Below are 144,179 nucleotides of genomic sequence, written 5' to 3'. Positions count from 1 at the left end.
CATTGCGAGAAAGCAATCAATCAATGTTTAGAGCCTGTAGGCCTCATAGCAAAAAGAGGGAGATTGAAAAAAATACGAATTCTGGTGGAAAATACAAATTTTGGAGCTGCTGAGTACTAATTTGTGCTTCGAAAGGTTGGCAGCTCTGTCGTATACGGAGCAGAATTTAACAGTTAGTCATTTCCAAATATAAAAAGCAAACATCCGACATCTATTTTATCATCGTACGGAGCCGAATGTCACTGTTGTCCACTTGCGAAAGTGAAATGAGTCATCTGACAATTATTTCATCATATCGTACGGGGCCGAATTTTGAACGTCAAGGCAGACATCAGACAGTTTTTTTTTTTGTGTGTGTGTGTTTTGTTTTGTTTTGTTTTTGTTTTGTTTTTTACCATCAAACGCAGCCAAATGTTACTATTCATTTCGAAATGTAATACACATGTAGCAAATATCCGACATTTATTTTAGCATAGTACGGAACAGAATGTAACTGCTATTCACTTCCAAACGTAAAAGCAATCATGTGACATTAATCATTTTGGCATCTTCCGGAGCCGAATGTTATTGCTATTTATTTGCGAAAGTACATAGCAATATAAATTATAAGCAAGCATCCGACATTTATTTAAACATCGTACGGAGTTGAATATTATTATCATTCATTTCCGAAAGTCGAAGGGAGCTGATTGTTATTGTTATATTTCGAACGTAAAACCGAATATCAGACATTTATTTTATCATCGTATATATGGAGTTATTTTGGTTAGTCATTTCCGAACGTCACAACAAACATGCGTTATTTATTTTAGCATCTTCCGGAGCTGAATGTTATTGCTATTTACTCTTGAACATAAAAGCAAACATCAGACATTTATGTTATCATATACACGGAGTTGAATATTATTGTGTTCATTTCCGAACCATCGAACGCAGCTGAATGTATACTGTTATTCATTTCGAAATTTAAAAGCGAACATCCAACAGTTATTTTAGCATCGTATGGAGCAGAACATTACTGCTATTCACTTCCGAACGCAAAATCGTATATACGGAGTTGAATATTTTTGTTATTAATTTCCGAACGTCACAGCAAACATTCGACATTTATTTTAGCATCTTCCGGAGCTGAATGTTATTGCCATTTACTCTTGAACATAAAGGCAAACATCAGACATTTATGTTATCATCGTATACACGGAGTTGAATATTATTGTGTTCATTTCCGAACCATCGAACGCAGGTGAATGTTACTGTTATTCATTTCGAAATTTAAAAGCGAACATCCGACAGTTATTTTAGCATCGTATGGAGCAGAATATTACTGCTATTCACTTCCGAACGTAAAAGCAATCATCTGACATCTATTTTGTCATCTTCCGGAGCCGAATGCTATTGCTATTTACTTTCGAAAGTACAGGCAATCATCCGTCATTCATTTTATTATCGTAAGAAGTTGAATATTTTTGTTATTTATTTCCGAACGTCAAAGGGATCATTCGACATTTACTTTAGCATCTTCGGGAGCTGAATGTTATTGCTATTTACTTCCGAACGTAAAAGCAAACATCAGATATACATTGTATATTTTATAAACCTATATACGGAGTTGAATGTCATTGTTATTCATTTCCGAACATCAAAGCAATCATTGAACATTAATTTTACCACCGAACGCACCTGAATGTTACTGTTATTCATTTCGAAATCTAAAAGCAAACATCCAACAGTTATTTTAGCATCGTATGGAGCAGAATATTACTGCTATTCACTTCCGAACGTAAAAGCAATCATCTGACATTTATGTTAGCATTTTCCGAAGCCGAATGTTATTGCTATTTATTTTCGAAAGTAAAAGCAAATATCCGTCTTTTATTTTATCATCGTACGGAGTTGAATATTTTTGTTATTCATTTCCGAACGTCAAAGGGATCATTCGACATATAGCCTACTCAAGCATCTTCCGGAGCTGAATGTTATTGCTATTTACTTTCGAACGTAAGAGCAAACATCCGGCATTTATCTTATCGTCTTACGGAGTTGAATATTATCATTCACTTCCGAACGCCAAAGCAAACATTCGGTATTTATTCCAGTATCATACGGAGTCAAATGTCACCGTGATTCATTTCTAAAATCAAAAGTAAACATGCGACATTCATTTTTGCGTCTTACGGAGCCGACTGTTACCACTGTTCATTTTCAAAAGTAAAGGCAAACATCCGACTTTTTTTGTAGCCCGATTGGGCCACCGAATTTTCAGCAATGAAATTTTGGTGGCGCAGGTCGTTAAAAGTCGTGAATAGCGAGATGATCGTAACCGATGTCGATATGTTCTAATAATTATTGATACTTGAGTGATGAACGCATGTGCACAACTTCCGCAGGTGTACTTCTTTAGAAAGTAGCGAACAATCAAGGCAGTGGACATCAGAGTGTGATTAAATCGAAAAGAAGCCCCTGAAATCGGAATTTGATGAAAATGGGCAAAGTCGGAACTCCATGAAATGTATTTTGATTGAGCGGTCAAAATAAAGCTTAACGGGAATGTGCCCTTGAATACCCTCGTCCACCCTCGTCCACCCTCGTCCAACCCGCGTCAATCGAGACGCAAATTCCCGAGGATGGATTATCCGTGCGGGCGGATGGACTCGTCCACTGAACGCGTATACCCGCGGGTACCCGCGGGGATACGCGTCAGTGGCCTCGTCCAGATCTCGGAAAAGCGTGACGTTTCCCGCGGTCGGCACTGTAGAACCTGCTTAGTCCCTCATCAGACTCTTGAAGACGCCTTAGGTCATCCCTAGACATGGAAGGCAAAGGGGAAACTGTCTCTGGCTCCATACCCTTTGACCGGGCATGCACCTCATTCAACAGTCCATGTGTCATACCTTCATAGACACCTGTACGAACTTCTGGCGGCACAGGAGTAGGATTATCAGCAATGACTTGTTCTTGCTGAACAGACGTCAGGGTGACTTCTTCCAGTCGAGCAGAAGTAGGCTGAACACCATGTTGTGTCTTCCTGCTCAGGGAGTCGGCGTTTCCATTGGACTTCCCTGATCGGTACTTGATCTTAAACCGGAATTGAGCAAGGTCAGCAGCCCACCTAGTCTCAGTTGCTCCTAACTTTGCAGTGGTCTGTAGATAGCTGAGGGGATTGTTGTCCGTGTAGACCTCAAATTCGGCACCAATGAGTAGATCACGAAATTTCTCAGTGATTGCCCACTTTAGAGCAAGCAATTCCAATTTCATGCTCGAGTAGTTATTCATATTGCGCTCATTGGGTTTTAAGCTCCTACTGGCATAGGCAATGACCACTTTCCTCTGCCCCTGCACCTGAGAGAGAACAGCACCTAAGCCGAAGTAACTGGCATCTGTCTCCAGGATGAATGGCAGCTCAAAGTCGGGGTAGCCTAACACAGGGGGGTGATACAAGTGCTTCTTTGAGGGTGACAAAGGCTTTCTCACACTCCGCGGTCCAGTCTGTTGAGACGTTTCTTGTGTTGTTATGCCTGGTCTTCTTCTTTGTGGTTTTCCTAACATCTTCCGGCTGTTTCAGGAGGTTATGGAGGGGTGCTGCGATCTGCGCGTAGCCTTGAACGAATCGACGATAATAGCCAGACAGCCCTAGAAAACCTCGGAGATCTCGCTCTGTCACTGGCGGAGGCCATTCCTGTACTGCACGCACCTTCTCTGGATCTGGAGTTGTACCTTCGCTTGACACTACATGCCCCAAGTAATGTACCTTCGTCCTGAAAAGTTGACACTTTTCAGGCTTGACTTTCAGGTTCAGTGTAGCTAAGCGAGAAAGCACCGTCTCAAGCCTGTGCAGGGTCTCTTCAAATGTAGCACCAAATATCAGGATGTCATCGAGATACACCAGAAGAGACTGGAAATTGAGGTCTCCAAAGGCCTTATCCATCACACGCATGAATGTCGCCGGCGCGTTACACAGTCCGAACGGCATTCTGGTGTACTCATAAAGCCCACCTGTTCCAGTTCTAAAGGCTGTCTTCTCGATGTCCTCTTCGGCTACTGGAAGCTGGTTGAATCCATGAGCCAGATCCAAGGAGCAGAAGTATTTTGCTCCCTTGAGTGCTTGCAGAGCCTCCTCGATCCGTGGGAGAGGGTATGCGTCTTTATGCGTCTTAGAATTAAGAGCCCGGTAATCTACACAGACCCTCAATTTACCGTCCTTCTTTCTCACAAGAACAATAGGTGATGCATAGGGACTGGACGACTCTCGGATGATTCCCCTCTCCAGTGACTTCTTGAGATAGTCTCTCACTTCGTCCCAGTGATGTGGAGGGATTCTGCGGTACGGGATCTTTACTGGTCTGTCGTCTTCTGTTACTATCCTGTGGCTGACAAGGTCACAATATCCTATGTCTTCATCATCCTTGCTAAAAGTGTGCTGAAATTTGGAGAGGGTTGTGAGGAGTTGCCTTTGCTGGTCATTGGTAAGCTCACCAACATCTAACCTGGATACAAGTTCATCAACATCACCACTGTGTAATCCATGTTCGACGATGGAGGCAGGTTTCAATACGCCGATGGGGGTTCTTGGGGGAAGGTACACATCTTTATCGCTGAAGTTAGCCACCTGCATGGGCACTCTACCCTTGTCGTCCACTGTCACCAACGCAGCTCCTAGGGTAACTCCTTGTGGTAGCTCAGCTACATGGGACACATGACGCTCAAGGAGGACCTCTCGTCTTTGCCCAACAGAAGCGGGTTCACAGGATCCATCAATTACTGTTACTGTGCGAGCTGGAATTAAAATAGCAGTATTTCCTGCAATTCTAACAGTTCTGATATCAGCTTGGGGCCTATACACTTGGAGTGCATAGAGCATGTTGGCCTGTGCTTCATTCCCAGACTCTTTGACCTTCTGCAAATATTGATCCCCGTGTAACGACTGAAGCTCCGCCTGAACATCCCTTAATACATTAGAACCGAGGACCACTGGAATTCTTTTCTTTCTTAATTGTGTCGGCAGGATAAACGCACTCATAGGCCGAAGTTACGTTTCATCTCTTTTTATTCCGCTCAGAAATAAATAATAAAAAAGAAAACCCCTGGCCACCTAGCCTGTGCTCATAAGGAATGTACAGTAACTGGCGAGTGAATGTCCAGTTACAGAATTACAAGAATTCTGCTGGCTCCATGTTTGCAGAACCTTCAGGCTGCAGATTTTCTGGGCAAATTTCGGATTTGAGGAGATGCTCAGTGGGAGATGTTCACCTTGGTAGAGCAGCTAGAACAATGGCAAATTTGGGGTCTTCGTGCACCCACAAAGAACTCTCTAGCAGCTCTTAGCTGGCTTGGGATTAAATATGCAAATTAAGCTACTTGCAGACTGCTCCACTCTTAATGATTGGGGGGGGGTGCATCTCAGGAGGGGGCATCTGCAGGGTCAAATATACTGGGGACAACTTTACTACTGCACTTTTGCAATGTTACAATAAGAAGCACTTTCATTGTATTCTGGCATTTGGCGATTTGTTGATCGCTTTGGGCGGGTTTGTGCGTTTCAGCAGAATATGTGAACTTGGCGCGCAGTCGACTGAGTTGTGCATGCGAACATGGCACATAAAGAGTTAAAGATAATGATACTTTAGTAGCACCAGTAACATTAACATTATTCTGAAGATCACTGAAGCAGTTCTCATTTTTCTGTTTACCCTGTCTTCTGCAGGTCAGAGGAAGATCCGCTCCTACTGGTCAAACTACTTTCAAAATACAGAGATGATAATCTATGTCATAGACAGCTCAGATACAAAGAGATTTGAGGAGACTGGAGAAGTAAGTACAGTTAGCAGTACTTGGTTCAGATTGTACACACTTGGAGCCAGGGAGTTATAAAATGCATCAAAGTATTTTTTTTTTCTTTTGGTGTGTGTGGGGGTTTTTTTTGTGTGTGTGTTAATGCTTTGGTCGTGAATGTCTGTAGATGTCAGACATGTATTTAAAGGTAAAACTGTTGAAACTTGTAATCTCTGTACAATGTTCACATGAATCTGAATCTGAATGATATTGTTTGTAACTGTGTTTGATAATGATGGTATTGCAAAAGAAGTCAGTAAGGTTCTTTCTTTCTACCCATTACAATTTTTTTTTTCATCTTTCCAGTCATTTCTTTTGAACTGAAACAAATGCACAGGTGGTGCATTTCATAATGCTGTTGTTCTTAAAGGAAACATACAAAGTTTACATTTATTCTTTGTAATTTATTGATCAATTGATTGATTGACTGATTGATCTGTTTGGTAATTCAGGAACTCGCACATCTGCTTGAGGAGGAGCAGTTGAGAGGCGTTCCGCTCCTCGTGTTTGCCAACAAGCAGGACCTGGTAGGGGCGGCACCAGCATGCGAGATCGCCGAGGGCCTGAACCTGCACACCATCCGAGACCGGGTCTGGCAGATACAGGCCTGCTCGGCTATCACCAGTGAAGGAATACAGGTAGTGGTATTGAAAATTTTGATCTGCAGCTTCCTTTATTGGCAGCTAACTTCATTGTTAACTTCACTGACTGACTTACTCGATATAGATTATGATGATAATGATGTGATCTCATTTTCAAAGGAAGCCTCTTCAGTTTCAGAACATCTCCATCCCATATGCCCTCCATTTTGATGAATGATAGATTTATAACTGTAGCTGGTGTTGATATGGGTTGGATGATTAATTACCACATGTTCAACTTGTGCCAAACTGGTGGTACACTGTACACTATTTCCCTTTACAGAGTACTAGTATTTGTCTCTAGAAATCTATAGAATGGTGTATGATACATTAACCCTATATCAACTGGGGGGGGGGGGGTCATATTGACTCCCCTCGACATTTCGCGCCATGATTCCGCAACGCGCAAAGATTTTGCCGCGTCGTGTATGACTTTTTTTGTTGAAGTCTCCCGCATATTTTGAGACCAAATTTGCGACATCCGGGTACACCATTCTGAAGTTACGTAATGTTTTGCATACATGAATATGCAAGTCAACCCGAAAACAGCTCAAATTCATGATATGGTGTGCAAATCCAATGCATATTGTGTTTTGTTAAAGGCAGACGATCGTCATCCCTAATGGTACATTAACTCCGAACGACCGAAGTTTGTGCATGCAATTGCGCAATGCCAGACAGCGTGTTGCTTTCATCTCCGTGCCGCACAAACCACTCGCCACGATTGTATGACTTTAAATTTATATAAATTAGATTATTTCAACTTTTAATCATAGAAATTAATCAATTCTAATGTAGATAAGCTTGAAAAAGTCCCTGCAACAAATTTTGGCCAAAAAACAATAGAAAACAAAAGGTCCAAAAAACAAAATACATAAGAAATTAACAAAACAATAAAAACCAAAATAAATTGATTTCGATTGTGCAATTTTTGTACAAGAAAATTGTTTGATTTGTCTTGAGGAATTCTGACACAAAACTTGACCAATCCTTCAGCCTTTTTGATGGAGTTACAGGTGAAACTATGATTTCATGCATAAATTTACATAAATAATTTACTAAAAATAGAAAGTCAATATTTTTTTATTGTATGACCATGTAATCTTGTAGATGACATCCGGCTCTATGATCAGGCAAAATTTTGCGGCGATCGCGCGACCGGCAGCCGAGATCTGAAGGGGGGGGGGGGGGGGGGGGGGGGGGGCAACCCCCCTCCACCCCCCAACCCCGAGTAAAAACTTGGTCTCAAATAGCCTAGTTGAGATAGGGTTAAACCAAAAAAAAGATAATCTGTGGACAGTTTTGAGTTGTAAGGTCAAAGGTCAAATTAAAATTTTAAAATTTTACTTGTTTTCCTTCATATCTCAGAAATGACTCTAAAAGGCAGGGTGGTCCCATGAGGGGTTTCAGCATGTCGCTGCAACATGCTCAAATTCTTGCGCAACATCCTCAACCTTTGTGCAACATCCTCAACAGCTAGCAAACATGCCATGCAACATCCTCAAAAATTTGCAACAAGTTCAAATAAAATGAATTCAAACATGTGAAAAACATGTGCAAAAGATAAGAAACATCAAACTACCTGATACTAGATATTTGTGTGCAAAACATGAGAGAGGACATTGAATGTAAGCAGCACAAAGAGAGATTAGCTGTGAAATATTGTGTACTACATGCTCGTGATGTGAGCTCTGCGCACATACAGTTTCTGCAATCTTTTTTCAGATTCTGAGCCAGCAACATGCTCTAATTTCAAGTTGTGGACCACCCTGATTTATCTTCATGAAACTCAGTAGGCTTACTTGTATTGCCTGACTTTGATTCTCTATACATTAAATTTACAAATTACACTACTGTATAAGCTCCTATTTGTGCGTACAGATGATTTTGCGAATGAGGAGGTCACAGACATTTTCACAAGATTTGTTTTTTTTCGTGATTTTGTCACCAAGGCTATTTTAAGTGCGCAAATGCTTGTTGCTTTGAGACATTTTCGCATGTTAAATTCACTGTCCAACAGTGATTAGCAAAATTTGCAAAAATAACAGCTTATACATTATTTGATGCTGAAATTACAGTTTTCTCCATATCCTCCTTCTTTTTAAGTGTGGATATATTTAGCAGTGTATTTGGTACTGAATACAATTTTGTACATTGTCATTATGCATCTCGAGTCCACACAATAATTATCTGGGGATTGTTTTGGGCCGTGGGGATGTAGGTCAAGTGAAAATGCTGAAATTTCCTGTTTTCCATATTTTGAATGTGGCTCAAAGTATTGTGATGAAATTTGATGTATGATTACCAGATAATGACTATTTGGCAATCATGTCAAATTGTCTTCTCACATTGGCAATATGTACTTCTGGCACATTAGGAGAATAATGCGATGTGGTGGAGACATACGCCATACACCACTTGTACCAGTTGCCATAGCGACCGCCGTAGCAACATTTTATTGATAGTTCTTGCATAAACAATGTGAACTAATGGCCTTTGAATCATTGATCCATCAAGGCCCATTTAAGGTATTAAAAATTAAAGCATAATCTTTTTAAATGGAAATGATGGGCACTTTTGATGTTACATTCACACACTGCCTTCATGTTGTATCCCATACCGGTCCTGAAGAGTGAAATATGAGATCTGCTGATTTTCTTTACAATATTGGACATTGACGACAAGAAAATTGACACTGATGTTACTGTTTTGATCACAATTTTTCTTTACTTTTTTCTTTACCTTTACAGCCTGGATTAAAGTGGATAACAGATCACATTAAGGCAACGTGAGTGGAACAGTTTTTCCTACAGAGGGGCATGTGATTGCTTCACACACTCCAACAAAACAAGCCTTGAAAATGTTGTCATAGTATGTGATTCTTGCTGCTTTCTGGACTGATCTAACTCGTGGACAACGTGTCTGACACTGTTACGTAGTGTTGCTCCATGTACAAAGTGCATTTTCACAGACAATAGATTTCTTAAAGAGATAAATCATCCATGGAGACATTTTGTTTGTTGTAAAGATTGGGTATGTCAAAGTACAAGTTACGAGAGAAATTAGGAAGATTGTAAGGTATTATAATCTATTTGTAGAAAATGTCTACACATGCCACTTGCAAGCACTTTGTCATGCTCTCAGAACTAATCAGTGGGCATATCATTGCACCAAAATGAACCCTAGAACTTCAAAGAGTGCACTATACTCCAACAGGTTGGTTCATGGCTTGATATTTTAGCATTATGGATGTTGCCTAGAAAGAGAATCTTGATATTGTATGAAAATGTATTTGCCCAAACACACACAATGTATCATGAGCATATCCCTTGTTGCACAAGAGTCCATGGCATGCTGAAGGGCCTGGGAAGGTCTAGGGTATGTTGTGTGCTCTGTGACACCATCCTATTTGTAGGAAGCCCTGTTGTCAAACATTTGACTACAATGAATGAACTTCCATCCATGGATGAAAATCTTATAATAATGAAACTGTCAACCTTGCCTAAAGTCATATCTTATTTGGACAGAAGAAATAGCTTCGACTTAGAGAAATTTCGACTTATGAGAGATGAGAATCAATAGAATATAAAGAGATGAAATAAATGAGTCCTTGACAATAGAGGTGGGCTATAGAGGGTCAATTTTAGGTCACATTTTTAGAGCATGCTCATCACACCTTAGTTTGATGACTTTGTGCCTACTGACACCATTTTTGAAAAAAAGAACGAAAAAAATGCAAAATCCGGGGTGCCCCGGCCAAAATCATAAAAAATCCAAGATGGCCGCCGTTTCGGCTTCAAAAAGACATTTTTGGCTATAACTCGGCTATTTTTTGGTCTATTGTGATGGTTTTGGTCTCTAACCCCATGTTTTAGGGATCAAGAAAATGGATTATAATGATAATTTTAGTGTAAAACATAATCTTCCACATGAAACTAACCTTTTCCCCACATTTAGGGTTAAATTTTCCTTGTCCTTTACCCCTACCCCACCCGCCATTTTTTGCACTTTTTCATGTATTTTTTTTCAAGTCATGTTGACTACCATACTCTTAATAACAAGTTCTAGCTATCAATCTGGTGTTTTCTACCAACAATACAGAAAGAATACAAGTAACTTACGTTATACATGTATGTGTCATGCAGATACCGGTATGTGGCTGGTGCATTCAGGATGTATGGTAACTGTGAAGCCAGTGCTTACACTGTATCTGCTTTGTAGTGCTAATTAACATTTGGTCATTAGACATGTCGTCATAGTGTACAGTTCTACTGTAGGTGCACAAATTGAATTTTAAAATGACTTGAATAAGCCTTCTATGATATGCCAATATTGTCCAGCACATAGGTGATGTTTTGGCTGGATGATGCATCCCATGAGCCAATATAATTGTACATGGAAAAATCTGCATCAGCAGTACTGTCTGTACATCAGCTTGCTTTGGGCATCACTAGTGCTGATGCTGATCTGTTCCTTTCATTCTTTCCATGTGCTCGATTCTATATGCCTCATGCTCTTGGTCTCAAGACATACCCAGGTACCAGTTTCGTTCACCTTTGTATGTGATCCAATATCACAATGCAGAATTCATTGATGCCCAGTTCACTATCAACAGTTTCTTCAAGTTTGGATTGGGCAGTTGGTTGTATGATGCCATTGGTTGACTTTTGATGGAATGCATTCACCATGTCATCTTCAGTAGGCAGATCAGGGGCAGGGAGATTATAAGACTCTCATCCAGTCAATGGAAGAGTCAAGTTCACCTTCATTTTCACCTCAGATGGGATACAAGTGCAGTATGAAAGCTCTTCACGTAAATAGCTTTGAGTTTGGTAGGATCTTGGGTATCCAGGCATTCCTTGAGTTCGCCCCATGTCTTACATTTCTGTAACAGACATCCTATGCACATACACTGTACCCTACCTGCTTGTTGTGCTTGGGCCACGTTTTGGAATTGGAAAAAAGAACTGGAAACAACTAATAAAGTCAAAGTGGTGATGGTGAAACACCAAAACTAGGCTAAAAGATGAAAAAATGACTGAGCTATGGTATTACTAAACAATGTGTTTTCTAGGCAAGATGGCGGATACAATGTACATCATCCAGTCAAAACATTACCTGTACCTTTGTGCTGGACAATTGGCATATTATAGAAGGCTTATTCAAGTCAGTTTACAAATTCGTACACCTACAGTAGAACTGTACACTTTGACTATTCCAGTATTGTTAAAGGTCTAATGACCAAAATAATGGGCACTATACAGCAGTACAGTATTAGCACTGGTTGCACAGTCATCATGCATCCTGAATGCACCAGCCAAATACCGGTATCTGCATGACACATACATGTATAACGTAAGTTATTTGTATATTTCTTGCTGTGTCGTTGGTAGAAAACACCAGAGAACTTGTTATTAAGAGTAAGGTAGTTAACATGACTTTTAAAAAAATAAAGAAAAAAGTTCAAAAAATGGCGGGTGGGGTAGGGGTAAAGGACATGGAAAATTTAACCCTAAATATGGGGAAAAGGTTAATATCATGTGGAAGATTTGGTTTTACACTAAAATTATCATTATATTCCATTTCCTTGACCCCTAAAACATGGGGTTAGACACGAAAACCATCACAATAGACCAAAAAATAGCCGAGTTATAGCCAAAAATGTCTTTTTTAAGCTGAAACGGCGGCCATCTTGGATTTTTTACAATTTCGGCCAGGGCACCCCGGATTTTGCATTTTTTTCGTTCTTTTTTTCAAAAATGGTGTCAGTAGGCACAAAGTCATCAAACTAAGGTGTGATGAGCATGTTTTGAAAATGTTACCCTCTATAGCCCACCTCTATTGACAAGACTTTCAACTTAAGCGATTATTTAATTTATGCAAGGTTGACTGTAATTGTTAATCTAATTTGCAGGTTTCACAGTGTCAGGAGGTTGTTGGTGATAAGCATGACACACTTTTTGATGGTGTCAACATTTCTTATGGTGCAGAGCAAACAGCATGTTACTCTGATAAGTTAAAGTCCCTTAAGTGTGAAATACCCTGCTGCAACCGGTGCATTTCATTTCATTTCATTCCTTTATTTGAGCATGGCACCTACTTCAGTCCAGAGACTGTTCCTGTGCAGGTCCGTGCTGATGAAAGACAACATAAATGTAGCAGAAATTAAAACAAAACTAAATCATTAAAACGCACACACACACACACACACACACACACACACACACAAAAACAAAAGCATGTAGGCTATATGTGATCCTGCACCACAAAACCAACAAAAAGTTGCCAGACTTGGATTTTAAAGAGCATACTCTAAGCTGTAAAATGATGTATAACTCAATTCAAATGGACTCTCCTAACCTATCTAAATATTGGAAAGAAAGCACACACTGTGGAAAAGTATAAACTGAGAAAAGAGGCTCTGAACTACAGGGTCTATTCAAGCGCTTCATCTTTACTATTAAAGCCATGCTACCTGTGCGATGAATGAGACACAAAACAGGATGTAAACCACGTAGCAACAACAATGAAGGAATTATCAGATTAAGCTGAAATTGAGCATGCTCTATTAATACATTCTGTCTGTGATTAATGTCAACTTTCAGAGCAGTAGCATTATCCTTTCAAAAGTTCTCAGAGTTGAAAGTAGAGAGTGTGCAAAGGATTTTCATGAAATAAAACGGGGCCTCTATTTAAAGATATACCTGATCACACTATTCTACAAAAAGTGGGTTGTAGAAAAAGTGCTGAAAACCCATCTTCCCATTCATTTTGTGATCTCAAACTTAAGAATAGTGTAGAAGTAGAGAGTTCTTTCAGAAAATATGGAAAACTCAAATTAACTTGGTTGACCCATTCAACCCTCTTTGAGTCCTCAGGTAAAATCAAGAGATAGGATTTTTGATGCACGGTCACATATTGTTGCCAACATTCCATATCTTGCTCAAAGAGAGAGCAAGAGAGAACTACTCTGGTTACATTAATGGTCCCTGACTGGCCATTATTGTTTTAACTGTACATATTGATATTGTTTGAATTGTAAATTTTTATGATGAGATATTTATCATAGATGTGTTCTATTGACTAGATTTTCATGAAAGAGTTTGCCTGCCAGCTGTGTGACATTCTATTTTTATAGTATTATACACTTTGTATGCATGATAGCTTGATCAGAAATGCCGTACTCGATCACTGTGTGAAGTTTTCTTGTAATATGTGCTTGAAGTGTTAAGTGCTAACAAAATTCCTTTTATGTGCTAAATATGATCCCACCTGATGTCATTCATAAGTATTTGATGATACAGTGTATACCAATATTGATATCAGTATTTAACTCGGTTCATCAAATGACAAATATGTGAAGCAATATTATGTTGAGAGCAGCTTAACAGTATGAACAGGGTTTAATAGGGTTTGTTTTAGTCCATTTTGGTGTGTACGGTACTGTACGCAACATGCTGTAAACTTTTACAGGGTCCATACATGTACATGGTGTAGATATCCAATCCTTATTTTGTACACCTGTACTGCACCCTATCCCAGTATCGTATTCGTTATGTATATTTCCCAGTTCTTTCAGTTTTTATGAAGTGAAGGATGGTTCTCTTGCCTTGACCTAGTACTGCCAATTGTCCACAGATTCACTCTTAGATGAGGATTCATTCACGTGGATGGACCACTGAAATATATTATCATTCACTGGTAGACAGCATTATAGTAAAATATACATATATTTTGAGATGGATTTTGATGGAAGTAAATACATGTATTGACACAGTACATTAGTGTTGACCATGCTTTATAACAAGCTCATAATGATACATGTATGATACATGTACAGTATATCAAAAGTGCACATATTCTGTGTTCAATGGGAAATGTTAATACAGCTCAGGCTACAATTAGAAGGACAGGTTCACCATCACGTACATACATTGTAATTACTGAGAAAATGCAGCTCAGTATTAGCTGAACACATCACTGAAAGTTTGAGGGAAATTGTGCAATCCATAGGAAAAGTTATAATTTTTTGAAGTTTCAATGCTGCCATTGCTTGTGATGTCACATGCGTAAAAAGGTATAAATGAAATATAAAGAAAATTCAAGATACAGTGTATTTGCACCTTTCTCGCTTAATAAAAGAGCACTTGACTCGCTGCGTTCAGAAGGAAGGCTGGGGGAATAATATTACCCTTAACATACAATTATTGTACCTCAGTAAGGAGTCTAGGGAATGTATACTTTTTTCATAAAATGAAATTTGGTGGAATTCTCATATTTTCCGTATATTGTTCTACACTGTATGCATGTGACATCATACACTGTGTAGTCTTCTCATCCAACAGTGACTGTGCAAAAACTGTAAAAATTCATAACTTTTGAACAATTCGTTCGATTTTCGTCAAACTTGTTCCACTAATATTGCTGTATTCTCTCAATCCACATGTATGGTATATGAAGGTGAATTTGTGTTGAATGTGTTCAAGTGTGCAATGAAGAAATTGCCTTTTGTAGAGAAGCAACATGTACTACTAACATTATATGACAAGCACAAGGCAGGAGTACCAAAAGTACATCGGAAGAGAGTTCCAGAGACATGGAACAGTAATACTGAAGGATCTGTCACCCTACAACTATTGGAACCAGCCCTCCTTTCATGTGAATGTGCATTTTTAGGACTTGAGCCATGATTGACTTCAGATGGCACGAATATGCAACATATCAAATGTGTCCTGGACCTAGAGACCTTTTGACCCATTGAGGACGAGTCGCGAGTATACTCGGACAGGTGTCTATGGGAAATGTGTGTTGTAGCAAAATCAGTCTGTCCTCAATGGGTTAAGAGTGAGATTTAGAATCTTCTATTCCTTTCCTGTAAATTGTGGCTTCTTTTTTCTAATGAAGCAATGTCAAAAAAAAAAAGAGGTCTCACCTTTCTTCGCCAAGTGTGTCACTGTGTGTCAGACATGACACGTTGCAAGATGCCATCGTTATAATAATTATCATTATCAATGAATAACCATGCCTTGTGTGCAGAAGATGATAGAACTTGCAAATGCAGTGTCATTTTGCAAAACTTTTGTTTCCTTGCATGTATCAATATGTTTGTTTCACATCTATAGAGATAGCAGTTGGTAAGCAACCATTTTAGGATGTGGGCGATTATGACTTGTGACTGGAATATGACTTTCATTTATAAATGTCAAAAGTGCCGAGCAGCGTGTACATGTAGTATCTCATTCCTGAGAGCCGGTATGAATCTGTTCTTAAACATTGCAAATTCTTGCCTAATGGTGCATTCATTGTGCCTAGTACAGCCTTATTGTATACTGCACAGCTGCAGTTGTCATCATTCTTATGCCTTGTGTTTTTGAAGACAATTTTACTCACAGTGCACTTCTACCTCAATAGGCGCAGTCAGACTGGCAAAAGATGGAGAAGTTTAAGATCGCAAAGTTTGGGCCATTAGTATGCGCGCAAGAAAGAGTGCGCCGTCCGATGGCAAATGATTGTGACGTAACAATGCACATCTGTACATGACAATGGCCTCACGCTTCAGAAACCGCCGGCAAACAAATCGAGAAGTTTCGCAGGAAGTTTGCTGTCACACTGGCAAAACTTCGAGATCTTAAAGATGGCGATCTTAAACTTCTCGATCTTTTGCCAGTCTGACCGCACCTATTGTATATTTTCTGTGCCTACCACTCCCAGTGTGTGTGATAGCGACAACCGTTGTGCTTAAAATGTTTACTCTATTGACATAGCAATTCCTATCTAGGCACTGTAACAATTTCTGTTGTGACACATGCTTTTACAATGTGGGTCAGTCTACAGGGTTTTGTCAGTTTTTATGACATACTGGTACATTGTACTCAAAATCCAGGCCTCTTTGCAACCAAGCAAATATCTGCCAGTGTTGACTTCAGAAAGAAAATGGTATCACACCAAGATTTACTGCTCAAGCATATTATGTATGTATTTCAATTTCAGACAGGAGCTTTTTTTGCCAATTTGATTTGTGTAAATGTGATGTCTGGGTAACAAAGATACAACCTTTTGTAAGAAAATGAATGTGTTGCGGCAAATCCATGAAAGATTTCTGATTTAAACATGCATTACTGTAGTAGGGGGCAAAGTTCATATTGACGCAGCAAAACTTAACCACATTTCAGATGATTTCCATTGTGTGGAATGAAAAGGGTGATACTTCTGTTATTTGGACATCATGCACTTTGTTGACCCAACCTGATAAACTGGCCCATCTGCGTTCAGTATTAGTGACAGAATCAGGTGTAATGATATGTCATTAGGGTGAGGTTCATGTTGCCTCACATTCTGCTATTAAACATACCAAAAGTTAAAAAAAGGAAAAGGAAAATAGGAATAATCAGTGTGTCTCTACTTGTGTGGAGATCAAAATCATTTAAATCAAAATAAGTGTTCATTACAAAGGGTACAGCATTTGAAAAAGATTTGTATGGGGTTTTTTTTTTGGGGGGGGGGAGGGGGCCTGCCTCCCTCAAATTATACTGAACAATCCCTGCAAAGATTTTAGTCAATGGCACATTTATTATTTATTTTTACATCAGGATTCTGTATTGACCCTTCCAAAATTTCAGTGCAAACATATATGTAAACTTGTATGAGGGTGTAAGTTAAACTTTTTGTTGAGTTTCTGCTGTGATATGGTTGTTTATATTTCACGCCATGAGAAATTATCTAATGTCCAAAGTTTGCCGTGGTTCATTGCCAATTGGTTGAAGTGATCATCTTCCTTGTTTATCTCAATGTCTATGCAGATGTACTCCTTGAATGATTATCGATTATGAACACATCAACAAAGTGCTGTTTGTACTACAATATACATCTAAAGTGTGAGTGCAGTGGATCCCGGCGATATATTGAGCAGTCTTGATAGCATGTGTGCAAACGTACGTTTCCCATGGAAATGGTGCGACATAAATTCCCATTTTGCCGCACCTCCTTTATTGAATAAACTGTTCATGGTACCCTAGTCAGTACTCTGATTTACCAATGTATGTATTACTATCTTGTAATACATGAAAGCAAGATTGGAACCTTGGGAAACTGGATTCTGTGTATTGAAATGTATTCAGTGAATACTGGTGAATTGGTTAGCATGTTATCATCTTAAGGGGGGGGGGGGGTGAACAAAATCATATATATGCATCTATACATTATTCATTTCAGCCCTTATTGTGCATAATGTATACATTTTAAATGTTCAGTTAACTTTGGCTCTCGATTGATAAGAGTATGAACAGGGTCGCGTCCAGTGTCTTTACATGAAATAATGTGAACTCCACTGAATGTGAGTAATATAAAAATGGCATTACATGTAGGTGTTATATGTCTGGAAGTAATTCTAGAAATCACCTTGACGTATCCATAGCAACAAATCTCCATGGTCCCTAGATAAGCACCTGGAGGAAGTATGACATGGAGAACCAATTTCATAAAACTCTGCTACATGTAAAATTGCCACTTGCACTCAAGCAGTTACCACTCAGCTACAGCAGCTGAAAAGCTCGTAGTGGGTTGGTTGTGTCCCTCTTCTACCCTGGCAACTGCATACAGTTGATTGTAAGTTTCAGTTTTTTGCCCAGAGGTGTCAAGACAAGATTACATGAATATACTGTACTCCCAATGTGCTTTTCAGCATTGTTCTGTAATGAGAGCTCTTTAATATTCATCTGCTAAATGTGGTCCCATGTGCATACAGAATGTTGAGGTCTACAGAAAAAAAAAAGATTGAAAATGTATGGCTGATTGCATTGCGTGAAGTACAAAGGTACTTGTCCTTACACTTGCAATAATTGTACTGTGTGGGACCACCACAATTTCCTTGTTTTATAGGGTATCTTGTTATATCAAAAAAAAATGAAACAAAAGACTATGTAAAAAAAAAATGGGACCTGTAAAATCACTTTGTTTTTGAATATCAGGTACATGTATCTTGCTACAGATTATATCCGGCCTTGTTACAACAAGATTCCACTGTTATTCCGATATGGTGAGTGGCAGTAATACTCCAAGACAGTGACCCAAGGTGCATTTTTATGCTTCTACAAAAGTACAGATGTAGTTTAATTGTACATTGTACATGTATTAATCTTTGCTGCACAGTTTCTTCCACACGGTTTGATTATTAAAGTTGTTTGCACGTGCCAATAGAGTAAGACAAATATATTTGAAGAGAGAAAAAAAAAAAAGAATCAGTTTGCATTTGTCATAACTTTGGTCTCAGAAAACATGCAAATGAGATATTTAAAAAAACACAGAAAGATGTGAGGAAATAATCATACAGAGAGATGGTGGAGTTATGTGTAAAAGAGAGATATATGCAGATGGATGATGGATGATAGATTGATGATGGATGGATGGAGGTATGCATGCATGGTGGATGGCTGATGGATGGATGCAGACATGCATGTATGGTGGATGGGTGGATGGATGGATGGATGGATGGCAGTTGGATGGATGGATTGCTGATAGATGCAGGCATGCATGCATATGCATCATGCATGGCATTTTTTTTTTTCTTATCTGCACACTGCAAGAATGGACATTCCTAAGAAGTGACTTCCTCCATCCACACTCTAGCTAGCATGACACCACAGTACTTGAAATTAAATACATCATGTGAGTGATGAACATGCAATATTTATATAATATTGACTGGCCTCGAGGGAGATACCAGAAAATATTGCCCAAACTGAAAGAATATTGCCTGAGTCGAAGACGAGGGCAATATTCTTTCAGTACGGGCAATATTTATCTGGTATCTCCCCCAAGGCCAGTCAATATCATAATTACATGTATTACCTATCCCCTAAGTAAATTAGGAAAATATGTGAATACGGCTATACACTATGATATAGATCAAGCCACATTTGACTACCTGTAGATCATCGCCAACATGTCGAATAATTGAAAAATTGTTCATCAATCATTCAACTCCAACTTTAAAGATACATATGTAGTTGTAACAGGCGAACTTCAAACATCTGAACACTTTTATTCTTTATTTTTGCTTCTGTTTCAATTTGGAGAGTTGTAATAACTGATGGTCACTGTGCAGTTATTGAGCACAAATGGACTAATCATTGTTTGACGCGTAGTGCTGCTGGAACTGGTCGACCTTGTTATGAGTTGATTTATCGGCATTCTTCTGCTGTGCGTGGCGACCTCCTTGAATGTATTTTCTTCGTGGTTGATCGGAATGTTTACATGTAAAGAAGGGAGGTGGGAAGAGAGATTCCACTCCTTCTCTTCCCACCTCCCTGTTTTACAGTGCACTCCAATTATAACGAACACGGTTATAACGAAGTAAAAATTTTGGCTGCGATGTCATCCACTCTATGTATTTCTATTGTTTATTTGTTCAGTTATAACAAAATTCCGGTATAACGAAAGAAAACTGCCGGTCTCAAGGATTTCGTTATAACAGGAGTCCACTGTATATGTAAAACCCCGGATGCTCGTGATATGCTCTAATGTCTCCTGCTGAACTCCCGACCCTGCAAAATACCAACTGTAATTGCCTCGCAAAACTACCTCATATAGGTAATAATCAGTCATATCCTCCACAGAACCCCTCCCATGATGATGTAACATTCACTTTCACTTGCTGCTACCATGGCAACAGCTAAACCTGTGTAGAGACTCATTAATTGTGAGGAGTTCACTTATTATACATAACGGTTGTGAAAATTATCGTGTGTTTCAATTGTCCAGGGTTTTTTTTTAAAGATATTCAAGTTTCACAAAAAAAAAAAAAACCTTTGTCTGTTCTACTTCATCTGAACACTCCTTCACAAATGAACAAATCTTTAATTTCTTTCTGATTTTGAAATGTCCAGTTTATTAAAAACTTCTCTGACACAAAGTGGCAATGAAGGATTTGTGCCATTAAATTCAATGTAGAAAATACTTACTCATTAAGTACAGATAAAGGCAAGAGTACTTACAGATAAGGCACAGTATTTCAGATGAATGTAATACAATGTAGCACACAAAAACAAAACAATGTATTGGAATATCAGCTTTAGGATATGCAAACACAACAATTACCATACTGCAGAAAGTGAGATACATACAGTTTGATACAAAGGTACTGGTGCAATTTGATTGACCAAGTTAAAACGCAGATATACATCTTCTCATACAGGGATACAAAATACATCATACCATCACAGCTACATTGTAAATACTAAACAATGCAAGTCATGAGTATATTATGCAACTTGGAAGTCAATATGTGACCCTGTACCACCAAACAAACAAAAAGTCGCCAGACAGGGATTTTTAGTAAAGAGTAGATTCTGAAAGGGCAGACCCTAAGCTTTAAAATGATGTAACTCAATTCAAATTAACTCTCCTAACCTATCAAAATATTGGAAGGAAAGGAAACACTCTGGAAAGTGTAAACTGAGAAAACAGGCTCTAAAGTACAGGGTGTAGTCAAGCGCTTAATCTTTACCAAGCTATATACTAGCTGTGGGATGAATTGGACAAAAAACAGGATGTTGACCATCCGGCAACAGCAATGAAGGGATTACTAGTATTGGATTAAGCTGAAATTAAGCATGCTTCATTAGCACATTCTGTACATGATTAATACCAACTTTCAATGCAGTAGCATTATTCTCTTCAAAGTTATTGGAGTTGAAAGTGAAGTGTATGGACAGGGTTTTTGAGAAATGGGAAGAGGGTTCTATGAGAAACAACTAATCACACTATTCCACCTAAAATTGTTTGAGAAAAACTGCTGAAAACACAAGTTCCTGTTTGTTTTATGATCCCAAATTGTGATATAATATAGAAAAAGACTTGCTCTTTCAGAAAATATGAAAAACTCAAGAGTGGTTAGGTTGACTCATTTCACCTATTTTCAGTACTCACAGAAAATCACTGTGTGCGACTTTTTGTTCGTTTTGTGGTGCAGGTCACATAAGAGAGGGGGAAAAAGATATACAGACAGACAGGGAAGAGGGAGAGGGAGAATTCAAAGAGAGGTGAGAGTTTACAAAAAGATTATGGGCAAAGTAGATATTGCAAAGATGAGGATGTACAATGAATGAACATGATCTGCTTTTAAAGATCTTAAAGACATGATTGTGCATTACATATCTGATAGTGCATGTTGCATAGACTTCTTACATCTCCTATGTCCTGTTAAGAATAAGAATCCTTGCATACATGCCACACGTAATCACTACTGTATAACTACTGTACTGTATTCAGGGGCGGATCCAGGAATTCTGTAAAGGGGGGGGGGTGTGTGACTAATATTTCTGGTGCCACGTCCGGGTTTCATTTCATGTTTTCTTTTGATTTCTTTTGTTTTTAACGAAAAATAAAGGGGACGTGCGCCGGTTGCGCCCCCCTCTGGATCTGCCACTGGTATTAGCTACTCTAAATCTGTCTTATATCTTGGTTGTCTCTACTTTTGACATGAGAATATTACCAGGTATACAGCATTTCACACAATGTCTCAGCATAGTGAGTCACAGACCAAAATTGCCAGACATTGATTTTTAGCTAAGGGCAGATTCTAAAAGAGCAGACTCTAAGCTTTAAAATGATTTATACCTCAAAACAAGTGGACTCTCCTAACCTATCTAAATATTGGAAAGAAACACACACTATGGAAAGTGTGAACTGAGAAAAGAGGCTCTGAACTAATGGGTCTATTCAAGCATTTTTTTTTAAATCTTTACAAAGCCATATGCTAGCTGTGTGATGAATGAGAAAAAAAAAACAGGATGTAAACCACTGGAGCAACAACAATGAAGGGATTATTGGATTAGGCTGAAATTAAGCACGCTTTATCAACACATTCTGTCCATGATTAGTGCCAATTTTCAATGCAGTAGCATTATCTTTTCATTTGAAAGCTATTAGAGTTGAAAATGAATATTGTGCAAAAGATTTTCAAGAAATGAAAAGAAGCCTCTATAGTACACTGTATGTACCTGATCACACTACTCTATGAAAAAAAAGGTTGTAGAAAAACTGCTGAAAACACATTTTCCCATTCATTTTATGATCCAAAATTTAGGAATTATGCAGAAGAAGAGTAGCTCTTTCAGGAAATATGAAAAAGTTAAGATTGACTTGGTTGACCCATTTCACCTTTTTTGAGTCCTCACATAAAATCAAGGGGTGCGACCTTTTTGTTCCTTTTGTGATGCATGGTCACATAATTAATGTCCTCTGTCTGTATGGCAGTCAGAAATGGAGGTAGGAAGGTGATAGTCATTCTGATAAACTAAAATGGCTGGCAACATCCAAGCTGGAGAGATTTCCATGAATCGATCTGTAAAGTTGTGGACTTCTGAAATATCAAAATGTTCCCAGTTTCCAGTTAATCTCCAGGCACATTATGTGGCAAATTGAATCATTACGTATTAACGACCATATTCAGCAGCTTTATTGGCAACCCGAACATAACAAAATAATTTCCATCAATTTTCAATCAATATCATCTGCGTAATCACCTAAAAAAAAAAACAACCATTAGGATGAGTTGATTTCTTTTTATCAAGCTGTCACATGCTATCATATGCCAACATGATAATTTGATCAAATTTAGTGAATTCTTAAATAAACAAATGGCCTTTTTAAATAATCTGTGTACTATTTGATATCATTTATTTCAATATTACTAATTGGAAAGCAAAATCATGTAGGCAAAATTTTTTTTGTTTTAATTTGCTTGAAGCCTAGACATGAATAATTTATGGCTACATGCTAAATTTGGCCATCTTCTACAAATGAAAGACTATTCTTGTGACCTCACATCACAAAACAAACCCAAAGTTGCCAGATAGGATTTTTACAGTACCAATGAGATTTTGAAAGAAGTAATTTCAGCTTTGATATAATACAATGATTGTGATGACTCTACATAGCTACGATCAATAATTATGTATTATGGTATGTTTACAGAGAAAATCATCACATGGATTTAAAATGAAAGCAAAAAAAAAACAGACAAAAAAAAAACACTGACAAACAACAACAAAATTTCGCAACTTTAAAATAACCCAGCATTGACTTTGAAATGAAGCGAATGGGACGAGTTAACACAAAAGCTAACGATGTCATGTGTATAGCAGGCCATCAATACTTGGTGGACATGCGTTTGCACAGTTCGTTTCCTCTGCAACTACACAGTATAAAACTGCTGCCTTTCGAAACAGGAATGTTATCAATTGTTGCGCCCTTCACAGAGAGGGAGGAAGGCTCTGAGGCACTTCACGGTCCAATGAGATGATTGTGGTTTTTTGGTTTTTTTTTCTCTAGACCTCCACAGTGTAGGCATTGTTGATGACACCCTGGGGAGGGGACCCTCCATGCATTTCCCGCTTTGCCGTCCTGCATAATGGGAGACATGATTTTAATATACTTATTCACAATCATGTGCTTCCTCCTGTAGAAAATCTAAAGTGTGGCATACTGAAATATTTGATTATTTTGTTCTGGCTCAACATAACAACAAAATTTTGGCTGTAACTGTAGAAAGAGGCAATGTGTGGAAAAGATATGTGTACCTTGGTAGAAGATTGAGATATGAAAAGTTGAAAGGAATGAGGAAGATATTGGTCATTAATGATCTTTTATTCCTAGTAGATTGTATGTTCATTACATGAAATGTGGCTGAATTTCTTTCATCCAGCATTCAGATGCATTTGACAAGAGCTGTGATGATGTAAGGGAATGCAATAATTCTGTGTCGACTTGAGCACATGTGAGCTGGTTGGTGTGTGCCTCGGTCACCTAGAGGCAGTTGGTGTCTACCATTCATGCCTTCACTTCAACACTGATAAATCTTTGCTTTGTCTTTGAGCGTCTCTTTTTCTCCAAAGATAAAAAAGTAGCGAAGCATGAGCTTCATTATAAATTTGTATAAAGGCTGTTACGTAATATAGCAGAAACTTCAGTGGTGTGTGGTTTCACTTTACTGGCAATGGATGGGAAAATGAAGGGTTGGATAAAATACTGCACTCAAAGGGATGTCTCTATAAAAACATGACAATATGCTCACCTGACAGCATTCTTTTGCTCTGGTGTTAACGAGCCAATTAACTCCCTCTCATCACTATTGTCCACTGAACTCTGACTTGTCATGCTCCTCATTCTGACCTCTTCATAAACTCCGTTGTTATCTCCCGTTGGTAGGTCGTCAATCCCTTCTCCCATTATATAAGCTGAAAATGTATAAAAGTGCCACAATGACAAAAATAAAATCAAAAAGGCTGGAATACATTAACGAAGAGAAAGATCTCTATGATTACATACCTTCTCCTATAAGTTACATATACGGTACTGTTAAACCAGATATGTTTGCATAAATTTTGATTTCACAAGAGCCAAGATCAGTGGGATTAAAATGCATGCATAAGTTCTTGTCTACACTATAATGCATTGGATGTCAGTGGCTATTTGTGGAAATCTCAGGCCATAAAAAGGCCATCAGCTACATGTACAATTCACAAAAATTACATGCTGCAAATATTTCTTACTTTACAGTATAAACATTTTCATATGAATTTATCAAATATCACACAATGACATGGAACCTCAATTTGACATTAATGAATACCCTTTTCAGTGCAAAACTATCAAATCACTATGTTTTCTTAGAACTGAATTGAAATGAAAACTGAAAACTTCTGTGAAAGGGGGAATACCTAAAATATGAAAAGTCTGAGTCTACACTTGTAACTGTCTTGTCTATTTAGTGGTTCTTTTGTATTCACACCAGAGTCCAGCTACATAGATTACAGTAACTAGGACATTTGAATATTTCTCACCACATTCAAGTAGAACTAAAGCATTTCAGCTGATATGCATAATTGACTGGGATACCTCTGTTTCTCATGCAGTCAGTATTTTGTGTGCCATAAGTCTGTACATGGCCCTTCATTTACCCTTTGACGAAGTTCATTGACCATTGACCAAGAAATGACCTACTTTGGGTATAACACTACATCTCTGCACACAGCAAACTTTTTTTTTTCAATTTACTTCAATCCTTACACAAAACAGGATAAATTAACATTGGACTTTACATGTACCGAGTGGAATGTATGGCCAGAAATGACATTTTAACCAAAGATTGGTGACCTTTGACCTTGAGCTACGATCTTGATATCTTCCCCATCAATACCAATGTCTTGACTTATTCATACATGCCAATCTTTCTTACTGGAAATAATTATCATTGGACATTCCTTGATAAAGTTAAAGCTAGAATGTTATTTCATTTTACCAAAATAATGTAACCTTTGCCCTTGATCTTCACCTTCTACTTTTATCATGTTTATCATTGTCAAGTTACCCTGCAGACCCAGAAATTACATGTCATGTACTGTTTGCTACTCACAAGGGTCTTCATCAATTCGATAGGTATGGTTCTTCACTCTGCGCCTCCGAACAAACATAACGAGGACTACTGCGATGATGATAATGATTATGATGGCAACTGACATGCCAATTGCCAGGCTGGCCACTGAAAATGTATAAACACACAGAAAAGAAGAAGGGTAAAGATGTGATGACACCATCTAAAAGGTGGAACAAACCGTAATTTAATTTCAGAAACAAAAGCTTGGAGAGGATGAGATGATGACTTTAATACACTCATGATATCATATGCAGACTTGATGCACCCTCCCTGGATGTGGACCCCTGGCCTTGATGCTATGTCTGAAAACTGAGTTGTAACTTTACATTCACACCAACCTTTACAAACATATAATAAGTCCTCACCCAGTGGCAGATCGGGGGGGGGGGGGGGGGGGGGGGGGGAGTAAAGAAAATGAATTTAAGTCTTCAATTGCCGTGGTACCACAAAAATATGCTAAAGCCTTTTTTCTTTTTTTTTTTGCTTGTCAGCTGATTTAACCTGGAATTGGATTCAGATTTTGCGCCCCCCCTCCCCTTTATGGAATTCCTAGATCTGCCCCTTCTCACCTGTAGGGTCCTACAGGTATGTGTACACAGATGATTGTTAGTGTTATATCTCAACAGAATAAAATGATGCTGATATTTTGTTGTCTATGGCCATTAGCAACTGTGCTCCCAATATCCCGTGGGGATAACGAGTAAGTTTTACCCGTTCTTCCCACAATTCTCCGAAAGCCTTCAATGCCCCAAACAAGATTCGTTTTGCCCATCAACAGGAAATGGACAGGTTGGCAATCAAGGAAAGTGGTCAAGTGATAATGTATCCCTTTTCCATGGTCAACTGCATGTGCCATTAAGCAATGCAAAAATATTGATGGAATCATGAGGTACTAATAGAGCATGCGCTGATGAACTTGCAAATAATCCTTTCGTTATACACGAAGGGCATACAAATGGAGTTTGGTAGTCAAAATCTAGTGAGCACAACCTTGGTGGCTAGTTTTCATAGGAGTTTTAATGAAAAACAAGCGCACTACTAAATTGGAAAAAGGCAAGTTGAATTGATAAAAGGTGCAGTTTGGATATAGAAAAAGAACATACAGATTGCTGTAAGAAACTCTAATTTTTCAATCAAAGTCATTTTCTGGTCAGCATAAAGCAAACATGAATTTAGGCCACACATACAGACATGTCACTCCTGTCTACATTTTGGAAAACTCTTATACCAGGTTCCCCTTGGTTACCCTTACATGAGCTGATGCCACAGGAACCTGGTACTAGTATATCACTTTCTTGTAATGAACAGGTTAAAATGTGAGTTTCACACATTGCATTAGATTCATACCTGGGCATGAAAATAATGCACAGTTTTCATAGCAACTCACCTGATGAATTTGCTTGCCTTCCTACAGATGGCGTGGTGTTGATGACCACTTCACTTTCAGTGTCATTGACTAAGAACGAAGCTGGGGGAGAGAGACAAATAAATACTGGTGTATATTGAGGTATGGAAAAGCAGGAAAGGTCAGAGGACTTTAAAAACAAATTGTGAGAAAAAAAACATCATCTATATACAGCAGAACAAATTATTAATTTCACTTGAAAATGAAGTGATGGTAGAACTGGTAGATACATTAACTGGCTGAGGTCATTCTGTGGGATTAAAAGTGATGTACAATTCTTCACTATCATCCACTATTATTCTTCACTACTATTATTTTGTGCAACATGTATGGTACAATGTATCCCTTTGTAATGTTCATTCTGGTATTTGTTTCATGTTTGTAATGTTTATGATATGTATCCTATATTCTTTACCTGGTCGAACAGACAATAATAATAATAATGGATAGTGATGATAATTTAAATATCATACCAAGTTCACAAAGATCGCCTTCAAATTCCCTCGGACACAGGCAGGAGCCATCCTTGGCATTACAGACACCTCCGTTTTCACAGAGACACATGTGTTCACACTTCGTGCCCCATCGTCCTGACTTGCACTTTGATATCAGGCAGCGTCCGTCTATGTGGCTGCAGTTGTACTGAACACAGTTGGAGCACCGCTCCTCGCAGTTCTCCCCAAAGAAGCCATGGTCGCAGGGCATGTCACAGAAGTCGCCGATCCAGCCAACGGCGCACGTGCACCGTCCGTTAATGTGATCGCACGCAGCCCCGTTCTGGCATTGGCATGCCTCCTCGCACTGGACACCATAGAAGCCCTCTTCGCAGGGATCCGAGCACCGTGTACCCTGCCATCCTGCTTGGCAGATGCACTCCCCGTCCTCGGGATGACATACTGCCCTATTTTCACACTCGCAAGGGAACTGGCACTGGAGTCCGTATCTATCCTCAGGACATTCTTCCTCACAGTGGCGACCAGTATAGCCTGCGGTGCAAGTGCATTCACCTACAAATACCAGGAAACAAGCAACCGTCAGAATCAAAACCGTCTGGTTGCCTACATTAACAGAAATAGGTCGTTAGTACCGGTCATTAGTATGCGGGCGATGGCAAAGACTAATGCCCGCTGGGCATGTTAGGCAAAATGAAAAACTGGTCACATAACTGCTCTCAGACAATCATTGGATAAGAATCCATATTACCATTGTATAATGGGGGCCAATCATTTTAATAATGACTTTGAAAATGTAGCAATGTGCAATTTTGGAGATAATATTTTCCCTGTGTGATACAAGACTGTTAAACTGCAAAAATTGATATCACAGCAGGAAGAGTAACGTACGGAATATCTTCTGGTAAACATTTTTTTGTACACTAGTCATGTCTCTTGAAAGAAGACATTTCAGCAGGAACATATTAAAGAGAGGGTGGAGGAGGCAAAACATATTGACTAGATGAGATGAATTTTAGGAAAGGGTTAATCATATCAGTTACAAAAATATTGAATCATTTTAATGACCTGTGATATGATGACAGGAAGCCCCGTTTACGCAGGAACATTTACGCCGACATCCAGCACCGTAGACTCCAGGTTGGCACGGCAAAGAGCAGAATGCCCCCCGCCAGCCTGGCTGACACTCGCACTCCCCATTAAATCTCTCACAGAGGGCATCGTTCTGACAGTCGCACTCTTGTGAACAGTTCTGGCCATACCGTCCCACCGGGCACGCCTCCTGACACTGGTCACCCGTCCAGCCAAGAGGACAGATGCACACTGCACTACCGGACTCACATGTGCCGCCATTATTACACTGGCAGCGAGGGCGACATCCAAGTACATATCCAGTCACTGCATCAACCAATGCAACATAGATACAACAACACTGCTTAATAGGTTAAAATATCAAGTATAGAGAAGTGAATGAGACTACTTGGCATATCCTGTGTCACATTTGAATACAGCTGCAAAACTAAATAATAGTGACAATGAATAACAAAATGGACACATAATTATTTTTTTTTCTTTTTTTTTTTTTCTTTCTTTCTTTTTTCTTTTTTGTTGTGTACAAACAACTATAGCAATGAAGAGTTTGCGGTTTTCCCATTCTATTCCAAATACCGAGTTATGATAATGCACATTACAGGGTCAAAACAGTTTTTCTGTGTTCTGGATTTCTGTGTTGCAACACAAACCATGCATTGCTACAAAACAATTTTGTGTTGCTACACAAACCATGCATCACTATAAAACAAGAACAGAATGTTGAACCCAATATCATTTAAACCTCTGAGTTCCATATTTGTAAAGAAAAAAATGAAATATATAGACTGAAACAATTTTGAAAACCTCTTTTACAGTGTGCCTAGGATGACTGTAAGGCATAATCTGATCACAAGATTAAATTGATTACTAGAAATATACCAGCTGACAGTGTACATCCATCATCACATGTTACAGCAGCCATACATGTATGTCCACACATATCCTACATGCATGATTGCAATACGGTTGAATACTTTCTCAGGTTTCCATCTGGCATTTAAACTCACAAGTGTTACATGATGTCTCGCATTGGTCCCCGACCCATTCTTCTGAGCATATGCAGCGCCCATCTACATGGTTGCATGTCCCGCCATTTTGACAGGTACAGGTGTAGTTGCATCCATCGCCATAGTAACCCTCACTGCAGGGCCTCTCACAGGACTCCCCAGTCCAGCCCGGAAGGCAGAAACATTCACCAAATGATGGGGAACAGGAGTGGGCGTGGTCGCACTGGCATTCACTGGCACAGTTCACACCAAACCTATTGTCTAAAGAGTATGACAAAATAAATACACACACAAAGTGACATCAAATAAAACTATACAGAATGCTGCATATGAGGAAGATATAGTCATACTAAAGAGAGGGAGACTCAGTGGTTTTTATACAGTATTACAGAGAAATACAAACAGACAGACGGACAGAATTGACATATGGAACAAATGTATGGATAACAAAGGGCTCAATGAGAGTGAATGTTTTATTCTAATAAAGCGCTATGCTGTATAAGCCATATATTTAGCAAGTCGAATTTTTCGCAAATCAGGACTTTCTGACAATAGTGTTCACGGGTGGTTAAATTTGCAATAATGGAGTACAGTAATTAAAGGAGAAAAGTATGGGTGCATGATGCATTTATGTCGGGATCAGATTTGATAGTTTTGTAAAAATTTGCTAATGGCATGCGACTCATGAAATTTGCAAATATAAAATCCTCACAAAATATATGGCAGTTAGGACCTGTACAGTACACAAGACACATCATTACTGAGACTCGATGGGCATAGCCACGCTTGAAGACAAACTTACTGGTGCAGGTTTCCTCACAAAACTGTCCTTGGAATCCAGCTGCACAGGTACACGAGCCATCGACAGGATTGCAGACTGCCTCGTTTCTGCACCTACAGTTGGACTGGCAGTGCAGGCCGTACGACCCCTGAGGGCAGGCTACGCCACACCCTTCTCCTGTCCAGCCCGCCTCGCATCTGCACGTGCCCACGCTTGCGTCGCACGACACAGCTTGTTCACAATGGCAGGTCTGCGAGCAGTTTGCCCCGTAGCGCCATTGACTGCAGGTGAGAGCACAGTTCTCTCCATGAAAGCCCGATGTGCAGGTGCATTCTCCCGTCACATGATGGCAGAGGCTACCCTCCAGACAGGTGCATTCCTGGTTGCATCTGGTGCCATACCACCCTTCACCGCAAGGCACGTTGCAGAACTCCCCGTGCCAGCCAGGTCTGCACGAACACACCCCTGAGTCCGCCCGACACTCAGCCCCATTCTCACACTTGCACATCTGGCTGCACATTATGCCATAAGTGCCTTAGGAAATATATAGAAAACAAGATAAACAAAAACACACTTTTTTTAAATCATACCTAAAGTTGGACCCTCAGTCATGTTTGTTGGGATAGTGTCAGTTTAGAATGTTTGGGAATGGCTATTTTCCTGTCTTTTCTTCCTTTAATCACTTTCAGATAGCATTCTTAAGGAGCTGTAAGAACTTTATTTTATATAGGACATAAGTTCGCTCCCTCACAAAACAAATACAAGAAGATCAAAGACACACTGTGAATGATACATGTAGAATATTGATATTGCTAATAGTAAAAAAAATAAATAGATAAATAGATAAAAAGTGTTCATCAGAACAGAATAGCTTCAACATGGTCAAATCACATTTTATGCGAGCTGGTTCTTTACAAAGAATAATTGCACTCAACAATGTCCCTGGTAGAAAGGTTCAGTGAGTAGACTTTAATAACAGCAGCACACTACACTGGGAGTTGAGTGCATGCACAGAAACATGCCAATCTCTCGAGAAACATAGTCCCCAACACGTACCTGTCGGACAAGGCTGGTCACAACGTTCTCCTCTCCAGCCAGCCCAGCAAGAGCACTCCCCTGTGATGGAGTTGCATGATCCATTGTTGCACTGGCACCGGCCCCGGCACATCTCTCCATACCTGTCCGCTGGACACGCGTATTGGCAGTTTTCCCCTTGCCAGCCAGCCCCACAATCGCACCTGCCATCCACCGCCTGACACGTTCCCCCGTTTTGGCACTCACACAATCCTACACAGCCAGCACCATACATACCATCTGATGAAAAAGAATGCAGAACAATTACCCCGGTATATCATTTTCATGATGGGGCTATCTATGATAGCTTTTTGTTTCTTCCATGCAAACCCATTCAAATTTCAAAAAAATTTCAGATAATTGACACCAGCGAGGCAGTGGATTGGTATAGTTGCACATATACTAGTACACAATAATTCTATAATTGTATGGCACAGAGTGCCTGGTTGATACCATTTGCTGACTATTGCAAGTCACTTGGGGTGAACCATGAGGGTTTGGCATCTTTCACCTGTTTTCTTTTGTGGGTAGCTACACTGTCACACCCAACTTAATCGGGTTAGCAGCATGCTCTTTGCTATGAATGAATGACGTGTGATCTTTGATGTGTCATGACTAACTCACACAGGACCTCCATTTTATGTCCTATCCAACGGACAGAGTGTTTCTGCCTCTTACTAGAGGGGATCAATAGAATGCTTACCAGTATGCAAAACAATAATTATGCTGATCGAGACTTGGCATAGGATATAGCATAGGACTGTACAGGCAGGCCTTCAGGTAGCAATAACTTCTACCAGAGGGCCTGCCATGTATGGTAAAATCCAGTTATGGTTTCAACACTCACCAGGGCAAGGGGTTTCACAAAACTGTCCCATCCAACCCGGTTGACAGGAGCAAGAACCATTGACACTATTGCAGGTGGCTTCGTTCTGGCACCCACATGCCTCCTGACACAGCACACCATAGAAACCTGTAGTTAAACCAAATGTTATCCATTGAGATAGGAATGATGATGACAATGATGTGATAAATGATGATGATAGCGATGATGATAACGATGATGATACATGCAAAAGAAAGAATTAATGGTAACAATGACAGCAAAGAGGAAGATGACAAAAGAAAAGATGAAAGTTTAAAAAAAGAGAATAGAGAGAATATAATTATCTATTATATATTACATTCAAACCACTGTAAATGTTACATCCAAAAATTGACAAAATTCAATCAAACACAGATAACAAATAATAGCATATACTGTAAAACCAGAAACATTCTTGGCATGAAACTTTTTGTTGGATCTGGTGGCCTTTTTCAGAGCATGAAATTTTCATGAATTACCACTGGCATTCAATGCATTGGTCGCAAACCGGTCCGTGAACGCTTAAAACCTTCTGATTTTCTTAATACTCAAGGGAACACACTTCCATTACTTACAGTAACAAATTGCTTACTGAAGTAACTTTTATGCATAGGCCTATGATAATTGTAATATGGGAAGATAAAATGAAATCATATTTAAAAAGATATCACTTTCTGAACAGAATGTATCATTATATTTTGGTTTATCCTCTTACCTTCCTCACACAGCAGCTCGCATAATGTTCCCCTGTAACCAGGCTGACATCCGCAACTGCCAGTCACATGATCACAGAGGGCACCATTCCGACACTGACAGGTTGAGTTGCAGCCCATGCCAAATGACCCCTCTGTACACTCCACGGAGCAGTCCCCGCCCTTCCAGCCTGGAGAACAGGTGCACTCTCCTGTGACCTGGTGGCAAGAACCGCCATTCTTACATTGGCACCGCAGTGCACATGAGGCGCCGTACCATCCTTCTGGACATGGCTCCGAGCAGTTGCTTCCCATCCAGCCTTTATAGATTCCACAACAGTTCATAAAAGAGAAATGCTTAACCACAGGCCAGATAGAATAACACACCTGTGACAGACATGTATATAAGACCTGACATTTTATGTCCCTCACTCAAGAAATGTCAATGTCAATCTCCTCACAGTGGTGGATCCACATAAAGATGGAATGAGTTCATTTTCTACCACACCACAGGTGAAACAGTACAGCACAACCCCACAATAAGCTAGTTTGCTACCTGTAGTATAAAATAATGTCATTTTGAATGTCACACAAAGAATGTCACACAAAGTATTTGCTGCACTTAAGTATATCTTTGTTCAATGCAATTTAGAACACTACTGCAAACACAGAATGTTTGTCACTGTATCACAAATCACAAAGGGTTTATACACAACATTTGAATGTTCTTGAAAGTTGAAATGCGCACTCACAAATTACTAATTTAGCAATGATGCATATGTTTTGCAGCGAGTGGTACTTTTCAAATCCTACAATCGATAGAAACCTACCTGCTTCACATTGGCATTCACCCGTAACCTGGTCGCACACCCCATTCTCACAGTGGCAGACCATGCGGCAGGAATTTCCATAGAAACCCTCTGGACACTCTTGTCTGCAGTCACCTGTGGTTTCGCAAAGACACTGGCCTGTTTCGTGGTGACACACACCCCCAAGTTCACACAGGCAGGGTTCCTCGCAGTTTAATCCAATGAAAAGATCTACAAGTCATGAGAAATGAACAAGGGGCTCTTCTCATGAATTTGTCATTTAATTTGTTCATTACTGACTTGGTAAGTCATCAAAAAGGTTGAAAAACAAAATTAAGTTAATTAAGTTATTTAAAACTTCTAGAAGTATATTAAAGTGGTGCACATTCCCAATCATAACAATCATACAGTTGCTGAGATAAAGCACATATTTGTGACCAAAGTCACGAAAAATAATTGCTGTTTCACATACGTGTACAATGTCATAACAATTTCTTTCTTGACTGGTTTTCCACAGATAACATCCCCTTTAGCTATCATAAAATATTCTTGCTAAAAAAGGACAATGTTAAAAACAAAGAAATACATATTATCAATTGAAAAGAAAGGAATACTTAAGATTTCTGCCCTTAAGAGGTCATCAAAACTATAAAAAAAAACAGTTTATTTGCATAACCAATTACATTCATGTAAAATTATAATACATCAAAATTTCTTACTTTTACCAATTACATTACAAGCTAAAAACATCCAATATTAGGTTGCATTGTCTCCATAAATGAGAGAAAACTGACAAAATAGGTATTCCTTGCAATAACAAATCATATTTGCATAATTGATTGTACAAACTCAGAATAAGAATATACATAATACATATTATCATACATACAAGCTACTTTTTCGATACAATAAAGCCATGTATCAATATTCCTGCAAGGGGTTTGCCTAATGACATACAATATTGTCAGCATAATACCTGTCCTATGCATTTTACATTACCTGTATCAATGGAGAAAAAGAGTACAATATTGTTTCCAATATTGTACTCTGCTGTCAATATCGCACTTAAATGTTTCTTTATACGCATGCGCAGTATCGCTTGCAAAGAAAGCAAAGTGCAGTGGCATTGCGCGATGAGGTTGAGAAATGCGCGATGAGGTCGAGAAATGCGCGATGAGGTTGAGAAATGCCAAGGAGTACACGTAAATCGTCTGTGCTGTGTGCGGCAGTCGCTTGCTGATATGCTCTGTACTGTACTGTACTGTGCGTAGATACTAGATACACGTCTGTATACAAGTTGAAAGGTTAGATTTTGTAAACAATATAATGGTGAGTGAAACCCTTTTTCATTTTTTTTTTTTTTTTGGGGGGGGGGGGGAATTGAATGTGGTGTTGTCGTGGAGAGTGGTTTGTACATGTATGTATAATAATAATAATAATGGATTTCTTTCGCGGTATATCAGATATATTGCATTCATCAACATCAATATTGCACTCGTCTTCGACTCGTGCAATATTCATGTTGATGAATGCAATATATCTGATATACCACTCAAGTGCATCCAATAATGATTATGCATTCTCATCAGATACATGATGATATAACATGTTTGGTAACAATTATTGGCCAAAAACTGGGGGGGGGGGGGTGAGATGGGAGAAGAGTTAAGTTGTGATACCCCACATTCCAAATAATATACTTTGTATGGCCTCATACAATATTCCATATCCACCATGGGATGCCTGCCTAATACAACAAATGTGTTATGTGCATATTGACTGTCTCATGAGAGGATGCCATTATCACTAGTTCCCCTATACTCCTCCTCCTTGTAATCCTTTTTTTTTTAGATTTTTTTTTTTTTTTTGGTGATATGGAGTATTTAGAACTGTCCAGATATACTACTTATGATCAAAATTCAACTCTGCAAAATGCGTGTCTATGTGTGTATGTGTGTGCAATTATATTTTTGTGCAAGGGGGTGATAGTATGATTATTCCATGACTACCTTTTAGTACAGGAAAAGTACTTGGGGGTGTTTCACGAAGTTGAACTTCATTTAAGATTGACTAAAAATTATGGTATTCCACAGGTTTCCCTGTTCACTTTCATTAGCCTAATCACCATCCACTTCAAAATTATCATTTAGTTTTTTCATGAATAATTCCATTGTTACAACTTCATTTTATCTCAAGTTGTATTATCAATGACTACATGAAAAAAGTTTCCAAAATCTTCATTTTCATTAGAAAGTTGAGCAACATTGAAGACACACACAGCATACCATGATTTTTAGTCAATCAGAAATTTAAAGTTCAACTTAAATTCTTCATGAAACATCCCCCTAATACTAAAATTGTGCTTGATAACAAATTAGCAGAATGCAAACATTACACATGTACTGATATACATGTTTATTCTAAGCGAGGGTATGTATGTCTATGTATTTGAAACTCACACAGAGTGACAGTGGGTGAAATCCGTAATATTGTCCACAAGTAGTCCTTTATTACCTCCGCCAAGGGAGGAGGTTATGTTTTCGTTACCTTTGGTTTGTGTGTTTGTGTGTTTGCCCTTGTGCAAAATAACTCAAAAAGTAGTTAACGGATTTAGATGATACTTGCAGGAAAGATTAAGAACGATACAAGTAACAGATGATTAAATTTTGGTAGTGATCCAAGAATTTTGGGGAATTTATGAAGGATTTTTTATATTTTGGCATGTAGGGTCAATGAACCTGGGAGTTCAGGCTGCGCGTATTTGAGGTTTGCATGCGCGCACTAAAATGCGCGCTCTAATTTCTACTAGGGTGAGGCGCGCCGTGCAGCTGAGGGTTTATGACGTAAACAAAGGCTTCTATATTGGGAAATCAGGCAATTTTCAGCACACAATGCTATAAGTACGTATGGGTAGAAATCACTGAAATCTCTATGGATGAACGAGATCAGTGGTGGAAATGAGCTGCATGCTTGGCGGAGGTCTGCGCTCTCAGAGTGCTTCTCTATAGTTCATATAAGAAATCTAAATCATTTCACAAAAGGATTTTGTGTTAGTGATACATGTTCTGGGCAATCAATCAGTGAAATAACTACAACAGTAAGTGTGATTTAGACAACTTGTCAACATTTGATGTGACAGCTAATAATTCCTGAATTCAGTGCATGTTTTGTTTATACAGGAGTTCTTATACATCTACACTGTATACATGTGTAAAAGAGTGTACTGTGCTGGTACATTGTGAAGTCTGTAGATTGCCTAAAACCAGGCTTGTTAGGTGTGAATTCATATCTCTTATCAAACACAGGTGTTTGAGCTGCAGCCACAAACAATTGGCATGTCACAAAAACAGGTGTTATGTGTGGATTATGCTCCCTAGCAGTAAACAAGAAACATACAAGTAATCAATACCTTTGCTGTCAATCATTTTGCTGACAAAGGATGTACCAAATTTGGTATTGATTTTACCTATCAATGAGTAAATATAGACCATGAAATTAACTTTGTTTACTTGGCATTCTTTACAAACAACTCTTTTATCTTGTAGTTTACATTTTTTTTTCAAGGGCCATTTGTTGAATTAGAACCAAGGGATCATCATCAGATACTAATCCGTTGGGGGAAAAGAAAAATGTCATTAGCAAGGGTCGCATTGGGGGCAAAAGGTCACAGGAGCAAAACATCATAGAGTTTAACTTCGAGAAACCTTCATGAAGTTTGTTTGTCCTTCCACACTGGTGATCTGAAACTTTGCAATGTTTTGCTAGTGTAACAGCAGATACTGATAATAAAAGTTACTGTACCTGGTCTTGGGCATGAGTGCTGGCACATGCTTCCTGTGTACCCTCTAGCACAGGTGCAATTACCCGTCACATGGTCGCAGGGACTCCTGTTGTAGCAAAGACACTTTTGGTGACATTGGTTGCCATAGAAACCGCTTGGGCAGGGCTCCTCACAGAGGGGACCAATCCAGCCTGGCAGGCAATGGCAGGCGCCTGTGACAATATCGCACATTGCATTGTTCTGGCAACGACATTCCAAATTGCAGCTTTCTCCAAAGGTACCTTCGCAGCAAATTGAGGTAGAGAACATGTCATGGTAATATGAATTGTTCACAGGATGGTCATTTTTAAAAAGTCTGGCCAACAACAACCTTCCCTTTCCCTTCAAGACATGAATACATGATCCCAATAAATAAATACACATAAAAAAAAAGTTTCTGTATCTATGTAATATACAGTTTGTATGTATATTTATCTATTACAATAAATACGAATGATATATTTCTGAAATTTTGGTGGCCCGACTTGTGTTTTTGGTGGCCCTGGGCCACCGGGCCAATGTTAGTGTCGAGCCCTGTATATATATACAGATATATATGTGACCGTGCACCACAAAACGAACAAAAAGTCGCACACACTGATTTTGCGTGAGGACTGAAAATAAGTGAAATGGGTCAACCTAGCCGATCTTGACTTTTTCATATTTTCTGAAACAGCAAGTCTTCTTTTACATAATGCTAAAATTTGGGATCATAAAACAAGCAGGAAAGTGTGTTTTTTTAGCATTTTATCTCGAACATTTTTGGAAGAAAGCAGTGATTAGGTGTGTCCCCCTTTTCATTTCTGAAAAACCTTGTACACACTCTTCACTTTCAACTCTAATAACTTTTAAAAGGGTAATGCTACTGCTTTGAAAGTTGGCATTAATTATATTTGTTCTTTCTCTCCAATGTTTAGATAGGTTAGGAGAGTCCATTTGAATTGAGTTATACATCGTTTTTAAAGCTTAAAGTCTGCTCTTTCAGAATGTGGTCTTAACTAAAAATTCATGTCTGGCGACTTTTTGTTTGTTTTGTGGCGCAGGGTCACATATATTCATTTATTTATATATATATATATATATATATATATATATATATATAATATTTCATATTCAAACATATATTGTAAGTTGACACAATGAACTTGTTCATTATGTCATTTTGTGAAATTCTTTAGAGTGTGAGTGAACATCTATTTTAGCTTTGAGAACTAGCAATGCGTTGCAAATACTCAGTAATGTGTTGTATGCAGGCAATGGCAGATCCAGAGGGGGGCGCACCGGATGTGTGCCCCCTCTTTACTTTTTTGTTAAACAAAAGAAATAAAAAGAAACAAATGGGCGGTGCATGTGCCCCCCTTAATTTTCTAAAGGCGCCTCCCCTTCACAGAATTCCTGGATCCGCCCCTGTGCAGGTACACGTATAGAAGCATGGCACATACCTTTGTGTTCTGATTCATTGATTTCCTTGCAAGACTTGCAGCTGCAATTGGTTTACTATTTTTCTTTGTTTCAAACATCTCCATTACAGAGTTAAGGAAAAAGATAATTAATTTGTTGTGGAGGGACTGATTTTGCTACAACACGCTTTTCCCATAGACACTTGCCCGAGTACTGAGTATATACTCCGGACTCGTCCTCAACGGGTTAATCACCAACAATTTTACCTTGTGGACAGAAGGTGTCACAAGTGGCCCCATGGAAGCCAGGGGCGCAGCGACAGGTACCGTTGGTGGGCTCACAGGTGCCATTCTGGCACTGGCATTCCATGTTGCAGCCTTCTCCGTAGAAACCTGTGTGAATTAGCCAAAGGAGATGGGGAAATGATATACACCCAAAGGAGTCATTTGTTATTCATTCTGAATTATCATTATTACTTTGACAACACAGGTATCTTTTTTTCTAGGAACACAGTCATGGGGAAGAGTAATAATGAATTTAATGTACACATGTCGTGCTTGGTTCATCAAAACATGCTTCATACTGCTAGCAGCAAAGTGCTGATAAATGTTTTTTCTCATTCTCTCACAAACAACAACAACAACAACAACAAAATGTCCTACTTTGATGGTACAATCTGCACCATCACATCTGGGGGCATATCATGAAGCATTTACTTTGGTGGACAAATTTGCTCTCATCTGATCAGATGCAAAGATTTCAGTAGCTTGTAACAGTTTGTAAGAAAAATATCCGACCATAACGCTTCATGAAATGCTCCCCTGGACTACTGTAAAAACACAAAAACAAACAAACAAACAGAAATGTTCTCATGCATTTTAATTTCACAAATTTCACAAGAGTCCAGATCCTAGATATCAAAATGCCCTTGAAAGTTCTTGGTGTCTACACTATATGCATTGAATGCCAGTGGCATCTCACAAAATGTCACGCCTCGAAAATATCTTGCTTTACAATATAATATCAATATCTTCTTTCTTTTTTTTGCTCCATCTTTCCTTCTTCTCATCTCAAATACCTAAAACCAATTGTCCCGCTACACATCCATAAGAGTACACATTTCATTTTTCTTACCCTCATCCATATATTCATCTTGAAGATTCTTTTATCTAAGTGAAAAGAATTGTGTTCCACTATATATACACATGAACCACCATTACACAGAGCATATCCAATTTCCAGACTGAAATTATGCACAATCTATATTGACCATATGGAAGGGTAATTGCGATGATGGAAGTGACTCAAGACATAGAGCATTATGCATTCATGCTACACAGAGCACATGAGAGGTGAATTCTGATACAAACTCATTCAATTCGACGACCTTTTAACGCAAGATGTGTTATATCCAAAGTGCCTAAAGAAGTTTTAAGGGGGTTATTGTATCATCCTTTTTTTCTTCTCACACGTATTCATTTTGAGAAATATGTGACCTGATACAGATAAAAATCAAGTTTCATTGCAACTTGAATGCAAGGATTATTTGCCGGCAGGATAAACTACCAAGTACCAACCAAGAAGAGCCATGATTTTTAAAAAAGAAAAAGAAAAGAAATCATGGCCGTTCATACTCCAGTAGGACTGCACATGATCTTTTATTATGGCTTCTACTTAATAACTAAATAATCGGTGCTCATTTATGTTGATCAAGGGCAATTTATTAAGTAGTTGCAATAAATGTTCTTTTTAGCAGTTTGTCTATGGCCCCCAAATGGCACTCATATGAACGTGGTAATCTATGTCTCGCTTCTCCCAGACAACTTCTGTAATTGCTTTCATACAACAAAGAGCAAACAGCCAGATAATAGAGTCAAAATTCATGCTATGCCAGATATATGCTTCAAAAATAATAAATGGACAAAAAGAAAGGATTTGCAGAATCTATTCAAAGAGGGCAATATACCTACCCTCTGGACACTGCTGTGAGCAACTTTCACCAATGAAGCCTGGCAGACAGACACATGTCCCATCAACGTTGTCACAATAGGCATCATTTTCACAGGTGCATGCCTGCTTACATCCGTTGCCATAGTAACCAGCTGCACAGGGTTCACCACACTCCTCACCTTGCCATCCATCTTGGCATGTACACTCCCCTGAAAACAAAGAAGTAATTTGACATTGTTAATCCTTACTTGATATATCTATTTTTCATTCATTATGAGGGCTAGTGACCAGCATGAACATATCACTATCAATACATTATGCATGCATTATACAAGTGCATGCTACACTCGTACAAATACAGTTATCTCATCAATTAATGAGGGCTTACCATTGGTATGATTGCAGGTGGCCCCATTTTGACAAGAGCATAACTCCCTGCATCCATCGCCGTAGTAACCTGTATCACAAGGTAGAGAACAGGCTGCCCCAAGCCATCCTGCGGAGCAGTTGCAGCTGCCATCCAGTGGACTGCAGGAAGCGCCGTTCTCGCACCGACAGGAATGTGTGCAGTTGGGACCAAAGGTGCCGCTTTCACAATGCCGCTCGCATCTGGACCCCATGAAACCAGCATTGCAGAGGCAGGTACCATCAGTGTGCACACAGAGGGCATCGTTTGCACAGTCACACCTCTCTACATTACATGCAGTAATACAGAACATGTATTTAAATGGTACAAGTCCAGATGCATAAATCAAAGCTAATTACCATTTGGTACAAGGAAAGGAATTGCCACATATTTTTACTGGTAATGGTCATGCATGATACATTCATAGCAAAATCCCAACACTAATACGTTTAAATCAACTGTATATTGGTTAATAGGCACTTGACTTTACTCACAGCACATTCAATTTAACTTCTCTTCTTCTGTTATGGCATCACTAACCCATTTTCTGGTATAGTGAGTGTGTGTGTGTGTGGGGGGGGGGGGGGGGGAGGGGTTAAAACAGGTTACAGGATGCACCCAGCTCTTAGCATGGAGTGAACAAAGATGTAACTCTCCCACACGTGTGACCCTCAGTTTACAATAATACACATATAATTATGTCCTATCCGAGAGACAGAGGGTTTTACCTCGTGCCAGAGGGGATGGCATTTTAAGTCCACTCAACCGTGTTCAGCAATACTAACTGGGACTCCAATTCAGCCATTTGAATTAAAGTCAGCCTGGTCAACCTTGCAACCCAATTTCATTTCATTTCATTTCAATTTATTTTCATATTTCTCACATATATCATTACAAAGTATATTGATATGAAAATTATACAGAACATATTTCAAAATAGAACTTCACCGGAATGTTCAAAAGTTTGTCTTGTTATAAACACAACGTCTGTATACATGCGAGTCAAACTAAGGTCATAATGTGAAAAATATGATGGGGCCTGAGTAAAAGCAAGCTTGTATAGAGCCGCAGGTCCCGTGATAAAATCAGATTGGGGAAGTATGAGTACAAATATTTTTTAGACCATACTATAACTGGGGGATCCGATTAAAACAAACAAAATTCAGATCAAATATGTGTTACTAAATAAAATACAGAAATCTGACATAACATGACTGTACCATTTTCACTGGATGATAAAAATTCCCTACTGAAAGGCAAGAGACACTGCATGAAGATATTCTGTCAGAAAGATATTTAAGTATCAAGATATATTCTATCATACTAGGATATCCTATTACGTAATGTATCTAAAAACCAAAAGGATAATGGCGCTTGTTGTACATTCAATCAAAATCCCCGCTTGGGCCCCATGCACTGCTGAAAACTTTGTGTTTAAACACAAGTTGGGTTTCCAGTATGAGGTTCTGATAGGAATAAACAACAAGATGTGATGGGCATCTGGATGTACATTGTAGATCAATACCTGAGCAATTCAGTCCAAAGAACCCCTTCTCGCACACACGACTGCAATCCTTTCCAGTATATCCTGGCCGACATGTGCAAGATCCTGTTACATTATCGCACTTCCCACCATTATCGCACTGGCACCGGTGCATGCACTGAACTCCAAAAAAGTCTGGTATAAGAGAAAAGTTGGAAGAATTAGACTTTGGGTGAACACATAGATAGTTTTAATGATCAACTTTCTCAGAATGAGTATGTTTATACACTGATAATGCTAGTGCAAAGTTTTTTTGTTTTTTTTCCATGTTGTTTAATCAGCCCAAATTGTTGATGTGCTGAATCCAATGTCAAAAGAGCAGTCCCACAATATGCCCAGGAGAGTTAAATTTTGCATATTCTGTATGGTAAAGGGCGGTGTGAAACTATTCAGATCTCCTCTGAAGACCCCTGTCATGAAAGTGCCATTTTGTCACTCCAAAAATCATCAATCTTTACTTGGTGTATACCTTTGCCTGGTTCAATCGTATCTATCCACACCCAAACTTACTTTGAATCATATTTCTTCATTCATTTATTCATGATTTGTAATAAAGAACACATATAAATGTGTATAACTACCTCTATACCCATATTATATACTGGTATATATATATATATATATATATATATATATATATATATATATATATATATATATATATATATATATATATTCATATATATATATATATATATATATATATATACATATATATATATATATATATATATAAATAGAGAGAGAGAGAGAGAGAGATAGAAATAGATATACATAGATATGATATTTGACATACGTGGAAGATTTAGATAGACAGATAGATAGATATGCATGGGCCCAGATATAGCTGTAAGGTTATTTATTGATATTCCTTCCTGCTGATATGAATTTTGTCAAAATCTTAAATAAAGATACAGTAAATGTTGCAGACTCACTCTCTGGACATGACGTTTGGCAGGTGCTGCCCATGAAGCCAGCAAGGCATGTGCAGTGGCCCGTCACTGGGTCGCACTGGCCATCATTTTGGCACTGGCAGACCGAGGCACACTGGGGACCGTACGTTCCATCGGGGCACTGGTCCTGGCATCTCTCCCCATCCAGCCTGGTAGACAGGTGCAGTTTCCATCACGGTGGTCGCACAATGCATCGTTGAGGCACTGACAATCAAAAGCGCATGCTCTGCCGTACTTGTTATCTGTGTATGGGGATATGTCATTGTTATCAGCAACAAAATTACAAAACAGTTATGCAACAAAACTCGCCCACTTTTCTGTAGATGCAACTAAAAAGAAAAGAAAAATCCTCAAGAATAGCACCTACATGTATACATCAAAAGATGACGTTTCCTAGCTGTACGCTCCTATAACTTTGCATTTAATGTTGACAATCAAGAGATTTTAATAAAAACATGAAACACATTGTACTAGCGAATCAACAACTAGAGAAAATAAATCTCATTATATTCTATTAATCAAGTGGGACTGTGACACACTTTTGATGAAACTGTGATGCAATGTATCACATTTAGATGTAATATAACAACTCATTTGAAGTAACAACAGACAACAAGATTGATGTCAAAACGGGAAATATGATAAAGTGCAGTCTCCACTGATTAGCCACTATTGAAAAGTGCATGATAACATTAATTTTGTTGTTGTGTTGTTGTATTTCATTCCATTTTTATTGGTGCCAAAGCTTTGCCAAGCCATGCAATAAATAGTACTCCTGGTCAAAAGTATGCATGCACTAAATCTACACCTTCTAATAACAATGGAAACAGAGATGGAGCTGTGAAAACAAATAAAACAGATATAATAATTTGCTCTCCTTATCTTTTTGAATATAAGCATCATCTTGGATAGGCTTAGTTGGATTCTCTATGGCTCTTTTTTCTTATCACAGAAATCATAAAAAGGTAAACATCATTAAAAAGATGAACATAGTATGAAGTAAAAAGAAAAAATAAACTCCAAGAAAAATTGCATTCAAATCAGAGTAATGTTTCTATTCCGATAGACTGAGACACAAAAGTTTTTGCAGCTTTAGGGATTCTTGTGTGCCCTAATTTGAATATTAGTTATTAAAAGAATTGGAAATTGATATGACCTGCAAAATTGTCATTTCATTTCATTTTTTCATGATTGTGCAAACTTTAGGAAACTGATCATAGGATATCTTAGGATATAAGAGAGGATCAGGCTGACACAGACAAACATCGCCAACATGCACTTAATTCACAAACTCACTGGAGCAGGTGGACAAACAGTACTGTCCTGTATATCCATCAAGACATGTGCAGTCACCAGTGACGTGGTCACAAATCCCGCCATTTCCACACAGACACTCCTGGGTGCAGCCTGCACCATAGTAGCCTTCTGGGCACTGCAGCTCACATAACTGACCTGAGTCATGCGGGCAAATAAAACAAAAAAGTGTTAGTCGTAATATGTTTCATGACTTGAGCAGCAAATGTATAGCACAAAATACCACTTTGATAAATCTTAACATGATATATTTTGACTCTGTAATAATGATACAGTTGTCATCACTTTATCAAGAAGGAAATACATTAGATTTAAAAAAAAAAAAAAAAAAGCTTGTTTGCTCTGTCCCCATGAAGGGTTGTTAAAGGTACTGATATTATACATTTTCACTGATACCTATATCAACAAATCCATTCAGTTCCATTATGTCTGATGCATTCATACTCACACACATATGTGCACACAATGCGTATATAAATATGATTTGATATTAATATTTGGGGAATGGGGGAGAAGTAAAGATTAACATGGTGACCAAATTAAGTCAACTGGAAATGAAATGAAAAAAAATATATATATATTATATATTATACTTGGCGTGGTATACTGCAAAGCTAAGAGTCTGGCTATGTATTATTATTTATCAAGTAATCTGCTTGTGTATGTATACAATAGTCAGACCGTGGAGATACGCTTTGATCTATAAACTCTAGCTACATGATCATTCCCACTAACTAATTGTGTAGCAACACAGTATGCAAAAAATAATGTATACCACAAAGAAAATAAAATGCTATTTCACAACTAAAATCCACATCACAAGGAGGTTCAGGGGGCATTTCATTAAATATAATTATGTCACATATTTTTTTCGCATGAACTGTTATAAGCTAGTGAAATACTCACATCTGATTGGTTGAGAGCAAGATTGTTGGACACACATGTAAAACACTTCATGAAAAATGCCCCCTGAGCGAAGCATATGGACTCACCGATCCATCCACTACTGCATGTGCAGGAACCAGTCACATGATCGCAGGACAAAGAATTATTGGTACACTGACATGCCATGTGACATCCATCGCCATAGAAACCCTGTAGGCAGGGATCTGTGCAGTACTGCCCATCCCAGCCAGGTTGACAGGTGCAGTTTCCGGTCACATGATCACAAGATGCACCATTCCGACAGAGGCAACTCTGGCTGCAATCTTGTCCATACTTTTTGTCTAAATAACAATTTATGATTAAAACACAAATCAAATAATTTCTATACTGATCTATTACTATAATGATTATATTTTGTTTCACAGTGTTTTTGGAAATACAAATGCAAATAATATTTTCTAAGACCAAAAATGGGAAAAAATAAGAAATTAAAAAACAGAAAAAATTACCTCACATTCCTATGAGTTAACAATGTGAAAGTAATTGTAGGTGGCTCGGATTTGCTATGTTTAGAAAAGGAAAATTTTATTTATAGTTGATACAATAAATAAATATAAATATATATATATATATATATATATATATATATATATATATATATATATATAATGTTACTATTATTATTATTATCATTATCATTATTGTCATTATTATTATCATTATTATTATCATCATTGTTTTTGTTATTATTTTTATCATATATCTGTTCATTAATTAATATATTCATCTGCTTATTTATTAATCTATCTTAATTCAAATAGATATATTCACATCTGCCACGACATGGGCGTCACTGGGGGGGGGGGGGGGGGGGGGTGGTGTGCGTGGTGCGAACGCACCCCCCTTCAGACCCTTAAAAAAAAAAAATAATAAATTCAGTCTGCGAGCGACCTCAACGCCGGACACTAAATGATTATTATTTTTCTTTTTTTTTTTTGAAATTTTGCATCGGGGACAAAAACAAAAAAAAAAGAAAAATCGTGGGCAAAAGCAATTCGCACCCCTGGTTCTGGCAGCACATAATAATCATACATAATTATCTAATAGTGCAAGTGTATTCTATACAGTGTTGACTATATACATAGATTTTGGACATCCTTCCCATACTTGGTCACTTCGACGCCACCTCGCTGGTCATATACCTCCCCCAGTCATGAACATAAACCGACACCCTTGACTACCAGTGGCGGATCCAGGGGGAGGGGCACACCGGCGTCCCCCCCCCCTCTAAATTTCCAAAGCGAAAAAGTATAGCTACAAACGGCAGTTTTTGGACTGCAAAATGTCAAAATTTCAAGCTCGCTCGCTGGCATTTAGTCGTAATGCCATTCTCCTGAAGTTGCTGCCAGATAATTGCCGGCAGTTCCACCCGGTGCGCCCCCCCCCCCCCCCCCCTTACTGCAAAAAAAAAAAATATAGCTACAAACGGCAGTTTTGGGACTGTAAAATGTCACAATTTTCAAGCTCGCTCGCTCCGCTCGCTCGCATTTAAATTCTCCTAATATTGCTGCCAGTAATTGCCAGCAGTTGCGCCCGGTGCGCCCCCTCAATTTCGAAAGCGAAAAAAGATATAGCATCAAACGGCAGTTTTGGGACTGTAAAATGTCAAAATTTTCAAGCTCGCTCGCATTTAATCTTTATGCAATTCCCCTGATGTTACTGCCAGTAATCGTCCAGTTGCGCCCGGTGCGCCCCCCTTAATTTCCAAAGCGAAAAAAATATGCTGAGAACGGCAGTTTTTGGACTGTAAAATGTAAAATTTTCAAGCTCGCTCTCTTCGCTCGCTCGCATTTAATCTTTATGCAATTCCCCTGATGTTACTGCCAGTAAATGTCTGCAGTTGCGCCCGATGCGGCCCCCCTTAATTTCCAAAGCGAAAAAATATTGCTACAAACGGCAGTTTTTCTACTGTAAAATGTCAAAATTTTTAAGCTTGCTCTCTTCGCTCGCTCGCATTGAATCGATATGCAATTCACCTGATGTTGCTGCCAGTAATTGCCAGCAGTTGTGCCCGGTGGCATGCGCTCCCCCCTTAATTTCCAAAGCGGAAAAATATGGCTAAGAACGGCAGTTTTTGGACTGTAAAATGTAAAATTTTCAAGCTCGCTCGCATTTAATCGTTATGCAATTCATCTGAGGTTGCTGCCAGTATTGCCAGCAGTTCCGCCCGGTGCGCCCCCTCCCTTAATTTCCAAAGCGAAAAAATATGGCTAAGAACGGCAGTTTTGGACTGTAAAATGCAAACTTTCAAGCGCACTCTCTTCGCTCGCTCGCATTTAATCTTTATGCAATTCCCTGATGTTACTGCCAGTAATTGTCTGCAGTTGCGCCCGGTGCGCCCCCCCCCCCCCCCTTAATTTACAAAGCGAAAAAATATAGCTACAAACGGCAGTTTTTCTACTGTAAAATGTCAAAATTTTCAAGCTCGCTCTCTTCCCTCGCTCGCATTTAATCTTTATGCAATTCCCCTGATGTTACTGCCAGTAATTGTCTGCAGTTGCGCCCGTTGCACACCCCCCCCCCCCTTAATTTCCAAAGCGAAAAAATGTAGGGTGGTAGAAGGCTTCACGGTGCACCACGTATATTCTTTCTGGAGTAAGTGAGTGGCCCTGAAAAGGGCTACCCATTCCCTTGAGAACGGCGAGAACATTGCTCGCCCAAACGTCGGGATTGGGTAGGCCCTTTTCAGGGGCACTCACTTACTCCAGAAAGAATACGTGGTGCACCGTGAAGCCTTCTACCACCCAACGTTCTACCACCACGGAAGCCTTCAAAGATTTCATAGAAAAAATGTAGCTACAAACGGCAGTTTTTCTACTGTAAAATGTCAAAATTTTCAAGCTCGCTCTCTTCGCTCGCTCGCATTGAATCGATATGCAATTCACCTGATGTTGCTGCCAGTACTTGTCAGCAGTTGCGCCCGGTGGCATGCGCTAAACCCCTCACCCTTAATTTATAAGCGAAAAAATATGGCTAAGAACGGCAGTTTTTGGACTGTAAAATTTAAAATTTTCAGCTCGCTCGCATTTAATCGTTATGCAATTCCCTGATGTTGCTGCCAGTAATTGCCAGCAGTTCCGCCCTGTGCGCCCCCTCCCTTAATTCCAAGGCGAAAAAATATGGCTAAGAACGGCAGTTTTTGGACTGTAAATGTAAATTTTCAAGCTCGCTCTCTTCGCTCGCTCGCATTTAATCTTTCTGCAGTTCCCCTGATGCTTACTGCCAGTAATTGTCTGCAGTTGCGCCCGGTGCGCCCCTCCCCCCCCCCCCCCTCTTAATTTCCAAAGCGAAAAAAATATAGCTACAAACGGCAGTTTTTCTGCTGCAAAATGTCAAAATTTCAAGCTCGCTCTCTTCGCTCGCTCGCATTGAATCGTCATGTAACTCACCTGATGTTGCTGCCAGTAATTGCCAGCAGTTGCGCCCGATGCATGCGCTCCACCCCTCCCCCCTTAATTTCCAAAGCGAAAAAATATGGCTAAGAACGGCAGTTTTTGACTGTAAAATGTGAAATTTTCAAGCTCGCTCGCATGTAATCGTTGTGCAATTCACCCGATGTTGCTGCCAGTAATTGTCAGCAGTTCCGCCCTGTGCGCCCCCCCCCTAATTTCCAAAGCGAAAAATATAGCTACAAACGGCAGTTTTTCTACTGTAAAATGTCAAAATTTTCAAGCTCGCTCTCTTCGCTCGCTCGCATTGAATCGTCATGCAATTCACCTGATGTTGCTGCCAGTAATTGCCAGCAGTTGCGCCCGATGGCATGCGCTCCACCCCTCCCCCCCTTAATTTCCAAAGCGAAAAAATATGGCTAAGAACGGCAGTTTTTGGACTGTAAAATGTAAAATTTTCAAGCTCGCTCGCATGTAATCGTTGTGCAATTCACCCGATGTTGCTGCCAGTAATTGTCAGCAGTTCCGCCCGGTGCGCCCCCCCCCCCCCTAATTTCCAAAGCGAAAAAATATAGCTACAAACGGCAGTTTCAAGCTCGCTCTCTTCGCTCGCTCGCATTTAATCGTTATGCAATTCACCTGATGTTACTGCCAGTAATTGCCAGCAATTCCGCCCGGTGCGCCCCCCTCCCTTGATTTCCAAAGCGAAAAAAATATGGCTAAGAACGGCAGCTTTTGGACTGTAAAATGTAAAATTTTCAAGCTCGCTCGCATTGAATCGTTATGCAATTCACCTGATGTTGCTGCCAGTAATTGCCACCAGTTCCGCCCGGTGCCCCTCCCCCCCCCCCCCTCCCTTTATTTCCAAAGCGAAAAAATATAGCAACAAACGGCAGGGTTTTTTTTTTTTTTTTTTTTTTTTTTTTTTTTTTTTTTTTTTACTGTAAAATGTCAAAATATTCAAGCTCGCTCGCTCGCATTTAATTGTTATGCCTTTCTCCTGATGTTGCTGCCAGTAATTGCCGGCAGCTGCGCCCGGTGCGCCCTCCCCCTTTATTTCCAAAGCGAAAAAATATAGCTCCAAATGGTAGCTTGTTTTGTTTTTTTTTACTGTAAAAGATAAAATCCTAGCGACGCCGGTGCCCTTTCCCCGCTTGGTTTCCCTCAACAACAGTAAAAGTCTAGGGATTGAGAGCTTCTTATATTCCAAATGTCTGTCCAAGAAAAAAAAAAAAAATCTCGTTACATTAGTCAAAACGCACCCCCCTCGAAAAAAAGCTGGTGACGCCCCTGCACGATGATGCATTATGATGTGATGACGCGTTTCCTCTTGGGTCGGACAATGGGAAGAGCTGTCTCGCCCGTGTGCAGTATAGAATTGTTGTTTTTTTCTTCTTCTCTCTTTTTTTTTCTAAAAGCCGCATCTTGAGGATTAGCATCGAAGATCTAAAGTCCGCTAATAATTTTCGAGCTGCCCAACATGAAACCTACCTGGGCATTGCTGTTCACAAGTGGGCCCCGTGTATCCAGCAGAACAAGCACAGGAGCCGTCTACAGGGTTACATGTTCCTCCATTGGCACACGCACACTGATGCAGGCACCCTCGTCCGTATGTTCCCGTCGGACAACGCTCGTCGCAGTATCGGCCGGTCCATCCGATCCGACAAGTGCACTCCCCGTCGACGTAGTCGCACAGGGCGTTGTTCTGACACAGACAGGTTTCACTGCAATTTGCTCCATAAGTTCCGGCATCGCACACAGAGTCGCAAAATTCGCCCTGCCATCCGGACAGGCATGAACACGACCCTGAGATAGGATCGCAGTCGCCATTTTGGCAGCTACAGTAACTGGAGCAGTTCACACCATAAAGCCCATCTGTACACAACATACATGACATGGGAAAGATTTGAATCCTTTTAGAACCACGTTCTGCAGCAAGTCAGTACCATTGCGTACAGAAACGTTACCAATGGTGATAACACTGAACGCAATAATGGAAAATTATAATACTAGTAAGTAAAAAATCCTCCCCCACACATCTTCTACTGCCACATGCAGGTTTATATACTTTTTTAAAACAGTGTGGAAATGAAAACTACATAGTTATCTATAGGGTATAGGCCTATATTATTTTTGAAATAATATAATACAGGTAATACACATAAAACAAAAATCAGCAACATTTATTTAATTTGAGTTATTTTATAAAATGGAAAGAAATATAATATACAGTACACATACATAATACTATATATGTATATATATATATATATATATATTCATGTATTTATATATTTCATATTTAGTTATCTATCTATCTAATCGTTTATTTCTTTATTAATTTACTTATTTACTTACTATACTTACTTACAGAGCATTATTGGGGGAGGGAGGTTGCAGCTAGGCCGTATAGTGGGGGAGGGGGTAGTCTTTGGTAATGTTCGTAGTGAAAGGCATGTTTGTTTTTTAATGTGTAATTTCCTTGCTTTTTCGGGGGTTTGGGCACTTCTTCCCCCTTAGGAGCCAAGCAGATTAGGGGGAGGGGGCAGGCTGCAGCCACCCTTAATCGCACAATATGATTATGATAATAATGGTTATAACTGAAACACTTCATCAAAATTGGGCAACGTAAAAGGAAGTTGGCCTCTTTAAAAAAATAAATGTGAAACCTTCGTACCTTGACACACTTGAGCGCAAAATACGCCCTGGAAACCAGGAGCACAAGCACAACTTCCATCCACGTGGTGGCAATCCCCGCCATTCTGGCAATCGCATGTTCGCGAGCAGCCAATCCCGTACGTTCCTTTGACGCACCGATGCTCACAGGAAGTGCCGTTGTATCCTGGAGCGCACACGCAGTCTCCAGTTACGTGGTGACAAGATCCTCCGTGGCGGCAAGAACATTGCGATTGGCAGGCGACACCGAAAGTCCCTTTGGGACACACCTCGTCACAGGATTCCCCGCGCCAACCGGATGCACAATCACACGATCCTAAAGAGGAAATAGTAATATTATATCGACCCTATCAGAAAATCAGAAAATCCAGTTAAGAATTCCATGAAAAAAAAATGTTTCGTGTGTAGTAAAGGTGAAAAGGATCAAGGGCATTCCAAACAATTTTCAGAATTTTACATCATTATAATACATAACTCATTGCAACAGCTCCATGTCGAGATTTGTGGAATTTACCGTGGTTCTTAAGCAGAGAAACAATACTTTGAAAAACCTTAAACAAATTACATCGAACAAGGATGATAGCATAGGAGACTCCGACACATTCAGAAATGTAGTAGTGTAATTCCATTACAATACCGCTTGCTTGCGAGTTCACCTATGCACAATCTATGCATGCCTTCTTTTTTTTCTGCTTCCTTGAGCCCCAACTCATGCATTTTATGGTGACCCTGCCATGTCCTCATCCTTGTTCATTTCAATTTGTTATACATTTTCAAAAATATATTCTTATTCCTCATCCCAATAATCATAAATTCTGAAGCTCTGTCCTCAGTATAACTAACTTATAGTTGTTTAAATGTGAAAATCTGAAAATCATCCGGAGGTCTCCTTTAAGTAAACAAACATTAAGTGAAACCTATAGGCGAGGTACACTGTATTCGACCGCAGATCAAAACCCCATTGAAATTAGATGCCGGAACTGATACAGCATTCACTCTCGGTCTGTAATGAGTAGCTTCTAATTGTAACTGACATTCAAGTTTTTAAGAAAGTGATACGTATAACATGATAGTTACAAGGTGTCGGGTTGCGTGGAAGAAAAAAAAAATGTTAATAATTGGTCGTAAATTCGAACAGTAATGGCACAACAACAAAATAAAACGTAAAACTGATTACCGTGATTCCGCGAAGAGCTAAACAACAATAGAGCACTATAAACAAGCGAGTGATTCTCTCCCGTGATTTCAGACTCTCTCGATTCTGCAACACAACATATTATCTTCTTTATCTTTTCCTAATTTCTTTTCTTCAATACAAATAAATAAATAAATAAATATATATATATATATATATATATATATATATATATATCATTTTTTGTGGGAGAAGTATGATGAGAGTAAAAATTATAGTTGCAAAGAGTAATATAAGGAATACGAAATGACAGATAATCAATAAACAGGAACATAAATTACGTATGACGGTCTACGAAAATAGATAATTTATAAATGGAGTATAAGTTTAAAATGCATGAGATATATCAAAAGAAAGAGAAGCAAGGGGGAAACAGAGAGAGGGAGATAGAGAGAGAGAGAGAGATGAGAGAGGGAGGGAGAGATGCTTGACTGATAAGAAAATTTGCCAGAGGGACTCATGATACCAGCTTAGAAAGCTATCTGTCTGCAGGTTTTTAATATTAAAAAAAAACTAACAAACAAACAAACAAAATAAAAACAGTCACAATTAATAAAGTGTCAACTTAGTGATTTCATTCATATTGAAAAGTTTACAAAAGTAGGCTTACTAAACACGTAACGCGTGTTTTTTCAAAGACACTTCCATGATAGTGATTTTGTTATGAGGTGATGTGGCCGACATGTTGGACTGGAAAGATGAAACGGAAATGCAACAGCGTAAAGTAATTTGGCAACATGTCCGGATTTCCTCATCTCACTTTTATAGTGTGCATTTAAACGGTTAAAATGTGTGAGTGAATAAGGCAGGATATGAGAACATAGAAAAATAAGAGAAGAAGAATACGAGAATAAAAGAGCATAAGAACAAGCAGGAAAGAACGGAAGGGCACGAGGATTCATTATTGACACTTTACACCTACCCGTGACAGAGTCGCAACGACCTCCATTGTTACAGGTGCATCGGCGAGAGCACCCAGGCCCATAGTATCCATGTTCACATGTCTCGTTGCAGTGTGTACCCTGCAAACCAGGCCCACACCAGCAGTACCCTTCGAGAGATACGGATAGCATGAGTTGTTATTCTTCTTCCATAAGTGTGCCAAAATTGGCAATTAGTGAACGCTTGCAAACACATTTTGTTTTTCTGGTAACTTCCCCCTCATGTCCCCACTCTTGTTGTTCGTTATAACTTTATTTGTTTGCTTGATCTTTCTTCCTGTATGTATCTATTATATCAGGATATAAAAGGGCAGTTGCCAAGTCCCGCTTTGGCATTGGAAGCCGGGATTGGAGGACAAATTTGCGAGGAAACTCCAACCACTTTTCAAAAAATAGCCTTCTACGGATCTGATTTACAATCAACACCGCATTTTTTATTCGAAATGATGTAGGTTAACCTGGGGCAGAGTAGACTAAAAATTTTTGTCCAGCCAAAACGGGACTCCAAAACAGAGTAAAGCAAGATTTTTGGTTTGTAATAAATTATTAGTTCAGGACTACCGCTGACAAATGGCAGTAAATTTTGTTTTCAGATTATCAGTTTTATCAATTACTGTGACCTTGAAAGAGAGTATGAAAATTCCATTTTGCCCCAGACCATCAGGGCAAAGTGAAATACAATCATGGGGCAATTTGAAACACCTCTCCTAGAGATTATCCTTCTATGTAAAAGCCTACTTACACAGTTTTAAAATCAAAGAGTATATCTCGGCCCTATATAAATGACTTTTATGGTAATGATAATTTTCCACTGGAGAATTTTAAGAGTTTTGTAAAATTATACTTGAAAATCATAATGTGTAATAATAATTTGAGGAATTTCATGCAATTTTCGTGAACTGTTATGTCACGTGACCAACGCCAGAATAGTGATTGATGACGTGTAAGCATGGGGTCGAGATCAGATTCTGCTAGCGATTTATTCTATATGGAAACTATAATGAGAACATATAGCTGCAGCAAGGCATGCGGCGCGCGGTAGTGTCCCTGACAGAGACACGAGCGTGCGGCCCTGCTGCGCGACCTCAAGCGTTGAAACGTACCAAACTTCATTTTACCTACAAACCCATTAAATGTCATGTTCCACCTTGCCCCGTCCACTTTGCCCCAACCATGTATAATTTTCCCGACATGCATCACTGTGACGTCGGCCAATATTTGCTAGCCCTGATACCAAGATTTATGGAAGCTTTGACCAACGCATCGTCACTCCGGTTTTCCAGATATATATAATAATTTGGCCTAAAATATATAATTATTAATCACTGGTTTTATAATTATCATTTATTGGTTTTGAGGTATGAAAAACATACATTTTCCGTCATGCAATGACTTACTTGCACGGCTCTAATATCAAAAGATGTAGCCTCCCCAGAGGGTTCTTGGTGCATGAGCTTTAGATTTAGATTTAAGACTTAATATACAAAGGTTTAGTGGAGGTGTTTCACTTTGCCCTGTGTTCCTCTTTGCCCCGGTTTCCCTACCGTTCGTATAGTGGACTCTTGCATTCACGAAGTTCTCGGGACCGGCAGTTTTCTTTAGTTATATCGAAATTTCGTTATAAACGAACAAAATAAACAACAAAACATAGAACGGATAATGTGGTGGCCTGACTTTTGAATTCGTTGTAACCGGAACTTCGTTTACAGCCGTGTTAGGTATACCCGCGTTCGTCATAACGGGATCGCACTGTATTGATCGTACTCTCCCACATTTGCATTAGTTCGAATCCGCCACTCCCCACTTACTGATGTATTGGCGGAAAAAATGTCAACGTGAATCAGATTCACATTCACTTTCATATGTTACTAATCGTTACCAAGAAAACACAAATAAAATAAAAAAATCTGTTAAGTACATAATGGTCAAAATGTTATGATTAAGGAGAAGTATTCTTGACTGTTTTTAGAACTGAAGACCAAGAGTGACAGCAACCACTTGATGAAATTCAAAACCGAAAGAAGGTGCAATGGCACGCTTCTTGCGAGATATTTGAAGCTCTCCAAGGTATATAGCGGAGATAATGATGATTATATCTTAATGACTCATGCTGTTTGCATATGTAATGCTGGGAATATAAACACCCGAACAAGGAGGGGGGGGGGGGAGAATTCAGCATTGATACTGAAAATTATTATAATGAAATGAATGAGTCAATGTTAGGTCTGAAAACAAAGACAAACATTAAAAAAAGTCTCTATATTCATGCAGTGAAAGTCACGCTCTATTTCAGTTTATTCTTGCCGTCTTCATTACTGTTGTTGTTGACGGATTAAAATCTTATATAAAGAAATTCTTGGAAACCACTTCCTTTACTGACATGGTTAGTGTACTCCAATATAATGACATGGTTTCGCTTGCTGCAGAGCTATCAAATTGACTTTGGTTGAGTAAAAAGCATCTTATTAGCCTTTTATGAGCACGCAACTAGAGGTAATACTGTATAATAGAAACTGTAATGTTGCTGTTACATCTTCTCTTGGATATCATTTTGATGATTTTTGTTTTCTATCTTCCTTTCCAATACAAAGATATCAAAGGTTCCACATATAATAATTACTCACCTGTAAATCTGTCGCACGCTTCGAAATGTACGCAAGCGCACTTCTTCATGCAATTAATCCCGAACGTGCCGTTTGAACAGGGGTCGTCGCACCTTTCTCCAGTCCAGCCAGCTCGGCAGACGCACGAGCCGTTCACTGCCTCACAAGAACCTCCGTGGCCGCAGTCACAATGATAGGAGCAGTCTGAAGAGGGCAACAAATTCAATATCAGATGACTTTTGCCACCAACAGATGCCACGGACTTTGCCTCACCCATAGATATTGATAGACCCATGTATACCAATCCACGTAATTGTACTTAAAACTGAATCCCAATCAAATTCGACGTGTCATCGTATATAATAACAACTTTTTGTCGTCCTTTTTACCTGTAGTAGTGCACAGCATACCTTTATACTAGAAAAACAAGAAACGGAAGCCATGATAGATTACGAAACATGGTTTTTAGACACCGTTAGAAACCGTTTTTCCTTTTTCGCTCATGACGAGGAATCAAGAAATATCCTTAAGAAGGCAAACGCCAAGCGACGTCTAGATTTCATATCGCAAATTTGTACGTATAGTGTTTTTTATGAAAGTTCATTGACCCTTGACCTTGTCGACTTCACCAATATTATGAACTTGACTAGCATCTTAGGGTGATATAGGCTACCAATGATGTGATTTTTGTGGTCACAACTGAAAGGTCTGCAAAGTTATTGACAGGACACCACAATGATACAGTGCTTATCAGGGTAAGTCCACTATTAATAGACTTTTGACCTTGTCGGACTTCACCTATATTTGAACTTGACCAGCATTTTTAGCTTCTGTACATGTGGTGTGAGAATAGGATGACGACTAAATCTTCAGTCCACATCGGGGGAGAGTGGGAGATACACTGGGTTTCAAACGAAATCCCCAACAACCAAACCAAACAAAATTTCATCAAGATATAGGGGAGGAAAGAGAAAAAAACCGGATAGGGGACAGTGTAGGTTGGGACAAAAAACTCACTTTTTCCGTACGTTCCGGATGGACACGTCTCGTTACATGTTGATCCTGTCCACCCAGGTTCGCAGTCACACAGGCCATTGATAGAGCTGCATGTCCCCGTGTCAGTCCGACAGAGACATTGACCACTGCAATTACGGCCATACGTACCAGCAGGACACAGAATTGAACAATCTTCCCCTAAAACAGAACGAAATTCAATCGTCAACCAGCAAAGACATATACAAACACATGAATTATTGGTAGATTCCAGATAGAATATCATTACATTAATGAATTGAGAACGGATAGTTGAAATTTCGTTTTAAAACAAAAAAGTGGGGGAGTTGTGGCATAGTGGATAAGAATCGACTCCCCAGTGGAGACCTTAGTGCTGACGTCCTTGGACAAGATGCTTTGCCCACAATCAATGTCCCTCTCGACCCAGATGTATAAACGCTATGGTAATGATAATGGCAGGGCCCTCTGGTAGAGCAGTGGCATGCACACTGAAGAGGCTACCCTAGGTAAATATCAAGACCTTATTATTATTACGTATACTATCATTAATACGTAACAAAAAGGATGGTGGGAAATGGAATATACACACATACAAATATCACACACATGCACACATACGAAAACACATAACCCTGCTTGAAAGATCACAGTTGTCCCACAGTGAAAAAAAAAACAATGTGAAACAGTGTTAACACATTGTGAACACAAAGTGAAATCTCTCTACACATGCAGTTCAATTCGATCATTTTAATAATGTGAACACAGTGCATCAATTAACAGTGTGAAACAGAACATAGGCCTAAGTGAAAACACCACCCGGCAGTGTGAAACTATCTTCACACTGTTAAATTCGAGCGGTTTTCACATAGTCGAACTTATGTGAAAACATTGTGAACACACTGTGGGACACTGTGCTATTTCCAGCAGGGGAAGCACTTTAGCGACTACCATAATCAAATGGACTAGATTTAGTTAAACACCATTCGCACAGATCATTGCTTAATTTGTAAATCGAGAGATATGGAATGAAAATACGAAATACGAATCGGGAAATTGAAAAAGAATATGATACAAAATCAAACGAGAGAACATCTGTCATTATATCACGTATCGCCTTCAGGGTTTAAGGGATCCCAAATAGTATGATGTGTTTTAGGTTTGTTAATATCATAATATCTTAAAATATCGTATCGACAAAAATATTAATGACAATAGGTGAAAAATGACAAATAGTGAAAGAAAACTGACTTACAAACAAACATTCGTTAAGAACTGGGAAATAGCAGAACTTCGCTAGTTTTCGAAAAGAAAACATGACTATGTTTTAAAGTGTATGACGATTTGTGCGATATTTCTGAATGATCGAGAAAACACTACACTTTTCAACCAAGGATAACATGCGACCTGTGGTAGTGGACCCTTCAAAAACATATTGGATCAGGATGTCTCTAAATTAGTCTAGCAGCCAGAAAGGGTCCCCGTGCACCCCCCCCCCCCCCCTTAAAACAAAATTCTACGATATGTTCGAAGATCGTCAGAACCTGCATTTTCCGAATCCGGTTGTCGCCAGCGGAAAAAAAAAAAAAAAAAAAAAGGTTGTGTGCGCGTCTTATTTGCATATTTCTAAAAATGGCCGCTGCCCGTTGCTAGGAGACAGATTATTTTTGAATAACTTTAGTTAGGAATAACAAATTACCATAAAAATGGTATCATTTTGAAGAGAATTAAATTTCCTACAAGTTGATACCCCATTTGATGGGATAAAATAGTTGTTGTCATGAAATATTAAGGAAGAGATTATGTTTTTAAACATTTTTCTAAAAAAATACGGAATCTGGTTATAATGTTCTTTTCTATACAATTAATATGCATTTACAAATAACATTTGAATTTTCCTAAAATCGTCCCCAAGCATAGCTATTATCATGTGAAAGCGGCTTTCCAATACACCAATTCCTTTTAAAGTTACACGACATTAAAGGGGATATGATTCAATAGGTTTTACAGCAACATTTACGGGTTATCATGTCTCCGCGCAATTGCGTAGGTTCTGTATGTGGGGTTTGTTGTAGATCATTGCTATCTATCGATCAAATCTCATCGAAGTCGGGGAAGAAAGAAAGAAAAATTACACTTTCTATTCCTTATATGAAATTTTTTTTTCTATTCTGTGTTACCAAACTCAATCCATTCAGCTTCCCATATCAACAGTTTCTTGTCTTTTTGGATTCCCTCCAAGAACGTGGAATTAATCACAACTTATCTGATATCAAAAAAGTTAAAGAAAAAATCAGACACGACAGTTTCCTCTTATTCGAAGATTAAAGTATAAAAAAAGAAGAATCTTATGCTAAAAGCGCTAAGAAATAAAGAACTTGTTAAATGGCCTTTCAGAGTTTAGAATGAAACATGGCTATCTTATTTTTTCCAAACAAAATGAAGGGAAGTATCTGTGCAGTTCAAGTCGGCCCATACTGGGTTACATCATAAATTCTTCAGAAATGGTCCCCGTTTACCCCCCCCCCCCCCCCCCCGAAAAAAAAAACAAAGAGAAAATCTAAGATATGTTCGAAGATCGTAAGAACCTGTATTGTGTGAATCTGGCTGTCGCCAGCGGAATAAAGGGTTGCGCGTACGTCTAATTTGCATTCTTCTGAACTTTTTGAATACTTGAAGAGTTTGTTCGCAAAAGCCGATAAGTCCATATTTGCCAAATGGAGATACATATGTATTTGCGATTAAAGGTCAAGAAAAATAAAGAGAACAATAAGAAATTATTTGCTTATTTTGACCATAACTTTTAAAATGTACCTTTATATGTAGTGACCAATATATCATTTAAAAGGTATTATTTTGTACTTTCCGACAGAGACCGTACTTCAAAATCCTCAAAAATAGACTTATCGGTTTTTGCGAACACACTCTTCAACTTTAGTTAAGAATATCAAATTACTATAAAAATTGTATCATATTAAAGAGAATTGAAGTGAATTTCCTACAAGTTAATACCCCGTTTTATAATAGTTGTTGTCATGAAATACTGAGGAAGGATTTTTTTTTTTACATTTTTCCCAAGAAATACGGATTTCAGTAATGTTTTTTCCATACATTTAATTTCTGTTTACAAATAACATTGGAATTTTTAAACCCCATAAATAAGTATTATTATGTGAAAGCGGCTATTCAATACACCATTAAAGGGAAAAGGTTCAATACGGTTATACAGAAATTCAAGGGTAATGTCGACGGCCGCACTTGCGTAACACGTGTAATACTATAATAATCATTGCAAGTATGAGACCCTATCACTTCTTACATGCAAATTATTGATTAAATATCATTAAATCTTGTGGAATATGAAAGAAAATTAAATTTTCTATTCGCTATCACCTTTGATCTACTCAGCTTCACTTTTAGTTTACGTCTTTTTTCATTAAATAGAGTGAAGGCCTTACGAGAGGTGTAATTTCATGACGGCCGAAACGGGCTTACCTGGATAGGGGTTTCCAACATATTGATATTAATCAAACTTCTCTTCATCAACTCTTATTCTTCTCATCATCTTCACACACATACTCACACCTCCAGCATCACACACAGGCATTCATGCAGGGGAAATGAGCTCAGTCGTGAATTTCGTGAATTTATTGAATACGACATTACTGCATTCATGGAACATCAAACTCGAATGCTTTATTTAGATGTCGAAATAAGAGATACATGTATACCGCACAAGCGAAATAATTCTCACCATGCTCTAGCATGAAATCAATTTATTTTTATATGATAAGATCGCACATACGTGTTCTCATTCTTTGGTGGTTCGCCTGGTGGTTTTTAAACATATTGCTCATACGTTTATTATTGCCAAGAAATTAATAGATAGATTACAAATACCAAGGAATGGCATTGATAAAAATGAATAGTTGCAAGTCAAATCCAGTCGCTTTCAAATTCTGTTTGTTTTTTTTTTTAATTAAAAAAAACTGAATTCATGCATTTAACTTTATTATATGGCTGATTTAAATGCAACACAATGTAAACTTGGTTGTTAAATACGTTAGGAGTGACTAATAATCAATATTATACAAAAATGAGAGAGAGGGAGAGAGAGAGAAAAAAAAATAATGTTCTGGTTATAAAGTAGACCTTAATACATGGATCTATAAAACATGAGGGGAAATGTCAGAAGGAACATTAACCACGCATGCGTGTATGTATGTGTGCATGTATATACTATAACTATGTGTATATGATATATATATATATATATATATATATATATATATATATATGTATCACGTTTATATTTATGCAGGTTTGTATACGTTTGTGTTGTGTGTGTTTGTGTTCAAGGATATGTGTATGTTAACCCTAACTAGGCCGGGGGGGGGGGGGCCTCCGAGGCCCCCCCCCCCCCCCCTCGACGTTCCGCGCGATGTATCGCAATCGCAAAAAGCTATCGCCGCGACGTTTCATGACTTTTTTCTTTCGAGTCTCCCGCATCTTTTGACACCAAATTTGCGACGCCCGGGCGCGCGGTTCCGAAGTTACGCATATATACATGCATGTCAGACCAAAAATTGCTCAATAACGTGAATTCGTGTACAATTTCAATGCAAACTGTGCTTGCAGGCAAATTTCATAAAAGCATGATTATTTTGGTGTTTTATTGATCAAAATCAATGAATAACATATTTTCTTGTTCGGAGCGATGTCGCGAACAAATTCCATCGAAAAAACAATGAAAAACATAAAGTAGAAAAAACAAAGAAATACATAAGAAATTAAAAAAAAAACAATAAAATACTTAAGAATTTTTTCTGATATCACAATTTTTTTAATTACATTTGCTAAGGATACTAAAAAGAATATTTACACCAAAAATGTGCCTGTTTTGAGCTTTATTTTGTGATTTATACCAAATAGTCTGATTTCATGCATCATTATGCATAAATTAGCATAATTTAGCATAAATGATAATTTTTTTGAAAAATTAACTTCATGGTATTTTAGATTACATCATAGGCAATGTGTGTGCCAATTTTCTTCGCGATCGCGCGGTCGACGGCCGAGATCTGGAGGGGGGCCTGGGAGCCCCCCCCCCCCCCCCCCCCGGCTCTATCAACTACCTAAATAGCCCGGCCTAGTTAGGGTTAAACATTAGATATATTCAGAGTGTAAATGTTTAACCACAACGAATACAATATTTTCATGTTTTCCACAGAAATTAGACATCTATTATGATTTAGATAAATTTGCTAAAATGATTTGAAGTGTATCTGCTATAAGCGTATCTGACGTGCAATCCACTAGAGCGCATGTAAGTTGCGCTGGAATAACAACTCATGCATGAATCAAATACACCATCCAATGTTTTCAGATATCCATGCCCTACTCGTCCGCCGATTCTTTTTAGGTATAAGAGTAAATATAAATGTGCATGATCGATACCCAAAAGATTGATTGACATTGCACGTTAAACACTTTCACTAGGTTCCCATTGTCGCGCGTCTCGATATCAATGCTAATATATGTAATACTATCTACCACAAATCGATTCTTAGTCTACGAGTGATCGTGGTGATCTTATCATGGCTTATCACATCTTGAGGTCTATGGTGTTAATCGTGTTGATCGTAGAAGAATTATTGGACAGTTCGAAAAATTACTACGATCAACACAATGTCTATGACATCAAGATTTGATTATCTGATGATCAGCACGATTAGTCCCCGAGTAAGACACGATTTCGGGTGAATCGAGAAAGTGGAACCAGCTTAGTGAATTCCACGAGAGTGTAACGTACCATAAAGGATAATCAACACGACAGTTTCAATACCGTACATATCAATATTTACATATTTTCAAAGATTACTTCACCTATGTAATCTAGATTCTTTTTTTATGCCTCCGCCACGAAGTAGTGCCGGAGGCATTATGTTTTCGAGTTGTCCGTCCCTTCCGTCCGTCCTTCTTTCCGTCCGTAATGAATTTTGTGGACAGCGTAACTAAAAAACCTTATGAGGTACGTATCCTAATGAAACTTGGCATGTATGTGTATTGGGGGTGAAATTGTGCCCATCAACTTTTGGGTGCACATGCTCACGGTCAAAAGTCAAAAGGTCGAGGTCAAATGCTTAAAATTTCACTATTTCCCCCATATCTCTGCAATGCCTGAAGATATTTTCTTGAAACTTGGTGTATACAGGTATTACCCAATCAAAATTCACTGGTAAAAGTTTGGGGTCATGAAGTTAAGGTCAAATGTGAAAAGGTCAAGTGAAAGTGTTAAAATTTTTAATTTTTTTCTCTGTATCTTGGATATTGTTCAAGGTATCTTCATGGAACATATAGTATATATGCACGTACGGACTGAAAGTGATTATCTAGGGAAGTTGGGGTTCATGGGGTCAAAGGTCAAGGGCAACACTTCAAAATTTTACTATTTCCCTCATGTTTATGCAATGCCAGCAGTACTTTTTTTAAAACTTGGTGTATGCATGAAATAACCCAAAATAGAGAATCTTTGGCATTTTTTTTTTTTGCCAAAAAGGTCAAAGGTCAAAGATCAAGTGAAAGTGCTGAACTTACTTCTTCCTCCATGTCTCGGAAGTGGCTCATGGTATCCTGAAACTGCTGATAGTGCCTGATAGTGATTCTCTTATGAATTTTAGGGTCAAAGGCCAGATGAAAATGGTAACAATTTTCTACTCAATACAGAAATTGCACTTTTTCTCCATACCTTGAAAATTACTCAATGCATAAACTGATGAAAGGGTCAAAGTCAAGTTAAGGTCCTAAAATTCCCAAATACATGCTCTCCTATTCATCCAATTAAACCTAGGTCAAGGAGGGTGAACATTCAACACATACTGTGACAAACATGCCATTATAATATTTTGCCAATTTTGTGAAAATGTAATCACACATCGTCCACATGTACTATAAACCTATTAGGAGAATCATGCATTATGGCGGAGGCATACCAGTTGTCATAGCGACATTTCTAGTTTGATATTACAACGAAGATTAAGACTATTATTAGCAATTGGTAATTAAGTGGTGTACGAAGACTAACTCAAACAATACATCATTATTTGAGTGGCTATTGTAATGTACAATTGATAAAAACCCAATAAATCTGTTTTTCAGGTTATACAGTGCGTATCAAAAAAAGGTAACCCAACTTTGGCGGGCTACTACTTTACAATTGTCAGCTATGGAGAGCTCAATGTTTTAATTTTAATGATATCACAAGCCATCGAAAGCTATGCTGCCGGCTGAAAGCAATAACAAATTTACTTCTTGTACATTATAGAAAGAAAGGCCACGCGAAAGTAACAAGATTAATGCCCTGTTACTGGGAATTGAAAACAATAATGACATTGTTTCCATTCGTGTTGTGTCGTTGGTTGTCGGCGTCTTTCCTTTCAAAGAGTGTGATTAGTAGGTTAATAGATGTCGGCGTTATAAAGCTTGTATAATATAACAATATTGGTCACAGTTTATTATTCCGAAGGTTCATTTTTTTCCAAAGGTTCGTTATTCCAGAGGTTCGTCATGATATAGATAAACGGGCCCAACCAACGACACAATACGAATGGAAACAATGTCATTATCGTTTTCAAATTCCCAGTAACAGGGCATTTAATCTTGTTACTTTCGCGTGGCCTTTCTTTCTATAATATACAAGAAGTAAATTTGTTATTGCTTTCAGCCGGCAGCATAGCTTTCGATGGCTTGTGATATCATTAAAATTAAAACATTGAGCTCTCCATAGCTGACAATTGTAAAGTAGTAGCCCGCCAAAGTTGGATTACCTTTTTTGATACGCACTGTCTAACCTGAAACACAGATTTATTGGGTTTTTATCAATTGTACATTACAATAGCCACTCAAATAATGATGTATTGCTTGAGTCAGGTAACACAGAATAGAGAAAAAAAAAACATTTTTATTTCATATAAGGAATAGAAAGTGTAATTTTTCTTTCTTTCTTCGCCGATTTCGATGAGATTTGATCAATAGATAGCAGTGATCTACAACAAACCCCACATACAGAACCTACGCAATTGCGCGCGGAGACATTATAACAATTAATATTGCTGTAAAACCTATTGAACCACAAGGAATTGGTATATTGGAAAGCCGTTTTCACATGATAATAGCTATGTTTGGGGGATAATTTCAGGAAAATTCAAATGTTATTTGTAAATACATATTAAATGTATAGAAAAGAGCATTATAACTAAATTCCGTATTTTTTAAAAAAATGTTCGAAAACATAATTCCTTCCTTAATATTTTATGACAACAACTATGACAACAACTATTTATCCCATCAAATGGGGTATCAACTTGTAGGAAATTTTATTCTCTTCAAAACGACACCATTTTTATGGTAATTTGTTATTCCTAACTAAAGGTATTTATTATATTCAAAAATAATCCGTCTCCTAGCAACGGGCGGCCGCCATCTTAGAAATATGCAAATTAGACGCGCGCGCAACCTTTTTTTCCGCTGGCGACAACCTGATTCGGAAAATACAGGTTCTGGCGATCTTCGAACATATCGTAGAATTTTTTTTTTTTTTTTTTTGGGGGGGGGGGGGGGTGCACGGGAACCCTTTCTGGCTGCTAGACTAAATCTCGTGTTCTGTAATGCTGTTGGATCTCAAACAGATATAGCATGCATTCCCAGAATCTCAATACACTAGGCCTATGCACCACGCCCCATTACGTGTTAAGTGCTGAGGTTTATCTTTCAACACACATCACTGGCGGAGCATCGTAAGCTTAGGTCTATACTTACCAATGCATGTTTTCTACGTGTTTCTACACTTGAGGGATTCTTACACTTGCAATTTTTTTGCTTAGTCCCGTACCAACGTTGGAGCTAAGGAGGGGGGGGGGGGGCTTAGCCCCACCGTTGGTACGGGACTTTCCTTTAATAGCCCACTTTCTGTTTACACTTGTTTTTGCCAAAGTGGGCAGCCCCACCGATAATCCTGTACTATCTGGCCCTGCAAAAAAGCAGGGTTAGCACCGCAAGTGCGGTGATAACCCCGCAGTTGCGGTGCCAAGCAAGTGACTTTAAACAGAACGAAGAAATAATCCGGGGCTAAGCAACGGAGACGAAGACCGACCCCCCACTGACCAATCAGAAACGAGGTAATCAAGTGCTGCCGGTGCGTGCGTGGGCTTGTACGGTGCACAGCGTAATCATGAATATTCATGTGGTTTGGAAATTACGGGACTCAGAAATACAAGTGTAAAAAGGTCAGTTTTCTCTTTAGCCCAGGACAAGAGTTTAGTACGGGATTTATTGGCGAGTGTACACAAAGCTGAAAAAAAAAAATGGTACGGGATTAACGACAGTCCCGGGTCAAAGAAAGTACGGGTTTAAGAAACACAAGTGTAAAAAGGGCTTTAGTGCTCGATAATTCTCATCTCACCCATCCTTCCCGGGGGACACTTGCACTTCCCAGTCACGTGGTCGCATGGCACATCGTCTGCGCATGCGCAGCTCTCATTACAGTTGTGGCCGTAAGTTCCCCTCGGACATGTGTCTTCGCATCTCGACCCAGTGTAGCCCGGTAGGCAGGAGCAGTTACCTGGACTCGTGCACTCTCCTTGCCCGTCGATGCACACCGGGTCGCACACGGCTATGGACAACGAAAGAACACACGAACAGAATAATAACCATCATGCGAAAATTGCACTAAATATGAGAGAAATACACGTATACAACCACAATCATGCAGACTGCTGGCGTCAAACCTGGCGACCTACCGGTGGTGTTTGTTATTCCGAAGGTTCGCAATAATATGAAAATTAAATAAAATTCGTTTATATTACAGAGGGTCGTTATTCCGAAGCACCAGAAATTCCCTATACCTAACTATTTTTGTTAATGCGAAAATGGAGCATGGTCCGGTTATCCGGACATTAGTTGTGTTGATATTCCGCAGGTACATGTACAACTGCTTGTACGTTAGTCCGAAAATAGAGTAGGATAACCAGAATACATCAGAAAATGAAAAATACATTGTAGGTCCGTTCTATCGCACCTTTAGGAATTACAAACCTTATTTCATTTTTCGGATCAACGAACTTTGGGAATGAAGAACCTTCACTCAAGGATTAACAAAACCTTAGGAGCAGCTTAAGAACCTTATTTCATTTTGATTAACGAACGTTCAGAATAACGTATCTTCGGAATAACGTACCTTGTTTCATTTTCGGATTATACGAACCTATATTATGCAAATTACACACTTTCGAAATAACGAACTTTAACCGCGCCCTACAGGTCTACCTCAATTAGAAGTGAAGTTATGTACCTTTCATTCTGGGTTGATAATTCACAAACAGTAATCAAAGTGGCTCACAATAACATTCTATTACAACACGGGTGTGAGAGTAGGTCTACTTGCAGAAAAAAAAAAGGTCCGAAAATCTGAAACTTGTGGGGAAAAAAAGTATGAAGTGAGGACTAAACTTTTCATCATATTCGTGTGAACTGAGAAAAAAAAAACCCTGAAAAGTGGGTTCTGGGCAAAGTAAAAAAGGGGGATTCAACCAAAAGAAGAAGGCCTGAAATCAGATTACACTCTGAACTCTCGCAGCAGTGTTACAGATACCAATACAATGCATGCTCCACTGAGCACAAACTAAAGCAACCAAACATCAAATTAACAACGACCATGACCACAAAGACATGAAAATGGTACACATCGGCACAACGAGAAAATGTCTGACGAGCTTTATTCATTTCTATTTCCTCCCATAACAAAGTATATTTCGATAACACATACAACTACACTCTACGATAGACGACATGAGCATTGTATACTGACGAGTCATTCACAGCATTGTGTTTATTCTTTAATAGAAATGGTACATGTATTACATACGGCTCATAACAAACAAAGATGATATAACCAAAGAAACATGTAATATAATGTACGCCATCCTCAGAGTGTAAATTGGTAAGTGTCAAGTGCATGGTACTCACATGATTATCTGACTTTAATTACTTTGCGATTTTTATGTAAACATTCGTTTTCGTGCACGTTGCAATAATGCAATCTCGGCTATGTATTTTCGGATCGATCATTCAACTCGTCGACAAGTGCATAACTTGCTAATCGATGTGTGTTTTGAAATATTGATAGAGAGACTTTATTCAAGTTTTTATGTACGCTTACAGAACAACTCCTCTTAGTATTAAAGTTAACCTTGATATGCTTATTAAAAAAAAAACTTAAACAAATAAATGGAAATGTTTGACTGAAATCGGGCCAAATATATATACGGAAATGTAATCAAACGTCATAGACCCGATATTGATCAATCTAGAGTTACAATGTTACAAGTTTCTTTAAAATCAGAGACCCCAAAAAATCATTTACATATAAAGGAAGAACAAGAGAACATACTAGTTTTAATACATACATTATCTCTCTACATTTTTCATTAATCAAAGGCTTGATAACTCAAATCATTACGAAAATATCCTTTTCCTTTATTAATAATTTTTACCTTCACCACCTCAATCAATAACTTCACTATCATGACAAATAATCGTTCATTCATTCATTTATTAATTTATTCATTTTTTCGATGAATGACAAAAGAAATAAATGAACGAAAAACAATCGTTTCTGTTGTAATAACTTGTGTCGCATATTTACGAATCGTCAACAATGTCGTAGGTTTGGATTGGTTGATTGAGCCCCAGTTGGTATATTTGTGTAGGCTAGCTATGGAATAATCATGCGCGGAATCGAGGAAGCCGTTCATCCTATATTGTTCTCGTCTAAGACGTTATGTACGCGGCGTGGTCACTGCTACTAAAATAGCCCTGTTTTCACAGACGATACCCCGAAAACGTCGGGACAAAGTCCGGAGAAGAAAATTTCTCTCCTCGGACAATAAAACTGCAGGAGAGAGAGCGATGGGTACCGTTTTAACAGACACACACTGATAACCTTCTCCTGGTAGGTAACAACCTATCAGCCTATACCCGTTCGTGCGCGAAGGGGCTGTGGTGACAATCCGTGCACGTGTTGAGTTCAGTTCAGTCCATTTTTTTTTTTTCACCATCAAGCATAAAAAATAATGAAACACAATATTATACAATATAACAGCGTGCTTAAAACGATCACATAGTTTGATTAATTTCAATCAAGGAAAAAGAAATACAAAACAAAAAGTAAACACCTATAAAATTTATGGGTGTTCACCTATACTTTATTGTCATTCTTCAAAGCATCCCTATCAAATAGGGATGCTTTGAAGAATGACAATAAAGTAGGAATGGAAAAAGAGCGGTCCACTGAAAAGCTAAGCTCGCGGCCGGCGCCACGTTCTTTATAAGTGAAAAAAAGGCTTCAGCGCAACTTTCTGTTTCCACTTCCAAAATAACAGACATTACAACAACAAAAAATGGCCTTATCCCGCGCTTCATCGACTGGCAAACGTCAAAAGCTTAACCACTTTCTTTTTTTTCTGGTGCCACTTCCGGGGTGAAAAAAAAAAAAAACAATGCGGGAAGGGTGGCCCAAAGTGGTGTTACATGCTATGTAATCCCGCAGTTACTTGTATGTACCCGAAATGTGAAAAAAAAAAGGTGGGGGGGGGGGGCGATCCCCCGGTTCCGCCGCAATATATGGATCACTCAAGATATGATACATACATAATGCATCATCGTTATGTATTCATAAAGTAAGTACTTTAAAGTGCAGAAAATACAATTCCAGGCAAATCTAGCAATGTTCAAGTTACAGGCACTATTCGATGAGCAGTATTTACCCAACAGAAGAATGGTGAAAAACAAAACAAAACGTAAGAAACACACAATAGTGGATATAGTCCAGTCAAAATATGAAATGACCCACAACTAATTGCAACAGAAACGATTCCACTTGCATTTGACCCGGAAGAGCTATCAAAATAACATATTAAAAGTTCCCTAAAATTCGAGTGGTGGATCAGTGTCTAATTTGCATAAATTCAAAATGGCCGCCATACAACCTATTTATGCCTATATCTGGGGATATGTAACCTACAGAAAGTAAATTCCGGTGTCTAATCCTATGTTTTTTAGGTCAAGGAATACAAATATGTTATGTATAGCAACTTTCAAACATCCTTTTATATAGTTTTTGCATATATTTGCATATAATTACATGCAAAATGGCCGCCATATTGCCTGCGCAAGCCCGTATCTTCGTATATCATTAATGTAGTACACTCAGGAATAAGTCGCTATATATCTGGACATAAAACCGCAGAAAATAAATTCTGGTGTCCAAACCTATAGATGTTTTTTAGGTCAGGGAATACAATTATGATATAAGCAGTAACTTTCAAACTTCCCTTTATACATTTTTTGCATATATTTCCATTCAATTAAATGCAAAATGACCGCCGTAGTGCCACTACAGGCTTATATTTCTATCTGTAAAAGGTACCTAGTGATGGTGTCTGTGGTCTTAATTTTACTACTGAGAATCACTGATGTAGAATACGTTCCACTCAGCAATAGTTACCTATATTTCACTAAAAATTTGTATATATTTATACATAAATCTATTCAAATTACTACCGTGAATATGATTTCAGATATACGAATACAAGCTGCAGAAGGTTGATTGTACTGTAATGTCTCATCCAAGATATCAAGGGAAAATTGTTATACCATTTAAAACCTTGATGATTATCCTTCACCTAGTGTGTATATTCTTGCATTTATTAAAAGTATTGTATTACATTGTACTCACATTTTCTTGAGATACAGCCTCAAAACAGAGAACAACTGTAAGTAGCATCGAACAGAACATATCTTTATTAACTGTAGATTCAACTTATCTTCCAAAGTGTGCTCAATAGGTACACAAATATTAAAGTCTAAAATTATGTAGTAGGAATCGTTAAAATATTTCATGATTGCATGATATCTAATGTATTATGTTTTGTAATTTGCCCTCATGTTTACTGCTTATTACTTGTGTCTATGTTGCAATTCTTTATTTCTTCTCTCTCTTTTTTTTTTTGCCAAGGGGGGGGGGGGGCATGTCATCAAGTTCATGATTATCCATAAGCTACTCTACAAAAGTTTAATGAGTTTGGACATATCTCATATAGCTTTCAAAGTGTGCTTACGGTACACAAAAATTGGTCTTAAATCATTCAGCAGGTTTTTTTTTTTTCAAACATCTTTTTTCTTGCCTACGATGATTTACATCCATGTTTAGTTGATACTTGTGTCCTTTGTTGCAAAACTTTTGGTAAAGGCATGTTTATCAATGAGCAACATATGACCGTGATAATTTGTATGGAAGTGGATTTTGTCATATTTTTGCACGGTTTCACCCAGTGACTCACTGAAAATGTAAAACATTGTGATTTACAGCCAGATACAAAGAAAAAGAAAAAAAAAGGAAATGCCTTAACATTTCTATTACTAGTACTCTGGATTCATCAGTCGATCAATACAAACAGCATCCTTCTCATTGGCTTCAAGCTCATACAACACATATAAATTCTTATACGTCTTACTTTCACCATTTTTCATGTTGTATCTGCAGCTTTATTAAAAGAAATGTTTCCTATTGCATTGAGGCTTCGCACTAATAACATTTTCACCAACACACAGTTGTTGTTTTTTAGAAATGCGAGCAGCATGAAGGCTGAATTCAATTTTGCTGGCGAAAAAGCAGTCTTAAGTCAGATAAAAAACAAAATACATAACATCATTTTCTGTTCCTAACCCTTCCAAAAGGTCCCTTCCCTCCAGCTTTTCTTCAAGTTAAACAGTGGAAGGGAAATGACATACAATCATTGGAATTGGGACGATTTTAGGAAGATGTTTAATCAAAAATATGTTCTGATCACTACAGAAAAAGCTGCAGCTATTAAGGAACTCCTGAAGAAAGTCTGATGCAACTGCAAGACAGGATGTTAGCAACTGGCAGTGTATAGTTGCAGGGCAAGCAGATTTGACTGCACACAACCCATACCAGTGTCAGATGCGGGCCATTATATATCAGACACTTGTAATGTTGTATTTCTAAAATATGTGAGGAGTGAGATTATGCTGTTCTAATTGGTGACTAGGAATAAGAAGCATTCTCGAAAGACATCGACACAGTTTACAACAAACGTGAGACTTACCACGCTTCAGTATGAAATGGAGCCGAGATCCTGTTTGCTTTAAATTAATCAACTGCAATTTCACACCATCCTAGTCCAGAATTTGTGGCAAACACATAAAACACTGTGAGTGTAAGCTATAGTTTTGTATACTCGTGTTTCTATTTTGAGAGATCACATTACATACCTTAGTATCTGTATTATCACAAGCTAGAAAATGAAAATGATGTACAGGAAACGAAAGTTTTCTTGAAATCAAGTGACTTTGATCCATTAGATTTTAAACTCATCTTAGCCAAAGGTTCAAGACAGCAAAAAAGATTCAAGCTAATATTGCAAATAGCCATCATTTATATTCTACTGTCCGGTCGTCGGTCATGCATACATTTTCAAAAACCATTTCCAGCTAGGTTCTCTTTAAAAAAAACCCATGTAATGACAGATTTTCAACAAACTAGGCAAGTAGCATCCCAAGGATGATAGGCTTTCAAGGTGTTCAAATAGACACCATATTCCGAAAGGTCCCAGAACCCCGAAATTAAGGAATCTATTATAAAAAAAAACCTCCCGTCACACACACACACCCTCACACACACACACACACACAAAAGTAGAACCAAGTGTAACAGAGCTAGGTATAATGTACAAAGTTGAATATCTTGGAGATTGCATATAGATTTAAGTTTACTTTCACAGTTTAACTTATTTTCGAAATATTACACATTATATATATATATATATATATTGACAGCAAATCTTGCACATATAGACGTGGCTGGTGTTGGGTAGCACCCCTTTAATCATCGAGTGTGGTCTTGTAGTGTTGTCTGTGTACAGACAACACTACAAGACCACACTCAGCACCAACACAATCCTGAAGAAGGGCTTTTCGCCTGAAAGCTCGATGATTAAAGGGGTGCTACCCAACACCAGCCACGTCTATATATGCAAGACTTGCTGTCAATAGATTTACTGTCCTTGCACCGCCCCGCCATGTTGTGGTTAAGTCCTTTGATGTCAGTATATATATATATATATATATATATATATATATATATAATGATACTTGTAATCAATGTGTTGGTACCAGTACAGAAAGATGACGAATCAGGGTGGTAATGCATTTCAGTCCAACAGTGCTATTTAGTCAGACCAAATTTTCGACGCAAACATTCGTCTTTCTTCACAATTGTCATTGTCGATCCTGAGGAAGATGAATGTATCCGTCGAAAATTTGGTCTGAATAAATAGCACTGTTGAACTGAAATGCATTGCCACCATACTTCGTATGTATATATATATATATATATATATATATATATATACATATATCACGGGTACCATCTACCCCAACCCCCCCCCCCCCTCCACCCCAGGCCACAGGATGCCCAAAGGCACCTTAAATATTACCTATAGGTGTGGATGCCTTGGGGCTGGGACCAGTTATTGGGGGCCACTTTTGATTTTTGATCCTCTTTTTGAAAACATATGGTCAAATTTTCAACAAACTTAGTACTGTAGGTGCATTTATCGCTAGTGTCATGAATATATGAACATCATGCCTCCCTGGGCCATGGAGGTCCCTAAAGGCTTGTAGAAATGGCCCTTCCCAAAGTCTTCCAATTTCCTCTCTCCCAAGTAATAGTCTGTAAGAATGCATGGAAGGTGAACTTGAGATACTCGAGTGAGGGCTGGACCCCTGGGTCTTTTATTCAGAAAGTGAGTGAGTGACATGGTATCCTGATATGACAAGAACATTCTCTAAACAAATGTCCAAACTCACGAAGCTTTTGTAGAGTAGCTTATGGATATAAGCTACTCTTAATTTGAATAGATTTATGTATAAATACTCTCTAAAAAATTTCGAGTGAATAATTCACTCCTCGGAAGGAGTGAATAAAATTTCACTCAATTAAGAGTGACTTTCACTCGTTGTCGAGTGAATTTCACTCTTGTAACGAGTGAAATTTGTGTGAAACCCATTCGCCGAGTGAATTCCGAGTGAAAATTACGCCGAGTGAATTCCGAGTGAATACATAATTAAACGCATTTGGCTAGGCCAATAGAAATTGAAAATTCCCCTGTCATGTGTTTACTCTAAGCCAATCACCAGCCGCAATTTCCCCTGGCTTGGGCGCGGGCAGGTTTGCCTGAACAGCGACGCGTCGCCTGTGCGTGGACTGTGTGCAAATTGCGTGCTGTGTGCTATGGGCTAGCTGTGCGTGCATTATGCATAGGATCACAGATTTACGTGCGTGTAAGTGCAATCGTGAGAATCTGAGCCTGGATGTCGTGATGGACGTGAGAAAATGTCTGTCTTCAAACTGAGTGGGGCGGAGATATTATTCACATTTTTGAAGGTAAGCAAACCATAGATCGATCTAATTATAACTTGTTGAGTTTTTTTCAGCATTACGGGCTAGTCTAACGTTATACCTCTCAGTAAACGACCATAAGTAAGTTACCTTTAGGGTTCTATACGAATAACCCCGGGCCGCCCGTGGCACAGTTAGCTAAATGGGGCTGGTCATACCATAGAACACCTTACGAACAGCTAGAATCCGAGGCCGAAACTCAACTGGTACACACTAGGTGTTGGGATCTAATAATACGTTGAGTCTTTAGACTTTAGTTTAATTGTACACGTTGGGATCTAGGGCTTGAACTATTCAAAAAAAAAAAAAAAAAATGAGTGATGCATGAAACGTTGGTCGTTAGCCATTGAATTGACATTCGTAAGCATAATATCATCACACATAACTATAACTTTTGTTACACAGCCCAGTCGCTGTAGTACGTCTTAATGTACAGCCGCTCAGCGACTGGGCTGTGTATAGTTAATCATCACACAGAGATTATAGTCCGGGAGCCAGCGGGGGTCAGCCTAGCTGAAAAGGTTACCAATTTTTACGTATACAGCAATTTAATACATATGCCCCTGAGTATGGAAATGCACGTCTGGCTGGTCATCGGTGGTGGGTGTGGCCAGGAGGGCCAAAAAAAGGACCCCTCAAAATTAGGCTAGCCTAGCTGGAAAAGTAACCCCATGAAAACAACTGGAACTTGTTCGTTACACTTACAGGATAAATGAATGACCATTGCCAGACGTTTTAAGTGGTGGGGGGTAGCCGCCAGACGCTCTTAAAGGCCCCACTCCAGCTAGGCTAGCCTAGCTGAAAAAGTAACCTCATGAAAACCACTGGAACTTGTTCGTTACACTTACAGGATAAATGAATGACCATTGCCAGACGTTTTAAGTGGTGGGGGGTAGCCGCCAGACGCCCTTAAAGACCCAACTTTTTCCAGCTAGGCTAGCCTAGCTGAAAAAGTAACCTAATGAAACCCACTGGAACTTGTTCGTTACACTTACAGGATAAATGAATGACCATTGCCAGACGTTTTAATTGGTGGGGGGTAGCCGCCAGACGCCCTTAAAGACCCAACTTTTTCCAGCCAGGCTAGCCTAGCTGAAAATATGACCTAATGAAACCCACTGGAACTTGTTATTTACACTTACAGGATATATGCATGGCCGCGTTGCCAGACGTTTTAAGAAGTGGGGGGGGGGGGGGTAGCCGCCAGATGCCCTCAAAGACCCAATTTTACCAGCTAGACTATAGCTCTGGCTGGAAAAGTAACCTCCTGAAAACCACTGGAACTTGTTCTATGTTTGTATCTCACCTGATAAACACTGTCGACATAGTATTCTGGTGTTCTTTCAATAACTTTCCACACTTTTGAGCTATATGACCACCAAATTCACTCCTCAGATCATCTAATGATTGCTGCCAAGTGTTAATATTGGTGAAGTCCGACTACGTCAAAGGTCAAAAAGTCAATGAACTAGGCCTATGCCATTTGAAAATCTCTGTAATCACAAAGTCGATACGTGGACGAGACATCACTTTGCTTTTGCCTTGTTAGATGGTGAATATTTGTAAGCTTCCGTTTCTAATTCATACAGCACCAGCATACATGTCTGAGAATAGCGGTAAAGAAGATTAGAGTCTTTGGCAACAAGTGCAAAATTAAATTCTGTGCCTTATTTGCTAAACAAACGTGGTATAGTGATAGGAGGACAACGACCTGTTAGGCAATATGGCGGACCAATAGCTCTATATTATTAGTGTTATAGAATAAATGACAATGAGGCAGTTCTGAAGCATACTTTTCATTAGATGCTTTTGCAATGACTCAATGTATACTTTTAATCGAACTAAGTATATATCCATGACTTGCTCATGAATTACGGCAGAACGATTCGGTGAGGAAAGTTTTCTGTCATGTCATTACGGAAGAAGTGAACGTGTCAATATTTTGGTATTGTTCCATAATCATTTCTGAAGTGGTTAAATGTATTTTCCTAAAACATTTTTTTCTTTTATACAATACCTACGTTGCATCCAAATGCCTATTCGTTGAAAAAATGCGGGCCATGTATTCAAAGGTCAAAGATCATAGGTTAATGGAAGTAGGGCATACATTGTACAACATTTCACTAAGTTGTTGTTGTTGTTTTGTTTTGTTTTTGTTTTGTTTTGTTTTGTTGTTTTTTTTTGGGGGGGGGCATGATTCAAAGTGTCCTAAAACCTTGTATAATACATGTATTTAGTTTTGTAGTCACGACTCTTGCTATGTATGATGCCAAACTCTTCCCGCTCATACAAATGCAGCCGTTTCAGGGAAATTATGATAATGATTGGTAATGCTGAAGTGGTTCATAACATTCCATTGATACTATGTATAGAACAGAAAGTGAATTTGACAATGGTATATGATATCCGCAGTCTACTCTTTGACAGGTTCTATCATCCGATTAATAATGTATAAATTGAATATACAGTAGTCCCCTATTCAGTAACTACAGGTTAAGTTAGATAAGCTGCATTCATTTTGCACGCGACCATGGCGTTATAGCCAAAGATGATTGAATTCTGTAAATCTCTGTGTGCCTGCACAGGATTGGAAAACGAAACAACTTTCTGTGTATAGAACAACGAAACAGAAACTGGTGCATGCATTATTCTCAGTCACTTTGTTATGCATAATGATGGTTTGCTCATTGCAGTTCCGGAATCTCAGCTCGAGGGACTCGAATTGATCCCAAATCAGTCGGCATGCGTGTATCACCCAAAACAATATCTGAACACAATTATAACTGCAGTCCTCCATAGTCTCTATTGGTTGCCGATAAGGGCTGGTATCAAGTTTGATTTTCATATTATTTACAGTACCTTGTATTTAAATGTTTTCATCGAAATGCCCGTATACGGTATGCGTATCTCAGTTAACTCTTTAAACCATAGTTGTAATCTACGTGCCAAGAATCTCATGTTTTCAATAAGCGTGAACTCCAAGACATGTCGTGATAAGGACTTTAAGACAATTGGCATCGTCATTATAAAACGAATCCCCCTTTTACAAGACACGTTTTAGATTTTAGATAGAAATATGGATTCGTTTGAATGCATACAAACAGCTTCTTAAATCCTCTTACATTTTGTTTTTAAGAAATGGTGTATACTTTAGAAGTGTACAGAAGCATGCTCTTGTTTTAGAGGCTTTGAGTACTGGTAAGAAGCATATGTTATTCTTATAGATTATGTGAATAAGTACGCATTCAAGAACGTTTTGAATAAAACGTATCCAGACAACTGCATATATCATATTTTCACCTCTTCCTTCATGCAGATGTATACTCTTGCCGAGAAGGTTAACTATTTGATAGATATAGTGCTCACCTTATTGAATAGGTAATTGGGTAAATTTTTGGTTTCAGTATATTATTCAAACACAACTAAGTTAACTTTTACATTTGCATTTTCACAACTCACAAATTCCACACGCACACACATTTCATGATTCACAAGATCCAAGTTACACTAATCCTATTTACTTTGCAGAGTGCAACAACAACATAAGTTATATACTGAGCAAATAGGCTTACATCAGTTCGCACTATTCAAGGTTTAGAGTAGTTAAGGAAATAAATCGTACCCGATTATGTGATGCTAAGTTGCACCTTGAGATGATGGGCAATATTGCCCCTATAAAGGAGCAGGCAGTGACACTGACTTGCTCCTTTAAAGGAGCAATTTTGCAGTAGTCATGGAGCAAATAAGCACCACATAGGTGCAACATCATACCAATAAGGCATAAGATTGCATCCTCAAGAGAGGGTACATTCTTGCATCCTTCGGGCATAAAGTTGCACCTAAAGGTACGAGGTGGCGCCTTTTTCAAGGGGGCAAAGTTGCTCCCGAGGGTGTAACTTTCACCCTTTCTTGCGGGTACAAAGTAGCACCCAAAGTTCCAAGATTGCACCCTCAAAACAAGGCACAATCTTGGAACTTTGGGTGTTTCTTTGCACCCTCACGAAAGGATGTAAAGTTGCACCAAGATGTAAAGGCTATAAACACGGGGTGCAAAGGTGCGCCGAAAGGTAAAGGGTGCAAGATCGCACCCTCAAGAAAGGTGCAACTTAGCACCACTTAGTGTGGGTGGAAAGATGCACCCTCAAGAAGAGGTGCAATCTAGCACCACTTAGTGTGGGTGGAAAGATGTACCCAAGGGAACATTTTCGCACCCTCAATAAAGGGTTCAACTTTGCACCCTCTCTGCAGTATTATTTTATACACACGTGAATTCCTTGTTCCTGTGAGCTACGTTTAATATGAGCGTGACCCAGTATTAGACACGTGTCAAGCCTTTGCAGACACAGAATTTTTTTCTTCATATTGTTTAAAGGTCATTTAAAACAAATTTAAATATATATTTATTTCTTTTAAGTTAAGAGGAGCAAATGTGGAGATCATGACCTGTGATACATGTTACGGGAAGTCTATATTTTTATGTGTACTCGGTTTTTTTTTTTCAACTACAAGGAATTACCTATGAGCTAATTGGATAAAGAAGCTGAGCATTCCTTTTTTTTTTCATCAGTTAATGTAAGTGCTGGTGTATTGTTCTTGAAAAGTTGGCATCTAAATGTCCTCCAAACCAAGTACTTACTGTATAAAATTATGATCCTGTGAGTTACGTTTCTTATGAGCATGACAGATCTGTAGACACGTGTCATAGTGGTTACAAACACTAAGTTTCCTTTGCTTTCATCGTAATCAAGAAGCGATTTTGAACAATTTCAGATGTTCTGGTTTTTTCAATTTCGTTACGAGAAGGCAATAATGATGTCATGTAAAACATGTAAAGGAAAGTTGATAGTTTGGTTATTTTATCATTACTCATCTTCGTCTTCTCAACAAGAAGATGATACACATGAGCTCATTTGCTAAAGAAGTTGAAGGATGTTTAATTGCTGGTAGCCACGTAGGGGCTTTTGTCATAACATTTTGCATCTTAATCCCTCGAAACTAAGTACATGCAGTATTAGTTTATTGATAACATAATATTTTTGTTGTTGCTGTGAGCTTATTCATATGAATTTTAGACATGTTTCTCATATGTATCTGTCATATGCTTTACTGAAGAACAGCAAATGTTGAGTTTATTGGCAAGAGAGGTTGATCATTACTTTACATTTAAGTTCATTGAAGTGCCGGAGCATAAACTTGTCTTGAAATGTTAGCATCCAAAACCCTCCAAACCAAAAACGTGCAATACTAGACACGACAGGAATTCCTTGTTGTTGTGAGTTATGTTTCTTAAAAACACTGATTTTTTTCTGCTTTTGCAATGTACTATGTTCAAAAACACTCTTGAACAATTTTCAGATTTCGTTTCTTTCTTAAGAGAAGAAAACGGTGAGGTCATGTGAAGCATGTTCCTATAAGTTTTATTTCATTAATAATTTTTCTTTACCCATCTCCTCAACCGTAAGGTGATACGGTACCTAAAAAGTCATAGGCCAAAGGTGTTGAGCTTTACTTCCCCTTTTTAAAGTAAATTTAAGAGCTGGGGCATTATTTTTAAAAAGTTGGAATTTTAAGCTTTGTACACCGAGGACGAGTCTTACTGAATGGATTTCTTGTTGCAGTAGAATTGTATTTTTTATGAGCTTGATGGAGTATTAGACAATTGTATAAAGTGTTTTCAAAAACTGTTAATTTATTCCCTTTTGCTAATGTCCGAAGAGTTCATTTGCCAAGTTTTGATTGTCTTTTGTTTTAATCATCAGGGGTTTGTTTTATCATGGTCATAGAGGAAAGAAACTTAATTAGAAAAAAAGCCTTCATATAAGAAGAGATACTGTAGGACGCAATTTCATCAAAAGTTGTGATTTTCAACATTTCAAAAATGCAATTGATGAATATTTCTCCCCAGGGCACAGAAAGAAAGTAGTTTCTGGTCTTGTTTTTTTTTTCACGTCAGTATGTTATAATACCCGCGGGTTTACGCCCATCCCACCAATTTCCATCCGGATACTGTACCCAGCCCTGTTTTTTGTTTTTCGTTTTTTATTTTTGTTTTACACTGCAAAGAAAATGAGAACACTGATGTTTGAGAAAAATCCCGACATGTTTGATTGGGCAATTCTTTTTTGATGTCTATTATTCTTTCCAAATAAGTTTTTTGGTTATCACTGAGGACAAATACAGATACCCTATTTCTTCTACCAAAACCACAGCACTGTATATTCTCATATTTCTACAGTATTTCGTCTCAACACTTGCCCTATTGATATTTCAAAGCATGTTTCCCTGTGCGCTCAAGAAACTCCCCCATTAAAGGAGACCTCCGGGTGATTCTCAGATTTTTACATTTGTACAACTATGAATTAGTTATACTGAGGACAGAGTTTCAGAATTTGTGATAATTGGGATGAAGAATAAGAATATTTTCAAAAAATAGAACAAATTGCAATGAACAAGGATGATGACATGGGAGAGTCACCATAAGAATGCATGAGTTGGGGCTCAAGGAAGCAGAACAAAAGAATAAGGCATGCATAGATTATAGACAGGTGAACTCGCAAGCAAGCGGTATTGTTATGGAATTACACTGCTATCATTTCTGAAATATGTGAACCTTATAGCTGGTAAAATTGGGTCTTTGAGAGCGTCTGGGGGCTACGCCCCACCACTTAAAGCGTCTGGCAACGGTCATGCATTTATTCTGTAAGTGTAAGAACAAGTTCCAGTGGGTTTCATGGGGTTACTTTCCTAATTTTCAGCTAGGCTAGCCTAGCTGGTAAGAGTTTGGTCTTTGGGGCGTCTGCCGGCTATTGTCTGGCAACAATCATTCAATTATCCTTTGAGTGTATCACAAGAACAAGTTCCAGTGGGTTTCAGGAGGTTATTTTTCCAGCTATATATAGGCTAGTCTAGCTGGTAAAATTGGGTCTTTGAGGGCGTCTGGCGGCCACCCCCCTCCCCCCCCCCCCCCCCCCCACCACCACCATTTAAAACGTCTGGCAACGGTCATGCATATATCCTGTAAGTGTAAAGAACAAGTTCCAGTGGGTTTCACAAGGTTACTTGTTCAGCTAGGCAAGCCTAGCTGGAAAAAGTTTGGTCTTTCCAGCTAGGCAAGCCTAGCTGGAAAAAGTTTGGTCTTTAAGGGCGTCTGGCGGCTACCCCCCACCACTTAAAACGTCTGGCAATGGTCATTCATTTATCCTGTAAGTGTAACGAACAAGTTCCAGTGGGTTACATTAGGTTACTTTTTCAGCTAGGCTAGCCTAGCTGGAAAAATTTGGGTCTTTAAGGGCGTCTGGCGGCTACCCCCCACCACTTAAAACGTCTGGCAATGGTCATTCATTTATCCTGTAAGTGTAACGAACAAGTTCCAGTGGGTTTCATGAGGTTACTTTTTCAGCTAGGCTAGCCTAGCTGGAAAAATTTGGGTCTTTAAGGGCGTCTGGCGGCTACCCCCCACCACTTAAAACGTCTGGCAGTGGTCATTCATTTATCCTGTAAGTGTAACGAACAAGTTCCAGTGGCTTTCATGAGGTTACTTTTTCAGCTAGGCTAGCCTAGCTGGAGTTGGGCCTTTAAGAGCGTCTGGCGGCTACCCCCCACCACTTAAAACGTCTGGCAATGGTCATTCATTTATCCTGTAAGTGTAACGAACAAGTTCCAGTTGTTTTCATGGGGTTACTTTTCCAGCTAGGCTAGCCTAATTTTGGGGGGTCCTTTCTGTGGCTCTCCTGGCCACACCCACCACCGATGACCAGCCAGACGTGCATTTCCATACTCAGGGGCATACGTACTAAATTGCTATACACATAAAAATTGGTAACCTTTTCAGCTAGGCTGACCCCCGCTGGCTCCCGGACTATTACTGTGGTCGAGTGTAGAGATCGAACTTTAACTGTTACTAAGCTGTGCTTCGAACTTTAACTGTTACTAAGGCTAAGCTGTGCTAATTAAAGCAAGAAGGCGCCTAGCGCAAGACACGTACTCTACATTGCTATTGTTGAGTTGACAGCGCTAGCTGAATCACTGACACTGGTCTGTGTTGCCAGATGAGATGGTGATCTCGACCAGTACGGTAATAAAGAATGGTGAAATTTGGTGATTTATGATTATTGTTCATTATTTACACTGTACCGTATGTAGTAAAAAGGACTTTTATTTGCCGCTACATTCGAGCATCCAAACAGCTGGGAGAATACCACATACACTAGCTTGCACGTCATGTGTCGTGATCATCTAACAGTTACTACTACTGTACAATGTACTAGGTAAGAAGTATGATGCGTGTACTGTTCGTGTTAAGTGTTGGTCCACTGTGACATCACACTTCTAGCTGAAGATCAGCGTACTCACACATCATGGAGATCGATCCCCCTTGTAGCAGACGATGACTGGTACTATTTTCAACATTGTTTATTTGTGAAAGTTACGGGTGACCTTAGGTACCGGTATTGAAATTTGGCAGAGATCATCTTTGGGTCTTTAATTCTAACATTAAATATGCTGATGTAGCTAAAAAAGTAATTAGGCCTACTAGCTTTTGTATTGGTGCTCACTTATAGTATTTGTGTGGACAAAACAACGGCATAAGTATTGTCTTGTGGAAATGAGTTCTAAATCCATTTCTGAACCTTGTATTTTCATACTTTCCTCCAGATAAAGACGTAGACATGACAGCTCTTTGGGAGTGATGGTGATTTAAAGGAACTCAGTGTAGGGGTCATCATTTGGAGAACAAAGACAGATATTGATAGCTGTACAGTCTCTGTCACACGAAGAGGGTGCAGATCACCAGATTGCAAAGTACCAGATGTGGTCAACGACTAGCCATTGAATTCAGGGTTGACGAATGCTGGAAACACCGGGCCAACATCAGCGAAGGAGACTCTGAGATATGGACTTCCATTGCATTAACCCTGCTGTAAGCTATTCTGTTGTTTTCCACTATGATTAATGAAGGGAGACTAGTTTGAAATTGATTTATATTTATTTTACATTCTAGAGTCTTAGTAATTACATAAGAGGCTACATTAAGAGACTGAATGCTTGGTTGGTTTTATTTTGTTTGAAGAAATGATTTTCAGGATACTTCATGGAGCAGTTTTGGAGCTGTCCTTCCCTCTGAAAATGAATGTCTTGACAGGTTAGTACTTGTATTTAAGAAAAATGTGTACGGTACCGTGTACTTGCCGTATCGACAGAAGTGAAAACCATGTTATGGTCAGTCTTGAGTTGTATAAGTAGAGCTTATGTCAAATATGTATGTTAAATGATTTTGCTCTTCAAGTTTATAATGTAAACTGGAGGAACCTACTATCCTCATGCCATTTGTATTATTCATAAAACCATTAAATTTTACTTATTTGCCCAGGAATTCAACACAGACATCACTTCAAGGGGGAAGAGATACTTCAAAAGCTGAGGGAAGGATCTGACTGTTCTGAGGAGACATCTGCACACCCAGATCATTGCAGCATATTTGTTGTTGCAAATGGAAGCAGAAAACTGTACAGCGTAAGTTCAATTATTTAAAATATCATTATTATTCATATATTATATTATCATAATAACTGAAAATTGGTCTGGAATACCAGTTTCCCATTGTCATGTCTTGTACTACATTTCCATCCAATATATAACCATGTAATTTGCCTGTTCATTTTTTTTTTCTCAAGTATAGAGAAAAGCAGACTAAAATTTGCCCCCCCCCCCCCAAAAAAAAAAAAAAAAAAAAAAAGAAGAAGAAGAAGAAGAAAGAAAGTAGAAGGGACCGGTAAGTATAACATTGTTAATGAAGTGATGGTTACAGATTTAAAAATAAAGACTGGTATACTTGTATGAGACATGTAAACAGAGTGTATGCAGTTTACAAGACTCCACGCTGACTTATTTTCTTGGTAGCCCCATCGGGCCACATGTATATTGATTTGATAATAGTCCTAATACTTATGATTTAATCATCACAATGATTAATAAAAAAGTGGGAGTTGATGTGCCATGAAGTTCAATGGATAATCACATCTTGTATAAATTTTTCTACTAACTGTGCACATTCACACTTAACCTATCTGCATGAAATTTTCATATATGTATTAACTGATATCTGGCTCAAGTAGCAATAAATGTACTTGAAACAGTGGTACTGAATAGCAATAGAAATTAATGCCAAGAAAAAAAAATAGTTCAGCCCCTTAAAAGATTAAAATGAGGGCCAAATTTTTGATGTTATATATTTGTGTCCTAGAATATGATTAACATTCTTCTTGCTTTCTTTTTAAATTCAGATACCAAGTAGTGAGCAAAGGATGTTGTAGCCAAGGCTGTTGCGATGCAGTACCCCATTTTGTGAGACACCACACAAGGTGCAAAAGGACATGTAAGTTTATACTCGTAAGTTTATGTGATCTACAACTTTTTTAGCCCTCTTTAGCAGAAAGCTTAAGTGACATACCTTGTAACATGGTATCTTATTCTAGCTTGCAAAAACTTCAACATTTTCAACTTTTCTCAAGAGCTAGTGGACAGAATTAAGCAACCAAACAAGGAGTTGATCATCCTTGTTTAGTTAGGGGGCAAGGACCCAAAGTTTTTCAGGTTATGGGCATGACCCCTCCCCCCCCCCCAAAAAAAAAAAAAAAAAAAAATGGCCTTTACAGGGAAATTGCATCTATTTCTTAATTAACTCATGGTGCAAATATACAGGCAATGTGGGGACTTTTTATAATCTTTGAGGTACCTTCTCATAGATGTCTAATAAAGTTGTGTGCAGATTGGCCTGATTCCATGACTTAGGTTCGATAAACGTTAACTTCAACGTAACGTAATGTAACTTAAGTTCCAACATGCCAGTTGCGCCGTTCATTTATAATAAACCTATTCTCGTTTTCTTCCATAAGAATGCCACTACATGTATTTCTACTGCTATCAGATCTTCATCAGTTATAGTCAACTCTGTGCCAAAGTCAAATTTGTTGAGACTCAAGAAAAAGCTTTGACTTACAATGCATTCTTATACAATTGTATTTCAGGAGTATACCTGTATGGCAAGGATCATGGATTCATTGAGTATCGTTTGAAGACTTTGAGGAGCTATGACACCACTCATCACCTCAGGCAGAGAGAGAGAGAGTAGTTGCAGCTCCCACCAAGCCCCTGACCGAGCACCATTCCATCGTCAGATTAGAAGCCGAATGAGAAGAGACAGCTACCATCGGTATATAGGTCTAAATACCCTTGCTTTTTCCTCTTTTGAGATACAGTATATGCTCCTCTGACGTTGGAACTTACATTCTTGCTGAAGAGTCAGCCTCATCAGGCTCAGCGGTAGTTTAGCATGAAGCTGTTACCAGGATGTACTGTAGCACTTCAACATTAAAAGTAGACCAGGGCTCGCCGATGAAAAGAGTTTGTTGCATAGAATGTGTGATTGTTAATGCTTTAAATTGTTGATTGTTGTATATACTAGTAACTGAAAATAGTTTTGACTTATATAGTCAAGAAAAAATCTCCTCTTTATGGCCACATGTTTAATAATCAATACATTCATCTGTAAGGTGTTCCAAGCATATGAAAGAATGTTTGGCCACACACAGCTTGGCATTCCGCATGATACGAATCTGGCTGCGCTCATGATTAAGCACTCCCTTCTCTCCAGGCAATTCTTTAATAAAACCTTTTTATGGTCTAATATTCAAGAGAGAAAACTGTTGACAGACACTCGTATGCATTGTTTTTCTTTCCCTCATTTCTTTTTTTTTTTTTTTTGGGGGGGGGGGGAATGCTACAAATAGCTGCTAAATAGTAGAATCTTCCAATGGTCATCCATGCTCTTGGGATGAAGATCATGTCTCCATGTTGTGATTAAGTTAACACATACATTTGTCACCCCTTTGATTAACAGTGATGCAGTACAATATGCATGTGCTCAAATTTATTGCATCCATCTTCTTTGGAGTAGAGGGAAAAATCTTTAAAAAAAATAAAACAAAATTGATGGGAATCATTGATCCCTAGGGTTACGGGACCCAGAGTTATTTTGTACATTTTCACCTTTATGTAATTGATGTACTGTACTTTGAAAAACTTGTGGGTAGAAGCTCAATTGGTTCAACTTCTTTTTCCACGAAACATCTGCAGCCCATCATTGATAAATCCACGGCATTAGAGAAAATGGAGCCAAATAGATTAGTTCACTAATGTGCCAAGTCAAACTTATGGATAATTCTTCCCTTGACCTCATAACAAATTATTAAGATAACCTGCAACTGACAATCATATTTTGTTATAGAGTGTTAGCAGCGATGTCACAATTGCCCACCATAAGGCTGCGTTCACATAGAAGTATACTATTTGGGTATTCGGGGCTCGTTTTCGAGGGCACGCAAATAGCTTGAATCGAACGATAGGATTTCCTAACACCGGTTTACATAAGAGGGCACTATTTGAATGTACCGAATAGCATAGAATAGTGTAGCAAAGTGGGAATCGAGCTTGTTCGATTTTCCTGCAGCGTATACCGTCTCACGTTTATGAAATAATGACAATTTTGGTCTGGATTTGCCCTTTAGCAAAAATAAGCATGTAGACTGACATTCTGATGCAGTTTAGACATTGTTAATAAGATTTGCTGGGATGTAGGAGGAAGAAATCCTCACTGCATGGGATGGCAAGTTGACGGTGAGGGTGATGGTGTACTGGGTGCCCGAATAGCGAATACCGTATACCGTATACACTGTACTTCTATGTGAACGCAGCCTAATGAAGTCAATTGCCTAAACTGACTAGAAATCAAGACTGCATATAAAAGCTGCAGCAATGTTTACTTCAGGGAAACCTAAGGCAAAAGAACACCTTTGTTAGAGAGGCATGCATGAATGAATATTGATCGCCTTTGCTATGGAAGCCTCCATTATGGTGGCCGACATGATGTCACAAGCATGAAATCACTCTATAAGAAATTCAGTTTGCATGCATTAGTTGTTGCTACATCTGGCAAAACTCGGAAGGATTCCAAGTGTTCAATATTGTACAATGATGCCTTATTTAGGTGAAGAAGATCAATGATATGATACATGTTGTGTCAACTGTATTGATTGCAATTCTTTTTCCATAAATAGTAGGCCCGGTTGGGGGGGGGGGGGGCTGCGAGCCCTCCTCCCCTTTGACATTCCATGCCAAATTTCATGAAGGCATGATTATCTTGGGGGGTTATTGATTGTAATCAATAACATAAATATTTTCATGCTGGACGTGTCGCTGACAAATTTCATTGAAAAGGCAATGAAAAACAAAAAGTAAGAAACAAAGAAATACATGAGTAAATAGAAAAAAAAATAGATACTTCAGAATTTTTTGATGGCACAGTTTTTTTCTCTTTCATTTGCTATGGACGCTAGAAAGAATATTTACACAAAAAACAAAAAAATGTGCCTTTTTGGAACTTTAGTTATGGCAAATGGTCTGATTTCATGCTCAAATTAGCATAATTTAGCCAAGTGACTTTTTTTTTTTGTTGAAAATCAACATTACCATGTTATAGATTATGTCACAGGCAATTTGTGTGTGGATTTTGTAATGATCACACGGTTGATGGCCGAGGTCTGGGGGGTTTCAGGGAGGCCCCCCTCTGGCTCTATCATTTACATAAATACCCCACCTAAAGCCTACTTAAAGTCAAGACCATGCTTCTGTGATCGAGTATGTTTAGGTATTTGTGCAATGTACTTGTAGAGCATCACTGTGTTACATGACAGAGGATCCAAACTTGATTAACCATGCAGTATTGAAAATTTCTGTATTTTTGTCAATTTTTCAAAGCAATCACAATTCCTGGTACACGTGTAATTGTTTTTGTATTATGATATAGATGATGGTGACTATACTTTGCAAGTCTTTTGTAGCTTATCATTGAACATGCAATAATTATATTCACTTGTAGTCGAAAAATAAACATGTTCAGGAAGGGTACTTGTAAATTTTTCACTTTTGCACAAACTTTATAAATTTGGCATATTTTCGGGGAAATGTGTGATGCTAATATTTGAAGAGTTTGTTCGCAAAAACCGATATGTCCATTTTTGAAGATTTTGAAGTACGGTCTCTGTCATAAAGTACAAAGTAATGCCTTTTGAATTATATATTGGTCACTACATATAAAGGTACATTTTTGAAGTTATGATCAAAAGAAGCAAACATTTTCTTATTATTCTCTGTATTTTTCTTGACCTTTAATCGCAAATATCTCCATTTGGCACATATGGACTTATCAATTTTTGCAAACAAACTCTTCATTTGTAGAGCTTTGGGAATGACAGCTAGAATGGCATATTTACAAGGACCTTGTGATGATTATGGTGACAGTTGTTCTTAAATGATAAAAATATGTATAATTATTATTGGCCACATAATTCATGGAAAACCAGATACTCAGCACATGAAGACTGTTTGTAATGGTGTACTTCTCTGTAGTTGAAATTTAGATATTTAAAGAGGTATATTCCTTTTTGTTTTATTTCAGGTGATCCAGTGGACATCACACATTTATTTAATATAGAGAATCAGCTCATTAAAAAAAAAAACATATCATGCGTAGCATTTAGTACATTATCTTCTTATATCCCCCTCAATGCTACTTAAAGAAAGAATAAATTAATAAGAAAGAATGAAACAACAGCCAATTGGATTACTAGCTTATATTTATTCAGTTTCATGTATTGATCCAGCTCGGGTATAAATGACTTTCAAAACTGGAACACAAAGTTGGCAATGCACTGGGCTACCAGTGGTGGATCGTTGGCTTCAAAATACATGCATTAATATTAACAAATATCTATATTATGAACGTTGCTTGCTGTTTTTGTTTGTATTAGTTTGATTAGTATTCATTACTCCAGAAATGGCTCCAGACCACCTAGATTATTCCCAAATTCATCACCATTGTCACTTTTTCTTCCAGGGTTGAATAACTAGTGCACTGAGTGCTGTGATAGAGATGTGTGCTCATGTAGAGTGTAATTCCGTTTGGGATTGAAAAAAGATTGAAAAAGGATTGAAAAAAGATTGAAAAAGGAGTGAAAAACCTCCGGAGTTAAAGAAGAGTGAAATAAATAGGAGTGAATTGAGAGTGAGAAAGGAGTGAAAAACGACTGACAAAAGAGTGAAATACGTCAGGAGTGAATTTAGAGTGAGAAAGGAGTGAACATCCCATCAAAAACATTTCCGTCTTTTTTCACTCTCTTTTGGAGTGAAATTTCTGTTCACTCGAAATTCACTCCACTTCTAGTGATCCTTGACGTCACTACCAAGGGGAGTGAAAATCGAGTGAAAATTCACTCTTTCTTTTTTAGAGAGTATATGCAAATTTTTAGTGAAATATAGGTAATTATTCCTGATTGGAACGTTTTCTACAACAGTGACTTTCAGCAGTAAATTAAGACCATAGACACCACCACTGGGTACCTTTTACAGATAGAGATATAAGCCTGTAGAGGAATTATGGCGGCCATTTTGCATTTATTGAATGCAAATATATTCCAAAAAATGTATAAAGGGAAGCTTGAAAGTTACTGCTAATATCATAATTGTATTCCCTGACCTAAAAAACATAGGTTTAGACACCAGAATATATTTTTTGTGGGTTTTATGTCCAGATATATAGCGACTTATTCCTGAGTGTACTACATTAATGGTATACGAAGATACGGGCTTGCACAAGCAATATGGCGGCCATTTTGCATGTAATTATATGCAAATATATGCAAAAACTATATAAAGGGATGCTTGAAAGTTGCTACAGATAACATAATTGTATTCCTTGACCTAAAAAACATAGGTTTAGACACCGGAATTTACTTTCTATTGGTTACGTATCCCGAGATATAGGCATAAACAGGTTGTATGGCGGCCATTTTGAATTTATGCAAATTAGACACTGATCCACCACTCGAATTATAGGGAACTTTTAATATGTTATTTTGATAGCTCTTCCGGGTCAAATGCAAGTGGAATCGTTTCTGTTGCAATTAGTTGTGGGTTAACCCACTTTTTGTCGTATTTTGACTGGACTAATACATATTTACACACATGCGCGTGCATTGCCCACACTCGTAAAAGGAGAATAACAACAACAAAATGATCCGTGAGCGATGTGCCATTCTGTTTTGACTATTGTGTCTTGAGGGCATGAAAGGACTGTTACCGCGAGAACGTACACTGTAACAGAAGGGTTGTCGGAGTAATTTTGGGGTAATTACCCTAGCTGACAGGGTAGAAATCGGAAACATTTTTGCGAGGACCGTTTCAACGGACAGAGTAAACACACACACACACACACACACACACACACACAAAATGCCCGAGCCCGGACGTTGTCGCGGTATAAACTCTGGGTTGCATGTGTTACTTTAAAGGGATGATACAGTATTGTTAGATGTGAGAATTGGGCTTTTAACTTTTTGCGAGATATCAAGAAGTCGCTTGTAAAATAGTAGAGAGCGTACCTTTCCAAGAGGAATTCAAAGTTTATTTGATGAAAATAGGTTTTGGAATGGCTGAGACATCCAAAGGTAAAGTAAAACAAAGCGATCGTAATAAAAGGTGGGTGCAACATTTTATTAGGATTGCTCTGTTTGGGGTATCTCGGCCATTTCAAAACCAATTTTCATCAAATAAACGTTGAATTCCTTTTGAAATTACATGCTCATATCCTATAAGAGGTTTCTCGTAATCTCACCCCAAAATGTTAGAAACCCGAGGTTAGGTCTCATACAAAAACTATACGATCCCTCTAACTATCTTTTGATCCTTATTGCGACCTAAGTCAGACTTCCATGATATTATTATACGAATAATTTATGAGTTGTGAGTGCATAGGGCACGAATATCGCACGAGGCGCGAGATGAGCCACTGGCCTATTCAACAAGGCGCGTAGCGCCGCGTTGAATAGACCAGTGGCGAATCTCGCGCCGAGTGCGGTATTACGTGCCCCAATGCACGAACAAAATCATAAATTATTCGTTTTATACAACACCTTGTCCACAATCACAATACAAAATTAGTGACCGCCAACTCAGGAAGGCCCAAAAATAAATGTAACAATTAGGCAGAGAATTGTAAACCACCCTGTGTACTGCTTTCAAACACTCGTCATGATTCGACCACACAGTCACAGGAATCACGAACTCCGCAGGGTCTATACCCATTCTACGCTAACGTTAGATCGAGTTAGGCCTGACTGTTAGGTCGATCTGAGATGTCGGTAGATCTAGTAGTAGGTCTAGACTTTGTCTATTTCCGAAAATGATTTTGTATAAAAACACAGAAAAATAATCAAATTACGGTTTCTCAACTTGAAATGAAGTCTTGATGTTGGGATCACTGTGGTCCACGTAGCAGATCAGAGTCAAAAGTAAAAACACAGCAGTACCGCTAGGTGTATACAGGCCGCGCGATACACACAAGCAACTAGCTAGGTAAAGTAACTGCGCGTACACGTTTACGTTGCAGTACTCCGCCGCGCCTGGTCTGTGAGACTTACCGGCAGCGCAGCGCAGCCGGCCAGCACGTACACTGTACAATGTAGTTTGCTGGCGCTTTGCTACGGGTGTGAGCCACAGAACTCTGTGCGCGGCCATGCATTAGTAGCCCCCCGCGAAGCCGTGCTATAGTACCTTCGAGCCGTGCTATAGGCCCATGCCAGGGGCCTATTGTATGGCTGTCACTCTCAATGAGTTTGATAGGTATTTTCTATTGAATGTCATGTGACATGTTCTTGGCCAATCACAATTCGACATCATTCTGAGGTGTTGTATAAAAGAAGATAACGCTACAGTAGTGATGGCATGTGATATCTATGTTTTCGTAACTAAACTTGTTTGCCACCGAAGTGATTAAAAAGCACATCTCTTTCGATGGCAAATTGTGGTACTTGATGAAATAATAGACATGTGTAGGAGCGAAATGTATGGCTGAAGTATACTCTGGTAACTTAATAGGAAAGTAGGCACTACCAAGTTTGCTGGCACAACCAGGCTGCACTAGTCTTTGTCAAATGCCCTCTCGTAATATAGTAGTAATTCAAGTTCAAGTTCAAATTTAGTATTGCAGGATCAGTGAGCAGAGTGTCGTCATCACCCAAGACAGGATTAATCCACCAGTAACAGGGGCTGGTAAACGCTTTTTAATGTGTGTGGACGTGGTGTGTGTGTGGGGGGGGGGGGGGGCGGCTGCGGGCCAGGGTGTGGTCAAAGATCAATGGTTCCCCTTCATTAGTGTCATCAGTGATATTTGAGGAAGATCGAACAACCCGTTCAAAAGTGAAACGTTGACGAAATGTTTTGATAAGATTCTTGTGCCGTCATGGCTAAAGGTGAGAAAACTAAAACAATTCGTGATGTCACAGAGTAGGAGAATGATTATAAAGGAAACATATGAGAATTCCGCAAAGTTCTATTTTTATAAAAAGTACACATCTTCTCGTCTTTTTACTGATATGACACTGAACTTTACTTTTAATATCATTCTCCCTGAGGTCAATTAATTTGTTCTTTCATTACGCTAGAAAAATTTAAATATGAGGACTTCTCTTGTGCATTTCCCTCAACCTTCAAAGATGACTTGTGTCGTGCTAAAATGTTTCTGCATGGATTGAATCCACAAAGAAAAAACATATATATATATCAAAATGGGGCAAATTCCCATTTGAAGGCTAGGAAAAGAAAAGAGCAAAGGTCGCATCAGGGGAGTTCCCTATTATCATGAACCTCTCGCACGCTCTCGGGAGTTGAACGTAGCATATACACCGCCCATGCAAAATTTACTGTCGGTGCGAAAGATCAGGCGATGCGTCGAAATATCAAGTTTCATATCGGGTGATTCTCGTTTGGTTTAGCCTTTCATATACATTAAGGATTACCCCATCACCCCCGCTCTTGTAAGACAAAAGAACCTCAACGTCTCCTACACGGAACTGAAGAGGAATCGTGAGTGATACGTCTAAATGTGGAGCAGTAACAGTCATGGTCTAAACATGTACATGAAAGAACAGTTCAACGGTACAGTCATGCAAGCACACGGCACGCAAACGGACGGACAATCATGAAACACAAAAGAACAGTGAAGAGACAATAACATTAGTGTTTGCATTACACGATGTACACAAGACACAGGTGTCTTTACGTTGTTAGATTTTCTCAAATTACTTACGTTTCTACATTATCGCTCTCTCTTAGATTCTCTATGCCATATATACTTAGGCATCGGAAATAAAACAAGATTTGAAACAAGAATACATTCCATTAATGTATCCCTATCCTCAATGCGCGTTTCCTTTAAAAACTGCAATGACAAAATCCATTATTGTAAATTTTGTTGTAATATTAGTAATAACGATGATTACTATCATGCATCACTACTATCTTCAGTATCTTCAGTATTATCATAATACTTGTACAAAATCACACCTGGGCTAATCGCCAGAATTCGCGTTGGTATACCTGATATTCCTACCACGACCCACAGCACAGCAGCTCATGTTTCATCGGATCTTATTTTACTCTCTCTCCCTCTCTCTCCCTCTTCTTTGTCTCACTCGCTTTAAAGGGATCGTATGATTTTGGTTGAGACCTATAATTTCAGGTTTCTAACATTTTTTTGGTAAGATAATGAGACACCTCTTATGAAATATAAAAGAGCATGTAATTCCACGAGGAATTCAACGTTTATTTGATGAAAATTGGTTTTGAAATGGCTGGGATATCCAAAACAGAGCGATTCTAATAAAGTGTGGGACCCACCTTTTATTACGATCGCTTTGTTTTTCTTTATTTTTGGATATTTCAGTCATTCCAAACCCGATTTTCATCAAATGAACTCTGAATTCCTCTTAAAAGTGTATGCTCTATACTACTTTATAAGTGTTTTCTTGGTATCTCGCAAAAAAGCTAAAAACCCAATTTTCATCTCCACCAATACTGTACCATCCCTTTAAAAAAAATTGACACAAAGTCAGTCTGAACAATCACATTTTATTAAAATTTTGAACATCGTGACAACAGAGTACACTACGTGCAAACTGCGATTTAGGGCCTATATCTAATTCTGGTTGGATTCACAGCTTCGGCAATAAGCGGGGTACGAGCAGTGCGTTTCTTCAAACTGAAGGGCTTCTACATGCTTTCCTCAGTCGTTAAGTGCACTTTTCACACACTGCACGTCTCAATCGAGAAAACAATTAATATGCGTCTTGTAAATACTAAAAATGAAGCCAGATTGCGCCTGTACACCTACTCTGGCATCAAACTTACGAGTGAGACACGAGTTAGTCGTATTGGTCGTAGCCCATCCGGAACAGCAGACAGAAACGGTTTTGTTCACTTCTCGGGTTTGCGGGATGATAACAGCTCGATACGCTAGCCTGTGGGAAATGCGACAGAGCCGAAACAGAGACGCAGACCGTAATTTGACCAGAAAGACTGGTTATTTGCATGAAAAATGACAATAACTCGATTCTCATGTCTCTCCTGTGGTCACTTTTGCAGCACATATTGCAGTTCATCGAAATATAATGTACACGGCAGTATAAAATGGTATTTATCCAGTACGCTGAACGTTAAAGATGGCCGTGGATACCTTTGGCTTTACACAAACCTTGTACTTACAATTGGTACTATACCGTTATGACGAGTTCGAACGTAAATACAGTGTAGAAGTGGGTTTGGTTTTTTTTTTTTTTGTCTTAATATAAAATTAATTTCATAGGAATAAAAAAGATACTTTAGGCCCATGATTTGTTAGTTGCTCAAACGAATCGAATATGTCATCTCATCAATCTTAATAACCACAAGACAATGAATTTGTGCATCTCAGTGATATGGCAATTTAAATTATGTTCACCTTACTGGACACTGTCATTGAAAACTGTGCACCAGGTACTTTTTTTATTGTAAACTATGCAAATAAACTTGATCGAGAGTCTAAGAATTCGGGTGAAAGCCTGGCTTAATGAAGGACAATGGAGAGTTATAGTAAGACTTGGAAAGATAGGAGGGATGAAAGCAAAGGGAGGGGGCATGGAGGAAAAGTACAGGAAGAAAATCAGATACTTGCCTATAGGCTGTGCAGGTCAAAAACAAAAAGCAACCTCTCCTGAAACTCTGTGGGTATGACTGTTTTATTGTAATGTTGTACGTCACATTGAACCTGCAGAAAATGACAAAGAAGGTTTTTATTGTTGTATTTTTAGCTAAGTAGCATAATAATAAGAAAGAAAGACCAATCACTTGCGTATAGCATGTTACTTTCATAACAATAGTCCGGCGAAAACACCCGAAACAGATTGCATCAGGTGATATTGCCCATGCATCATTTTTACTTGGAATTGTTATCAAATTAAGATCCAATCAACTTTAAAGGACAGGTCAACCTTCACAGACATATGGACTGAGTGAATGCAGCAATATTAGGAGAACACATCAGTGAGACTTTGAGGAAAATTGGATAACCCGTTAAAAAGTTATGAATTTTGAAGTTTCTGCTCAGTCACTGCGGGACGAGGAGACTACTACAGCTTGTGATGTGTAGAACATGAGAACATGAGGGGGTGTCCCCCCCCCCCCCCTCCCACGGTGAGAATTTTTTGCATTTTGATGTTATAAATGGTGCAATTTGATGCTTTTTGCGCGTTTTATCGACTTGAAACAGTCCCACTTGTTTAACCCTAAAAAGGCCGGGGGGGTTGAATCACCCCCCCCCCCTCGACATTTTTTCGCGACTACTCCGCCACGCGAAATCTTTTGACCGCGCCGTTCGCTGGCTTTTTACTTTCCAGTCTCGCGCATCTTTTGACACCATTTTCGCGAAAATCAAGCATACCGTTACGACGCTGCATAACGTTTTATACATGCCTGTCAGACCGAAAATGGCTCAAAAACGTGATTTTGTGTATAAAGTCTATACAAATGGAGTTTTCTCTTCTTATTCATAAAGATATGATTATTTTCACTTTCATAGGCTGAAACTAATTAATTTTAGCATAATTATGCTTGAAATAAGTAATAAATTTTGCGGAAAAGAAATGATAAAACAAAAGGTCGAACAAACAAAGAAATACATAAGAATTTCATAAAACAATGAAATACATAACAAATTGATTTTGATACCAATTTTTTTTCGAGTACATTCTTAGGAATGCTACAAAGAATGTTTTCACCAAAAATTAGGATCTAGGAGCTTTAATTTCTGATTTAGAGCAAAATGTATGAATTTATGCATATATTAGCATAATTGATTATGACGAAAATTTCCATTTCTTTTTGTATAGCTTGGTAGACTACGCCACAGGTAATGCACGTGCCAAATTTCATGGCGATTGCGCGATCGACGGCCGAGATCTCGGGGGGTTGAATCCAGTCATCTTCACGGATGGAAATGAACAACAACAACCCCTCCCCGGCCACAGAACACCCAAAAAAGCCCGGCCTGGTTAGGGTTAAGGTAGCAATATTATATTTTGATGTAGATTATTATTGAACAATTTGCCTATAAAATGTATCATTTAAATAAACTTGTTGTATTAATTTTTTACACTGAATATCATGAACGCGACTGAGCCCAAGCGAGCGGAGCGAGCGAGGGGGGGGGGGGGGGAGGGTGTGGGAGGGGGGTGCCCCCCTCCCCACCGTGGTTGTTAATATCTTTACCTACAATGTATTTATAAATTCGACTGAAATCTAGCCGGCAAATACGCTAGATAAAGACGACAAAGAAAACGATTAATGAATACAAGAGGAAATTACAGCTTTTGCAGTATATGCCAACTTTCAAATAGCTGAGAATGCAAATACATGTATTGCAAAGTAACTTAACAACTGAAGGAAGAGTGCTTTCAGAACATGTTACCATCCAAAGGGTATATTACCAGTGATAGGCCTGCCATGCCAGGTGCCCCACGCATGTTATTTTCATACCACGCCAACGTTAGGCTTTCGCACATGAAGGAGAATGGGGACATCCCACGTATAGACCGACACCCACGAGTCATACAGCCCACGAGTTCGACATTGAAAACAGGTCCATGGGTCATACAGCCCATATGAGTTCGACACTAATAGGCAAATAAAGCCCGTGAGTTCGACACTAGGTTAAAAACAGCCCACGAGTTTGACAGATACAACACGGTCTCGTGGGTCGTGTTAGCTTAGTGTTGAACCATCACCTCCCTGGTTAAACTAATGGGCTGTGTGACTCGTGAGCAGTATAACTCATAGGCTGTATGACTTGTGAGCTGTATGACTCGTGGGCTGTATGACTCGTGGGTGTCGGTCTCGTGACGTACACCCAAGAGAATGGCAAAATTTATAGTCAAATTGCAGGGAAGAATAATATACCTATACATAATCGTACAGTTTCAAACTTTACCATTAAAATAGTGACATCCACATAGAACAGCAGGTGATGACTTGGGTGCACGTCACGAGACCGACACCCACGAGTCACACACCTCACGACACTGAGCTAATAAGGCCCACGAGACCGACACATCGAGCCCCGCGTTGTATCTGTCGAACTCGTGTTCTGTTTTTACCTAGCGTCGAACTCATGGGCTTTATTTGCCTCGTGTCGAACTCATGGGCTGTATGACTCGTGAGCTGTATAACTCATGAACCTGTTTTCAATGTCGAACTCGAGGGCTGTATGACTCGTGTGTGTCGGTCTCGTGACGTACACCCAAGTGGGATGACCCCAACGACTTATAGTCATAGTCATCAACTCATACGTATCCTATTGACATGCACGAATGACTTCACTCAAGTGCCTATTTTGGAGGGAAATCGACGAGAAGAATGCCATTCACGTCTTGAGACAGTCGAGTATCAATGACTTTTAGAGAGAAAATTATTATTATTAAATGGTTGGAGTTTAGATATGATCAACCAAAAACATGACGACGCGAAGACTTTATCGCCTAGCTAGCTTTCCACTTTTTGTGCCTGTGTTTGGGACAATTAATTACGTTTGAAAACAGTGAAAGCATATATATACAGCAGAAAATATTTAGGTGAATATATAAAATGTATACGTTATACACATCTTCATGCACGCAAAACACTTAAAATTACTTTTATAAGCACTTGGGCTAACTTTTTACACGGTTTGTTCAGCAGCTTCACTTTTGCATATGGCATGAACCAAATATCAAACTTGCTCCAACGGTTTTTCTAGCAACCTCACTTTTGCATAATATATATATGAACCAAATATCAAACTTGCTCCAACTTCAATGTAAACATCGTTATCAGTGAAGGAAATGCCTATCACTGATTTCGTTCATAGCTGTAAGACTGAAGAGAGGTGAGCTTCAAACGGTGTGGGCTTTCACTTCTAGTAGCGATCTAGACGTGGGTCGCATTCCTCTACGCGACCCCAGATGAAAAAAAAATAATAAAAATGTTATGACAACGCAAGCATAAATAGTGGGAGTTCAAAATGTCGTACGTCTGTAGTGTGGGACTGCCTAAAATCCCCAACAACCTCTACCTGCTTCTATTTCCACAGGCCCTACAGAAAGTTAGAAATCATAATACTCACGTTCCGTTGATACTGCACACGTTTGTGCCATTTGCATCTATTGCGTTCGCTGGCAAAATTCCACCGGGCATGATTAGAAGGGAAAAGCAGAAGACCAAACTTAACAGGGCGATGCTCCAGCGAAGGAGAACTTCACTGCATCCCACCACGACTCCCCGCTCCATCTTGACGTTCAAAACGTAGCAGTCACTACTGTAGGCCTACTGTAAAGATAAGAGTCATGTGCACGCCCGCAAGACTCCGCGCACGTGTTTTGAAATATTGCTTGGCTGAACTGTTAGCACATTAGCTTCAAATCTATGCTCTGCAAACTATTCGCGAATCACTTTCACTTCGTTGTAGTAGTGGTCCAATGTCAGTTTTTGAGATTAATGCCACGTGGGTCGATCACATCGTCCGCTGCGACTGTATTGGAGCTCCGTCATGCTGGTTATCGATCCGTGTAATATCCCTTGTTTCTTGTTTCGGTGTTGCGCCCTCCTATCAAGGCTTGCATGTCGTATAGTGGTTTGACTCCAGCCTGTACGGTTTGACCAAGGAGGCACCGTGGTACTTAGCACCTCCTTGGACTAGCTGACAGGCGGATGCGCTGATATATTATTACTCAAATAACTCTCCTAATGGTTTGTGTTTCTTATGTGAAAAACACATTTTTTTAAAGCAATCTAGAACAATTTGTGATGTCACAATTGGGCAGTGATACAAAGAAACTAGAAAGATATATATATTTGTACCAGAATGAAATAGCACCTGACTCTTTCAGAAGGCAGATGGAATAATTATTGACCATAACATTATTTGTAGAACGATTTTGTTTCCTCAGACTTCACAAATGATTAATATATACTTCCGATATTTTTGCATTCATTTGAATCCGCATGTAATGTTAAAGGAATATCCCCCGGCCCTCTTGATTTTCTGTTCTGCATTCATTGAGTCTCTGTGTATAAAACACGTAAATTCGATCCCCCTCACATTTTTTTTCTTCATTCACTCAATCCACATGCATACTGAGGTTGATTTTCCTTATCTTTTTTACACCGAGTGTTACACGTATATCTTTCTACATTCGCTGAGTCCACATGTAGGCCTATATACGTATATGGGTATAAGTTAACCCTTTGAACATTGTTAGATTTTGTATTGCAATGACATCTAGTTGTTTGATTATGACATAAGGGGGAAACCCCTTTCAATATTGAAGGTGATATTGATAAACAACGATCCACCTCTATAAAATTTAATAGTAATAATAGTTAGAAATGAAATGACAAAAAAAAAGATGTCATATTTCAAAACTGTCTCACTTTCTCTCAATACGAATTAATCAGACTAATAAACATGTAAGCAAATTAACTACAGCGATGATGCCATCATATCAAAATTTTCTAATTGGCTTTCATAGGCACAACGTGAATATGTAATATGAAAAAACGACGTCATTTGTGAATTTAGCTCAGTCAAAAGAGATTTAACATTACTTGCAACTCTTAAATAAATCAACGCGAAAAATGTGATTTCTTTGAACCACGGATACAAGAAAATGCCGAGTGTGAATAATTATGTTACCGATCGATCGGTTGACTTTAAAAGTCGGTCAACTACCAAACAATATTATTTTTATATGATTGTTTTTTTTTCCACTCAGTAGGGCTACGGTTGCCTTCTCACTTGAGATGAAGGACATCCGTCTTTCCCCCCTCGTTTCCCAGTTCGTTGAAGTGAACTCTCTACATGGCTATGACCTCACCAGAAGTAACTTGACGCGCATTCGTGCTCATGCATCATGCGATAGATCGCGTGGTAACCTCCGGTTACACCTGTTCGATCCGCGTCGCGATTTCTTTTGTGTGCTTCCCCACACGCGGGTAACATGCGTGCGTACGGTCGTGCGTGCGGTGCACCGCAGTTCTTCGTCGTGCCAATGTGCTGTCGGGTCACTATTCATCACATACGTCTTGGGCAGGCAAGTGAAATAAAACCGTCCATGGCCTAGTTCAATTCAGTAATGATATTAATCATTATTTTTATTTCATTTTTTGATTTGTATAAATTAACACTCACATGTTCCAAGATTCGTGTCATCTGTTTTGTAATTCTGGTAAGTATTGGGCGATAAATGGAAAACGCACTCACACATAAAGCACACCCCCATCCACCTTCTACCCTCGCCCACATATTCTGTCACGCACTCGATGCAGAACAGTTAAAATTGTTGCTCGAAGTTCATACATTTCTCGACCCCACATTCTTCGATCAAAGTGTGTATTCCTCGACCGTACTCACTTGTAATCCAATCTAACCGCAGGTCAACAGGTCATGTTTTTTCTCGGAATGTCGGAAAGCCGCAAGAAAAGGAAGGACGCATAAACGAAAAATAGAAAAGAAGCAACGGGAGGGAGATCGAGGAAATCATATATGAAAAATAATACAAGAATCAAGTAAGCCATCGGGGAAAACATACCGAGTCAAATGATAATCATACGCAATCGTGGAGCGATATGTGTATAGGGTCCTACAGTGTGTTGTATAGCGCTCCATGATTGAAATACACTGTATTATTGTGTTTCCAATGTGCATGATCTGATAGTATTTTCATTGCATGTATCATAAACTCCAGCGTGACAACCGGCCCATTTCATGCCACCTTTGCATAATATGAAAGCAGTTGATGGATATTAATTAAATGACATTGAGCAGAGAAAGAGAGAAAATGGCGTAATCTTGAATATTCTCCGTGGGGAGAGTCCCTCGTACAATAGTTATTACGCCTCGTGACACTAGACAAACAGAGCCAGAGGAGATCGAGGAGGAGCTGGGTCGAGAGAGGCGGAAGAATGTAGGGCGGGAAAATGTGTGGAAGATAATAGTTTGACGAAGACTTCAGTGGGTGAAACTCACGTGTGGTGCAGGTGCCATTAGTGTTGGTTCGCCAGCCGTCACAGCAGCCCAAGACTGATTTCTGTCGCACCTCGGTTATAATCCTCCTGTCTCTCGTTGTTTCTATTCTGGAGGTGGCAGAGAACAGGAAGTGCGATTTCATCAAGATCAAGAAAATATCCTCTCTTTCCTTTTTTCTGAACTTCATATAGCCCTCCATGATCTATTTTATTGTCTCCATTTCAACAGAGTGCAACTCAAAATATTCAACCATAATGTCTTTTTTTTTTCTTAACATTTCTCTCATAAACATTTACACAAACAAATGTTGTTTGTGTAAATATCCTCTCACGGAAGTCGGACAGATTCTCGTCCCGAATGCTTCTACATAATGTTTTCTGTATTTTTGTCTATCTTTTATTTTTCTTTCTTTTTCATATAAACAATATACAAATTAATTCATGACAAGATAACACAAATTTTATTATAACGACATAAAGTCCACACTATCAATCTCACGGATGGAAAAGCAAGAATTTTGTAAGTATAGGAAAGGAAACATAAGGAACATAATCAGATGATGCATATCCAAATCTATGCAGGTGTTCTTTAGCGCACCGTGTAGTGACATACAGCAACACATTACACATACACACACACAAACACACACACACACACATACACACACACATACAAACAAACAAACACACAACATAACACAAGACACACACATACAAGCATCCTCTTTTTCGTCCCTAATACGATCCTGATGGTGTTTTAAATAAAATGAGGATACGTTCCAGGAACTAAGTTTCCCATAGTACAGAACAGAAAAACAAACAGAAAACAGAGTAAAAGTGAAGAGCACACGTCCATGCAAACGTTTAAATTCATTTACTAAACTTGCAAACTAAGTAAATGTACATCTATATTGCAAAGTTTCCGTTTTACTTGAACGACATTATAAGTGTATATGATTCATATTTTTTTTCAAGTGTTTAAATATTCATTATATATCTTCCCACTTTACACAAACGGTCTATACGTGCAATTTATTGTTTGGAGCACAACTGGTCAATAGTGAACTTGGGAAATTCCCTCATCACACCACCACACATATTCTTCTTTCTTTGTTGTTAATTTGGACACATCAACACATTGGTGTGCAGAATATTATTTACTAACGGAAGTTTGATATTGTGCTAATGATACAATCAGAAGCCATTCTCAACTGAGTTCCCAGTTTAAAAGATTATTCTTGTTTTGTGTTTATTTCTTCTTTTTTCCCACAAAATGTTATCACTGGGGTGGTTCGATTACAAGTGTAATACCTTTCATAGAGATAACATTCGAAGTTTCACATTGGCTTTATGGCGGTTTGATTCGTGGTTTCGCCCTCTTTTTATCTCCATGTTTCATACGAGTTGCTCCATCATAGCGACGTGTTAAGTTGCCGCTTGATGGCGCTTCGTGCAAAAATTGACAGTAGATCATTCAGGACATACCACTGTAAAGGTCCCAGTACGGCTAAACAATGCAATCGACATTTTTTTTTTTCAGAAACTCTTATTATTTACGTACCAGAGGTGATAGAGTAGATCCAAGACATTGTGTTTTGTATTGGAATTTGTTTATTTATTTGTTCATTTAGGCCTACTTATTTTGATTTTTTGGAAAAGAAAGAAACTTACTAAAAACCAAATCGAAGGCAAAAATAGTTGAAACGCCAGTTTTAGCAGGATGGAAACGATATATGGGTATATGTTTAAGTCGGAAGCAGGAATCATAAGTTGTTGTTCAAGGACTAAAAGAAGAAATTTCACATTTCACTTTTTTTTTGAACACATACACATTTCTTGACCAGTCCTTATGAACGACAGCTGATGTCATACCCTCACAATTTTTCATTGTTATCTTTAACTAATACCAGTAAAGGAATATATCAGAGTTAACTGTTCTTTTCTATTCTGGGTGGTTTTAAGGTAAGGTTTATATTTAGCTGACGTATGAGATTTTTGCTATGTCTCGGTATATGAAACGAATAAGAAATTGTGAGAACATCCTCATTCCTCAACTTGCTGATTTGAATATTCATACAACGATTGGTCAAGACGTGAAATTTAAAATGTCAATATTTCATATCTTCATTATTTCTTTTCCGATTTCTTTCATTTTTGTATCGTAAGGAATATTTCACTTTTTTTTTTGGAAGTCTATTGATTGTTTTGGGTGGATTTTCTCTTTAAACATGGTTGGTGAAAAATCAAAATGCCGTCGAATGAAATTAATGTATTTAAGCTTGACTGGCTGCTCCATACACCATGATATCATAATGAATAAATGGAAATGTTTCTATAATTAGGTACATAACTTTCCTTTTAAAGGAGCATCACATGCTCAAAATCTTAGTTCTTATTGTCTCAACGTGTTGACCGGACTCTGTGACATGTTTTGAGTTCAAAACAGATTGTCGGGGCTGAAGGGAGTTGACTTTATAGGCCCGAATTCACGAAGGTGGTACAAATGAAACCATGGTTTAAACCATGGACAAAACCCATGGAGCGCCGAGTGTCGCATGGAATATTTCGTTACGAAATCAATCATTTCGTCGATGAAATGATTATTTTGTAACGAAATGACAACATTTTGTAACTAAATGAACATTTCGTCCACGAAATGATAATTTCGTTAGCGAAACGGTCATTTTGTCGACGAAATGACCAATTTCGCATCGAAATATTCCGTGCGACACTTGGCGCTCCATGGTTTTTGTCCATGGGTTAAACCATGGTTTCATTTGTACCACCTTCGTGAATTCGGGCCAATGAGTTTATTTAGAATATATCTACCGTTTCCCGGATCTATTCTTATTCATATTTTTAGTAAGGTAGTTTCCTATTTTGTTCACATCTCACAGATTCGATCATATTTTCCTTCCGATCTGTGCAGTTGAAATTAGGAGGTGCCAATATAAGGATGGGACAAAATCTAAATTTCTGCTATTTGATAGGCTAAATTGAAGGGATGGTATACAGTTTCAGTTGAGAGGGGCTTCACTTTTCCTGCATTTTTTTATGATGATTTTTTTTTTCGAGGTAATGAGAAACCTCTTATGAAATATGAAAGAATGTATGATTCTTACAAAGGAATTCATTGTTCATTTGATGAAAATTGGTTTTCAAATGGCTGAGATATCCCAAACAAAGCGATCCTATAAAACGTGGGACCCACCTTTATAGGATCGCTTTGTTTTACTTTGTTTTTGCATATCTCAGCCACTTCAAAACCAATTTTCGTCAAATTGACTTTGATTTCCTCTCAAATTGCATGCTCTTTAACATTTATAACGTATTGGTAAGTATCTTGCAAAAATTCAAAAGCTAAATCCTCACCTCAACCAATGCTATAGGCCTACTTTTATATCCTTTAAGAGGCGATGACTCAAGACTTACCTGTACGTCCTACAGCGGTACCAGCCACATCTGTTTAGACGGCTCGTGAGTCTTGTTCTTGAGAACTCAACGGTAGATTGGATAGTTTCGCTTTGGTAGGGGAAAAGGAGGGTATAAAGAACAAAGATTAATCTGACAATGCCCTGATTTGCCCTGAAAGCAATTTCTATTCTAGAAGTAGTAGCGAAACGTTTGGCGGGGCGTCAACTTTATGACAGATTGACGCACAAAACAAACGAACTGAATCAAAACATAACAAACATAAGCGTTTATACATCTAAGTATAATGTATTATACAATGTATTCACAAGAATCCTTTGAGTGGTTCACAATTTACAGGCATGTTTTTCAGTGAACCTCTCAGTTCTTTCTTTCTTTTTTTCCCTCCAAACATAACTTTGTATTTTGCCGATATGCATGTATAATTTCGTATTTGTTAAACATTATCTACCATGTAAAGTCGAATACATGCCTATGTTATATCTTCTGATTCATTTCGTGTTATGTTGACGAAAAAGAAAGAAGGAATGAAATAAATGAAATGAAATGAAGTGAGATTAGATGAATCTTTTCTCAAACTTAAAACCGCATTTTCTCCAGCTTGCTTTCTGCTCCTGAAAAAGGCGCCTATGTGATATTTTAGTTAGAAGTCGCCTTCATGCCTATATCTAAAACCCAGCGAATTTCTTCTACAGCGACCGCCGCGATCCCGAAAACATACGTACCGGTTAAAAAGAAAAAAAAAAATAATGAGGCTTTTAATCGCAAAACGGATCAGTCTAACCATCGTCATGGCAATTATCTTAAAACAGAGTGAGTATTTTTTTTTATTATTCACAGAAGTAAGTGTCTCATTAATCAGATCACCAATCAGGAAAATTAAGAGACTATAAGTAAAAGATTATCTGAAAGCTAATGGTTTTGGGGAGAAAATGAGATGTCACAGGCGAGAAAAAGAAGAAGAAGAAGAAGAAGAAACAGTAATTGGAAACAATAAGTACTGATTTGTCCTTCGTTTCTGTCTTTTCAGATCCATTAGACAGTCTCTGCGCTTGAATCTGTTATTGTAGGTGAATGCTCAATCATATAACTTGCTGTTGCGGCATAGAGTAATAATCCTCCCATGACTTTTAATACACCGAGTAGAAGGTATAATACATGTGTACACCAAGTGTTCTTTCCTTTAGATTATATGCACACAACTAAAACTACAGCTTAGCTGTATCTTATTAAGATAACAGAGTTTGGTAAATTAACGGAGTTTGGTACACTGGAGGAGAGTTCTCCAAGATTGTTTTATACATTAGAGTAGGGGAGAGAGAACAGTGATGAGAAGAGAGAACAAAGGAACCTCTCTTCGCTGCAAGGGGTTAGGAGAGTGTTCTGTTGTATAAAACTGAGATGATGTGCCGCTGTTCAATATTAAACACCGATCATGTCCAATAGGAAAACGGGGTTTAAAACAGTTGGTAAGTTCAACCAATTCATCGTTTCACATTTATTATGTTTAAGCCTTTTCTCAATAGTTCAATAGTGCATATTGTCAGGGTAGCAACTACAGCAACGACCATGAGGCTGAAGTCATTATTCTCCAAGAATACTCCATCATTTGATTATGGATCGTACGGAACTCATGACGAGATAGATTGCGATATACAATACAGCCTTTTCAGCATACTTTGCTGTAATCAGATATCTAACATGAAGAGTGGCGGAACAGTATCATAGATTATATTGTATTATATTCAAGACCGATATAAACTCATAATCGATATACTTGCATGCTGTTTACGAAGGCTCATATTGAGTTTGTTGTTTTGAATGATAGTCTTTACTATTGTTGTGTGATATAATACACAAGTATTGAGTTACATATTTACTCGGGTTGAGATACAAATCCATGGAATTTTTACTTACAAGAAATACATTTTCACTTTCATATGGTTATTTATTATTGTTTTGGCCTATAAATAAATAAACGTTATTCATTGAGATGTCAGAGGCGAGAAAAAGAAGAAGAAAAAAAAAAGAAAGAAACAATGATTGGAAACATTAAGTACTGATTTGTCCTTCGTTTCTGTCTTTTCAGATCCATTAGACAGTCTCTGTGCTTGAATCTGTTAATGTAGGTGAATAAAGTACTCAATCATATAACTTGCTGTTGCGGCATAGAGTAATATTCCTCCCATGACTTTTAATACACCCAGTAGAAGGTATAATACATGTGTACACCAAGTGTTCTTTCCTTTAGATTATATGCACACAACTAAAACTACAGCTTAGCTGTATCTTATTAAGATAACAGAGTTTGGTAAATTAACGGAGTTTGGTACACTGGAGGAGAGTTCTCCAAGATTGTTTTATACATTAGAGTAGGGGGGAGAGAACAATGATGAGAAGAGAGAACAAAGGAACCTCTCTTCGCTGCAAGGGGTTAGGAGAGTGTTCTGTTGTATAAAACTGAGATGATGTGCCACTGTTCAATATTAAACACCGATCGATCATGTCCATTAGGAAAACGGGGTTTAAAACAGTTGGTAAGTTCAACCAATTCATCGTTTCACATTTATTATGTTTAAGCCTTTACTCAATATTTCATATTGTCAGGGTAGCGACTACAGCAACTACCATAAGGCTAAAGTCATTATTCTCCAAGAATACTCCATCATTTGATTATGGATCGTACGGAACTCATGACGAGATAGATTGCGATATACAATACAGCCTTTTCAGTATACTTTGCCGTAATCAGATATCTAACATGAAGAGTGACCTAACAGTATCTATATATATTGTATTATATTCATGACCGATATAAGTTCATAATCGATATACTTGCATGCTGTTTACGAAGGCTCATATTGAGTTTGTATGATATGTTTTGAAGGATAGTCTTTACTATTATGTTGTGTGATATAATACACAAGTATTGAGTTACATATTTACTTGGGTTGAGATACAAATTCATGGAATTTTTACTAACAAGAAATACATTTTCACTTTCATATGGGAATTCAATTGTTTTGACCAATAAATAACTAAAGGTTATTCATTTAACAAGATATATACCGAATCATATTTGGGCTTATGGCGATGTATACCAAATTCGCAGTAATAATGACAAACCATTAAGCTTGTGTATAAAGTCACACAACTACACATGTATGCTTCAAGTGTAAATATGTTATATTTGTAGGATTAGGGATCGTTGATGAATTATTATAGCTATAGCTATGAGTCGATTCGTATAGTAACCTGTCAATTCATTATTTGCTTATTTCAGTAAACCGTCACGTCATACCGTCAAATGCATCATCGCATGACGTCATCGTCACGTCATGTTGCATCGTCGTGTCAAGTCATATCAGCATTACCGCCAAAACCATTTATGTGAAGCTACGTCACATCAGTGTAACTGTCAATTGAAGTTTATACTGTAGCAGCATCGTTGTAATTTGTGTCTGATAATGATCATTGGATCATCGTTTGACGCTGAATAACAAGAATCCAAGTTCAACGAAATTATGTGCGCTGACTGATTTATTGTTGTTGACAACGAGTTAGCAGTTACTGTAGCACAGGCTACACTTGCCTTCCGCATTTACGACGAAAACTTTAGCATAAGTATAATTATATTGATATTTATTATGGTATAATATGATAATAACACTGATATGCGTTCTGCTTCATCTTTGACTGATCAGATAAAACGTAGACTGGCATTTATGATTATCTTAACTTTGCCTGCTGTAAATGTTAAACTTATTTTTATCATCCATTACCATATATCCGTATACAGCTAGTCCCTATTATAATGTTTAACCACTTTTCCGGTCATGTCGATACAACTTTTGAGCTAAATGTCTGTTGTAAATTCGTCAGAAATAATTGCTTGAAAGAGTTCGAAATGCAAATACATTGTATGATGATATCCCGCTTCAACTTTTGTCCAGGGACCGAATCAACTGAATTTGGGGTATACTTAAATCATCCCAAAGAATGTTCCCTCTATATAAATTTCTCTAGCGTTTACGTATGTGAAGCCAAAGTCCCACTCCATGTTGGGACGAAGCACTGTACAGTGAGGGATCGGGGGGGGGGGGGGGGGGGGGGGGGGAGCGCACCGGGCGCGCTCCCTTTTTTTGTTAAAAACAAAAGAAATTTAAAAAATGGGGGAGGGGTACGTGCCCCTCCCTCCGTTAATTTTGTAAGGCGCCCCCTCTTTACGGGATTCCTGGATCCGCCCCTAATGTATACTAGTACGCTCATCTCCAGTGGGCTTGAACCATGACCTTAAAGAAGAAATCCACCCCAAAATAGATACATTTCAAACGAAAGAGAAAATAATTCCCTACAGAATGGTACAAAAATGACAACAATCGGATAAAAAGTAAAGAAGATTATGATATTTTGAAATTTCAATTTTTTCGGAAAATATTTCTTGATCAGTCCCTGTTAATATTCAAATGAGCGAGTTGATGATGTTATACCGTGACAATTTTTTCATTTATGTTATTATAAGAAATTCGGGAGAAAATATTTTTAGGTAATACAAGTTAAATTATGTTCCCATACCAAGATATTATATCAGAGTAAACATCGTTCTTTTTTTCTTATTTTCGTTGGTCTTAAGACAAGTTTTATACATGTATTCATACAGCGGATGAGATTTTTGTCATTTCTGTATAAGATGAAATGAATAAGAAATTGTGAGGGCATGACATCGTCCTGTTTGGATATTCATAATGACTAGTCAAGAAATGTTTTCCTAAAAATGTGAAATTCTTCCTCATTTCTTATCCGATATTGTCATTTTTGGATCGTTCTGTAGAGAATATTTTCTCTTTCTTTTGAAATGTAGTTATTCTGGAGGGGGGTTTCTTCTTTAAGATGAAGAGTCCACGGTCTTATATCAACCGAGCAACAATGGATATCAATTTGCTTTCATCATAACCGCCAATCAGTAGTACATTTCCCCCCCCCCCCCCAAAGTACCACTTTACGCCCGCCCAATGGAACAACAGTGTTATCAATTTAACATGATAATTGTATCTGGTACTCTGCATCCCTTCTTTTATAAGTTGCCGAACAGATAAGTTTTGTCATGCTAACATGCAGGCACAAGTTCATGCGATAATCATAATCGGTCAAAACACAATTCTCCATCATCATCATTATAAATCTCTATCTGACATTCGAAGGAAAAGAAATATACAATAAAATTTACAAACTCATCATTTATCATCAATTAGATTAAGTGAGACAAACGAATAGGTATTTTGCGTGTTACGGACCCTTTTCAGAAACAACGGGCTGAAAAAAAGAAAAAACAACGCCCCACACAATGGTTTGATTTATTGTGAAATAAAAGAGATAATTCAACGTACTTAACAGTTCTATTGCAGACGTTTTCATCATCCAGGGACAGGGTGATGGCATCGCTGTAATGTAGAACGATGGAGAGAAGGACAACGCTGAGCAGCGTCCTGTAGCACCAGCTGGCCTTCATGGTTCCTCCAAGCATTAATGATGATGTATTCCTCCGAGATACACTTCATCCGATTCGTGCTCGGTTGTTACGGAATCTGCGAGATCGCAAAACTTTTTAGGGAGCGTCCCGTTTTGTTGCCACTGCTTTTTGTCTCTGGTGTAGAAAGCGAGTCTCTGCGTGTAAGTAAAGTGATGCGTGAAGGTCAAAGGTGTTGAGCTTCAAGTCACAAAACGAATCTCTTCACTTGTCATTTATATAATGCTGTCTTATCCGCTGCCTCGGGAAAATGGGGTTAATACACCCGGATCTAGCAAGCAATCGACCTTTCCGTAGGGCCTCTGATATGTACCATGAACCCTTTCCATATAACTAGGGGGAGATTTCATATAACACCGCTTGTTTTGTTTAGTTTCATTTGGGATAATCTAGACATCGCAAAGGAAAGATCAAATTCTGAGACGCTGATCTACTAGCACAACGTCACAGTTCCGTAAAAGACTATTATTCTATCCAACTTCTTGCGTCCTAATGAGACAGTCCAAATTTCTGTACACCGCGATGCTGGTCTTTTGTGACGTATGAAGGATCTCTGCAGCAACCTGAAAGGGACTCACGGGTCCTCTGTTATACAGGTTCATGAGGTGGGCACAGCGGTCATCACTGCTGATGACACAGGTGGTCTGTATGCGACCTGTGCAAGATAATAACAATCAATCAAAGCCAGTGATCCAAGTGAGCCGATTGCGAACAAGCCGACGATCGATTTAAAGTAAAACTATAATGCGAAGAGCAACACATTTTTGAATGAGTGACGAATGCCTGACTGCAGGAAACAAAGCGAACAAAAGAGACGAAGCACAGAAGGGAAGTCGATTATGATTCCATCCAGATAGGACTTTATACATGTCTTGTCAAGATCAACCATTTAAACTTCTCAAGTCTAACTATTTTACACACTTCCATAGCTGTGTATTCTTCAGGTCGAAGGTGCATAACAACTTCTTTTCTTTCTTTCTTTCTTTCTTTCTTCTTTTGGTGCAAAAGCGAAAGTCATGTGATCTGCAAATAATATTCCTGTCATTCCTCATTTTGACGTGAAACATATCAATTGCTGTGGCATGGTGCTAAGTTTTGGGTGTTTTTTTTTTTCTCCTGTGTAGTTCGACACAGCTAGAATCATGTTGACAATGATAGAAAAAAAAATACGAGGAACAACAAATGTAAGGAAATAACAACTCGATTGCGTGTACACCGGAAAGTCTTGATCCTCTAGCCATTTTCCCGTATTTTATAAGAGAGAAGTGATACGAGCTTCTTTGTTGAAGGAAGTTTGGTCAGTACAACCGGATGAATGCCTGTGGATCTCATCAGTCTCTTGCCAGTTGTTAATCACGAAGTGAACCCAAAGTGCCCGTGACTTTGTTCTAGTGAAGTGAAATGATTGCATGTATTTATTGATTGCAACAGTCTTTATCGATATTGATAGCATTGATTTGTTGTTGTTGCAGTTTTTGGTCTGTTGATGTGTTTGTGCAGTTGTGTGTGTGTGTGTGTGTGTGTGTGTGTGTGTGTGTGCGTGTGTGGCAATGGGTCCTGACATAGATGTCATTGCAAGGAGTTTGCAATAGAGAGACTCTCCACCTCCGTGATTACTGTGTTCTATAAGACCACTGGGTAGGAGTACTCAATGGTATTATTAGTAAGGACCTACTTCAGGTGGTTATCATACCACCTGCTCGTTCACGAAATATAAGAGGGAAGGCATCGTCTGATAATTATGAGTATGACACCTTACCGTAGATAGTCGCTGTATTTCGTGAGAACAGGACGAGGTAACGATTTTATCTTCTAGTGATATGTGATATTATGTCATCACGGAATACAGAAAATATTCAGGGATGGAATTAGTGCATGTGCACAATCAATATCAACAACCATGCAGAACAAAGAAAACTAAAAGCACTCCGAGAGCGCAGACCTCCGCCAAGCAGCTACTTTCCACCGGTGATCTTGCTCTTCCAAAGAGGTTTTCTCCTCTGTGGGTAAACGCTCTTTGGGCTCTTCCATAGAGATCAGTGATCACAATTTGTCATGCTGAAAAATCGCCGAGTTTCCCAGTATAGAAGCCTTTGTTACGTCATAAACCTTCAGCTGCGCGGCGCGCCTCGCCCTAGCAGAAACTAGAGCACGTATTTGTGCGCTTGAAACCTCAAAAACGCGCAGCTTGAACTCCCATGTTCATTGACCCTACCCGTCAAAATATCAAAAATCCTTCATAAATTCCCGAAAAAATTTCTCGGATCACTACCAAAATTTAATCGTTTGTTACTTGTGTCATTCTCAACCTTTCCTATAAGTTTCATCTAAATTCGTTAAGAAATTTCTGATTTATTTTGCACAGGGACGAACAAACAAACAAACAAACGGTATGAAAACATAACCTCCTCCCTTGGCGGAGGTAAAAACAACAGCGACATTTGACACACACACACAAAAAAAAAACCTTTCTGCGCATTCCATAGGATGCTTTATAGAATATTGCTAGGCGAGCAGAAAGTAGGTTGTTATGACGTAACTAGCAAGCGCCATGTGGTATTTTGACGCGCGCTTCTAGGGCGCATAATGCGCACTGAAAAAGCATAACAATCATCAGTTGAAGGTTGAGCGTAGATGAAACAGCCAGCAGATTTCCATACGTTCAGCATCTCCGACTGATTCAACACAAAAATCCAACGTCACAGCCTACAACGAAACGTGAGTAACATTATCAGCCTTCGTGTTTGCCAACACAGTACCAGCATTTAGTGCTTAATGTTAATAATCGACATCATATTCACATTTGATTGGGGGGGGGGGGGGTGGAGAGAGAAGATGAGGAAGATGCATCCAGTTTTGGGTCGACATTATTTCCTGGCGTTGGTTTTCAGAAAGGTTATCCGTGGTCTCGGATTAATCGATCTCGTTGTCCTTTAACCCATAAAATCACTGTTATTTCCTCGTTGTTTCTTCCTTCCTCATTATGGGGGATAATGCGCCTCCCATAAAAGAATACTATATTTGCTCGAGGTTAACGTGTCACTACCTCTGTTGCATCCTTCATGATTGACAAATTAGATTGTTTCAACTGTTACAAACTTTGGGTCTTTTGCAAGAATTGTCTATGATCTTAACACAAAGTGGAAAACTTAGTCAGTCACGCCATGTTTATATAAATGTAGGTCTAACTTTACCATAAACGTCATTCATTTTAGTCATCTTTATTGCCCTCTTCTGTTTATACCATTTCACTCGATTTGGGCGACATCACGGTCATAGTAAAGTTGAAGCTTCTTAGAACCACTCCTAGCTAATAGGTCTATGACCCTTGTATTGCAGTTTAAAATATGCTGTAGCTCTGTATAGCAGTGACCTTCAGAGCAACGCTAGACACAATTGGGATGAGCTCTGCAGACCACGGATATCCAGACCACATCACTCATGGCCACTTTATTGAACTGAAGGCCTGTGGTTCGAGGGCCATACAGCAACTAGCTTTGCTCTCTGATGGGGAAAACACTTTACCCACATTCCTATGGAGGATACTTCAAGCCGGTGTCCTCTTTTTGCTTGCTTACTAAGAAGTCATTGCTTTTTAAGTGACCACAACAACCAAAAAAATGAAAAATAAATAAAATATAAAAATAATTGAATTCAATAAGTAATTCAACATAAACCTGATAGGCCTGAAACAAGGGTATCCGATTCTTCCCTACGTGATATTCTTTCCATACTCATTCCATGCTTCATGCTTGTTTATATTACTTCTATTGTGTATTGGACAAATCAGTGGTAAGTAGCAAAAATTTTGCTAATTGGGCAGGGCGGCGGAGTGTTTTCAAAAGTGTGGGGGGGGGGCACTTCGGGGTTTTTCAGTGCAACTTCTGGTGCCACTTTCGGGTTTCTTCAGCTGACAAGCAACAAAAAAAAGTCTTCAGCGCAAAAACATAACCTCGCGGCACTGCACACTTCAAGGTCTCCATAGGCTGCATTCTTTCTAGTGCACCTATGCACTTCACTGGTAAAAAAGTGGGGGCCCAATGTATTCCGCTGTATGGTGCAAAAAAAAAAAAAAAAAAAAGCGGAGGCCGAATCCCCCCCCCCACACACAAACACACCCTGCCCCCACCCCCCCCCCCCCCCCCGGTTCCGCCGGCCATGTTGTTATCAAGGTCTACCGCCTATCCCAGCCATACTCAAAACGCATATGCTTGACTTCAAATCTTAAGAAACTTTGTTATTTTATGTTGATGAATGATATGCTCAAATCAGCTACAGGATTGGATGATGGGCGACACGTCATGCCATTAGTGCAAGTGGAATGCAACGTGCCACAGCCTCGTCACGAGCAGGGAATTCCCCGCTTCATTCCCGGAAGCGGTGGAGCTGCCCCGTAGTGCTTCCGCCCGGCGTCCTCATGGGAACTCCACCTGAGAGAGTCGTTACCATTGATCGCAACGCCCATCAACCCTTGGCAGTTTTCACCACTTCGAAGCCTCGGTTACCAATGGCGCCGTCGAATCTTCAGCCACCGGTCTTTGTTACGCCGCAGTCAGTCCTACATACCCGCAATTTGGGTGTGGCATTCCCGGCTCCAAGGGGTACCGTACGAAAGCTGCGACGGTCCGCAGAGCCCGTCTCAGTCCTCAAGCACGTCTAGCATAAGCGTATACGAAGACTGCATGTCGCTTCCGGCGTCATCACCACGGCAACACATGCCGGCTACTTTTGGCAGCAAACCAGATACCTTCTCGGGGTCAGGGATTCGCTACAACGCCCAACATGGTCCGGATTCCCACTCCCAACCATTCTCCCACATCACCCTGGGAAGAGCGCCATCACTCGGTTCGTTAGCAGCGAGCACAGCGGCCATGAGGCCGTAGCCGCCGATCAGCCGACATCGATCAACCCGAGCAGGCAATGACGATGGTGAACGAGAAGCTGCGCGACAGGATCGCCGTCCTGGAGAAGCAGCTTCAGCGAGCTTTGGTGGAGGGGACGTTTTTGGGCGATCGTAACTGGCGTCTCGAAGCCTACCTCGACTCCTTGATGCACACTATGGAGCTGCTCAATATCACGGATGTTGAAGACTTGACCGGGAAATCGGTAGGTTAATGGACTAAGGCCACCTTGCCCCCGATATGCTACTACTATAAACTACTACTACTACTACTACTACTACTTCTACTACTACTACTACAAAGTACTACTACTACTACTTCTACTACTTCTACTACTACTACTACTACTACTATTACTACTACTACTCTACCGCTACCAAATACTACTACAGTACTACTACTACCTATACCACCACTAGTACTATACCATCAACACATTACTACTTGTACTAGTGCTAGTACTACTACTACTATGACATATACCAACATGTATTTGATTTCGCATAAAACAATGAAGCTGAATGCAAACCTGAAAAAAAGTCGAATCAGTAAAGCTCAAATACAAATCAACTTGCAATGAAAGTAATTATCATACAGATGAAATAAGTATTACTTCATAAACCGAGCATTCTCTAGGTAAACTTGTCAAATCGGGTAGAGCACAATCATTGCATAACTTCGATGTTGATTGTCATTCAATGCCGTCATGATCCAATCGCGACTCTCTGTGAGTCATTTCTATCATATGTATTGACGTTTTCACCAGGTGTGCATGCACCGACAAATCAATCAGGAACAGGCCAAACTCAAACACTGGCTCCGAGACTTGAACCTCGATTATAAAACGACAACTTCTCAGTACACCTGTGATAGCTCCATGGGTTTAGCCATCCGCCCCATATGAAAAGTTTTCGGTCTCACATAATCCGGTGTCATGTACTGACTTTGAAATAAAAATGGACAAGCCCGATTGAACCCCATCATTTATTCTATTTTTGTACATGAACTAAAACAAATCTTGAAAAAAAAAATTTTAAGCCATATGTACAAGCCTGTTCAAAGTTGATTAGGTCTGGACACGCTTTCGTTTAAATGGAGGAATACATTTGTTTCGGCTTATCAAGGATTCAGAAAACTCATGATATTTTTTCAGTATTCTGTTTTTATATACATATATATATTTATACGGATCTTTGGGAGAGGTGTTAGCTAAACAACAACAAACAAAAAATCTTAGAAATAATCTTTGCCAATGTTAGAATTGGATTGAACCTGTAAGATGTTCTACAGATTATAAGAAACAATGCGAGACACTAAAGAGACTGAATCTTTCGATGTTTTGCGTGTACATAAATGTGTGTGTCGCTTCTAGTTGCCGTTGCCGATGTTCCGTGTGAAGGTAAAAGCCGGATACCGCTTGGGCCCTTTCAACCGTCTCCCTCGTCGCGCGGTGTGGAGTTTCGAGGAGGACGGCAAAGCACCACCAAACATCGACTTGAGTGCCGACAGAGCCACAACCTTGCCGCCGGAAAAAACTGGTAAGTAACTGATTTCCTTAATACATAGACAGAATGATAGATGGATATAATATACAGATGAAGGAGATAGAAAGATAGATAGATAGATAGATAGATAGATAGATAGATAGATAGATAGATATATAGATAAATAGATACATACGTACAAAGATGAATATTATACAGTAGATGAATAGATAAGTAAATAAAAGAAAAAACAACACTACAAAAACAAACAAGATAAAACTTGTTCTTTTTTATGTCGCAATATTACCTAGGGCGATCTCCCCTAATCAAACTAGTCTCGTGTAATTTACAACCAATAATCTCTTTGTTTACAGCACAGAACCTTTTGATTCTAGTTTGCTTCCAGATCTGTACTCTCTATTATCAAAGGTTGTTTTATTGTAGCAACCTAATATTTGAAAAGCCCTATATTTGAATCACACTTTCTTATGGTAGTATGGCAGCTGCTATCGGAAAAACGTTTGATATTGAAAAAAAAAAACACCACTTAATTCCTTGTTTACGAACTCTATAACCATATCACTTTTACACTTGACTGCCAGGTTTAATACAAACATTAATAAAAACAACCAAGAACAGCAACAACACCAGTATGGGGTATAAGGAGATGGGAATTGGACCAGTATTTTTCGTAAAATGTAGATTTCAGAGCTATATTTTTTCAATCAAACAACACCTGCAATTGTTCTTCTATTGCTCATTTCTCATGGCATCATACATGTCATACGAAAAGTGCGGAATGTGACTCTTTTCTCTGATGAATTTTCAAACCTTGTCCACACTTTGAAATACGAATGATTGATAAAGTCATGGATATGATCTTGTAATATTTAGCACAAGAATCCTTACTGTAAGCAGATGCCACACATATCATCTAGAAAACCCGTTAAAATCACCGAAAATGAATCGCCTGAACGTGGCGTCACTGATCCTTCAAATGCAGTGGTGGTGGTGGTGGTGGTGATGGTTGGGGGGGGGGGGGGGGATATGCCAACAGACAGACACAAAGAGAAAAGGTCGATGACTCGGACCCCTCCACCAACCTTTGCTTCCCTTCATCCAGCTTATTAGTATCTATACAGGGATAGATTGCCTGCTGTATAGAGTACCATGTGAAATGTCTTTTCTCATGATTGTTCTTTACTCCTTGCACATTTTTTTCGACGGTACCCTGCCTAGAGCGAGATGACTTCCAGGTGCCACCGGGATCCGATATCGGTTTGAGTGTTCAACAGATGTTCCATTACGAGAGCCAGATCGAGGAGCTTCGGAGACAGAATCACGATATTTCGGCGCGACTCGGTCAGTCGGAAAAGTCCGAACAAAGAAACGAAGCCGACGCAAAGGAATCGCGACGGGGAGACAAGAAACTAAGAGCAGAACTTAAGAAAACTAAGGTATCTTCATCGTTATTTAAGTACATGTATGCATTATTAAATCGATTAGTAGTTGTTGTTTAGCCTATCCAACTCAAGATGAAGCTTCAAAACACTGTGTTATCATTACCATTGCAACGTAAGGTGCTTGTTGGGAATGACCTCGGAGCTCCCCTCTATCAGAAAACAAACGGGGCCCGTTTCATAAAACTTGTCATCAGTGACAACTGCCACATTTCTATGGCAGATTTGCTCTCAGCCAATCAGCTGCAAGGATTTCAGTATCTTGTCACATCTATGACAACTTGTCACTGATGACAAGTTTTATGAAACAGGCCCCAGGAGTCCAACGAAGAGAACATACAAACATGAGAATGTAATTACAGTAAAGATTTCTTTCGCCCTCCCAGGATGAACTTCAGCGGGTTCAGCAACGTTTGATCGTCTATGAGGATCGTACCAAAGTACATCCATCAATACCACATCCTGACGACTTCAGCGATCAAGGCAGTGAGTCCTCGTCGTCCTGGTCGACGATGTCTTCGTCTTCCCACGGCAACCATCTTGAGCAGGACTACCGCGAGTGCGATGGCGGTGAGGTAAATTACCAGCAGTCCGGTCGCCCGGGACCTTACTACCGGCGAACACGAGCTGTCGCGACGGAGAGGGGAGGAAGAAAATACCGCGACTTCAGGGGCCGTCACGGTGGATCAAGAAGAACGATGGTTGCTAATTACAAATGAATGATTCGAATAAGCATGAGGGCGCCAGCTATTGATGAGGCGTTGTTCTGAGGAGATTCCCTTATGACAATCATAAAATTTATGTAGTCAAAATCAAATGGATTTATGCTTTCCTTTTGCTTTGATTTTCACCGGGTGAGATATCTTGGAAGGAGAAATGTTCAAAGAATTAATTATTTATGCTGATGAATGATCGTAGATTTCTGGTAAACTATGAGAGATACAATTCTGGGATAGTGTCAAACTGACATGTTCACGAAGGTGTCCTTGTCATGTGGTGTCAATGATTACAGCTGTGTCAATACCCCACCCCACCTCCCCCCCCCAAAAAAAAAACACACAAAACAAACAAACAAACACCAAAACAAAACATAAATCGTCACTTTCTTCTATTTCGCTGTATTTAAAGATTATTTATGCTGATGAATGATCGTAGATTTCTGATAAACTATGAGAGATACAATTCTGGGATAGTGTCAAACTGACATGTTCACGAAGGTGTCCTTGTCATGTGGTGTCAATGATTACAGCTGAGTCAATACCCCCCCCCCACCTCCCCCACCCCCCCCCACCCCCCCCCCCCACCCAAAAAAACAACACCAAAACAAAACATAAATCGTCACTTTCTTCTATTTCGCTGTATTTAAAGATTTTAAGTACACCACATCAGTCTTCCTGACCGTGATTGTTCATTGCTGCGTTGTCTTTATGACATTATATAAACAGAGAGATCAAAATAGTTTATCACCTAAATTGATCAACAACATTTTGAGTTGAAAATTATGATCAGTAGCTGACCTATGAGTGAGTCTTATGGTTTGCATATTCAAGTGGTATCTCAATTAAAAGGGTAAGTCATCATCACTTAAAAAAAAAAAATCACAAAGTGTTGGCAAAGAAAATAGCAACCTTGTGCCTTAATCTTTCTATCAATTTTGTCAATTTTAATACGTTTATCATCATTATCAAGATTAGACAACTGGGTGGTATTCTGAGACCGTTTTATCTCTGTTGTAAGTCTGTTGTAACAAATCGGTATTCTGAACACCGTTTTATCTCTGTTGTAACTTCTGTTGTAACTTCTGTTGTAACTTATGTTTTATCTTGCGCATTCTTTGCCTGCGCATACCATTGTCTTAGGGTATGCGCACGCGCGTAACAGTGGGCGCAAACCTGAACACCCATTAGATTACATGGTATTCTGAAAACTGTTTTATCTTCTGTTGTAAGTCATGCCCCGTGCAAATTCATGCTTCTGAGATAAAACAGGGTGGAAGGTGTTTTAACTGCGTTGTAACTTTCGTTTTAACTTATGGTAGATGGTGAGATAATTCATTAACTCAATATTGTGGTATGCGAGTTCAAAATAAAAAAAGATATACAAAAAAATAGTAACAATGTATGTACAGAAAGGCAAAAGATATAGCAGTTTGACAAAATGTAAACTCATTCCACAATACAAAATTTGGTAATGGTAACATATTGCAAGTACATACGCGTAGTATAATTATGCATATAGATAAAACACAAACAGAAAGGTTACCGGCACCGTCGGCAGTTTGTTTTAAGCACTATTCATTTCAAACATATCTTTCAAAATATTAAACATTCTTTTATATGATTTCACCATCTTCACCAATAAGAATTCATTATCAGTACCTTTGGGTGTTTGAAAAATATTTATTGCTGGGGATGGCGCGAATCTTGAGAAAAGTATAAGAAGTCTAAGGTTACATGATGGAATTTGACGTGATATTGATCTGCATGAGATATCTTGTGAAGATTACGGTGACAACAACAACAACAACAACAATAATAACAATGATAATAATGAAATAACAATGATAATGACATGGCATTGCAAGGACACAACTTAATTTAGAAGCGTCTAGCTCCCCATAAACCATGACATTTGCGTTCCTCTTATGAACGCCAGATATCTTATTTTTTAAACAAAATTTCAAATAAAAAGACTCAATCTGAGATAGCTTTGCGAATCCCCTACCGCACCAACTACTGTATCCGTCAAAACCGGTAAGAAGGTATAATGATCAAGCTTCTGTTGTAACTTTATTTCATCTCTGGCTCTCTTTACCTGCGCATGCCATTGTCCTATTTGTGCGCACGCCAGGGAATGAGCGCTTGTTAAAACGCGCAGAGTTAAGCAAGGCGCATTTGCCCAAGGGAGCAATCTTATTGGTTGAAATGTCTTAGATGCTACTTCTAACAATATTTCCTATTGGATATGTTTATTGCGATGGGCGTGGTTATCATGACTTACAACTCCGTTAAAACAGTTTTCAGAATACCGATTTACAACTGTTTTAGCGGTGTTGTAACTCACAGACTTACAACACAAGTTACAACACAAGTTACAACAGAGATAAAACGGTGTTCAGAATACCACCCCAGGATTCTCGCGTACCCTATTAGACCAAAATCAGAGTAATGGTCAACTGTCCTTTTCAGTTTCATCAGACATTGAAGTGAACTCTGGAAAAGTTGATCATAATAGACGTACTGTTAACATTACAGGGAATAGAGTTGTTTATGTATAAGTATTTATTTCATAATTCAATCGTTTAATTCATTCAATGATTCATTTTATTTATCTATTTATACAATTATCAATGAAATTACAGATGAAATTAATCTGTATTCAATTCTGCTGTATTTTTTCCGGAGAATGTCACAATCATAATCCTAGATAGACGGACAGGGAGTTGGCTTTATCCCCGTAGTTTGCGTATTCAGTTCTGTCTGATCGATGATGTACACACGCCATTCTCTCAGCGTGGCAGTATCAATTATCAGCTATCATAATGTGCCTCACTCGATGTGCTGTGGTCGTACAATAAGTGAATGAATAACCAACTCGTCAGCATCATATCCATTATTGCAGTTTAAACAATTACAACTAGTATCATACTGATCGCTGAGCCACCGGTGGATTATTCATAGGTCGCAAAACAGTAATTTTGAAATGACTTTTCTGAAATGACTAGATCGAGGTATGTATATACAAACAGGTAAGCACTGCGTGACTGTGCTTGATTGCATTGTGTGGTTAGTTTCAGTCTCTAAAGCAAGGTGTATGGGAACCGTTTGGTATAAATTGTTCACATGGCAACAAGAATGAACGTGGCAAGTAGTCTCTGTTTGCTGTGAGATGGTCTCGGAGCAGCCCTTTCATCGTGAAATCAATGTGATGGAAGCGTTTCTAAGACAATATTGTAAGAAGTCTGATAAAGAGAAAAAGCCTGGGAAGAAAGCTACAGGGTTCTCTCCATACAAGACATTTGTTTTTCTGAAACCATTACTTCGAAACTCGCTCTTCTGCTTTTCGACAAGAAGTTTCTGTATATACATGTAATTATATTTTATAAATTGTTTGCATATACTAAGGAGGATTGCGCAATCTATATGTTACAAACCTTATCAAGTTTTGAATTATGCCATGATCTATACGGGGAAATGATTAATTTTGATTAATATGTTATGTCAGTATTTTAAAGATATATTTCATTCCATTTTCATTTCATTGATTGATTTTCCGCACAAATTATACAGTGTTGTATTTATAACATACATCCGCAGAGATCAATGAAAAGTGACATATATTTTGTAAATTCAATGTATATGAAGACTATAATAATATTGCATGACACCAAATGAAATTAAATCAGTCTGAAGTAAGTTACATTCATATTGGATGATTGAGATTATGTGTAGAGTAACCTACATGGAAGCAGATGTGGGGGGGGGGGGGCAGGTCCCCAGAAGAAAAGAAGAAGAAGAGTCAAACACAATCAGTTACACACACACACACACACACACACACACACACACTCACACACTCACACACTCACACACACCCACCCACACACACACATATGATTTTAAAGAAGGACATTACTGGCATTTCCATGCCGGAATGCATGCGATGTCAATATTTGACATGAATTATAACAAGGATATTGCAGGGGCGGATCCAGGAATTCTGTAAAGGGGGTGGGGGCGCAACTAATATTTCTGATGCCACTTCCGGGTTTCATTTCATTTTTTTTCGTTTTTATTTCTTTTGTTTTTAACGATAAATAAGGGGGGCGTGCGCCTCTTACGCCCCCTCTGGATCCGCCACTGTATTGTAATCTTACCATGTAAAACACATCTTATTATATCTGGTCTGTGCTCTGATGTGTCCGAGCGTACTTTCGCGGGAAACAGGAAAACATAACGTCGACAAGAAGGCACTGTAGGACACTTCTTTCTCAAAAAGATAACGATAATGATCTTCGCTTGAAACTATCAGATGGAAACACACGTTTTTATCCTGTTCATATGGACGCAAGTTTCGTATTTGGACACGTAGTGACTCATCAAGACAGATTGGGCAATGGGGAACAAAACGTAAATGTATTTTACCCTACTAAAAGGTAAACAACAACAAAAAAACAAATATGCTCACAACATATGCTAGACATCCGCTGTTTTATTGTTACCAAATCTTACAAAAGCATTATGAGCAATACATTTTTTACTGTGCATTATGTCTGAACGTTTGGCACGAACTTGTAGAGGAACAGGTATATTAGTAATCGTATATAGCAAATAAATCTTTCGCCGTCATCATTTATGATTCTATGTACAATAGCGAGCGTCAGTTTCGAGAGAAAAAAAAAAACCCCAGAAATCATAAGATCAGAGAGTTAATTGATTTCGAATGATTTATGTCAGTAATAAATGGGAATCTACTTGTTTGGATCTCATTGTAGTCTTGCATATTTTTAATATCAGTAGTAAAAGTCACATTTTATGTAAGCTAACACAGAAAATCATGCACTCTCTCTAGCAATCATTTCAGTTGCATTGTCTTTGCAGCAAGTTTGAATTTCCTTTTACAATTTAGATACCACATGGTGAATTCATTCATTGATTTACCTGGTTACTGAAAAAAAAAGACGCTACGTAAATATAACCAAGAATGATAAGAACATTATGTACACGACGCATGTGCCTCAGTCCATCTTTATAACATATAAAGTAATCGAATGCGTTGTAAGAGCGTGTAATCGATCAAATTCTCGTTAGGTATTTTCTCGACTATGGAATTATGATATCAGCCAGTCCATTGATCAAAGTATGATACCATTAGATGGTTAATTTTACGCAAACAATACGCAGAATAGTATGATATAATAAAACATAAAATAAGTTGAGGAGTAGTTATGTTTATTTGTTTTCTTTTCCACAAAAGAGAGGTATCCCAGTCGATGTTGTTGAAAAAGCAAATGAGGTTTGATGTTGATGTCATCAGCTCATTTCTTAGTGTCCCATACTTAACTGCTCACAAATTCAACTCTATTTTCCTTTTTTTAATGTACTTTATTGCACCATACCTTATACTCTTCATTTCAAGTTACACTGCAACGTTGGAATGGTCGAGTTGAAATGTTTAACGGATAGGAACTGCAGTTGCTGAATATTATCGATAAGAAAAAACAAACAAACATACATACAAACAAACATGATTTTGATTTTTCAAAAAATGTGTCAATCTAGAGAAGTATTATTGGGTGATGACGTCATTGCCTCAATCAATTTGCCTTTGTGGTTGCAAACAGCATGGCCGGCAAAACATAGTGAAAACTTTTACATAATTACCAAGATTACTGCCGTTTCTATTCATTCTATTTGCTTTACTTTTCTACACAGATTTAAGCACACTTGAACAACATGTGCGTTTGCACATTCAATTTCACCGTGTTTAAGGAATATTGCATATCATATGTACATGATTTCTCATAAATGGATACGTATCAGTAATACATGAAACACTCTTAATTGCTTTTGCGTGCAATATCTCGCAGTCTTGTTTTAATGACTGTATTCTTTGCTTCGAATGTGCTCCTTAAATCACTCGTTTTACTCAAAGCGTTATCAACAAACCTCTTAAACATTAAGCGTTTTTTCAGATAATGAAAATTTTCTCACCTTGTATAATTTTATCTTTCTTAAATTTCGAAGAAAAGAAAACCAAAAAAAAAAAAGACCTTACTATTTCACAAAATCAGCGGTGATTGTCGAGTTCACTCCCTTCATCATGTTCGTTAAGATTATCAGTTACGTTCAGTATTCAAATACAGAGGAAGACCCGGCTCCGCTTTCCTTGCTTGGAAATCTGTGTGGGCGATGTTTGGCTATAGATCACAAAATGTCCTTCAAAAGCCCGGTCTTGAACAACATATTATTATCTTATACTACAGAATAAAGCATACTTTACGATATAATCTATATTTTGTATTGACATAGCTACCTATGAGCTGAGCAGAAAGAAAGAAAAGAAAAAGCAAAAACGAACTTCATATAACGTTTTCTTATCATTTCAATGAATATTAAATAAACTATTTATTAATTCAGTTGACAACCACTTTTTTTTTCCTCACGAGTCGACTTGATTCATTTCTTGTCGGCGTTGATCGAAGTCATATGTCACTGCAGTGCTAAAAAAGGGAGTCGTAATTATCAAACGTTGTCAAAGTAAAAACGCAAATGAAAACGCCACATTGATTACCATATCTGATGGTGAAGAAATGAGAAGCATTATAATGTTAAAGAGCACAAATTTGGATTACCCAAACACATATGCACATACACACACACACACACACACACTTATACATGATTATAATTCATATCTATATAATGGATATGAATATTCATTTTGCGGGTACTTTCTAATTTATTTACACAAAAAGCACAAAACAACGACCTATAACAAGAGTGCATAAATTTATAAAAGAAAATAGTGTGGCGCATTTTCACATATTTTCTAATCTTTGGTCATCTTTTTTTTCTTCTGATATTATAACATAAATACTTAGCGCTAAACCACCTGTTATTGTGATTGAGAAAGCTGCTCTATGAAATGATAATATTGCCAAGTTAGTATCATGGTACCAACAAACATGGCACATGATACGACAACTAAGGTTGTTGTTTTTTTTTTTTCATTTTGGTTTGTCACGTATCCGAGCCAAAACGAGCTTTTAAAAAGCTTTGTCGCTTTCTTTACACCTCATTTGGTCAACATTCTTAACAAAATTAATGAATGCAATTAGTGAAAATATATCTCAAAGTAAACGTGGTTCAGGAAAAACAATGAGAGGGAAGATCATTTCTTCGTAAAAACTAAACGTGACTAAATGCCATCATCAAAATGGCTGTCTTTGTCGTATGTTACTAACTCTATAAACTAACTCATAACTAACTCTATCAATGTGACATCATATTTTTTAAAAACAACAACAATATGGGAACTCAATGTAATATTATTTTGGTATCAAGCAGTGCCATTAAAATTTGTGGAGCAGTTGAAGGGCCCATTCCAGAATTTCACATTCTGTTCCTCCTGCCAGTGAGACTGGATGGCCAGGTAGGGACCGACAAGGGCGAAAACTATCGTCCACTTCAGCTCTGGACTGCCAATATTATTGATGTATAAGGTGTGCAGCTGAACCATGGTCCAGAACGAACGATGTTGGTAAGTGCGCATCCTCTCCAAGACATACCGGAATCTCTGCCACAGGTACTCCAAGTTCATCCCTCCGAGGGCAATACAGGGATAGACAAGGAACATGGTTTTCTCAGACCAGATGACGGCTTCGAGGTAAATTCGAGCTCTCGATTCCGCCGCTGACTCGTCCCCCGTGGAGATTGAGTAGTCCCAGGATAATCGCGACATGATGCCCCAAGTGGCGGTTACCATGGTATAGGCCATCCACACCCCCATCAATTCGCGCACAGCGAGGTAGTCATGATGAATGCGACGGATACTTCGGCGCGCAGCATCGACATTGAGGGTGTAGGAACTTCGCTGGATGATGCGCAAAGCGTGATTCATTTGGAGGTGGAGAGAAATGCGATTGACGAACATGATGTACCAGAAAAAGCCATAGCACACGAAGCCGACAACGGCGGCAACATCGCTGAAAATGAAAAAGCGCATTTGACAATGGTGTTCGACCACCAGGGATTCCACGCCTCTGAGAAGAGCATGCGCAATTGGCCAGCTCATGAAGATGAGTGCGAATCGAGTTTTGATCGCAGCCTGATGCGGAGAAGCGCGAATGACGCGCAAACGACGGCGAAGGAAGCGGGGATCAAGGGGACACCGCAGAATTTTTTTCGGAGACAGCAAGAGAGCCCGGGTTCTGACGAAGAGGGCATAGACAGGGATGATTATCACTTGGAGAAGGTAGGTCACGTATGAAATCATGAAAAGCAGCTGTCGAGACTTGCCCCATAGTTCGCGGAGGTACACGTAGCCATCGGCAATCAACATTGATGTCACCAGAGAGAGATACAGTAGAGTGGCGATGTCTATCGCGATGGAAAGCCAAGTACCTGTGAGCAGGCGGGGAAAATTCATAAATCAAGAAGCCTTCAATAACGATACAAATTCAGACAAGATTACACAAAGGACGATATAAACCTTTTGACAAGTGCACTAAGAAAGAAGTATGCCCTCACTTTTTGTGTACCGTTTGCAAACATTTTTTTAAAATTTTCATATAAACCATTCCTGTATGCGAGACTACAATACAATACTTAGTTTGTGCTCTTATGAGGAGTTATTTTATATGAATCAGTGGAAAAAGACCAATTGGCACATCAAATTGGAAATGCACTCTCTCTTTTATTTCAGCAATTTGCGATTATGATGACAAAAGGGGATTTCGAATTGACCGCTTCAGCGGCAAGTTTCAACGAACCCAACCAAACTATGTTTCCGTCCTGAAATTCAAGGAGTCTGATGGTTTATCCACGATTAATGAGACAATGCCTGTGTTCGAAACTTTTTGGCTTAGCCGGAGAAAAATCCAATTTTTGCCTTATAAGTTTTCAAGTCAGAATCCTTATTTTCAATGTAAGATTTGTCTAAGATTTAGCTTAAAATGTTTAGGAATGCTTATGGGATCAATAAATCCCAGAGACAATCCCGACGGTGGCCTTGATCCATCGTTGATACAATAATCAAATCTAATCTTTTCTCTTGCTGAAAGCATATAATTCTGTTCAACGACGCCTTCCGTTTCCCACACGCTCACTGAAACTGTTCATGTATTCTTTTTATCATACACAATTGCCAAGAACTTGTTCTCAGACTCAGATGATAGGCTGATTTTGGAGTTCTTTGAATACAGCTGCATGTAGAGTGCTATGTACATGTAAAAAAAAAATGTTTTTGACAATATTGTGAGTAACGATAATTGCAATTACCATTGTAACACCCGAAATACTGGAGGTTGTCTTTTTGTCACATTAGTTATAGCATTCGGAAACATTATCAAACTGTCAGTTTTGTAGGTAAAATCTCAATATTCTTAGCTCTGGGCTACATCGCCTTATTTATGCTAGCAGTTTCTCGGCTTCATAATGTCTACGACATGGTATAATAATTCACACATTTTTTACTGTCAGACAAACATACGTGCATATGGCTCCTTCTCTGAGTCAAATTCTTCGAGAGAGAGAAAATTTATGTCGTCATTGTCACCACTTCCGGCTTCGTTTAAAGTCGATCTTCGACGTCTCCGCCAAGTGCCCAAAATCAGGAGCGACAAGGAGATAAACGGTGTTAAACTTTCTTCCTTGTCGTCCCCGTCCTCTTTGTCCATCGCGGCCGAGGTGGTGTACGAGTTCGCATCGTCTCCACACTGGGACACGCGCCCGTCGACCAGGGAGGTGGACGTAGAGGACGGCACTTCCACCTCACCCTTGGCCGACACCGTAGGGTTGAAGGTACCGTAGATGGCAAATTGGGTGTCTATGAGCTGGGGATCCATCCTCGTCCAGTCCAAAACTGTACCAATAGGCTTTACTATCAACAATCGCTCTCTAATGAAAAGTGCAAAATGAAAGCCCTGCACCTGACAAATGGCTGGTCAGAAAGAAACACAAATACCGTCTCACAGTGTGTATGATAATATCACACGTCTGTGAGTTATTGTTAATGAGAAACACGATTGTCACGTTACCAGTGGTTTCGATTCCACTCTAGCCTCTCAAAACATTGCGAAACTCAACATATAAGATAATCATTATAAACAATCCACATTAGAAAAAAAAATCTTGAGTATCGATACCCGGCTCTACGAGGTTACAAGGGGGAAAAACCAAGGAAGATTCAGCTAATGAGGTATTTATGTTACTGCTGATGTACAAGCCCTCAAAATATAATGGGAATTTCAGGTCTGAACAAATTGGTAATCTGTTGATATGACCCATCATTTGGAAGACGAGCTTGACAAAAAGAACTAGCCCTTGAAAAATGGGAGGATAACTATAATACTTACAATAATCGTAGTAATGCATGATATTAATAATTACACTAACAATAGCAAAAGGCATGTTCGTGAATTGATATCAATAATACCCCCAATAACAATATGAGCCTCAGGAAAGGAAGTATAGCATACGAGAGTCAGGATCCACCATCATAAGATTATTTCAACATGAACAATCAAGTTTTAGAAATCGAAATAAGAGTATAACTCCAATTTCTGAGCATTTGAATAAAAATCAACACGATATCTGTATGTCATCATGCCATCTGCCAGTGATTTAACTTTGGTTGTTTCACACACACACACACACACACACACACGCACATACACATATTCCTGCTGGAGTTTGATCACCAATATTGATGCCTGCAATCTGACCTTCTGATATTGACGATAATAATGAAAATGACACTGAATTTTTACTATTGTTGAACAGCCCAACCTGAAATCATGGAGGAATAACAAACAAGTTTATACTTTACAGCAATGTGGAAAACAGCTAAAATAGTACAATGGGAATACATGTATACCAAATATAGTAAAACTGTAAACGTAATACTTTGTATTTTGGTAATGGTGAAGTAACGTAGGACCTAAACATATAAGATAGGGCTACATCTAGGTCTAGCTATTTTACTAGCAAAAAGATAGAGAATTAGGCCGACAACGTATGCGTATAATACCGAATCCAGGAATGATGACCTGACAGAAACGCAATAATTTGTTGCTAGAGTTAAAAAGCTTCAACATTTCTAGAACATTGTTGGTCAAGAACAGAAATTTGCACTAATGGGGTCCCCCCCCCCCCCAATCTGCGGCTCCTGTATTATACCTTTGTAGGTGAGCAAATAAAATAATGAACGGCGTAACTTTCCTGTGCACATAAATACGGACAGCTGCGTAAAATGGATGTACAATAACAGTGGCACACCAGTTTTTTTTTTTATGCAAAACATGCATGTCAGTGTGTTTACATTTCGTGTGTGTGTGTTGATACGTGTTACTAGTAAATGATTATCATTATGTGTGCGTGAATATTTCTGACATTTTTATATGCGTATGAGTGAACATTTATGTTTCACTTCTCTTGCTACTATCCGTTTCTTAGTATAGAGAATTGATTTTTCTTTCTTTTAAGAAACAAAATATTCTTAAAAGTCGAAATTCTTCTTGTTAGTTCCAGTTGGTTTGTTGTTGGGTTGTTTTTTGTTTTTGTTTTTTTTTTGGGGGGGGGATATTTGCTAAGTTCCTTGGTCAAACAGTAAATATATGTGGACGTTACGACTTCCCTTTTATAACAATTTTTCCTATAAAAACGACATAAATAGAAACGATAATTATGCTATTTAACATCTTTATTATCAACAACATTAATTTGTCCGTTTCTTGTGGTGCAGGTTGAATTGTCGTCAGAAAGCAATTGGGTAAATTGTATACCATGTGCATCTTTTGAATAATTTCTAGAATTGCAAAGTTGCCAAAGCTACGTAGGCCTGGATAATTTTATACTCATACAATATTTCATCACAATAAAGATTTTGGCTCTATTACCAGGATTACAAGATTTGAAATAGATTAACGCTTGATTTTTGTGCAAGGGTGTGTGTGGGAGTGGGATCGAGTTCAATATCAATTTATATTTGCTATCTTTATCGTATATTTGCCCACAGAATACTAAAGTACCGAATTACACACACACACACACACACACACACACACACACACACACACTCAATGCATCACATACGTTCACGCAAGAAAAAAGTGCAAGGTCGATGACATTGCGTCATCCTCTGGCATCTTAGACCACTTATCAACAACACTTCAAGGAAAACCATTAAACTCTCCCAGGTCCAAGTACATAGGACTCACTCTTCCAATAACAATGACAAAAATGACACAGAGGAAGTGAAAGAGAGGAGAGAGGGAGAGCGAGATTCGGTACAAATTTCTATCACGCTATTCTGGCATTGTCTGAGATGCTAGATTTTGATATTCACACACTACACCTGTACAGAAAGAATCATAACACGTAAAGCTGATATCTAATGCTGCATATAATTCTACTTTATTGATTTAAGTTATATTTTTCTTTATCTCTTTTTTTTAATTAGTCACTGAATGCAATGTTCTTATCTGTCGGTACAGAGAGTTAAGAAGTCCTTCTACAAATTTGACATGCGTTTTCTCTTTTTATCAACACATAAATTATATGGAACCAGTCGTGGCAAGGAGAAGCGTGGAAAGGGGAAGGGGTAGAGATAGCGAACTAGAAACGTATGATACCAGTGCTGATACAGCGATCTTCCCTACAAAATGGCATGAATTTATCATCGCCTAAATACTTCATGGCGCCACGCACAAAAATGTGCAAAGTGCTTATATACGTAAACCCCTGATACTCGTTGCGTCATAATGTGATATGTTTTCAAAGCAGTAAAACACCTTAGTTTCATCTTATTTTGACTTGGAAAGTCCAAAGTGGGAAATAATTTACCAATACAAATGTCGTTTTTATTGGCATTCGTTGAATGTCAAAATTGTTTTGACCTGTTACCAATCCCAGCCTTTCGTTAGGATACATAAGCACCCTTTACATTAATGCAAATTAACCGTGAAAACGACACAGCTATGGCTTAGCTTTAATTTTAAAGAAGTTGTTTGGAAGTTGCGGTAACGTCTCTTATATCAAAGGTTAATAAATCAAGTCCAAGAAAAAAAAAACTTCTATGATTAAAACCTGTATTTTCCTCTCATGATTTTTACCCTTTGTTGCTAGCAAAGACGCTCAACTAATCTCTACTATCTTTGGTTGCTAGTATTTGAAGAGTTTGATTCCGAAACGAGGTAACTCCACTCTTTTTAATTTCAGATTAAAGCTGTTAAAACCTCGGATATATTTGAAGAGCTTGTTTCTAAAAGGCGCTAAATCCATTGAAAAATGATGGATTTAGCGCCTTTTAGAAGCAAGCTCTTCATTTAATCATGACCTAAAAAATATACCTAGTTATGTGACAACTGAAGTATCACTGGAAATGTTTAATTTCGTTCTAGCTGATGCTTGACTTCCATTAAAATGTTCAAAAATGACACACAACCCATTTTTAAACTAAAACTGAAAATAAAACTCTTTATTTCATCATGTAAAATGAAAACTGCTCTGTCATTTAAGCCCTATGGGTCAATGCCACCGTTTACTTCGGGATCACGATGACCAAGCGTCTCTAAATGGCTACACTTTTAACTGATCATTCAATTGAGAAGACCACGTTAACTGAGGATTTGTCTCATGTTAACTTTGTTTTTAAAAAAATATGAAGCAGTTCTCCTTAACTTTTCGCTTTATACACAGATTGCGGAAGAAATTCACATTTGCCAACAATACTGAAGACGAGATGATAATCATTGTGATCATATTGTTTCAGAATCCCCCGTGACTTAATTTGATAGATTGATGACAATTTTCGACGTTGCCTGGGGAGCTAAATGTGAGTAGGATAAAGAGACAGTAGCATGGTCAGAATTGGCTCTAGGGCTACAGGGCCCTCCTCTTTCAAGTTGGTTGTATCCGAGATTTCGACTGACAAATACAATAGTCTTCAATTTCTTAAAGGTCCTGTTTACCTTTGGGAGCAATGATAATTTTCAAGATGTCACTTTTGAAGCGTATGTGTAGGTCATTTGTATCACAGAACATCCTGATACATAGTTTTGGGTTTGTTTGTTTGTTTGTTTGTTTTTTGCAATGAAGCCTAAAATATAAGGAGATATCACTATTTTTCTCATATAACCATAAAAGTGTGGACGGTTTAGTCTGGAAATATTTTTACATAAAAGTTCACATTTTGTATATTTAACAATACTTATCGATTATACTGGTTCAAATTTTTACATTGGTTGTTTCTATCCCTAACTCAAATTTTAGAACTATTTTGAAACACTAATGCTGGGTTTTTGTTTCATCTGCAAATGATATATTATGCCCTCATCGTCTGATTGGTCAATTTGACGTTGTCTAACATTTTGCATCGGAGGGATCTCTATACTACTCTGCATGCATTACTTTTCTTTTCAGTTTCACTCTGTCGGTGTAATGGAATGCGTAGATTATTTTCAATCGATCATTAATATTCTCCTCATCCCTGGCAATAGGGTTCATCTCCGTTCGTGGTGAGATAGAAGGCGCCCTCACCCTTGGATTTGTCGGCCCTGTAGCCCATTTGTGGGCAGTCAGAGCTCGTGCAAGCCACAGCCAAACCGTCGTCAATGTCTTCCCACGTCGCGGCTCTCTCTTTGGCCGTGAATGAGCACGTGTTCCAAATGCTCTCGATGTAATATTCCACAGCTCGACTGTGATCACATGTTACCGACCAGAACGGGCAACCCGGCATGTCCATTCCTCCATTGGGGTAGAAATCCTGATGGCCGAGCTAAAATGGCAGATAAACGGCACAACCACAGAGGTGAGTATGATCAAAATAATACAAATACCCCTATACTTTTCTCTTCTTGTCTTCATTTTCCCCTTTAAACCAACCTACCCATTATTGAGTCGAATTGAATTTTAATTAGAATTCTCTTTAAAGATTTAAAAAAAAAACCGTAAAAGAATCATCGACATTTCTGAAGAAAGAAGAAATTAAAAAAAAAAATCAAAACGAGACATGTTTGTTGCCGGGCAATGCAAGTAGTTCCCGAACAGAGTTGATTTCTTATATACCTGACAGTTTATTGTACAATAGAAAATCTGGACAATTTTTCGTCTCATGTTGAAGGTGTTAGAACACCGAGGGCGCTGTAACCAATACGATAGGCAGCCAGATTTTCCCATGACACACTGCTATGAAATCTGACAAGAAGCTTGGCCGACATTAGCCACAATCGAGAAATATGACTCGGAAGCGTGTACTGTTACGTTTGGAACCTATGGGTCAACATCGACAAAAATAATAGAAGCCTACAATATTATTGACCACCAAGACATTCCCACAAATTCGAACGAATCGGTACGCGGGGTAGCCATCACAAAGTTTAATATTGCATTATTTTATAAAACATTAATGGCAATGTAAAAGGCAAATCAATATTGGAGGTACTGCTGAAGCATAAAAATGTTATTTCAAGCAAAAATACTCTTCAATACACATTTGTAGAAAATGCATTTAATAATAAATGCAGTTTGCAGAGTTCACAAAAAGGGATCCTCCAACATTCATATTCTTGCATATTATATACGATTTCGGAGACGACTGACGCGAGAATGATCATATTGTCGACTAGACTTTCTCCTGATACACTTTAATTACATTAAAAAATCATCATCATCATCATCATCATTACGAAAACTAGCTAGACTCTTGCTCGGTAAAACCCCCGCAAAAATAATGCCGCGAGGGCAACGTATAACGCCATTGACTCCATAATGTACTGCGGCTGGCTCGTCATCCAGGGGATACATTGATTTGGACACATTGATTTGTGGGGCAAATTATTTGTTGTATAGGGCCCAAATCTTTTTTTTTTCTCTCTCTCTCTCTTCTTTCTTTAAAACACAACAATAACACCAGGGACGACGGCTTTAGATTTTCTCTTGTTTACAGAAAGATGATGATGATGATGAAGTCTTGTATAGCGCCGGTATCCGCCAGGTCAGGCGCTCATGGCGCTTGCTCCAAAATAAATACATTTTACAGAAAGATGCGGATCAATTTGGTTTTCAAGTCGATTGAGTGGGTATTTTCATTTCACGTAGCAATGGATGGTAAGGCACATAGCTGTGCATGACTAAACCAAAACCCAAAGAGAAATGTGGATTGAGTGAAAGCAGCAATATTAGGAGAACACATCAGTGGAAGTTTGAGGAAAACATGACAATCGATGCAAAAGTTATGAATTTTTAAAGTTTTGGTGTTGGAACCGATGGATGGGGAGACTACTAGAGGTTATGACGTCATGCGTGGACAATAATCATAAAGAAATAATAAAGGGAATTCCACAAAAATTAACTTTTCTAGCATAATGAAAGAGCACTTGACTAACCGCTTTCAGAAAGCAGGGGGAATTATTGCTACCCTTAACATAAAATGTCAGCATCAAGTTGATGAAATGTGTAATTTTCATGAAAAATGAATTTTTGCGGAATTCGCTTTTATATTGTCTTTATATTGTTGTTCACACATGACGTCATAACCTTTTGTAGTCTCCATCATCCAGCGGTTCCAACACCAAAACTTTAAAAATTCATAACTTTTGCATCGATTGTCCGATTTTCCTCAAACTTTCATTGATGTGTTCTACTTATGTTGCTGCTTCACTCAATCCACATTTCTCTTTGGGTTTTGGTTTCTTTTATGCTGAAGTGTTACAGCAGGATGATATCACAGGTGGAATATGAATAAAGATGATCGGGGGATTTTTGTTTTGTTTTGTTTTGTTTTGTTTTTTGGAGGAAGGGTTTAACAGTGAGCAGGAAAAAAAAATAATAAAACCATGTTTGACAATATCTTATGGTGCATATTTCCAATAAAGTTTATCGATTTGTATATGTACAGACCAAAATTCATCAATAGCGGTCAACATACTTGGATGGAAGGGACATTTTTAAATGCTGGAGTGTCTGAGGCCTAGTCTAAGACCAAACAGGCCTACCTCGTCCATGAGTCCAGCGCCACCAGCTACGATGATGTCACCGTCTGTGTGAAGCACATCGACGAAGAGGGCGTCTGTTGGATCCAGTCGACACTCCGGTTCCAAATCACCACCGAACTCTGGACCGGCTGGATCCATACCTAGATCAAGGTACATTGAAAGAAAGACTCAGAGATGGAACAGCTTGAAAAAAGATGTGGAGACACAATAACTATTATAACAGATTACGTTGAAAATTCCGAAAAGATTGAATAACGTGAAAAGTGTTGATTAATACTTGCCATGCTGCATGCAGGTACATGCACGCTAAAATATATATAAAAAAAACGCGCTTAGATTGACAATCCCTTCTTTGTCCTTTTCATGTTGTTGTTGTGTTTTAAAGAAAGAAGAGAGAAAAAAAATTGGGGCCCCTATGCAACAAATAATTCCCCCCCCCCAAAAAAAAAAAACAAACAAACAAACAAACAAACAAACATAATAAATCTTAAAGGTATTAAACAGGAATGTTAGATGTATGTTAATATTTATGCTAGACAGAATTACAAAGAAAATGATTCATGCTATCCGTTTTTGCATTTGACTGATTCAAATAAGAAATATTGGGACTGTCATACATGCTATACAATCCACCATTTACGCATAGGACAGAACGTGACTGTTATGTATGTTACTGGGTGAAAACACCCTCCTGTGCGAGTATAAACATGGATGCGGCAAGTAATGGATTGGACGAAAAGTGCAACTGAAAAATCAAGTAATCTTCGCACAAAAAGCCAACCAATCAAAGAAAGAAATAAACGCAATCGAATAAACAAAAAGACAACCAAAAAACTCACCGGAAATTCGACCAATCATGCCGTCACACGCCTCCCCGGCGTAGCCCCCCGTGTGGGCACCGAGGCTGTGGCCAATGATGTGCATAGAGCTGAGGGCTGCATTTTCCACCGTGTTGAATGCCTGAATGAGCGCGGCCACTTCTCGCCCAACGACTCGAGTGTTCGCCCTGCTTTGAGGATATCCGCGGGATGCACCTGGGTTCCAGTCAACCATCACCACATTTACGTCGTACTGGACGTAGTGAGGTAGAACAGAACCATAAACCATTATAAAAAGAAAGAGAAATAGGCAAACAAGAAGAGGGTTGAATTATGCACAAATTGTCACAACGGCTATAAACACTACTGACATAAAACAGGAATACCAATTAATGCACACCGAGTAGCAGTAACAGTAAAAGCTGGGGTTTTATAAGGAGGGGGCTATAAGGTCAACAGATATTGGCTCTAATTTGACAAGTACAAACGGTGGCAGCCAGGTTTTTGCAACAACACGAAGCTAAAACACTTAATGTTTCCTGCGATAATCATTTACCTGTGTACAGGGGGGTCATCGACAAATTGTGAATCTATTTTGACCTATGTGGCTTCTCAGCAAGTCATTCTAATGGAGTTTGTTTGCAGTGTAGACGTTTCAATATAACAGTAAAGTTCATGAATTTGAACAGTAAAGTTATTTCATAGAAATATCTTTGTGCATTCATAGATCTTTACCTCATAACAAGGTTCCTATATGAACATTATGATTACTTATTATATCAACGTATATCAACGTTTTATTTGGTGGCCCGTGTGGGCCATCAACACGACCAAATTTCATTTTGGTGGCCCAACAATGCACTTTGGAGCACCGAAAAAAGGAAAGGCTTGAGCATGCAATAATTTGATAAGACGTGGAAGTAGTTGTGTACAACATGCTATGTTCATGATCAAATTTGAAAGTATAATGAAAACTACGTCAAATACCACATATTACTAAGAAGTAAGATGGTAGAAGACATATGAAATGCCAAATGGATGTTGAGATTTCACGTATTGGCTCCACGAAAATAGTGAAGAAACAAACTGGTAATGCATTTTTGTCCAATAAAGCATGAGTTTATTTGACTCAAATTTTTGGCGTCCTATGATGCCTTCTTCAGGAATCTTGACAATGACGGTATCGAAACAAAGCAAAACAACAATTTTGTTTTTATACCGTCATTGTCAAGACTTCTGAAGAAAGCGTAGGACGCCGAAAATTTGAGTTACATTTTATCAGACGAATGTAAGATAAACTGAAAAAATTGTACCACTTTGGATCATGTTCCCCTTTTCTTTCCTTTTTTGATGATTGAAATAAATAAGCTATTGCATTGAACTGGAAAAAAAAAATGAGTCGAATAAACTCATGCTTATTTGGCCAAAAATGCATTACCAGTTTGTTTCTTTATAGATAGATGGACATATGGATAGATAGATTTAGATATAAATGTTTATATCTATTCATTTATTTATCAAAACACTTTAAAAAATTATGCTTGGCAGCCCGATCGGCCACCAAACATAAATTTGTGAAATGATTTCATTTTTTAAAATCAAAATCATCTCCATTTTCACATGTCTTAAAGAGTTGACACATTCTTCAAACTAATCCTATTTCCTTATTGAAAAAAAAAGCCCACAAATTATCACATCAAAACAAACTTCATTATCGATGATTTTGGCCTACGTTTTCAAGAAGCTTGTCCTTCATCTCGATCCATGATGCTCCCCCCATGCTGTCCGTGTAACCGTGGATCAAAAACTTCGTGTCTCTGTCTGCTTGGAAGTGTGAAGCCGTGATGGTTGCTGTGTTCTCATGGTCAATGGCGTCGCCAGTGTTTGGATTGTCTTGGGTGTACAACATGAACGAGGTCCCGACATCATCGGGCGAATCGGGTGTTCGCCAATGACATGTTCCAAAGGAAGTTTCGAAACACCAGTCGTCGTAACATACCGAACCTAGTGATGCTGGGGAAAAGGGAAACAAAAAACAAACAAAACAAACAAACAAAAAAGGCGATAAGCCTGAGTAATCTGAAATGAAACTAATCAATCTCCATAAAATTCAATCTAAAGACCCAAAGGCCCTAATGCTACGTTTACTTTATACCATGATCCCGGCGGTCACGGCAGTCACGTTTAAGGCCATCATGAACAAAACGGAGGACGTGAGACAGCGTTGGTGGACGAGATGGACAAACGTGACAAGCCGTCATTGCCGTGGAAGTCGTGTCAGATTTTAAACTGTCAAAAAAAAAAGATGCTACGGCAGTCCCGGTACTTATGAGATTAAAGGTTGTAACAAAACATGATGAGCGAAAGAAAAAGAAGAGAATAATAATTGAATAAAAAAAAAAGTGACAGCACTTAATATGCCGTAACAGAACTTGGAGGTTCTCCGTTCTAGGGCTTGCCAGAAATATTGTGTAGCCTAGCCTGACAAGACGCTTTACGAAAGGCGTGTGATACCTGCATGTTCACCGGAGCCAGGTCTGGAAAAAACTAGACTAGAATGATGCGGAGGAGAAAAAACAGACAAACAAACAGAGAATATCTCATCTACCAACGGCACACTAAGTTCTGGACAAACGTTGTTAGTCTTGGTACATAACATCTATATAAAAAGACATAAATATTTTCTTTTAATAGGCAACTTCTTGTCATCCCTAAACTAGTTGATACAGAGTGAAATTACTTATTCATAATGAACAAAGAGGAAATCCACAATACAGCCAACGTTAGCATAAAAAAAACCGTGTAAATGGTTTTCCCATGCGAACGTATGTACTTTTACTATCTCCTCCATAGCTCCTTGTTTTGTACTTTCATGAAAGTTCAACACAAAAGTAATAAGATTTATTAATATATATGCACACACACACACACACACACACACACATATATATATATATATATATATATATATATATATACATGTACAAAATATATAAACAATGCATATCGATGTAAAGTCACTCCTGCCCTCTAAGATTGAGAAAATAATTTCGTGATAAAAATGGTCTCATGAAAAAGGCATGAATTTGTGAATTTCTTTAAGTCTTGTTCGTGAGGCAGTAAAAAGAGTGGTGGTCAGTTTACACTGTTGCAGTATCAAAATCAGCCTCTAAAGTCTAATTTTCCTACTCGTCAAACTAACCATGCCTTCTCAACTTACAAGTTGGGAGATAGTAACATTTAACTACTTGGAAGAAGAAAAAAAACAGAAAAAAGGTCTCTCAGAATAGCAAAACTTACACGTTGCAATGCAACTCAAGATTGCGATGACAAGTTCAGGAGATTTCATGATGACCGTAACTACGAGTTAGTAGCAGCTGTATTGAATCTCAGGATATGTTCTGCGGGAAGGCTAGAGTGGACCCTCTTTTTATACCCTTCACAATCTCTGTAACGCCTTATCTGGCCGCAGTTAATGACGTCAGGCAGTGTAAATTCTATTCACAGTTTATTCTTTTCATTGAAACCCCACGTGGTGGTCAGGAGGCGATTATGAGATAAGTATAGTTATTATTACTCATTAATTTCCAAGATATCTATATAAGCTGCTGTTTTACGTATAATTACGACGTAATGACCGAACTCGAATGCGCTAAATTATGAGGCCATTAGTGGTAATTGTGTAATGCTATCACACACACCACCTGTGAAATGGTGGAGCATTTGAATGTTTTCACACGTTGTGTTCCCGTTTTTTGTTCTTATTTTTCAAGACGCGACGGATGTGGGTCTTAGCTTTGACCCTACTAGTTTACCCCCTTCTTTAATTTTAGCTTTAGTTTCAACTCTTGGTACAGTTCAAAATATCGAATCTTTACCCTCCATTCTACAATGATGTGCACATTGGAAGCAAATTTGAATGGTATGATTACAAATTCTTATTATGATGAATAAAGTACTTATTTATATAATAACCAGTTGAAATTTTTCATGGACAGACCCAGTAGTCGGCTCCCCTCCCCATCCTTTAACCACGTTATAGGGAAATAGAACTATGAGAAATGTAGGCCCTACATTAGACACTGTTGAATGTGAGCGTAATGCCAGTAGAAAACTGTGCATGTCTCGGCAAGGGGCTTATGATTTCGGAAAAACAAACAAAAATCGAGAGGCTGCTGCTGCGCAGTGGGTTTACGTGAGTGTGTTTCTCCTATTTTGAACTGAGAGTGGAAACAGCTAGTTAGATAGATGTTAACACAAATTTCAAATGAAACCCTTACATGATGCAAAATTTAATTCTGATACATATTACGCCTAGACATAATTACCCATGTTTCCAACTTAACAGCATGATTCCATCGGGTTTTTTTTTTTTTTTTTTTTTTTTTTGGGGGGGGGGGGGTTGGTCGTATGCGGGCCATTGTGAAAAAAAAAATTGATTGGCTGATTTTCCTTCTTTATTTGAATAACCAAATCCTACACCAAATAACTCTATACGTATTGCCATTTTTCAAGAAGGAGTTATTAATAACTACAAAGTTTGAGGTTAATTGATTCAATAATTACCGTCTCATTAGCTTAATGGCTGCACTAATGTTGCAGGTAAGAGGTATAATTAATGAAGCCGCATGTGTTTTATGCCCCACATTCACACACATGTTGAACTAATTGTAGCTGTAATGTCATTGGCACTCTGGTGTGTTGCATAGCACAATTTGGAAAGACGAAAAATGGGTTTGTGAATATATTCTGCACCCATGTACATGTGTGGGTAGTATACTTACAGTCACAAAAGGATGCTAAGAATTCAAAAGAAAGTAATCAAATCCTTTTTCTCCATTATAACTCATGATATACATGGAGGCAACAAGTAACCTCAAATACACAGCTTTGAAATGTTGTACAGTTGAACATTCATGCTGATCGTATGGACTTTGGAAATCTCAAAGAAAAAGAGACACTGCATTAGGGAATAAAAGATTCCAGCAAACTTAATGAGACATTGTTGGAGATGTGAACTGTTACTTAACGTGCTCATGAGTTATGGAATAGCCAATTGGCGATCAACAAATCGATTCATTGTTCTTTCGATCCATGCGACCACTCCTCCTTACACCAATCGATCAATCAACTGATTTACTGATTTTTCAAATGCAGGGTCGTAATTTTGAGTCAAGACTGATCGCTAGGTGAAGTAAACAATCACTCGCATCATTGGGTAACATGTCAAATGATATCATGTCCCGTGTTTTGTTTGACGTTCATTCGTGATGTAGTACAAAGGAAGATTGCTTCGGACATGACATTGTTTGATTTCTTTTTCATACAATATATCACCGGAGGTGACTCAGTACAAAGTTGGAATTATCTAGCTTTTTTTTTCATACCGCTCCCTTCCCCTTTCTCTCCCTCTCCTACTCCTCACTTTCTCTCTGCATCAAATCGCATGAGGGCGCGCTCCAAAGAATTCGTAATTCGTCCATGTCCTCGGACGGACGAAGTTTTGATCCGTGCCGCAACACATTTCGATGCACTCAGTGACTTGCACTGTAGTTGAAACGAAAAAACAAACAAACAAAGAAACAACCGT

The 144,179-nt window shown here is 38.6% G+C and overlaps 2 protein-coding genes and 1 pseudogene across 2 annotated transcripts in view; 1 reads left to right on the top strand and 2 right to left on the bottom strand.

The window, feature by feature from the left end:
- LOC139734880 (ADP-ribosylation factor-like protein 3) overlaps positions 1-9,262 on the top strand; it is a 37,369-nt gene extending 28,107 nt beyond the window's left edge. The window contains exons 3-5 of the mRNA XM_071645662.1: positions 5,702-5,808; positions 6,282-6,467; positions 9,221-9,262. Of these exons, the coding sequence (XP_071501763.1) occupies positions 5,702-5,808; positions 6,282-6,467; positions 9,221-9,262 (335 nt within the window). The remainder of the gene's footprint in view (positions 1-5,701; positions 5,809-6,281; positions 6,468-9,220) is intronic.
- A 14,269-nt stretch (positions 9,263-23,531) lies between these two features.
- On the bottom strand, positions 23,532-112,248 carry LOC139734914 (uncharacterized; annotated as a pseudogene).
- Positions 112,249-135,259: 23,011 nt separating this feature from the next.
- Positions 135,260-142,921, bottom strand: LOC139734879 (pancreatic lipase-related protein 2-like). Its single transcript, XM_071645661.1, has 5 exons — positions 142,918-142,921; positions 140,322-140,602; positions 138,611-138,842; positions 137,772-137,911; positions 135,260-135,553 (listed from the first exon to the last, which is right to left on the bottom strand). Exons 1-5 carry the CDS (start codon positions 142,919-142,921, stop codon positions 135,260-135,262), a joined length of 951 nt encoding a protein of 316 aa, XP_071501762.1.
- Between the last annotated feature and the right edge of the window lie 1,258 nt (positions 142,922-144,179).

Source organism: Diadema antillarum, unplaced genomic scaffold (assembly GCF_040938485.1).
Source record: "Diadema antillarum isolate AM-2024a unplaced genomic scaffold, OU_Dant_1.0 seq00000550_RagTag, whole genome shotgun sequence".
Taxonomy (NCBI): domain Eukaryota; kingdom Metazoa; phylum Echinodermata; class Echinoidea; order Diadematoida; family Diadematidae; genus Diadema; species Diadema antillarum.
The sequence above is the reverse complement of the archived record's forward strand: the minus strand, read 5'-3'. Positions and strand labels throughout refer to the sequence as shown.

Bases quoted from the DNA above. Each gene is read 5' to 3' on its own strand.
- LOC139734879 (XM_071645661.1), bottom strand. The intron at 137,912-138,610 runs GTGAGTTTTTTG...ACCTTGATCTAG, and splicing joins CATGATTGGTCGAATTTCCG to GTATGGATCCAGCCGGTCCA. The intron at 135,554-137,771 runs GTAGGCCTGTTT...CTGCCATTTTAG, and splicing joins GCGCTGGACTCATGGACGAG to CTCGGCCATCAGGATTTCTA.